This window comes from Adiantum capillus-veneris, chromosome 27 (genome assembly GCF_014529385.1).
Source record: "Adiantum capillus-veneris isolate H3 chromosome 27, ASM1452938v2, whole genome shotgun sequence".
Classification (NCBI taxonomy): Eukaryota; Viridiplantae; Streptophyta; class Polypodiopsida; order Polypodiales; family Pteridaceae; genus Adiantum; species Adiantum capillus-veneris.
The window spans coordinates 32,152,353-32,296,531 of record NC_140957.1 but is presented as its reverse complement, the minus strand read 5'-3'; the positions used below and the strand labels follow the sequence as shown (position 1 = coordinate 32,296,531).

Here is a 144,179-nt window from a genome sequence, read left to right as displayed (position 1 = left end):
AATTGACAAGTGCAAAAGAGGAGTCCGACAGCTCTCAAAGCTCTAGCAGTGTTTTGGACACAGATAGCATGTTGGAGACTGAATTCCGGTCTTCTAGGTACGAAACTTATGATGTTTTTCATGTAGATGAAGTGGAGAACAATGTATGCGAGTGGCCTGCTAGCCAGCTAAATATCGAAGAGCAGTACAGTGTTACACCTAGTGTGAATCTGCCAGTCGAGCAGCCATCTCTTGTGTCATGTGATGGTGAGTCCCTATTGGAGGAAGAGGTATGGTTTGATGGTGTATTAGATCTAATTGAAGAGCAGGTTTTTGAGGATGACTTGCAGGAGATAGAAGCAGAAGTGGAGGTATGTTCGGTTCATTTGTCTATGCAGGGGGTGGGGCAACCTTGCCTTGGTGAGCATGTTGAGGTGCACGGTGAAGTTTCACGGTTTGTGTGTGTCTGTGGAGAGTTAGCTCCGGCAGATGACTCTATGGAAGCTGATACAGGTGCAACCTATGAGCGTGAGGCTCCATGCAACGAGGAAGGTGTCGCCAACCTTGCAGGTGATGAGGTATTTGATGAACAGGTTGAAGCTTTAGCAGGTCATGTTCTTGAGTATGAAGAGTTGGCCTTGGAGCCGTTTACAGAGGGTTGGGTTACAGGTATGCAAGGCAGATATGTTTGCTTGGCTATGGAGCAGGTGGAGGCGAATGGCAGGGTCTTGCTATTTTATGTGATACTATGGATACATGTATTGTGGGAGTTTGATTTACAGGTGTCTTTGTGTCAGTGGCAAGGCTTTTTTACAGAAGACTACACTTTGGAGGGTTCTCTAGCAGGTGACATGATAGCAGCTTATGGTACCAATGCTTCAAGTGGTAGAAAGCATGTTTATGGTTGGCACGAGGGCTTCTGGATGCAGGGTGACGAAGCTCCATGCTATAAAGAGTTGAAAGGGTGGCCTGTCTATATATGGGCCTATATACAGGTGCAAAGGAAGATTTGAAGATGCATGCTTTACAGGTAGATGGCCATGACCAGTGTTTTATATTTGATCTAGGTGGACGCTATGCCATGCTAGGGGAAGCCTTGAGCTTTCCATTTGACCCAGGCGGGTGATGCAATAGTAGATGCTTTTCTCTCTATCTCTATCCTATTTATATAGTCATTATCATTTTTTCTTATGCAGTCTATATAGCTCTATTTTATATCATCCTCTCCATCTTACCTAAATAATACTGTGGATGAGCATGAATGCTCAACGAGGGGGTGGGCAATGATGGCACAACCAAACTGTGTCGATCTATGGAAGTGTAAGAAGTCCATGCATGGCGGTTGCAGGTAAGTGGTAGGTACATTGGGCAAGTCTTTGATGGTGCTAGGAGCCAGGTACACCGAGTTGGAGCACTCACTAGTCAAAACTGCAAGTGTTTTTTTTCTATCATAGGTGGCAGGAGCAAATGCTTATATCACAAGGTTGGAAACGAGGCAAGGGGTGCTAGATGCAGGTGCCATGAAGTTTATGATATGGGATTTTGTGCAGGATGTCTGTAGGACACACTACTGGGCAGGATGTGTATGTCAGATATGGCATATGACAGGGCTCGAATGGCTTTCGACACCATTGATCAGGAGGCTCAAAGGTATTGAGAAGATTGATGGGTACCTCTGTCAACTCATGCTATAGTGTTGCAAAATGAGGGCACCATTCCGACGGTTTCGAACCTCTTTGAATTCTTAAAAGTCGAGGGCTAGTAGCTCGGCTCCGGTTTGTCTACGGCCATGGTAGCCAGGCCATTCTCGGTGTGATGCTTTTCATCCGGGATACATTGTCCGAAAAGAGTTCTATCAGATTGCGGCACAGTTTGTTGGTCCTCATAATGGCTGTGTGCTTCCCGGAGCGGTGAGCCACATTAAGGTGTTTTATGAGACAATGGGACCTGAGAAGTCAAGGCTATGCAAAGGAATGTCCCGATGGAGGTTTTCTTGATCGACAATCAAAGACGACCATTGCGGCGTGTGCAAGGGGGCTAAGCCCGAAGTAAACTTTTTAAAGCTATTAATATATTAAAAAAAACGTGTTTCAGCTGCTGTAGTTGACGAGGAGTGCATAGGGAAAGAAAGGCCAGGTGTTGGCACCATGCAGAGGGTGGCGGGCCAGTTTTGGAAGGCCAGTGAACATGGAGAGGAGAACCCGCCAGGGGGGCAACATGAAAAAGAGGGGCCAGGTCAGTTTTTGAGGAGGTAAGCGACCAATAGCGAGGTCGCTATTGGCCTAGCAGAGAAGGAGTTGGCTTGTGAAAAGCCGCCAGAGCTGCAGGGCAGCGCCTCAGTTGGATTGAAGAGGCCGCGCGGACCGATTAAGTGCATGGATGGGCTGCAGCTAGTGAGCAGCGCCACAGGAGGGCCAGGAGCCGAGAAGGAGAGGCCTCGCCAGCAAGGGCTTGAGGGGGCGGGTTGGTGCATGACATAGGGGCGCTGTAGTTGAAGTTGAAGGCCGGAGCTATAGGGCAGCGTGATCAAGAGGAGGTGGCCGCCGGTGGTATCAAGGGGCGAGTCACAAAGGCGACCAGAAGGGGGGGGGGGGCCAGTAATCGAGGAGAAGGGACCACTAGTGGCTGATTGGTAGTATAGAGTAGAGAGATATCATCAGGGATCCCGTGAGCATAGATAAAGGGGAGGTCAAAGACGATGGCATGGAGACAATAAAAGGGCCACGAGGTGTGATAGTGGGGATCTATGAGCAAGCTGGGAGCAAGACTTATCGGATCCTACACTCAAGGAGTACAGTGTCTATGCCAATTCATCATTGTACATTCTCTAAATGAAACCAAGTGTATCAAAATTATGATTGGTGTCTATGTGTATAGCATTTGAGTGCATCCCTCCCGTTTGTAGTACATGTGATTGGTTTGTGTGTGAGTGTGCTATGTACAAGGGATCGTGCAAGGCTATGTGTGTTGGTGGATATACGGTTACATATTTGTGGGTGTTGCACATGTGAGAGATCGGACAAGAGTCTATGTGTCAACCACTTTTGAGATGCAGAATATAGTGCTTTGAAGGTTCGAAGGCAGAAGCTATCATTGTATGCTTTGTGATCGAGTGCATATAGTCTGGGCTGGTTGGGATAGGACTTGGACAATAGTTGTTTGTAGATTGTGTATCTGGATGTTTGTTTGCTAGGGGATGGGGTGCTGTGAGATCACTGAGCTATATAGAGGCATCGAGTTTATGTGCTGGTGGTTTTCCCATTTCCCCCTTTCCAACGTGGAGGAGTGAATGAGGGTTTCTTATCTTCAATTTTTCACTTGGGAGAGTCCATGGAAGTTTGGGGTTTTCATGGATGTGTTTGTGCGAGGCATTGAGGGAAGAAGATGCGGCTTTTGGTGGAAAGACTATATGACCCTATATCGGTGCCATAAGGGTTGAGTCTACACCAAAGAGTCCAACAGAGTGGGGTTTGGTGAAGCTTTTGCAATGGTTTGAGAGAGGCGTTTGTGGTTAGAGTTTTTTGTTTTATCTTTTGGTAGCCATCTAGTGTGATTCCAAGCCTTGATCAACTTTACTTACTATGAAGTGTCTATGGGTAGGCAAGGGCTAGTAGTTCGAGACGTTTGGAGCTTGAATTGATTTTGGGGGGAGGATTTTCATTGAGCTCTAGAGTGGTTGTGTGTGACCTGAGGAAACTAAGGGAATTCCTTGTGTTAAGTTAAGGTGTGAGGGTGTGTGCACAATGTCTTTTGCTCCATCACTGTCACTTCTTTTCATGAAGTTTTCTCCATTGCATCTTTACTTGCCCTCTATCTCTAGCTTCTCATGAGGTTTTGAAGTATGAATTTTGAAGAGTGTAGGCAACTACTAATAAAGTGGATGAGTTCATGCATACACATAAGTTACATACTTTGACTTATGAGGCCATGAGCATTATAAATAGCTAAGAAGGATATCATGGATAGAGATGTTACGAAGTGTAATTTTCATTGCACGAATATTCTCCTAATACACGATTTTGATGGCCTTCAAGATCGTGGAAGATCTTTGGCATTGGAAATATTATTTTTTCCCTACCAAAGTCATTCTTCTTCACCATTGTGTCCTCCATTGCTCAGCTCATCAAGTCACTTTGAACTTCATCATTAAAGGAGGCAAATGATCAACACCATATGATGGTGGTGGACAATAGTATTTTTAGGATGATTACTCTTGGAAGTGGTTTGTTTTAGTTTTTCTAGTTTTTTTTTAAATTTTAGCCTTTTTCATCTAGTACTTAGATCGATGGTATGCTATCGTGCCACTTTGTAGCAATGATGAAAAAATTAGAGCTTGGAAAATATTTAGGCTTTTTTGTATGATTTATGGCTTATGTCATGATACAATGATGATAAGGATTTGCTAAAATGAATGCCAATTGATGTATCATATGTGTTCTTGGTTAAGTTTGCGGTTAATATGATGCACTTTTTAGATTTGGTGCGGTAAAGTGCATGGTGTGTGTTCAAGATGTGGCTACAAGTGACCTGTCAAATAAAATTTATGTTATGTGCTTTGTATCAAACTCCAAGACTTCATCAAGATTTGTTTCCATGTTTTGTAGAGTAGACACTAGCGTGTCAAATGGTGCTTTGTCAACACTATTGAGTAGAATTGCAATGGCTTCATCATTGTGAATCTGCTTTTGTACTCCCAACAATTGTTGCTTCAATGCTTTGATCTTGTTAAGATGAGCCACAAGCGGCTCACCATCCTGCTTCTTCAACGTGTAGAATTTCATTAGCAAGTTGGTCTTCAAACTCTTTGATGTGGTGCCAAACTCTTGGTAGCATCCCAAGCCTCCTTTGCATCCATGGTCCCATTGATATGTGAGATAACGTCGTTGCCAAGGGACTGTGCTATAAGTCCAAGTGCTTTTTGGTTTGTAAGCACACTAACTGCTACAGATGCATCCTCATGCGGCTCTATTAAGTTCCAAAGCCCTTTGTGCATTAGCATATAGATTGTTTTGCTTTGCAAGTGAATTTTTTTTCCATTAAATGTGGTGATGATGGCAATTTTCTGCTCCATGAGGTGGTCTTACTTGGGCAACTCGCATAGGCAGTGTCTAACCTCTAAAGTGAGCGTGTGTGTGCTTAGAAATGCTAGAAAACTTCAAATGATAAGGCTTTTTTTAAAACAATATATAATATGATTCCTTTTTACATTTCTATTTGAGTAATAGAGAAAATTGGGCTCTCTTCATGACAGAGACATATCAATCATATAGAGAAACCAATTGCTTGCATGGCTGCACGAACTTTGGATTCTCTGAGCAAGGAACTGAGTTTAAAACCTGGTTTGGTGATACTTTGCCTTTTTGCAAGACATTGACAAAAAGAATCTTGTGTATGTGATTGAGACCAGCAAATGGCTCGTGCATTGAACTTCCAAGCCCCATGATTTCTACCTATGATGCCAAAACTTTGCTTGTGGGTTAACCCTTCTTCTTGCAATATTGATCTGGCTTCAAAAGTAGAAGTTGATCATCGTGTTTCAAAGCTGGCATCGATGCAAGAATCATGTTTTTTTATATTTTGGGGCAGGAGACTCTTGCCCATGGTGATGGAGATGTTGAAGATGATGAAACAGGAAACAGAAGGAAGACAGCAACTCAGAGTAGGAAGAAGATGGAGAAGGAGAAGACACAGAGCTTGCGCACGAGATCTCTGTAGTCTATCTCTCTGTATTGGAATAATAGTGTATACAAACTCAGAGCTACAAAGCTTATATGAAACCCTAAGAGATAAGGTGTCCTTTCACACCAGATGTCCAAGGGGAAAAACCTAGTGGGAGAAAAGTGCCCCTGGTGAAGCGCGTATACACACTAACACTACTACATGTCTACAGGAGATGTAGAAGTGAAGCTGAAGGTTGACTCACACACAGGGAGAGAAGTTTGGGAAGCCGATAATAGAAACGTGCTTTTTTAGAATGTTAACTTCCTGAGAGATGATGATGCAAGTCTTGCAACAAACGTGGGGTGGGATCCGCCTCAGACAAGCAAAAATAAAGATTGTTTTGCAGCTTTCTGATGCGCTACACCAACCAAGGTGGGGCCACCTGTACAGATATGCAGTGTGGAAAAGCGTCACTGCTTGATGTGCTAATCTACACAAGTTGGGCTTGCTTGCATTCCCATCATGGTGTGTTGAATTTAGTCTCACACTGCCGTCTATAGGCTTGTTGACTTGTATTGTTCGGAGATGGTTCCCACCAGTTAAGGACACACACACACACACACACACACACACACACACACACACACACACACACACACACACACACACACACACACACACACACACACACACACACACACACACACACACACACACACATTTAAATATTATAGAGAGCTGAACCACAATTCATGCAAACAACCTCAACAGGTTTTGTCAGTTGAGTTAATCTCCTCCAACTAGTGCATCATTGAGCTCTAATGACAGCTCTTGTGATATTGTCTTATACACAACTAATGTTGGATATACATAACACAAACATTTGAGAGAATGAAAACAACACAAAATTTGAAGGTGGAGAGCTTCCAATACTCTTCTAATCACTTAATCAGTTGTCTCAAGAGCTAATTAAGCAAGAGACTAGTATCCTCACATACTTATTCACATGATGAAGAAGGCATTCTCATTTTAAACATGCATCTAACTAGCCTTCAATTATCCTAACACGGGAAGTGGCTCACATAAGAACATAACCTCAATTAGGATATCAAGGACTAGTTGGAAAAAAATTCCAAGCTTTTCCATTGCTAACCCTAGATCAACTCCTATGCTCTAATACCATGTTAAAAAACAAGGATCAATATGAGCTAGGGTGGATGGATCCTAAACTCTACCATGATGCATGTGTGTAAGAGATGTGTGAACAAGTAGTACGACTCAAGCGAACCAGGCTCCAAAGATTAGCTTGGACTCATAAACATGATCTTAAGTTAAGTGCAAGTGAACACAAGTTCATAGGAAGCATTGCACTTCATATACACAAACTTGGATGATTTTCCATTGAGAAATGGGCCTCTTTTATACCAGGCCATCCACTATATCATTGCATGTGGGTTTTATGCCCCTTTCTCTCCTTCGCTCTCCACCAAGCTCACCACAAACTTCAACATTCAGGCTCCAATTGGATCTAGAATATGCGTGATACTAGGAAAATGGCTCAGTTTATATGGATTAGTTTTTGAAGAACTATACAAAGTGTTAGATTGATGCACTGATGGATTGTAGCCCAAAACAATAAATTCAGTTGTGGACATTGAGTTCAAGATTCAATCAGATTTTTCAGGGAGTGCTTTGGACCAAAATTGGGCTTTTAAAGGTAAAAGAATCCCTTTGAAGGATCACTATATGAGGATCTTTTGAGGATTTAAAGGGGGGAGTAAGTCCCCCCACCCAAAAAAAAAGATGAGGTTTTTACTTTAAAGAGTGCGTGATCTAAAGGTTGGAATGTTACTCTCCATAAGACATCACAAAGGTGAGGCGCTCATGATTGGATTTCATGGCTATGGTGGTAGCTCACCTTGCTTATGGGCGGGCATCTGCCAATCACTACATGGGATGTGTGTGGCATCCTCAGGTGATGCCACACACACAGATGGTGGTGCTGGAAGAAAAAAAGGCAATGGAGCGGGACAAACAAATCTTGCGCATTCCATAAACATGGCTCAATTGATGCCAAAGAAGATTGATGACTATTGGAATTAGCAATCTCTTCCCTCCTCATTCATCAAATTTAACTCTTAAAAGTAAAGATTGTTACAAGTTAATTTAGCTGACATAGCAAAGACACATCCATCATGGAGAGGAATATGGCTAAACTTCCATCCAAGGTACCTAGTGCTCAGGCTCCACCAAAAATCAAGAAAGACCCAACTCAATGTCGAATGCCAAGGGTAAGAATCTAAGAAAGTCATCAACTACTGCAAAAGAGCCACCCTACATGGCTAAATTACCTAATACTAGCACCACCCACCAAAGGTGACCAGATAGAGGATTACAGGATCAAAACCCTTACAAAAGCTATTCAGATGTTCAAAAGGATTCCCAACATTGCTTGCATCATGTTCATAAAGAAAGCCAATATGATTCAACATGCTTGTAGACATTGTAGAGAGCCAAATAGACGAATACAACTTTGATTTCATTTTTTGAGGGTGGCAAAGGGCTTTGCTATGATCTATCAGGCTAGACTATGGATGAAATATTCTATGGTTTTATGCACGATTGATGTTTTTATCATCATACTAAATGAAGATGTTCAAAAAGGCATTCTATACTAGGTTCTTCACTTATAGGCCAAATATTTCTAGCCCAATCATAGCTAACCTTTGAGAATGCCTTATTGGATATTCTGCTATGGAGCTGAATCACAAAGTCGACAATCAAATAATCACAGTTCTAGAGAAAGAGCTCCAGATAAAGTACCAACAAGGCCGAAAAGAGCTAAAAAAAAGGCATGAAGCACGAAAGTCAATGAGTAGCTATGTCACGGATGACCCAGGCTAGGAGGGGGAAAATGTTACTCGTCAGACTGATAGATACACCATTTCTCATAATTTTGAGCCCAACAATTGTATTTCTACCTTGATTAATGAATGCAACTCCCATTGGGTCCAAAATTTCTAATTCATTCCTATTCATTCAAAGACATATAATTGATAATTAAGGCCACAAGCTTCCAGATTGTAATGATATATTGCATAGATGTGATCTTTAGCCATATATTACCCTGACTGAGTCAAAGCCTTCTCATTTGTAAACCTTGGCTAAAGTATAAACTAATTTTTCTGTAAAACAAACCTATTTTTTTTGGATAATGAAAGTGAGCCTCTATGACTGCGGCCACTCTGTCTACCCTCTTACTTCTTTTGCTCTTATCTCCCTTGTACGATGCAACATTGCAATTCCAAGCATAGCTACGTCTTCACAAGTGACAGATATTCCATTTGATGTAAGCTTCTCACAGAGTTTTATGATTTTAAGTACCATCATCTACAATCTGGTTTTGCTTGTATTGCACGAATTGCACATCCAAATTAAGTTTTGAGCATGGAAATAGATAGAGCTTTCTTCGAGGATGTTGTAGAACTGACCTGCTAACAATAGGCTATAGAAAATAGGCAAGATTTTTTCAAGGTGTCTAAATGAGGATTTTCATTATAGGGACATGTGTTATGGTATGGATTATTCAACGTAGTAAGTTCAAGTGCATTTCAAGTGATGTAGCTATCTCAAATCCCCACTCAAGCCTTATAGGAAAGTAGACTAGCTGCTGGTGTTTGATGTACAACTGAGATTAGCACTACAGATTAACAAGATAGACTAGGTTTTTTGAGAGGTTAGTTACCTCTTGTAGCCTCTATGAAATATGTCCCACATACTGACATATTTTATGTCTATGGTTCTCGCTTTTCTAGCATTGATATGGTGAAGCTTAACAATCACCCACAATGGGTTTATATGTTGAGTTGATTGCTCCATAGAGGGTATAATGATTGTCGCGTGGGCTATGTTGATCCCCAACTACTTTTGCAACTATTGGTACTGTTTACTTAACCAAACCTACCGATAATAATTGAAGATGAGGAATTATTGATGTGTTTGCATTTGCAACCACCATTGAAGAAAAAGAAAGGGGTGTGTCAACAACCATTAGTCCTCTAAGTAGAGGAAATTATCAACGATCATGTATCAATGGCCTTGTTAGTTGATAAGCGTCACTTAAATCAGGCTCCCCCTTCCCTAGAGAAGGATGCAAGGGTTCTGATTCTTGACATGAATGAAGTTCTGGTGTCAAATTTCAAGGTAGGTAAGGTGATCCCAGGGCACATAGAGGGGATGAAAAAGGTGTTGTATGAACTGGCTATCACATTTTTATTTGTCTTAGAGCCTTGCTAATTAACATACATCTGTATGCAACTAGTAAACAACTATGGGGTAGTTAGCATATATTGGTTGCCACCCACAATTGATTGCTTTGATTGCTAGCAGGCATCTATGCTTACTAGGATGGGGTATGAGGAGGACAAGGCATCATATATAACATACACACTTTTCTAGAATTTAATTTTATTGTGTTGCTCAATGTGTTGATGAATTAAGGATATGTTACATTTTAAATGGCATGCTACTATAGATAACCTCGTAGGTTTTTGGAGTGGATACAATAAAGGTTTCTTCTTTATGAATGTGCTCCATGGGTATCTTTATAAAACGTACAAGATGCAATAGTACACAAAGTAGGGGGTATAGTGGTAAAAAAATTAAAAGAATATGCATCTCTTTGCTTGTGATGCAATGTGCACCTTTGGCAATATTATTATGCCATTCATGTACATAATTATCTTTAGCCTCTTACTTATCTCTTGCAACACATTTGACAAGATGGAAGTGGACCACTTCTGTATTAGTTTGAAATCTTGATGCACAAAAAAATTATCTCCAACATTAAGTGCATTGCTTAACACATCAATATGTCCTTCATCCATGGATTCATCTCTACATTCCTCAGGGGGTCAATGTCCAACAAAGGTAGCAAAACATGGTATTCCCAGGCTGGAACATGTGCTTTATTGATGCACCTATTCCAATGACCATGCATGTAGACATCACAAAAACAAACCAAATATCTAGTGGCCAGCCTTATACAATCACGAGGATTATACCCACGGATGGCATGCAAAGCCCTAGAGTTTGGGATATGTTGATAGCTCTATTTTACCTCTCTATCCATCTCTCCTACAAGGTTCTCCCAAAAAACACACACAAATGTCTAGTGGCAAGACTTCTACAATCACATGCGTTATGCCCACAGATGGCATGCAGAGTCCTAGAGTTTGGGATATGTTGACAAGTCCATTTTACTTCTCTATCCACCTCTCCTTCTTTGATCCCTCAAAAACACACGCAATGTCTCCATGTTTGGAAGCATAGCAACCATATGCACCCGCAGATAGGTTGGCCCTGCAGTAAGAAACCACTTTAGCAACACACTTTAATGTAGCACCATTTGGATTTAGCTATTTGTGAGTCAGTGTTCTTTTCACCATAGCCCCTGCTCCATCTTGTTTTCCCTTGCCATGTCTCGATACTGAGAAGAAATGGCTCATTTGTATCCATGTTGATGACTCTGCTTACCAGGCTACAAAGTAGTAAAACAACACTATTTGACCACACCCAATATGATTTGATTGTTATACCTTGCTTCTTCAACCATCCGATGTGCAACATAAAGTAATGCTATACAAACAAGGTATTAAGAACTATCATCTAAAATGAAAAAGTGGACAATTTTGATGATTTTTCTAGCCTTCCCAATATAAGTTATGCGAACAATTATTGTAACTTATGTCAAATTCCAATGCAAAGAACGGATTTCATTTTACTCTTTGAAAGAGTAGTTCCCTGCAAAGTCAATCACCGAGACAACCACAGCATTAGAGAAACTATGAATACATTCTTTAAACTATTGTGATTGCCAATGGACAACGTAGTTGTGAGTAATGAAGATTCTCATCTTGGATTTTAAAAGGGCAAGACACTCCCATGTTTGCATCTCCTTGTTTATAAGATCTTTCCTCTTCCTTGTGTTACCTTGTTTATACTCTCAAAAAATGCAAACACTTTTTCCATAATGGAAATTCCTTTTTTTCTTGTTTCTCTAGAGGACAATAAACCAGTTTCTTGACTCCACAATTTTTTCATTGCCCCATCAAGGAGTTTTTGTTATGGAAGGGCTCCTCCTCTTAAGTTTAAATAGACCAGTAGCTCCCAGTGATTCCATTGAAATTTTAACCACATAAGTCTAAGTGAGAAGTGTTTATGTGCTTGAAATAGTTTTGCTATTGATTGAAAATGTATCTACTTTTATTGTGGGCACCCCCCGTTTTGATCATAGTGGGGAGTATATGACAAAAGAATTTGATGCATTTTTGGTTGATCTTGGGATAAAAACCAATGTATAGTGCCTTATATGCTTCAAAAAAATGGTGTTTCTAAGGAAAAAAATGTCACTTATGAAGATGGCACGATGTATGGTCAAAAGCCAAGCTTTGCCACATGCTTTTTGCTAGAGTTTCTCATGTGTGTTGCCTACATACTTAATAGGTGTCCCACTAAAGCTTTGTAGTCTATGACTCCATGTGAGGCATGGCATGATAAGAAGCCTTCTATTGGTCACTTGCATATTTTTTGGTTATTTAGCTTATGCTCTAGCGCTTCAAGAAAGACATCTAAACATCATATTTGTGGTTCACTTAATGGACGAAGAAAGGCGTTAAATATTAAAAAATGTGCAATTGAATTTGGCACTCTAGATGAAGGTCTTTGAATCTATAGAACAACTCAACTTGTACATAATCAACTCTGCAAATTAGATGCCGCACATGCCTTAAGATACACTACCAACCACATAGACAAGGAATTTAGCCCTTCATGTATGGTACCTAGTAGGAAGTGAACTATACTCTAGCTAGCATGGTGTGTTTGCTACCAAGCATGGAGTGTATAGTATTGCCATAGCCTATATGCTAGTGACCATGGTGTGTGTGCTACTAAGCATACCGGTGTATGCTGCCAAGCATGGCCCATATGCTAGTTGGCATGGAGTACTCGGAGTCTAGGCAATTAAGCATGAACAATATGCCAGCTACCATGCAATGTATGATAGTTAGCATAGATTTTATGCTAGCTAGCATATTATATGGTGCTAAGTATGGAGTGTAGGCTACTAAGCATGGTGTGTATGCTATCAAGAATGGTCAATATGCTAGCTAGCATGGCATGTAGGCTATCAAGCATGAATAATGTGCTATGGATTGTGGAGTGTATACTACTAAGCACGACATGTATGCTACCAAGAATGGACCATGTGCTGGTTATCATGGTATGTAAGCTACTTAGCATAGTGTATAAAATACTTAGTAGGACATGTATGCTATGTAGCATAGCCCATATGCAATTCACCTAGAAGTTATACTATTAAGCATAAAGTGTATGCTAGTAAGCATGGCATGTATGCTACTTAGCATGGCCCATATGCTAGTTAGTATGGCATGTAAGGTACTAAGCATAGTGTATATTCTAGTCAGCATGGCATGTATGCTACTACTCATGGAGTGTATGCTATTGAGTATGGAGTGCATGGCATGTATGCTACTACTCATGGAGTTTATGCTATTGAGTATGGTGTGCATGCTACTAGGCATGGCCTGCATGTTGTTGATCATATAGTATATGCTAATAACTACTAGGGGTATATACTAGCATTTATTAACACAAAGGTAGTTAACATGTATCTTACGTAATCTATAGCAACAACTGTGCTAAATAACATTTTCTCTATGGTCCTTAGCGTAACATAAATGGTATAGCCATGGCTCATCAACAAGCAAATGAATAGGATGTTTGATGTTGATGTTCCAACCCAATTTTTTTCCTATAAACATTCTTGTTATTTGCAGAAACATGTGACTCAAATTGCCAAAATGAGTAAACAAGTTTCTTCAATTCCTTAGATGTGCTACTATCACGTTGTTGCTTCCAACACTAATTAGAGTACTCCAAAACCACGATATGAGGTGGCTTGGACACTAGAACTTGCCTTGTATAAGAATGGATTTGAAACCTGAAAAAACCCTACCACCTTATCCTTGGGTCTTCAGATGAGTTCATTAGCATTGCCAAATCAATTTTCTTAAGAAACAAGTCATCTTTGTTTGCAATTGCCAATGGGTTGCAAACATTGGCTAGTAGAGTTTCTTTCATGTGCTGCTCTTCCCTTGCTTCATCGACATCCATCAACCTTACATAGCTCCTATGCTTGCTGCATTGGCAATATTTTCTCTTCTTTAAGGCCACAAACTCCCTGATGAAGGCACATGATTCAAGCTGTGAAGCTTCTCCTCAAGTGTCCACATGACAAAACGAGAGAGAGAGAGAGAGAGAGAGAGAGAGAGAGAGAGAGAGAGAGAGAGAGAGAGAGAGAGAGAGAGAGAGAGAGAGAGAGAGAGAGAGAGAGAGAGAGAGAGAGAGAGAGAGAGAGAGAGAGATGCATACATCTCCACAACAATTGCAAGAATTGGGGGAGGGGTGCGGGAGATGTGTGTGTGTGTGTGTGAGAGAGAGAGAGAGAGAGAGAGAGAGAGAGAGAGAGAGAGAGAGAGAGAGAGAGAGAGAGAGAGAGAGAGAGAGAGAGAGAGAGAGAGAGAGAGAGAGAGAGAGAGAGAGAGAGAGAGAGAGAGAGAGAGAGAGAGAGAGAGAGAGAGAGAGAGAGAGAGATGAAATGAAATGTTATATTAACGTCTTCAAAAGGCCAAAATGGCCTATGAGACCAAAAAAGTTACAATTGGTGAATCTGATACCATGTCTGAGTACGGAAATTACAAAGGTACAAAGAACTAACACTAAGACGCTAAGGAGAAAGGAAAGTGGGGGGGGGGGGGGGGGGGGGGGGGGGGTTGTGGGTTCAGATGAAATTTCTCATTGGTTGCTGTCGGATCTCATCGACCTCCTCCAAGGTTAGTACTCTGGTAGGGCGTCTTGCATGTCGAGCTAGAGTGATCTGTATCTTTTGTTGCAGCCTTCGTCTGTAGTGGGAGACCCCCCGAGGTCGTGGACATTTGGATCTACCAAGTTCCGTGGCTCGATCAAGTAGTGTACCTCTAGTATGAGTAGGCTCTGAGATTGTTGTAATGACTGCTCCGTTGGCTCTCTTGGGCTGGTGTAAAGAAATCTGTGATTAGTCTCTCAGATTGTTTTTCCTCTGATGTTCTCAGCAAGCTCTCCCTAAGTTTGCGCAGCTCTAGCAGGAACAATCCAAGACACCTCTGACTCCTTGTATCTCATGACTCTAGAAAAAGGTCCAAACCCTTCTCTGAACAGGCAGTGGAAGCGGCCGCGTATCTCATAGTATGCCGGGCAGTGACATGTGTAGTGCAGCTCTGTCTCTGGCTCTAAGTTGCATAGGTGACATATCCTAGGTCCTTCTGGCACCCCTCGAAATCGGCCAGTCTCGATTTGGAGCTGATGTGAGGATGTGCGTATCTGTCATATAGTGCATTTTATCCTATGAGATAAGTGTGTGTCCATGTATGCAGGCCTAGTCACAAAGCCGTCCTCCGTGAGTTGGAGAAGATGCTCTCTGTAGAAGGCCATCTTCGTGCCCAACTCCTGTGTCGGCTGTATCCATGTGCTCCTAATATTTAGCTGAATCAGATCCTGACGTATGAGGCTGGTGATCTCTGTCCGTGTGAGAGACAGGGAGGGTGCATCCAAAGAGTATTGAAGTGGAGGTAATCTATCCATCTTGAGACCATGCGACTGAAACCATGCTGTCATCTGTCTATACCAACATGCTGTATCGCCTTGTAGAGCTAGTTGTTGAGATGACTCCAAGGCAAGCCGAGCGTATATGTCCCTGGGGAGATCCCATAGACCGTGCATAAAAGAAACTAATCTCGTCAACGCCTCCACCAAGAGGGGGGGGGGGGGGGGGGGGGGGGGGGGGGGGCTAGCTCGGCTTGGATAATCTCATGTGGTATTGAGGCCTTAGCCCGAATCATTCGAGCGATCATAGAGACCAGAGGCCTCTCCATACATCTCCATCCATCTGTGTTGCCAGATCTCCCCTGGCGGTCTACTGAGGGTCTCCATATCTGAACTCCATAGAGCATAGCTGGAGTCACTAGAGTGTCGAAAAGCCAAAGCTTTGTTCGCGGTTCTTGAAACTGAACTTGCGAACACATCCTCTCCAGTCCTCCCAAAGCTGCATATGCTCTCGTCAGTCTAGTCTCTGATGCTCTCCTTAGTGAAAACACCGGTCCACCGAAGACTACCCCAAGATAGGTATATGCATCTGTGTACTCCACAGTCTCGTGGCCATACATAAATGTGGGTGCCGACCTCCTGACCCACTGTGGTGTGGTGTTGAATACCAGGTTTTCCCCAGATTGACAGACAATCCATTGTCACGAGCAAATGTATGCAGAGCATCCAAGTGACGCTGCATCCCCTCTGGTGAGTAAGAGATCAGCACGATATCATCAGCATATAGTAACAACGGTATCCATGTCCCTGCTAGTTGGGCCCCCTTGTCCCCCTGACGCTCTACATAGTCCGAAAACTCATCCACATACATCCCAAAAAGAGTCGGGGGATAGGGGGCATCCCTGCTTTACTCCAATATTGGAGAGGACCATGTCCGACATTCCCTCAATGGTGCGTACCCGCCCCATCATTGTCTTGTATAGAGCCAGAATCCCCCAAATCAGCTCTGTAGGCACACCCATGTCCTCTAATCTGCGTATGAGTCTGGCTCTCGGCACTGTGTCGAAAGCTTTGCGGAAATCCACAAAGCAACAATAGATCTTCTTGCCATGGTGTCTACCCTCCTCAATAATAGCTCTGAGTGTCTGAATCTAGTCAAGAGTGGAGAAACCTCTCTTGAAACCTGCTTGCCCTGGTGCTCTTATGCCCTCTCGCTCTGCCCATCTACTCAGCTCTTGTTCAAGAATGGATGCATACAACCTAGCTAATGTGTGCCCAACCATGATGGTGCAATAATTCCCGGGAATCATGGGATCTCCTGACTTAAAAATAGGCACAATCGTGGACATACTCCAAGTCTCAGGGAAGCCTTCATACGTGGCTCAATTAAACATCATAGCCAGGAGCTCTGCAAGCATATCCCTGGCATGGATGAAGTGCTGTGCTACCAGACCATCATGATCATGTGTTCTCCTTGTCTTCATCCTGTCAATAGCTTTCCTTACCCTCTCAGCAGTAAAGAAAGAACATGTCTCCGGGCATGTCTCTAGTGGGTCTGATAGAGGTGGTTGTCCTGGTGCTATGTAGAGAGATGTGGCATATTCCCCCCATGTCTCGATGGAGGTGACCGCTGGTGGTGGTGAATGTTCGTGGAATAGCCTCCATGCTTCGCCCGAGTCCTCACTTATAAATAACTGATACAGATCTTTCTCTAGCTGGGATAAATAAGCCCTTTTCTTTCGTCGCACTAGGCAGCGAAAGATAATCCGTGACTGTCTATGTGTGGTAATACCCATGAGCACTTCCCTCTGTAACTTGATCCTCATCTCTCTACACTCCTCATCATACCAACTGTTTTGGGGCATTTTTCCATATCGTCTCTGTGTAGGCTGGTTGTGGGGGTATGCTTCGGATGCTGCATCATGGAGCGTCTCTGTCAGTATCTGAGTGAGCTCATCTAGTGGCCGTCTTGGCTCCTGAGTGCATAGCTTTCTGTATATCTCATCCATATACACAGAGTCCGTCTCCCTCATGAAGGTATACCAGATGTGTGTAGGGACCTCTCCTAATGGAGCTGTGCTGAACTGAAACGTCACGGTGAAGGACAAGATAGCATGATCAACTGCTACTCCAACTGGCCTAGTGCCCACCATGAAATCTTGAAAGAATGGAACGAGACCTGGCTGGGCCATAACATAATCCACTGTGCTGGCACCATGTCGGTGTGGAAAGCAAGTAAAACCTCCAGCTGTTGAAAATTTTTGTAGGCCATTCAAAATGGCCAATCCATGTGCAGTTCCCATATCTATCAAGTATCTGCCATATTCCGTGTATTCCTCATCTTGTGATAATGTGGATAGACCCATCTCTGTATCGTCCAGCTCCCTAAGCATTTCCTCGGAAGTATCATAAAATATTGTCTGGTGGTGGGCAGTCCTAGCATTGAAATCCCCTAGTATGATAATGTCACCATCCTTAGAAAACTCCCATACGTCATTATCCAAAATAGCAAAGGGAGATTTCCCCCTAGGTGATGCATATACTGACGTACTAGGAGGAAAGTAACAAATAGCAATGTAGAGGTATCTGCCCGTCTCTGCCCTGAGCCTCACCCACATGTACCTAGCATGCTCATCCCTGCACGCTATATATATCAATGGCTGCAACTCCTCCCTAAATAAAACTGCCACTCCCCTGAGCCTCGTCCTCGATGCTCCGATTTGGTCTCTTGTCTGCAGGCTTTCTCCCATCTATATCCGCTCACCTGTAGCATGGATTGCCCAGGGGCTTGACGCGTCTCCGAGTAGAAGATGATGTCTCTCCTTGTGAAGCTATCCCAGAGAGAGAGAGAGAGAGAGAGAGAGAGAGAGAGAGAGAGAGAGAGAGAGAGAGAGAGAGAGAGAGAGAGAGAGAGATTGGAGTTTTGGGTTGTTCTTGGAGGTTTTTGGGGTTGAGTTTTTCTAGCTAAGAAAACGGTGTCTCTTGGTTGGTGTGTACTCACAATTCCAAGCTCAAGCTCTACACTTTGTCTCTTGGTTGGTGTGTACTCACAATTCCAAGATCAAGCTCTACACTTTGTCTTCGAGCATGTTTTGGGTTGGTGGGTGCTTGTAATTCCCAAAAGTCAAGGGTTGAGATGGGAAAAAGGAGACCACGTTGTGTATTTGGATGAGGTTATATGTTTAAGGAGTATGTTTGCCAAATGGCAAGGAGGCTTAGCTATAGAGGTGAACCACTCTAGCATCACTAGCCATCCCCAACAATTACACTCTATACAAATGCAACAAAAGAAGCCAAAGTGTTGCATTGGGTATATGCAACAATAGGTCACAAACATCAAAGCGCAACATCTTTAGGGCTCAAGAGAAATCATGAGTCTTAGAGAGCAAGATGGACTTCCTTGATCGTGGTAATCTTGGAGCTGTTGATGAGTTTGTTAAGCTTGCATGTTTGATGTTTAATTTATGGGATGGCATGGGATACATACATAGCCATTATACAACATCGCTAGACAAGATCTTAAGTAATTGGGATATAGAATGGAAAAACCACATCATATAGAGAGGATACTAGTTATGAGCATTAAACACACACGTTGGAGGATGCATCAATCTTAAAGATTGTCCCCAATCCCAAAGAATAGAGCTAGAAGGTTTCTTGAACTATTAGCTTAGTGTAGACTATGGCAAGATGTGGTTTATACTATTGGAAAGTAGTTGACTTAAATAGTACAACATGCAAAATTGCTTTGTCAACTATTGACATTTGGTTTAATTTAAGGAATTTTCATAATGCAACAATTGACATTATCAAGTGAATTCTATGTGTAACAGACTTAATGTTATTTGGTACGTTTGGAGTTTTAAAGGTTTTAGGTTATATGTACAAAGATGGTTGGAAAGAGGGAAAAAAAAAGCTTGTTTACAGTGAAAAAGCACTTGCCAATTAGATCTCCCCAATCTCGAAAAATTAAAAAGTCTTTCAAAACATATGAAGTGTGTAAGTGAAGGGTAGTCTAGGAAATGAAAAGCCAATGAAGGTGCAAAGTCAAAAGACATATGGAGGTTGAAAGTCAAGACCTTTTGGAGGTGGTCTACTTCGCATTGTATATTTGTGTTTCTCTTTTCTTTTATTTTTTCTTTAGTGTTTTTTTCTCGTTAAAATTTCCTTGCTCTCTCTCCTCTCTCTCTCTCTCTCTCTCTCTCTCTAAGTTGTATCTGTCGTCGTCCTCACGTCCAACTAATATTGTTGCAAATTTTATGTGCTTCGTCATTTCTCGTTGTTGTATGCTATTGACTAACGTATCGTCTTTGTTGTTATTGAGGGAATCTTTGAATTAGGAATACTTTTGAATTTTGTTTAAGCCATTAGGAATCTATACTCTTTATAATGCAGCCTAAAATTTTCAAGGAAGGAGAGGGCGTCCACGTGTCACTCCCTGGTTCATTTCAAAAAACACCTTACAAAACATCTAATCTAAAATGCAAAAGTAAAGGGTAGGATTGTAAGAAATGACAACCTTTTTAGAATGTAAGAAATGACAAGCCTTTTCAAATGTAAAGTCAAAAGACTTTCTATTCCACATAAAATAAATGTTGAAGTTGGATTGCACATAACAAAAAGGGGATAACTTTACGGGAGGTTTTGTTACTTAATGCGAATTTACTTTTTGAAGATATAATAATAATAAAAAATTTAGTGATTTTTTTTTTGTAATGAAAATGTAATTTTTGAAGATATATTTGGTTTTATTTTTTCAAGGGGCTTTTTTCAAACCAATATTGATATGTTTTAGAAAATTTTGGAAGTATGTATTTCTTTAAAGAGCTTGAGAAAAAGAAAAAGACTCGCCTAACGTCGACTTGGGATTGTCTCGCTTTGAGGACATGCATGACATGCAAATGCAGAGATCGTTATCCACATTTTTGACCATAAGAGAGAGAGAGAGAGAGAGAGAGAGAGAGAGAGAGAGAGACCACCACATTGCTTGTGTGTGTGTGTGTGTGCGTGTCTGTATGTGTTGTGTGTGTGTGTGTGTGTGTGTGAGAGAGAGAGAGAGAGAGAGAGAGAGAGAGAGAGAGAGAGAGAGAGAGACCATCACATTGCATGTGTGCATACACATGTACATTTATGAGAGGGAGAGAGAAATGAAAATTTTACCGTTGAGCTCACGCACTTTTCAAATTTTCAAGATATTATTTTTTGGCATTAGTGTATTTTTAAAAGGATAGCTAAAGTTTTTCACCCATAGAAAATGGATTAAATGCTTGACAAAGACCAACCCTCACATTAACACCCTAAATGGGTAGAGAGATTTCCCAGTTGATGGACCTTTTACTAATTCTTGGATATTTTGTTCTTTTTATTTTTAAGAGTTAACATGTGGGCCATGCTTAAAGATCTATAAATTCCTTAAATTTTGGCAGGCAAGGATGTCAATCTAAAATCAAGGAGAGAGAACACCCCAAATGGGTAGAGAGATTTCCCAGTTGATAGGACTTTTACCAATTCTTGTATATTTTGTTCTTTTTATTTTTAAAGTTAAGATGTGGGTCATGCTTAAAAATCTATAAATTCCTTAAATTTTGGCAGGTAAGGGTACCAATCTAAAATCAACGCGCGCGAGAGAGAGAGAGAGAGAGAGAGAGAGAGAGAGAGAGAGAGAGAGAGAGAGAGAGAGAGAGAGAGAGAAGGGGGGGGGGGGGGAGGGGAGGACAATTGTTAAGTGCCGTATTTAATGTGTTGAAATGCAAAGTCCAACAAATGATACAAGAAGAGAGAGGAAGACAGAACAAAATGCTCACATGTAGGAACAATCTAAAGTGACTTTAAAAGTTAAAAGACAAGCCTTCAACAAAAGTGAATATCTATGGGGAGAGAGAGAGAGAGAGAGAGAGAGAGAGAGAGAAGATAAACAAGAAATTTTTTTTTAATGCCATCGGAACAATCCCAAAAGATATATCTCACAACGTGGGTAAGAATAAAGTTATTTTTGTTTCATCTTCTTTCTCTCTCTCTCTCTCTCTCTCTCTCTCTCTCTCACACACACACACACACACCACACACACACACACACACACACGTGCGTCTTGATAAAAGGAGAATTTGAAATGTTGTAGAAACATCCCATGAGATCTCAAAGATCTATCCGATGGTAGAGAGAGAGAGAGAGAGAGAGAGAGAGAGAGAGAGAGAGAGAGAGAGAGAGAGAGAGAGACCAATCATAGCCATCTATATTTTTCTTTTCAAAAAAATGAGAAAAAGGAGTTCGCTTCTCCTTTTAAATGTCCACATGGGATAGTCACTTCAACAAGAGGGTTTTGTTGGGGGGGGGGGGGGGGGGGGGGGGCGGGGGGGGGCGAGGGGAGCATAGAAACTTTGAATGTCATAGTTACTGTATTAGAACAATAGCAAGATGCCTATGTGTGACAAATGTGAAAAACTCAAGACATATGTGATAAATCTTTCCTTCAAGCATAATATATATATATATAATATATATATATACATACATATACATATATACAACATATATATATACATATACATATACATATATATATGTGTGTGTGTGTGTGTGTGTGTGCGTGCACACACTATTTGTACATATAGACATAATTGGAACATATCATGATGTTTCAAGACCTATGTGACAAATCTTCGCTTCAAGCATGCATATATAATATATATATATATATATAATATATATATATAAATATCTGTGTGTGTGTGTGTGTACATATAGATATATATATATATATGTATACATACATCCATACATACGTACAAGGATAGAAGCAAGTAAGAGAGTGGAGCAGATATATTGAATCAAATTGCATTCCTATCATTGAAACCAATTTTAGAACTCACTCCATTTATTAAAAAAAAGTTTTATTATTACATTGAATTCTCTTAGATTCCATCTCTTCACACTATGCTAACTTATCTAATCTCTATCATCAAGCTTGGTAGCATTGCTAGATCAAGGTAGACCAAATGAAGGAATCTCTCTCTCTCTCTCTCTCTCTCTCTCTCTATATATATATATATATATATATATATAATATATATATATATATATATATATATATATATAATATATTATATAGATACACACACACACACACACATCCCAATATAATTAGAGCACTCCTAGATTTGTTGAACAAGGGCTAGCACCTCATGAAAAATAATGTATATGAGAAGCTTCCAATTTTGGTATCAAAAAATGCTTTGTCAAACTGAAAGAGTCAACCAAGGCATTGAAGACTACATCCGTAGCTACGTCAAAGCAAATCAGAAGGACTGGTCCGAATACATGGACGTCCTGGAATTCCACTACAACAACTCCATCCATAGCAGCACTGGCTGTCGTGTCATGCATCACTTTTATAAATGCGATAGACTATATATGCAGGAAGAGAGTATTGACAGTGTTCCGCTTGGAAGAGAAGATAGCCCTATGAGAATAGAGGCATTGTTTTCTTGGCCGCAGCAACGCGCGGGTCACATATTAGTACCAATTATATAGGTTCAATAAAAAAATTCATCCCTTCAACTTTTAATTTTTCACCTCCCCCTCTGACTCTCCTTTATTTGAAGAGGTGATTTCAATGGTTTTTCAAGATCAAGCGTTGCAATAGAAATTCTAAGAAGTTGGGGATATTTTGCCCTCAATTTGACAAGCTTGCAGGCATCTTCTACAAAGACGAGTTTTGTTTTTGCAAAGATGTAAGCTGCTCTTGAACTGGCACTTTTGATGACATGCATTAGTTTTTGATCAGCTAATGATCTACCTCAAGTTTGTTCATTAGATGAAAATGGAAGTTTAGTCACTCCCACCACCATTCTCAAAGGATCTACCTCAAGTTTTTTCATTAGATGCAAATGGAAGTTTAGTCACTCCCACCGCCATTTTGGGAGGCTAGCCCTTCACTAACAAGAACAAGAAGGATTTTTTTTCCCCCTTTGGGTTTGTATACAATGGATGATCCTTCATGTTGCGACAATGGTAAAGGAGCTATGGCTTAAATGGTGACACTTTCATTTTTCACAAATGTGTGATGGCCGCTCCCTAAGGGATTCACCATGGGAGACTTACTAAACCATATACATGTAGGGGATGGGGAATTAAAAAATTTACATAAGCGTATATGTCTTGGGGGATTTTTTTTTTTTTTTTTTTTTTTTTTTTGGGGGGGGGGGGGGGGGGTTGGTTGGTTGGTTTGGAGGTATAAATTCAATATGTGGACGATTACTCTAAATAGAGCGATAGAGCATCCACATGTTGTGGATTTTTTTATTAGATGCTGATGAAGATTCCAGGTAGGTGGTGCCAATTTTGGAAAGTGGTTGTATTCGATGGCATCTTTGTAGACGCTTAGGGTTGAATAGAAGCAAAAAGCATTCAGGGGAAAGAGAGAAGCACAGAAGGTGGAGTAACATGGAAGAGAGAGGGAATGAGAGAGAGAAAGAGGTGCCACTTGCGAGTGTGAAGGCGATGCGAGTGCGATTACGTGGGATGCAAAGACAAAGGGAGACATCCCATTTCTCATGGCCAAGGCAGAGAGAGAGTTGGCCTCTTTGATCACGAATGCAGAGAGAGAGAGAGAGAGAGAGAGAGAGAGAGAGAGAGAGAGAGAGAGGCTCATTGGTGAGTGCAGACATGCAACATGGAGAGTGAGAAAGACGTGAAGTGAACATGAGACGTTCAATCATACGTGCGATGGCAAAATGAACGCACCCTACCAATCGCCACTTTGTGCACATGAGGGTCTTCAAACAACGGTCGTTGCAGTTGATGTATTGCTGGTGTTCAAGGTGTAGAGCAGGAAGGAACCAAGGAGCACCACGTTAGTGTGTAGCAGCTTTTGCAGACGGCATAGTGATTCAGGCTCGCTCCTACCATGCGAACGTAGGGAACAATGGGTGAACGTGATGCAGGGGGGGGGGGGGGGGTTCCATTGCGGTAGCAACGGCGGCTAGCTGTTTCTCTGCGTGCAAGGGCGTTGTGGGCCTTGCTGAGCTGGACTTCCCTTTTTCAGCGACGCAAGGCATGAACACCTCATGTGCGCAACATAAGAGTCGGGACATGTGCCAACATAGGTGGCGCCAGTATGTAGTAGCAAAGGCAGAGAGAGAGATAGAAGGTGGAGGGATAGAGGCATATATTCTCTCTCTCTCTCTCTGTGCGGCTCTACGAAATAGAGTCTCCATTATTTTCTTGCAGAAGACATGGATCTAGTGCCTCAAATGCACATGCTCATTCACAAGGTGCCTTGCTGAGCTATTCTGACCGCCATTGCCTCCAGCAGGCTACAGAGAAATGAACAAACGAGAGAGAGAGAGAGAGAGAGAGAGAGAGAGAGAGAGAGAGAGAGAGAGAGAGAGAGAGAGAGATAGATTTTATTATCGTCCTCGGAGGTCAAATATGACCTATGGGACCAAAGTTACATGTGATGTAGTATGTGTATGGCTGATGAGTGACTCTCGATGCTCCAAAATTGTAGTGATGAGAGTCGCAATGGAGAGCCCACACTTTGGCTGGGAGAGGAAAGTGTGTAGGTCTAAGTTATGGCTGAAAATGTGAGAGAAGCAAGTTCGGATGTGATCAAAAGCTGAGCACTCTAGTAGTGTGTGGTACTCAGACTCTCGAACTTGCAGTGAGCATAATGTGCACAATCGATTTGACTCTTCTCCATTGCCCCAACACCCTATCTCGCATCGAAGGAAATGGGAGCTAAGCCGAATTGCTGCGATAGTGCGTATCGCGGACAAGGGAATAGGCTCAAGCATGTATGTGTGAGTACGGTTTCCTCTCTCAGCGAAGAACATGGTTTTGTAGTTGGGGGCAATATAGGTGGTGTAATGTATGAAGCGTGACCCACCGGATTTCTCCCAAGCCGTAATACATTGGCGTTGTAGAAAAGCTTCATTCACTTGAGAGTCAATTGAAGCATCATGTAGTAAGTGTAATGCATCCCATCTCCCAAACCACTTCTTTATGTCTTGCATCCATCCCGTGCTCAAGATCTTGCTTTTATGCGTCTTTTGAACTTTTTTGCTTGCTTCCCATGCAATTGTAGGAAGTCGATGTGAGGGGTTTTGACGCATCTTTATCATGTACTCCACAATCCTTTCCATGTCCATAACCTCAATTGGAAGAGATCCCGACTCAAGAAGTAGGAGCATATATGGTGTTTGTGTCTTAACTTGGAGAAAGTTTGTAAGAAAATGCTTTTGGACATTCTCAAACTCTTTCCAAGTAGACTTTGAGATGCTCCCGCCCCACACTTCAACTCCATAAAGAAGAACCGGTGTCACCAATGCATCAAAAAGATACTTCTTGAGAACCCAACACTTGATGTTTCCCGCATTACACATGTTCTCAAATGCATAATATGCTCTCTTTCCCGCTTCCAAACGACGCATAGCACATTCATGCCACTTGTGATTGGATGGAACCTCAAGGCCAAGGTACTTAAAGCTCTCAACAACTTCAAGTGTCTCGTTGTTGTACACAATGCATGGCTTCTCCTTATGGTTGGTTTTCAGAAGCATAACCTTTGTTTTGAATTCATTTACAATCAGCCCACTATGCAAGCAAAAGTTCTCAAGGACAACCATAAGCTTTTGTGCATCTTCTAAAGTGTGTGCTAGAAGCACTACATCATCCGCATACAACAAAAGCATGATTACCGCATTGCAAATAGTGACCTCTTCAATGCCTTCTTCTTGCATAAAGTCAAGTACCATTTGTTCCAATTGATCGATGCATAGACCAAAGAGAGTTGGTGACAATGGACATCCTTGTTTAACCCCAATAGTGCTTACAAAAATTTCTGAAATTTCTCTTCCCATGCACAATTGACAAATCACCTTCTCATAGATTCGAGAAACCGCAAGCATAAACTCACTTGGCACTTGGAGTTCTTCCATCCTTCTCCACAAATTGTTACGTGGAATCATATCAAAGGCTTTCTTAAAGTCCACAAAACAACAATACAATCGCTTGCCTTTCAACCGACTTTCCTCCATGAGAACACGAAGAGTGACAAGATGATCAATGGTGCTATGGCATCGACGAAAACCCGCTTGTCCCTTTGTACGCTTGTCATTCTCTTCAGCCCAATCACTCAATTTTATCTCCATTATGCACCCAAACAACTTTGCCATAAGAGACCCAATCATTATAGTCCGGTAGTTGCTTATATTCTTTACATCCTCTCCTTTATGCAAAGGCTTAACCCAATTAGTACTCCAATCATAAGGCATACCATGTTGAAGTGCAAGGTTGAACATATGACACATCCACTCATGGGTAAAATCTCCCGTCCATTTGATCATCTCCGGCTTGATACCTTGAAGATCTCCCGCTTTGCGAGTGGCCAACTTTTCAAGCCCACCGCATACATCCTTAATAGTAAAAAAAGACGGCATACATGGGAGTGAACCATAAAATGATATTTTTTCAGTATTTTCTTGCTCATATAATTGCCTACAATGTGTGTACATATCCACTAGACTCAAGTTACCAAAATTCTCAACCCGCTTGCCTCTCAAGTTTCTCCAAAATCTTCCACATGCATGTGCCTTTTCTTGGACTTGAAATTCTTGTTGCTTTACTTCCCATCTTCTTCTCTTCTTTTGAATCAATGCCTTGTATGTATGCAAATGACTTTGATAGTTGTCTTTGTCCATAGTTGCATCAAGCTTTATCAAGGACTTTCGAGCATCTTGACATTCTTTATCAAACCACCTTTTGCGTGATCTATCTTTGTTGATACCATGGAGATGCTTTATGGCAAAGCATTCTTCCGCACAAGAACAAATAGCTTTCTTGAAAGCTTCCCATTTAGTTTCCAATGGTGCATCACATTGAATCTTTGTCATCCATAATTTTTGCTCAACCATTTCAATGTACATTGGTGCTCGTTTGAAATCCATACATAGTGATAACTTCTCTTTCCTTTGGCTGAGATTATCATGCTTAGTTGCTTCTCCACATGAAAGGTCAATACATAAGGTGCGATGGTCGGATTCCGGGGTCCATTGACCAAACATAAAACTCTTTATGCGATACATGATGGCTTCAGAGAGTAGCATATAGTCAATCACACTATCCCCATTATGTCTTCTACATGTAAATCCATTGGTTCCACTCCACAAAGATACACCATTGGCAATGAGCATACCCGTGCTATTACACATGTGTAAAAGTAACTTTCCATAGTGATCCGGCTCTTTCTCATCCATTGAAGTACGATCATACAAGTGAACTTCCTCCAACTCCCTTGAAATGTATGGCATATCAAATTGTTGAGTATCATGTTGCAATGTTTTTGTGCGAGCATTCATATCCCCAAATACAATAACATCACCTTCACCTTTGAAATAAGCAATGTCCTCTTCCAAATCAGAAAATGGTTGATCTCTATCCATGCAAGCATAAAAGGGAGAATCATGATGAGGAATGTAGCAACCGGCTACAAAAATGGGTGCTCTTTTTGGTGTCATAATTTTTAGCCATACATAACGTTTGTACTTGTCATCTTTCACAATTGATACAAAATCTTCCAATCCTTTCTTAACCATACATGCTAACCCTCCTTGTCCTCTTCGTTGCTTGAGATTCTTTGACCACATCAATGAATGTACATTGTAATCCTCCAAGCCGTTAATCCTTTGTGTATCATGCTCCCAAGTTTCAACAAGAAGTACAACATCGGCTTTGCTTGTTAGTTCATCAATGCCAACCCCCGCATTCCATGGATATCCATTACAATTCCAAAAGCATATTTTCAATTGTAACTCGGTCTCATAGGTCACGTATCCCTATTTGCTTGAGAGACTTGCCTCCTCCTTGGGCACATTTTCTTCATGAGAGATCTTCTTGTTTTTATTATTCTTTTCCTCATATGCCTTGTGACGCATATTTTGTTGCTTAATAGTGCGATCTTCACATACAAAACATTTTGTATCCCTCAAATAGATCCAACTATTATCAAGGATAATCTTTCGCTTGGTCTCATCCGGCATGGTGCATACAATTGGCCGTTCTCCCGAGCGAGGAGCTCCTTGCTTCCCCACTCTATGTGCTCCATAGACCATAACTCCGGACATGCCAAAGTGGGTTTTGAAGAAATCTTCAATAACAATGGCAAGAGAAGGAGGTGTCTCTAACTTCTCTTCAGGAATTCCACGAATAACAATGTTCTTGGAACGTCGCTCCCGTTCCTTCAATTCCTCCACATCCACATTCTCAACATTCTTTGTTTGAACCATAGCTTGCATGAGTGAGGAATTAGAAACCACATTGCTACCACATACATCAGCCCAAGACTTGTTTGTGCATACATTTTTCATGTCGCATACATCCCGGCTCATAGTGTCAAATTTCTCCTCTTTCAATACATGGTCATGCTCTACTTTGCTCATCCGCTCCTTCAAAGCATTCAAGTCCACAAGAGAGCGTTTACATTCCTTGACTTCCTCTTCAAGTTGCATCAAACGTGTTGTTTGCATCTCAAGTGTCCTCTTGAGATTCTCATTCTCAACCACAAGTACCCTTAGTGTGCCATTCTCCATTGCAAGTGCTCGTAAGTCTTCGCCTTGTTTGTTTACGGTCTCTTGCAATGATACCAAGTATGCCATGATCATGGTTTCCGATGTCGTTGGTTGGGTGGTTGTGTTGCTATCTCCACACTTAGGAGATTTTGGATCATTTTCCACAATGGTTGTGGACCTTGTTGAAGAAGAACCCTTGCGAGTGCCGGAAGACATTGTATGTAAAATAGGAGATGAGAATCAATTTTGTTGAACCTGTTCACTTCGGAAATGCTGCTACAGAAACGCCTTCCATAACTCTGAAAATTTCTGTCTTTACATCAATGCGTAGAGGACTTCGTGCTCTTCGATTGAGGCTATAGATCACCCAAATCGGAGTTCGGATGAAGAAGTTATGATCAAAAGAGTGGACTGCTGTCTACTAGGTCAAAAAACGGCTGCACTGAGAGAGAGAGAGAGAGAGAGAGAGAGAGAGATTAGGACCTAGAGGGTCTACGGGAGCACGATGGTGGAAATAGAGAGAGGGAGACAGTTTGTGTCAAGGCGAGACAAACATAGAGAAAGGAAGATACTGTGCACGCAGGATGGGGGGGGGGGGGGGGGGGGGGGGGGGGGTTCTTCTTTTTCTCTGCAATCTCAAAGATTTGATTCGAATCTTCTTTTCCTCTGCAATTTCAAAGGTTTGATTCAACTTTAGGGGGAATTTATGTGTTTTGAATGTGAAGCGAGTAGATTAAATGCTATTAAAACTTTGCAGTTACTCTAGTATGTCCCTACAATCTTTTTTCATTTGTTTTTGTAGGAATCTAGGAAGGTGCTTTCGCAAAGGAAAAGCAAATGGGATCTATCCAACGAGGAGGGATGACACGGGGAGAGAGAGAGAGAGAGAGAGAGAGAGAGAGAGAGAGAGAGAGAGAGAGAGAGAGAGAGAGAGAGAGAGAGAGAGAGAGAGAGAGACATAAGGAGAATCGAGATGCCATTTGTGGCGGCGAGGGGAAGATAGAGAGGACCCTTTTTGCATTTTTGAGTTGTTGCAGACACTCGTGCGACAATTGGGACACAGGACGAAAAGAGGGCGCTCAATGCCCTCTGTGCAGGGCTGCAGAGCCGAGCCACACTTTGGGAGTTCTTTCTCGCACAAGGAGGAAGGAAGTGGGGGGGGGGGGGGGGGGGGGGGGGGGGTGAGGGGCACGTGGGGAGAGAGATACAAGCAAGGCTGCGATCTTCATCTAGGTTCAGGGAATGAGGGGATGCAAAGGCAAGAGAAATGACGAATCAGGGGATGCAGAGCGGTTGAATTCAAAAGGCGAACCAGCGGGGAGGGGTCGTGGGCTTATGGCATCCAGTTTGCCTTGGGGTTGGGCCAGGGTCAACGAGGGGAGAAGGAAAAAGAGGCGACGAGGAGGGGTTCAAGGCCACCATCGCGATGCAACCGAGTCTCAATGGCGATCATAGAGGAGGCGGAGGGGGGACGAGGGGCCTCTGACGTGGAAAGCCACTTTTGGTTTTGAATTCATGATTCCAAAGGAATCCCGGATGGAAATTAATGCATTTGACCTAGGATGTCTATTATATGAATCCTTTCTTATGTGGCTGGTTCTCTTTATATGATCGGTTTTATTTTTCTTTTCTTTGATAATTTTGTCATATGAATCATAGAGGAGACAAAGGACCATCACCATTTTGATCAAAGTTGTTTCTTTCAAACTTGTCCGCTTTCTAGCGTTATGGAGTTAGGAAGCCCAATTATGGCTTGGTTGTACTTTGACAAATGCTAAATGCCTTTTTAAATCTTGAATTGTGGTTTAATAGCTCATAACTTCCCACAATAAATAGTTTCATGTATAATGACCCTATATAAGGTTATGTAAGAGATATTGGTAAAAATAGTAGTTTTAATTGAAAATTTTATAGGTGTAAAAAAGAGGGATCATATTTACCTTACACGTTATAAATGGGGGTTTTCTTACTCCAACTGACATGCCCTTTTCTATAGAGAGTAAATCCCCTTAGGGACGCTCTTTAGTGATTGAACGAAGATTGTATGTGCTTAACAAGAATGTTGAAAACATTGCAATCATGGGAACTCTCCTTCATGCTACATGAGCTATTAGTGATACTTACATGTTGTACAACTAGATGAATCCTTAAGGAGGGAAAATTACTGGGTAAGATACAATGTTCAAAGTTTTCAGAGGACGGTTCATTAAGGGTTGCATGAAGGTTGCAACTTGTGCATAGTGATGTTTGTGGACCTATGCAAACTTCATCCTTGGGTAGTTATACGTACTTCATGACATTCATTGATGATTACTCCAGGCATTGCGCATGGGTGTATCCGCTTAAAGCTAATTTTGAAGTGGTCACGTTTTCAAGCAATTTTTGGTCATGGCTAAAAATGTCTCTAAATATACTATGGACACCCTCCACACATCGAGAGGAGAGTATATATCTCACAAATTTAATGTATATCTGACTAGAAATGGAGTAAACCACCAATGTACAATGCCGTATACACCTCAAAAAATTGATGTTATTGAAAGAAAAAACGGATTTCTTTTACGGAGATGGCATGATGTATGGTCAAGAGTAAAGCTTTACCACATTCATTTTGGTTTGAAGCTGTCATGTGTGCTACTTATGTACTTAATAGATGTTCTATCAAAGCCTTGTAGTCTATGACTCCTTATGAAGAATGGCATGATAAGAAGCCATCTATCGATCACATGCGAGTTTTGGCTATTCAACTTATGCTTTGGTATCACAAATGCATCACAAAAAATTGAATGATAAGGTTATCAAATGTATTTTTGTTGGTTATCGTCCTAAAAGAAAAGGTTACAAGTTATACCATCCACAAACAAAATGTATCATGGTTTCACAACATTGTATTTGTGGAAGATTCTGATTAGCCTTTGTTATCATGTACCAAAGACAATTATGTAAGCTCACAGGACATTTATACACTTTGTTACCTTCTTTTAATGGTAGAAACTTGAATGTAAGTTCCAATGAGGCAAATATACAATCTACGGGGTTTTTTGAAGATGTTACAAATCAGCCTATTATTGATGTAGATGTACATGATATACTTGATGTGGAAAGGGATAAGAATGAAGAGGCTAGGGGTATGCCAAAATTATTGGTGTATACTATGCACGACAATAAATTGGATGCACCTATGTCTACTCATACTTGTTCAAATTCTCGCCATGCATCATATACTTTAGATTATTATGCTTTGGATGTTTCTAGTTTGTGTGATGAAGAGGAGCCTCGTTTTTTTTAAAAAATGAAAACAGAATTCAAAAACCGGATGGATACAATGCAATTAGAATTTGATGCACTTATAGAGAATGAAACATGGACTTTATGTGATTTGCCTCCTAGTAAGAAGGCCATTGGTACAAAATGGGTTTACAAGTTGAAATGTAAGCCTGGATGGTGAGATTGATTGTTACAAGGCTAAACTTGTTGCAAAAGGTTATGCACAGCTTAAAGGCATTGACTACGAAAAGACTTTTGCTCCCACTTCTTGTATGACTACTGTTTGTTTTCTATATGCATTGGTGGCTTACTTTGGATGGAATGTACATCAATGAGACATTGTTACTGCTTTCTTGAATGGTGCATTCGATAAAGTATATGTAATGTAGCTTTGAAATTTTGTTAAGAAAGGACAGGAAAAGAAAGTGTACAAATATAAGAAAGCTTTGTATTGGCTGAAGCAGTCTCCTCGTGCTCGAGTTTAAGAAAATTGACGCTCATTTGGTTAAACAAGGCTTTCATAACAATCCAACTAAAAACATCTTGTATGTCAAATGTGAGGGTGATGTATTTCTCATCATCGTTTGTATGTAGATGATTTGCCGATTACTGGTCTGAATGAGACACACATTGCGATTTGTCGATTACTGGTCTGAATGAGACACACATTGCTGAATTTAAAATTGAATAGGATGCCACTTTCAAGATGAAAGACTTGGGGCTTTTGCATCATTACTTGGGCATATAGTTTACACAGTTTGTTGCTTTGTGTCAAACAAGATACACAAAGACATGACTATGCAAGTTTGGATTTGAGGAGTACAAGCCTAATGCTACTCCAATGGAAACATGTTTTGAATTGAATCTTCATGATGCTGGATATCTTGTTGATGCCAATCTTTATGGATGTCTTATTTATATCGAAACACGAATACAGTTATTCAATTTGTAGTCTCAGAGGTTAGCAGATTTATGCATAGCCCAGGGTGTAAGCATCAAAAGGATCTTTCGCTCCTTGAGTGACACTTTACAACTTGGGTTGCTTTATCCCAAGGGGATATTATTGCTGTCATATTTTAGACTTAGATTGGGTTGGTTGTTATAGTGACACTATTTTTTGGATTGTTTTTTGCTACATATTTCAATAAGTGAATAAGTCGAGATGATTAAATAGCAAGAACTAGAACATGGAAACCATGCTACGCTTTTTACTTATTAAACTGCTTAATGCTAAAAAGTTCTTTATTACTCTTGCTATAGGGTTGGATTTTGATGTGGGGCAATGGCCTCAAGCATAGGTTAGCTACTAGTAACATCATAACTATGCTCACAAGACAAATTCTAGACAATGAAGCTGTTGCCCTTTCACATCAGCCGAGACCCGCCAAATATCAATTGGAAACTTGTCTTGGACAGCAACTATGTTTAATCAAGACATACTAGTGGGTGATGGTATTGAGCAATGACAATGGACGATGATAATGACTTGGCCTAGATGTAACCCACTCTTAAGAATGGCTCTACGAGCTGTTGGGATCCACCCCTCTGCTTGTGCACATATTATAAAGATAGCTTGTCCCCTTTGGCAAGTAATACATGAGAAATACAGGCTAAACATTTTCAACCATAAGCCATGTTTGTCTTTGTTCCTTTCTTATGGATTGATTCATGTGGATGGTATCTTTGGTACTAAGTTTGTTGGTAGGATGAGGCCTTTTGTCTTTGCATGCCTACTTCAAATTTGGTTTTTCTAGAGAAAACTTTGATAATGTAAGAGATTACGCTTTGCACAGTTAAACATTACTATGGATGTCATATTTTTCATTTAGGTCGAGGAGGCTACCAGCCCCATTCCAATAAAAGTTGCAGTCTTTGAGAAGTTATGATCATTCGAAAAAGAGAGCAAGCTAGAAGGAAACCGGGAACCAAAAGAAGGCACCCGGGTCCATAGACTACCGTCAAAGTCCAAGGGAGGGGGACAGAGGTTCTCAGCCGTCCATCTACATAGCTTTCCTCGCTGGAATCACTCAGTACAATGCACGGATCGCCGCCAGCTCAACATGCAGAATACCACTGGGTCTCATCAACTTGTGCCACATCAGCACTGGGAAAGAGCCGTTGCTCTAACAGAGCGGAATTTGCTCAGAAGTCACTGTTGCAACTCTGCAGCCTCAGCCTGGCCCCCCTCGCTCTGGATGTTTGACGACCGGGAATGGTCGTTTAGTGACCATTTCTTGTTTAGATCGGGGCTCTCGGCCTCCACCGGTTGCCCAATGGTCACTAAACGACCACTCCCTACACTGTCATGGTCATTGGTCGGAGGTATCTCATCTACTAGACATTCCCGACCAAAATCTGCCCCATGAACAGTCAAATACTCGACAACTCAGCACACATACTAAATTTCAGCAGCCTCTGTACTCTACACCAACCATCATTTGCCACCTCAACACATGACCAGCAGTGACCTTTCCCTCAAAAAAATCCTCCTCTCCTCTGTACTCTACACCAACCATCATTTGCCACCTCAACACATGACCAGCAGTGACCTTTCCCTCAAAAAAATCCTCCCCTGCACCATGGCGGGGTCGCCTTTTTCTAGGGAAATTCATTAATACCAGAGCACCAAAAGCTACTCATTTTTGCCAAAATTCATTAAAAAAGCAGCTAGATAATCCATAATTAAAGAACATAGGTAGGCTGTGACGAAGCCGTCAAAATCCAAGGAGGGGGGACTACCAATTTGGGCTGTCCAATTACTGGCTATTAAAAGCCGTAATATCAGCATGCTCCCGGTGCTTGCCCCTGGAATGTATGCCTACAACCTTTGCCGTCATAGGGCGGAATTTGCTTGGAGGTCGTTGTCGTTCTAGGGAATGACTTGAGCTATCGCTTTTTGACCCCCCTCACCCTGGAACTTTGACGGCCGGGAATGGTCTACCATTGATTCCCCGTTTTAAGGGCTTCCCCATGGATCCCGGCTCCCCCCCCCCCCAATTTCGCCAAATGGGGTCGCCCTCAAAACAGGGAATGGTCAGTGCCGTACCATTCCCTACTCCATAAGCAACCGACACTTATAAATAGAGGCCCGCTACTCCTTTTTGGGGTTATCCTGATGTCGACTATACTATTTGTTGCTGTCACTGCAATCTTCTTACAACAAGTAACACTCTGAACTGGATTCTCTCATCATTGTACTTCCAAATATCTATTTAGTCGCAATCCTTGTATCTGTGTAGTCTAAGTCTCTTGTTCAATTTCAGTTCTCTACATAAAGTCTTTCAATTTTTATTTTTTTCGACACACACCAGAGGGCTCACAGGGGGAGGTGCTTATCCCTTCCAATTTCCAAATATTAGCTATGTTACATGGTCGGGCAAGGGCCACTTACCTTCGGGCAAGAGCCACACGTAGGCATCACCCTGGCCACCTAATTGATGCACCACATGCTAGGAATGACGCAGAGAACTCGTAGCAACCGGCTAGGAACCTCTTCCTCGGGTGACCCACCCCAGGAGGAGGATGCACTCGAGTGTCCAAGGGCAAGAGCCCTAGCAACGTGAACACCAGGTGTGAGCACAAGGTGTCCCTCTAGCGAGTGACCCAATGGGGATTTGAACCCACAACCTGTAGGATGAGAGGCCAAAGCCTTACCGTTAGACCCACTCTTTGGGTACTTTAGTCTTTCAATTTAGTAACGCGTGATTGCTTTTGCCCTTCATCTTTCCACATATATGTGTACGTATTTCTACACACACTCTTTTTTTTTAGTAATGTTTCACACACACACATCATATGTGTTTGTTCTCCCCCCTCCCCTCCCTCCCCCCAACTTGAAGCGACATAACATATTTACCTAGAGGAATCCAGGCAGAGCCCATTTTCATCTTCAAAAGGAAGTGCAAGTTTCAAGTTATCCATAAGACAACAAACTATATTCAGTATGCACATATACCAGAGCACACTGTTAAAACAAATGTCTATGCATTGAGTTCCTCTCATGGCGCTACAACTGCTAAGGAAGACCCACCCATAATGAAGCCTAGCATGCTATGACCTACCATATCCCAAAACCTATGCTTCGCGTCAATTGTTCTTACAAAACAGAGTGATGTAAGTGCTCCAGCTATCAGATACGCAAAATTGTCTTGTTCTGCATCTTCAATAAATATACAGAGTAAGAACGTGCTGTTGACTTGAGAGAAGTCAGCTTTGCTACAACCAGCTAGTGGGCATTGGACTTTTTAATGCAACTATGATTCCATTGTACTTATCATTTGCAACTCTCACCACATATGAGGCCAAGCATCTCCAACGCACTGCTTGTTGCCTACTGAAATCTTTCTCTGGTCTGCTCCAGGCCTGCTCTACGGCCCCTGGCCTGTCACAAAACATGCGCACACCTTCAATTGAGAGCAAGCCAACTTGCTTCGAGCATGTGTTTCTGACTGGACATAAAAGAGCTATAGAAAAACTCAAATAATCCACTACACGGACTATACATGTATAATCTAACTTACCGAAATTGTTAATGTAAGCATTAATTAAAACTAAGAACTTGTGAGATTCAATACGACCAACCCAAGCCAAGGTGCAGCTCCAAAAATCTAGCTTTCAACCATCACAAAGATTGAAACTTAGATATGCTTCAAAGACACAATGTAACTAGACATGGTCCAAAAGGAAACTCACAAACACATCGTAAATAGTCCTAACAAGCTAGCGCCTCTACAATGAGACAATAAGTTGCTCATAAGCTGCATACTTGTGCCTTGGGGGACATCAAACAGTAAGTTTTGTCTCCTGTCACTTGACAACAAGAGCGAGGAGATGACCTTAAAAGTTCTACTCTTCTTCCTGATTCCTCTATGGTAAATAGGAGCTTGAAGCACCTTGCATGCAGCAGGTAAAAGAACACCATCACGTTCTGCCTTCTCTTGAAAAGACTAAGAGCGGTATTTTAAAGAAACGCCTTTTCATTGTGGGACGACTGAGTGCATTTATCTTACTGAATCATGCAGACAAAGATGGAAATTGTGAATAAGGCACGCAGTACCCTAGATCATATTGATATCGCTAGCTCAGAGAAGTCAGCACACAGGAAAGGAACAGAAAACTTAAATGGAAGCAAAAGCGGAGGTATAACAGAAATGATCGTGCCCTTGAGACAAAACTCTGATGGGTCAGGAGGGGGTGCCGAGAGTGTAGGCCCGCTTGTAGCTTGTTGCTGCAAAGCTCCCTCTTCGGCTTCTAGGTGTTCCTCATCTTCAGCATCTGCACCTGCTGCTTGTTGCGTAGGCCACATCTGCCTTACATTATGCTGCTTGTTGGTGGAGCCTACTGCCGCTTCCCCATTGACACTCTTTTGAGCTTCAGGTCCCCTTTGCTTCTTGGTCTATGCTCTTGTGTTGTTGCTCTCACCCACATTGCCGCTCCCCCATTGACACTCTTTTGAGCTCCAAGTCCCCTTTGCTTCTTGGTATGTGCACTTGTGTTGTTGCTCTCACCCACATGCACCTCACTCATCTTGGCCTATGTGGCTAGGTTGGAAAGCGCGTCAAGAGTATCTACACCATGTGCTTATCTTGAAGAGGAATCATGTGTTGTGCACGTGAGTAGTTTGCCACGTCACTTGCAAAAAACCAACACTAAACGAAGGCCCCCTGATGGTAGGCCAACAAGAACAAACGGTGAATAGAAGGTTGCAGATGTTTACCTTAACTGCCAGGCAGAGTCAAGAAAGTAGCACTTGACAAAGTATGTACAGCTGGTTATGTGTGTGTGTGTGTGTGTGTGTCTATACCAGCTTGGTGAACTTGAATGCCAAGGTAAAAAACCTCTCCTACTAAGAACCAAGCTGGTATAGACACACACACACACACACACACAAATTGTACATCCGCAAGTAGATTATGCTTTTCTCTCGGCAAAGGCAATCACATGCCCTGCTATGTTCACAGTAAAGGTACCTACGTGGAAAGTGTAAGCGAGAATCTCCCTGGTGTCAAGGACACTAGCCACACACAGCTGGTGGAAGGATTTCTCCAAATGCAGCACACTGTCGACAATGTCTCCAACCAATTGTGCATGCACCACAGTGTCATCGGGGAGCAATGTTCACGTTCCAATACTCAGAACCATGGTTACTTACAGAGGCAAACATCAATTTCAAGTTCACAAACTAGCAAGTGTATAGGAGAACGAGTATGACTTTGGGGACAACGAATCTCACTTCTTTCCCGTAATCGAAGCTTCTCACTTGCCCTTCGAAGGCTTTCTTAAGTTCTGCGTGCATTCTCTTGCTGTGAACACGAACGAGTGCAATCAAACCCACCATGGACACAGTGTCCCTCACGTCCTATGAAAGCCCCTACATTATGCGCCACACACATCACCAGTTACCCAGAATCGATCTTCCAGAAGCTGTTGTACTCATCGTTGCGATCTGCGATGAACCTGAGCTGCGCACAAGTGCTCACGTGTAAATATCAAGAGAAGAAAGCTTGAGGAGAAGCGCATGAATAGCAAGGGAAATATGCGCACTGTCGCCAAGTCATTAGGAGTCGGTCTGTTGGTCACTATAAGCTCACCATGAGTACTCTTGGACTTTATCTCCAAGATTTTGTTGTCACAAAGTGATGACGTGGCATGTCCAATTGGAAGAGAAATGACTGAGTGGACAAGAGAAACTGAGCCAACCAACTGAAAGAACTTATGGAGCACTGGCCGAGGGGCCTAAAGCCCTAAAAACCCAAAGCTTGGACTCTGAGGATAGATTCCGTAGAACGCGCTAACATGCTGACGTGGCAAACGGTATGAATGCTGATGTGGCAACCGTTGTACGGAATTTTCGCGAATTGCACTGGCTGTGCCACGTGGCAAACTATATGGATTTTCGCAAATTATGCTGGCAAATTTGGTTGTTTTCAGCACTAGCTTTTGGGAGCAAATGCTTTTGGGTTTTAATGCTTTTGAGAGAAGTGCTTTTGGGCATCCCTTGTAAGTTTAAAAGGACCCCAAGGCATCACTCTGTAGAGCATCTGGACTCAAAGTTTGAGAGTAGAGGACCCTCGGGAGTTGTACAGTTGCGAGTATAATAATAAAGAAATACCGAAAGGGACGCCAGTCTTTGGGGCCAATGCTTCTAGGCACAAAACTCCGCCATGATCTCTCTCTCTCTCTCTCTCTCTCTCTCTCTAAATTCAGTGATGTTGCAGTTTCTGTTCGTGTGTTGCTATTAATTTTTCGCTTGGAGTATCCAAGCCTATAATAGTGGTATCAGAGCTCATAAAGATTCTTCTTCTATGGAGGATCCGATCCAATCTACACGACACATAGGTTCTCGAGGAGAATTTGATAGAGCAGTCAAGATTTTGTTTGTCAAAGAACCTTCGTGTCCATGCCCCATACTTAATAGCCACTTCTACCCTTAGTTCATCATGCATCGGATGCGCCCCTGTCTCTATCGCTCTATCTTAAGGGGAATAAGCCATAAAGAACGCAAGACCACACATGGGTTCTTGCGGAGAATCTGACGAAGATAACAAGACAAAGAAAGTTGAAACCCGGTGCGGGAACTGAAGAAAAGAATGAAGAATTGGGCGAATTTTCGGTGGGGTAGTTTGCCAGAGGGGAGGATAAACGTCAATTGCAGGTTGACACGTTTGTGAAAAGACTCATCAAGTACTTAGACGTTTGTGAAAGGACTCATCAAGTACTTCAGAGACCCAAAATTTGCGAAACACTTGAAGTATTACCCAATTGATGAGATTCACTCAAGATGGCGTGAGACCATAGACTCTCCTCTCAAGTTGGGAAGAAAGTTGAAGGATAGACCGTAGACGAGTGCAGAAAAGCGGAAACAGTAGTTGCAGAAAGAGCTGGACAAAGCTCTTGAAAAGAAGATGAACCAAATAATGAAAGGCTTACAGCACTCTCGGAAGAAGAGGAAATTGGTAGATTTCCCTAGTTATTTGGGCCGAAAGTCGACTTTCGAGGTGGCAAGCAGATCCAAGAAGCATGCTTGTTTCAAGGATGACTCAAGTTTTCCTTCGTCTTCCAAGAGTTCCGACTGTTCGTCGTCCTCTAGTTCCATTGAGGATGAGAAAAGACGGAAGAAGCAAAGAAAAAAGCAAGAAAAGTAAATTTCTGAAAAAGTCTAGTAGGCATGGGAGGCCATCTAGCGGTCCACGGGAGGAGAGCTCATCCTCTTCTGACAATAAACAGATGAGCAAGAAGACCAAGGAGTTCAAGGAAGGGATGATGGACATGATTTTTTGAGAGTATAGATCACCTTTTTCGACGACATCATCGTATTTTCCAAGAGTGAGGCAGAGCACAGACACCACCTATTACAAGTTTTCCTGGCACTGCACCAACATCGACACGTGGTTAATGGGAAAAAGAGCGAACTATTCTTTCCAAAGAGACACTTTTTGGGACACATTGTCTTTGTAGAGGGTGTAAAAATGGACCCAGACAAGATTGATACTATTCGAGATTGGCCCGATTTGAAGAATATACACAAGGCAAAGTAACATGGAACGGGCGGAACGGGGCCCTCCCGTTCCCGGAACGTGTTTTTAACCCACTCTAGCATCCGAAACGGGAATGGAAACGGAACGGTGTTCCGTTGCAAAGCTTAACCGGAATGCGGAACGAGGCTGGGCAGAACGGCAATGCAAAAAAATAGCCATTTTCAGATTTTCAAAAATTCTGGCCGTTTAGGGCTTGGGCACGTTGTGAAGTTTGAACGTTTGGGGAGAGGGGGAGGGCTCTAGCCTCTCCTATTCAAAGCCTCATGGGAAAGCTTGGAAACTCAATCTCACCCCTCCCTCAAGGCTCGAGCTCATTGCTCAAGCCCTCATTGTCATCCCCCCGGCAGGTGTCAAGCTCCCAACCTCAAGCTCTCTCCTTCTCCCTTGCGCCTCAAGGCTCAAGCCTTGAAAGTTGAAGCTCCATCTCTCCCTCACTCTCCCTCTCTCCATCTCTCCCTCAAGGCTAACTCTTGAACTTTGAAGCTCCATCTCTCCCTCTTCCCTCTTCCCTCAAGCCTCAAGGCTCTCTTACTCTACCCTCCACTTGTCTTTTTGTAGCGCCTTGGCTGGCCTTGTAAGCCATCTTCATAATCTATCATCTTTTTGCTTCAAGATTTTGAGTGGCTTTTGAGTGGAGTTTGGCCTCTATTCAACTTTAAGTTAATGTTCTTTCTATGAAGAATCATTCAATCAAGATGCTTTTGTGAAGGATGATCCCAGTTCATGTGTTGTGTGTAGTGCGTTTGCAACCGATTATTGCGTCGGCCCGTCGTTGTGTATTGCAATCATGTGTAAGCCTTAAGAATTAAAAATCATTGCAAAGCATGCCTAAATAGGATTCTACTTGGACTAATGGGTGTGTATGGCTCTCTACTGACATATTATAGGTTAATTCCAACCTAATTTAAATATTTTAAGCTTACCATTCTAGCCCCTGTTCCCGTTCCGCTTTTCCAGGGGGCCCCCCGTTCCGAAAACGTTCCGGAGGCCCCCCTTCCGTGTAACTTTGACACAAGGTTCGAAGCTTTTTGGGTTTGTGCTCTTACTATCGGCAATTCATTCCAAAATGTGCGCAAATTGCTTCTCCTTTGCATGTTTTGACACAAAAAGTGGGGACCATGTAAGATTGCAGCCTTCAAGACTCTCGAAGAAAAGTTGACAACAACTGGCCTAGTGTTAGTGTTACCATACTTGCAAAACCCATTTGAAGTTTACTCTGATGCCTGTGGTCACAGTTTCGAGCGGTCTTAACGCAAGAGGGTCATTTTATAGCTTATGAGAGCAGAATGTTTTCATGACAAGAACGGGTTGTACAGACTTATGAGAAAGAGCTTTTGGCTGCTCTTACTCAGTGGCAACACTTTTTACTTGGAGCCGATTTTACAGTGTTCACCGACCACCAGAGATTGCAATACTACTCGTCTCAGAAACAACTTTTGGACAAGCCGATGCGGTGGGAAAACATTTTGTCACAATTTCACTTTTAGATTGTCCATATTCAGGGACAAAAAAACATGGTGGCAGATGCATTGCCTCGTAAGCCACTAATTTTGGCTATTTTGGTGATTCATCATCAGAGCTTCAAGGATATGGTAGATTAGTATGCCACATATCCAGATTTTGCAAACATTGTTCACCGGTTACAGAGTGGGGAGGTAATTGCAGGGTATTCCCTAGAGGAAGGCTATTTGATGCGAAAAATATATTGTGTGTTACACAAGCATTCCGGAATAAGGTTTTGACATAGTGCCACTGTCCACCTTTTTCAAGCCATCGTGGCATAGATACCACCTTGAAAGGTGCGGAATGGTTCTTCTATTGAACGAGGCTCAAAAAGGACGTGGACGAGTTTGTTTACAGTTGTTTAGTATACCAAAAGGTCAAGTTTGGCATCAAGCACCAGGTCTTCTACAACCTTTACCTATACCTAGCGGACCGTGGGAAAGTATAGCAATGGGGACTTCATTTTTTATCTTCCCAAGACTCAAAGTGGACATGATGACATTTGAACAATCATCGGCAAACTTAGCAAACATGCTTACTTTATCCCGGTAAAGAAAACAGTTCAACTAGATCAATTGGCTAAACTGTTTGTCTTGTAGATTTTTCAACTACATGGTATGTCTAAGTCTATAGTTTCAACTAGAGATCCCCGCTTTAACAGTTTGTTTTGGAGGCAATCTAGGAGAATATTGGTACATGGCTACAATTCTCGTTCTCTTTCCATCCAGGCATATATCTCTGATCAGAAGACTCAGTGGGATAAGTATTTGCCCTTGGTGGAGTTTGCCTACAACAACATGGTTCATACATCAACGGGGAAGGCACCATTTGACATTATCGAGGGTGTTAAGAAGGTTCCACCTATTCTAAGCACCCAAGATGACCACCCGCAGAAAGATGATGATGTGGTAGTATGGATGGTGACGTGGCCTTCTGCAATTCACACTGACAGCAGGCTGACGTGGCAGAGTGTATGGACAAACACCACGGACTTCCGTGATTTGCGCTAAAATTGCTGATATGGCAGCCTGTACGGATTTCCGCAAATTGCGTTGATGCTTTTTCTAGCAGTTTTTGGACCAAGTTGTGTTTGGGATAATTTGCTTTTGAGTTTACTGCTTTTGGGGCATCCCTTGTAAGAATAAAAGGACCCAAGGCGTCTCACTCTTCAGGACATCTGGACGCAGAGTTTGAGAGCAAAGGACCCTTCGGGAGTTGTACTTTTCTCAAGCATTAATATAAAAAAGAAATATCGAAAGGGGCGCCAGGTTTTGGGGCCAATACCTCTAGGCACGGAACTACGTCGGGCCGTGTCGACCAAAATTGAACTGTGATTTTAAAGTTTTGAAGTATTTTAAGTGTTTTACTTGTGTGTCGTGTCGGATTCTCGACTTGGGGTGCCCAAGCTTGTGACAGTGGTATCAAAGTATCAGGCGTGTGCTTTCTCAAAGCATATCAGTCCTATCAATGAGCAGACATGGCACTTGGGCACAATTCGTGAAATTGTTATTGAAGAATCTTCGTGCGTTGACCCCGGACTTATTAGTCACTCCCACCCTTACTTCATCGCACATTGGGCGCGCTCCTATCTTCATCGCTCTTTCTTATAGGGCATAAGCCAAAAAGAATCCCAGATTACACATGGGTTCTCGTGGAGAATTTGACAAGATAGCACCTCTCAGAGGAAAGGCAAAGAAAAGGTGAAATCCGATACGAGAATTGAAGAAAAGAATGAAGATTTGGGCAAATTTTTCGGCAGAGAAGTTTGCTAGAGAGAAGTACAAGCGTCAACTACAATCAACTACTCCAAAGAACCAAGATCTGCGAAACACTTGAAGGAATACCCGATTGATGAGATTCACTCGAGATGGCGTGAGGCCATTGAGTCTCCTCTCAGGACGGGGTGGAAAGCTGATAGGATAGACGAGTGCAGAAAAGCAAAAACTTTACTCGCAAGAAGAGCACTTGCAGGAAGAGCTGGAACAGAACTGTTGACCAGAAGACGAACTAGATACTAGAAAGGACACTAAAAGGGATACTGATGTACTGACAATCTGGTTGTCTGTGACAAATAACCAGAAATAGGAGCGAGGAACTCGCATCTGTATGAATTGGGAAGCATGGAGCTGAACATCCACTATTTTGCAACGAGGTGAGCCATCTCCTTGCCTGTTTGTAGGTGAAATCAAGGATGAGATGGTGAGATTGGTAGCGACGGAAGCTGAAGAATGGATCCGTTGATTCAAGATAAAAATGATGAATTTGAATGAATAGATCACGATGCATGTTGAATGATTCTAGTGCATCAAGATTCCCATATGAATGAGATGACTGGATACTGTGGTGAGCACATCAAGAGTTCCTGAGAGATGAGATGGCTACATAAGGATCTAGGTGCATCAAGACTTCTGGACAGATGAGATGACTAGATGATTGAAACATCATGTTTAGTATGAACTAAGTGTGTGAATGAAGAACTTTGAAATAGGAATTTCCGAAGATGAATTTGATTTATGTATGAGATTAATGTTCTCTGGAAAAACTTGCTAGATGTGTGCAAATAATAGGTGAAAATCGATGATAATGGATGATGATTTTGGAGCAGTAATAGCTCCCGAATGAACTTGATATCAAATCATGAATTTTGAATCACGAATAATTCAATGGAACCGTCGTGCGCGCTTCAAGAGTTCTTGCGGGACAAGATGGCCACAGAACTAGAACTGAATGATTGGACCACTCTGTTCAATATGAACTTAGTGATGGATTGGGATCCCCGGAAATGATTACTTGCATACGACAGTGCTCGAGTACAGATGGAATGATCACTCGCACATGACAGTGCTAGAGTGTAGAAATCTATGGACATGATCGCAATATGGGATTAGTCAATCCGACATCAGTGAGATCTGTGATAGATCTAGATGCGATTGCTAAATACATTACCAGGAATCATGCTTCTAGTTCAGAACAGAATCCATGGATGTGATCTTGATATGGGATTAGTTGATCGACATCAATGAGGTCCGGTGCGGATCTAGATGTGATTGCTAAATACGCAACCAAGAATCACGGTCGTGGATTCTATGTGATGTAATCTGAATGTGATGTGACTGTCGTCTTTGTAGAAGTGCTAGATTTGTGTCATCTAGTACGTTGGTCCTTAGAGTCAGTGTCTACTGAATTGGTTTATGGCTTATGTCTGATTTTGCAGGCGTAATTGAGGGCGATTACAATTCTTTCAAGAGGGGAGTAATGTCACAAAATGGTGATGTGGAATGACCACCCGTAGACGGATGCTGACGTGGCAGTACGGAAGCTGACGTGGCCTTCAGGAATTTGCGATGACAACATGCTGACGTGGTAGAGTGTACGGATAGACAATACAAATTTTCGTGATTTGCACTGATAGTGCTGATGTGGCATCCTGTACGGATTTTTGCAAATTGCGCTGATGCTTTTTCTGATAGTTTTTGGACCAAGTTGCTTTTGGGATAATTTGCTTTTGAGTTTACTGCTTTTGGGGCATCCCTTGTAAGAATAAAAGGACCCAAGCGGCCTCACTCTTCAGGGCATCTGGACGTAGAGTCTGAGAGCAGAGGACCCTTCGGAAGTTGTACTTTGCTCAAGCATTAATATAATAAAGAAATACCGAAAGGGTGCCAGGTTTTGGGGCCAGTTCCTCTGGGCACGGAACTATGCCGGGTGTTAGCGGATTGACTGAAAAGTGTAAGCATTGTTAGTTTTGTTGAGATTCGCGACTACGCATTAGTGAGCCTAATGTTCAGATTTGGGTGCTTAAATCACTGTTTTTTGACGTTTTGACCATAGGAGAGTGTTCCTAGACCTTAGGGAAACCTTTCTGGATAGTTCTGTTGCAGTTTTCAGGACCTTTTTCATGATAAATAGTGATTTTGGTACCTTATCGGATTGCGACTAGACTTGGTAGGATAGTGCCCTTAGGTGTCTTAGACCTCCTCCTAAAGTGTCGTTGCATTTCGAATCCATTCGAGTGCCGAAATGGCGTAATGACCTAGAGCGGTGAGAAAGAACATACGCAGATTTTTCGATCATTGATGAGTGATTGATTTGCTTGTTGAGCTGGTGTGTTTTCTTGTTAGGTTCACGTCTTGAGATTGACAAACTCAAAGAGTCTCTGTGCCCCATCCGAGTCACTTCCCTGAGTATTGACATTATGTTAGTGCCAAATAGCTATGCCACCAGTGCCAAATAGCTATGCTACAGACGTCCGTCGCACTAACTTGTTTTCTTCTCTCTTCTCTTTTGAATCCCCGCCCTCCCTTCTTTGTTCGTTTTTTTCTTAGTTTCCTCCACGAGCGCCTTGTCCTTCTTGCCTCCTTCTCCTTGTAAATATTTCCCTCTATCCCCATGAATCCTCCCTCAAGCTAACTTTTCTTTTCCTTCCCCTTTAAGCTTTGTTCCCAAATTTTTATTTTTGATGGTTTTAACTGTTTGGCCTTTGAATGCGCCGAGTACGCTTAGTCTTCCCTGCTTCCTTCTCTTCGCGTGGTCCGCCAGCTTTGTCCTCTATCTCTGTGTGCTCCCTTGCTCCCTAATTTCACCATCTCTCAACGCACCTCTCTTCCTTTTCCTTGCACGCCATCTCTCAACCTATCCCCTATTCCTATGTTTTTCCAGTTTCTCTTCCACCTAGCGTGTGTGCACTTGCAAGAGACCTCCCTCGCACATCTCCCCTTCTGCAGTCAGCTCATGCGCGGTTCTACTGACTCTTACCATTCACGCTGCAGCTGAAGCAACATGTTAACCTAAGGAGGAGACTACAAGCAGCTGGCATTCAGTCTAACCTCCTCTACGCGTCTGGGCGTAGTTTGCAAGCCTCCCCTCGATAACCAACGCAGGCCTCACCCATGGGCTCTCTCTATCCGCAGTCGATGGCCTCGGCTACTCACCTCGCACACCCGTAGGCGCTCTCTGTCCGCAGTTGCGGCCTCAACAGCTCACTGCTCGCACCCGCAACCTCAAATTTTTTGCATCAATCTTTTGCACCCGTAGCCTCGGCACCTTAGACACTCACCGTCCGTCGTGGCCGCAACCTCAGCCTCAACGTCTCCAACCACAGCCTCAGCACCTTTCAACCTCGGGGGTCCAAGGTCAGCTTTACACCAGCAACTAAGCTTCTTGACTTATCAACTTCCGAGGGCGGCCTTGCACCAACAACCAAGCTTCTCAACGTGGCCTCATTAACTCTACTCCAACATAGCCACTAAAAGTAGCATTCAATCAACTCTGCTCCGTCAACTCTGCTCTGGCTTGGTCGCTCGCTCAGAAGTGGCCATTCACCCGGGGCTAGACGGCGCTAGCTTGCGGCACTTCCGGCTGCCTGCTTATTCCCGCCTTTGCAAAAGTAGCATTCAATCAACTCTGCTCCGTCAACTCTGCTCTGGCTGGGCCATTCACCCGGGGCTAGACGGCGCCAGCTTGCGGCACATCCGGCTGCCTGCTTATTCCCGCCTTTGCAGCCACTTGTTTCTCACCTTCGCAACGGTTTTCCCTCCGCACCGAAAGCCTTCAAAAACATTTCCCTTACCACCCAAAGCCTGGGTGTTCGACATGGCGACCCCTACCCCATCCTCTTCTTCCGCAACTATGGCCCTTATTCCTACTCCAATGGTGTTGGATGGAGCTTCCGATGCTCCTCCCCCGGATCCTCCCACCACCAACTTTGCGGCAAACCCTTCAAACCACCAAGCATCTTCTTCCGCTCCCCCTACCCTTGCAGTTCCTCTAACCCTTAATACCCCTCCCATTGGCGGGAGTACCTTTTCTGGCTTCGTCTTGGCGGCTAGCCTCAACAACCCTCCTTCGATGATGCAAATCACCTCGGCTCAAACCTCTACCTCTCCATTATTTCTTCAAAGAAGACTCTTTTTAGCCCGGAAGGAATCCTTGGGCTTACCTCTAACTTGCCAATCGAAGATCTCCACCAACTCTCCATTCCCTCTGGTAAGGGAAGCCCCTCCTTTTCTCCTCATCCGGCATTGCAAGCTCCTCCTTTTCCAACCATGGCGGCATCTTCTCCAATACCCTTCAAAGTGGCATCCTCACTAATCCTCCCCTTACCTTTCCCCTCTTCCTTCAGCTCTCTCTCCGCTAGCTCTTCCAATTTCACTGCTTCTCCCTCTGCACCGCTTCTTCTCATTTTACCCGCCATAGACAAACCTTTGGAGTTCAATAAAATTGTATCCCTTTTTTTGGAAGAATTTAAAGCTCTCAATCTTAAGGTCAACAAAGCCAAGTCCCATCTTACCCACTTGCAAAACCTTCACACCAACCAAAGAGCCCCTCATAGTCTTTGCATGAAGCCTCCTCGTCTTACCATAGAATACGTTCATGCACAAGCACTCTTAAGCGCCAAGTTAGAAGCCCTCAACATCCAATTTCAACTTACACCAAAGCTTACATCCAAGCCCAAGCTTTGCTTGTAAAAAACCTTCAAAGGAGCCTTGATGACTACCACGACATCGTGGAAGAAAGGCTTTTGGACCTCACCAAAAAGCTTGCACCCATCTTCTTTCCAAGAGTTCAACCATCGGCTTGGGCTAGTCAGCTCCTTTTGTGGAAGCAAACTTCTCTCAATGAGTTTGATGCACTCTTGCAAAATGAGATTCTTCAAACTCATTTGACCTCTTCCTTGAGCACGGCGGCTCATAACGCTAGGAAGAGATCCCGAATCTCTCTCTTGGAAGAGGTAGTGTGTCACAAATGGGTGACATGGCAGCAGACCCCGGACATGACAAGCGGCAGACAGTACGGATCCCCGCAATATGCACCAACAGGCTGACGTGGCATCCGTACGGAAATCCCGGAATTTGCGGCGCAAAATACGCTGGCATGCTGATGTGGCAGGCGTACGGACAGCTGTACGGAATTCCTTACTTTTGCGCTGGCTAAATCCTATGCTGGCTGAATTAGCAGCTTTTGGGATAAATTGCTTTATTTTTAGAAGCTTTTAAGCTTTTGATTTTGGGGCTCTGCTTTTGGGCATCCCTTGTAAACAATAAATAAGTGGGCAAGGTCTCACTTCTCAAAGCATCTGGACACAGAGTCTGAGAGTGAGCACCTATCCACTCTCTTGTACTTTGAACACAGATTAATACAAAAAGAAATACCGAAAGAGGTGCCAGTCTTTGGGGCCAATATCTCTAGGCGCGGAATTATGCCGGGCCGTGTCGACTTAATTGTGAAGTGTGAACTGTTTTGAAGTGAATCTCTGCTGTGTCGCGGTAGAATCTTGACTTGGGGTGTCCAAGTTTGTTACAATGGTACCAGAGCGCAGCCGATTTCTCTTCTACCGGGAAATCCGATCCTTTTCTTGCGACACTTATGGATTCCAACAGAGATCAGTCGACTTCTTCTATATCTAGGAATGCGGAAGGAGATCACGAAGAAGATTCTCATGAAGAGTACGGCCCACCTCGGCCTACTCAGGCTGAGATTGAAGAGATGGAACGTCGGCAATTGGTTGACGACACAACAAAGATGATGATTAACATTGCGAAGGATCCAAAATTTGCAAAAATTTTGACTCAGCAATTTTTCGAAGAAGTGCACCCCCAGTGACAGAAGGCCACAGAGCCACCCATCAAACCAGCACCCAAAAAACCTCCTTCTCCAGGATGTTTACAGAGTAAGAATTAGAAGAGGTGGTTCAGACACAGATCACCCGGCTTTTGGACGCGAACAACAAAGCCAAAAAGCAGAAGAAAGGAACCGGCTTCCCGGGTTATTTGGGTCGTTAATCTACTTTTGCATCGGCAAGAAAGCAAAAGAAGTGAGTTTGTTACAGTGGTACCAGAGCGCGACCGATTTCTCATCTACCGGGAAATCCAATCCTTTTCTCGCGACACTTATGGATTCCAACAAAGGTCAGTCGACTTCTTCTGTATCTGGGAATGCGGAAGGAGATCATGAAGAAGATTCTCATGAAGAGTACGGCCCACCTCGGCCTACTCAGGCTGAGATTGAAGAGATGGAACGTCGGCAATTGGTTGACGACACAACAAAGATGATGATTAACATTGCGAAGGATTTGCAAAATTTTTGACTCAGCAATCCTTCGAAGAAGTACACCCCCAGTGGCAGAAGGCCACAGAGCCACCCATCAAACCGGCACTCAAGAAACCTCCTTCTCCGAGGATGTTTACAGAGCAAGAATTAGAAGAGGTGGTTCAGACACAGATCACCCGGCTTTTGGACGTGAACAACAAAGCCAAAAAGCACAAGAAAGGAACCAACTTCCCTGGTTATTTGGGGCGTCAATCTACTTTTGCATCGGCAAGAAAATAAAAGAAGCGAGTTTGTTACAGTGGTACCAAAGCGCGACCGATTTCTCATCTACCGAGAAATTTGATCCTTTTCTCGCGACACTTATGGATTCCACCAAAGATCAGTCGACTTCTTATGTATCTGGGAATGCGGAAGGAGATCACGAAGAAGATTCTCATGAAGAGTACAGCCCACCTCGGCCTACTCAGGCTAAGATTGAAGAGATGGAACGTCAGCAATTGGTTGACGACACAACAAAGATGATGATTAACATTGCGAAGGATTTGCAAAATTTTTGACTCAGCAATCCTTCGAAGAAGTACCCCCCCAGTGGCAGAAGGCCACAGAGCCACCCATCAAACCGGCACTCCAGAAACCTCCTTCTCCGAGGATGTTTACAGAGCAAGAATTAGAAAAGGTGGTTCAGACACAGATCAACGGGCTTTTGGACGCGACAACAAAGCCAAAAAGCAGAAGAAAGGAACCGACTTCCCGGGTTATTTGGGTCATCAATCTACTTTTGCATCGGCAAGAAAGCAAAAGAAGCGTGTACGATTTGAAGGACTACCTAGTTCTTCTTCTTCTTCTGACAGTTCTTCTAGCTCTTTTGACTTGAGCGAAGAAGACAGAAAAGGAAAAAAGCAAAGCTTCGAAAGGGCAAGAAAAAGGCAAAGAAGCCTAAGTTTCGCCCAGTTTCTGACAGTTCTACAGAGGACTTATCCTCAGATAGTTCGGACTCCAACGATCACATGTTTTAAGCAAAGAAGAAGCATTTCTATAAAGCCAACCAGGATGACTTTCTCGAAGATAAAATCAAGAAAGTCAGAGAATTTAAAGAAGGTGGACAGTCAATTAAATTTGACTCTTTTTCTGAATTTTGAGATGCTCCGAGGGCTTTGGCCTTCATACAGCAGTTTGACATAGCTTTCTCTGGAGGGCATTACTTAGAGCACTCCAAGATTCGGAGGGCTACCTCTTTCTTCAAGGGAAATGCTCAAACATGGTGGTCTACCCTTCTACTGAGAAAGGAAGCTCCGGTTAAATGGTTGAAATTCAAAAGGATTTTTATTTCTTCTTGGCTGATTCGGGAGTACGAACAAGATATACGAATTGCTTGGAATCATCTTCAGATGACCAAGGGAGATTCTTTGGACGTGTATTCCGAGAGGTTTTGAAGCTCTTTTCTACCAGCTTCTTCATTTAAGAAGGTCTCGTTTAAAGAACAGATTGAGCAATTTTGCTACGGACTTCCTATAGAGATCCGAGATTACTGCTTAGAGCAAAAGTCGAATTCTATTCAAGAATTGATGGGTCATGCGAACCGGGGTTTTGCCATACACTCGCGCAATCTGACTTACCCCACTGATAAGATCTTGACTCAGAGAACCCAACAAACTTCAAATAATGAAAGTAGAAAGAAAAAGAGTCCGCAAGATAAGAAAGACAAGGATTCACGACCCCGGATCACTCTTCGAGAGAGGGCCAACTACATCAAAGAGGGGAAGTGTTTTGGATGCAGGAAACATGGGCACGTCTCTGCGAAGTGCCTTAAAAAGGCTGTCACGTGACACATCCAACCCTATGTGTCCATGGACAAGCTACAACATGATCAAGATTCAGTCAGTCCAGTCAGTCTAGATTTAGAAGTGATTTGGCACTTTTTGTGAGTCTATTCGTAGACCGTACATGCCCAGTCACTTAGCATAGATGCATATCCTTATGTTGCACACAGCATGATCATCAGTATTCCCATCAGAATCCATTAGAATCAGTTAGGGGAATTTTCCAGTGCATTTAGCCTATTTTACCTATTTTTTGCATTTTTCACTTATTAATTTAAGTGACTTTCCCAACAAAAGTAGGTAGGGCAATTTTGCTAAGTTTGTATATAAGCAAACTAGAGCTAGCACTATTTGGCAGAAGAGGCAATAGGAGCCAAGCTCAGCAAGCAACTTCTCAACAGGACCTTGGCAGTTTCCCCCTCCAAGCAAGAACCCCCATGCTAGCGTTTTCTCCATCAGAAGGTCATCGCCAGCAAGTTCAGCCACTAGCGTTTTGCATCAGTTTGCCATCGCCAAAAGACCACAGAAGCTAGAGTTTTTGTTCCCCATCAGCCTAGCGTTTTTGTTCCTCATGAACCTAGCGTTTTTGGCAGTATTCAGCAGAGATTTTCAGCAGTAGAAAGACCTGCAAAGTTAGCCTAAAGAAGTAGCAGATTCAGCCCGGAAAGACCATCAGGTTTCAGCGTAAAGACACCTCAGTTTTCAGCCCTAAACCTGCAGATTTTCAGCGTCAAAGACCCATAGAAACTAGCCCCCAAAATTAGCGTTTTTGGACTAGTGCAGATTTCAACCCATAGCGTTTTTGGACAGCAGATAACAAATTGCAGATTTCAGCCCTTAGGTCGACTTCGTCATCACCGTCGTCATCATCGACATAGCCTAGACTTGCATCAGTCTCATGCATACCATTTGTACCAAATTGTGCAATCAATAGTAGACCACTCTCGCCGACGAGAGTGGGGCCTTCGGAGGAGGGTTTTACAACGTCTCTGGTGTCGTATTTCTCTTCTCTCTCTATCTCTCAGTCTCATATACTTGCATGCACAGTGTCCATTCACTTTGTTTGTGATCATAGCATTCTCTCATTAAGAACGGAAGGCTCTACCTTCCATACGAACAAAAGGAACCTTGAGCACAGTTCGGAGCACTCATCTTGAGCAAAGCGCAAACAATCATTCCGCTGCAGCTAACATTGGTATCAGAGCTTTGGCAGTGTTCTGTATCACTCAAGGAAAGAACCACAAGAATCACAAGATTTTTTTTTTGCTTGTTGTGGTCGCACGAACCCAAGTTCGCTTGGGCGTGTCGATTCCTAATCGCGTTTTTGAAGAGTAACAGGAATCCCAGGAAAGAAGGGCTTGTCCAGCCTCCCCTTGTGTCTCTTTTCACTCATTGAGAGCGGACCGTGCACTTAGTGGCCGGCCAATCAACGTGAGGTGGGAAAAAACAACCTTGGTGTGAGCGCAAGGCCGCCAAGGGGTGCGCCCACGGAAAGGAGTAGAACTCGGGTGAAGAGAAGATCCTTCTCAAACGCGGTTTGCAAGCGAAAGAAAACCTCAAGAACCTCAAGAACTCAAGAACCCTCAAGAACTCAAGACCCGCAAGAACCCAAGTTCCTCTTGAACTTAAGAACCCAAGACCACAAGAACCCACAAGAACCCACGACTTCAGAATGGTCATCACTCGAAGCGGAATGGATACTTCGCTTGGAGGTGATGAGCATGAGAGAGACGAAGAAGAATTTAGGTTTTTCTGACCCCCCATCTACGTCAAGGATTGCACTAACTCCTATGGAGGAGTTGGAGCTGATGTTTATGGAAACGAAGTTAGAACGTGAAGCACGAAACGCAGACATGCAGAAAGAATGGCAGAAATGGAACGCAGACACGCAGAAAGAAAGGAAGCCAAAGCAAGCCAAGAACAGATCGACCGACACAACAAAGAGTTCTGGCGACTCTTTTCTCACATTTAGGCACAGATACAAGAGATTTGGCAAAAGGAGACTCTCTCAGTCTCTTCTTCTCCAAAGCATGACACACAGGATTTGCATGATTATGAGAAGCATGATAAATTGGATGATAATGATTTGCATGATAATTTGAATGACAATGATAAGCATGATGATTTGAATGATATTGCTAAGCATGATGATTTGGATGCCAATGACAAGCATGATGATTTGCATGATCAAGATGTGATTTCTCACAAGCATGATGAGTTGCATGAAGATAATGTGATTGTTCACAAGGATGATGTGTTAGTGGATGCTTTTTCTAGAGAAGCTAACCTCATTGTAGATTCGATCAATCACGAAGAACCGATCTTGGCTTTCGAGTCAAGGTCCAAAGAACCCCCACAAGACGATTTGATCCCTCAGGAAGAACCGATCTTGGTTGTCGAGCTTAGGTCCAAAGAATCCCCACAGGAAGTATTATGTGTTCACATGATTGATACGCACGCATTGTTCGAGTGTTTCATTCGTGATCGTTTCCTGTATTTTAGTCAGCGTCTTTCTGTGATTCCTTTTCCTAGGCATGACATATTGTACGTTGAGCACGTTTCCCTCATGAATGAGCACGGATGTATGCGGATTGTTCATGAAAAGCTGAAAAGCATGCATTCAAGGACGTTACATTCCATGTCTCTTCCTTGGCATGACACAGTCGTAGACAGAGCACAAGAAAGTATGAGCACCAAGCATGGGCATTTCCATTGTGAATTGCCAAAGTTGATTGCTCTAGATCAAGAGAGAAAGATTCGATCTCATTGTTTGCATAAGTTTGGTGAACGGTTTATTACTCCGTCTCTTTGTTCATCTACATTGCATGCACAGTCTTTGAGGAAGACAAGATTTTTTCCACTCACTTTACATGGAATAGGTATGTTCATGGTTTTGTGTTGGAAATGGTTTCAAGAATTTTTAGCCATGGAGATTCTTGAAGAAGAAAGAAGCGTGACTCTCGACGAAGTTGAAGCATTGAAGGAGCCTTAGAAGCCTTTGTGTCGCTTTCGGCGCAGCCAAAAGAAGCAAGCGTTGCAAACCTTTCTGAAGTTCAAGTACCGCACGACCCACACATCAGAGTGGGCCGGCGAAGAGTCCCTTCCAGGATTCCGGATGCTATTGGCGATCTCCCTTGACGCCATACAGTTCGGTACCAGTACCTCACTTTGAAAAGGAGGGGATGTCACGTGACACATCCAACCCTATGTGTCCGTGGACAAGCTACAGCATGATCAGGGTTCAGTCAGTCCAGTCAGTCTAGATTTAAAGTGATCTGGCACTTTTTGTGAGTCTATTCGTAGACCGTGCATGCCCAATCACTTAGCATAGATGCATATCCTCTGGTTGCACACAGCATGATCATCAGTATTCCCATCAGAATCAATTAGAATCAGTTAGGGGAATTTTCCAATGCATTTAGCCTATTTTACCTATTTTTGACATTTTTCGCTTATTAATTTAAGTGACTTCCCAACAAAAGTAAGTAGGGCAATTTTGCTAAGTTTGTATATAAGCAAACTAGAGCTAGCACTATTTGGCAGAAGAGGCAACAGGAGCCAAGCTCAGCAGGCAACTTCTCAACAGGACCTTGGCGGTTTCCCCCTCCAAGCAAGAACCTCCATGCTAGCATTTTCTCCATCAGAAGATCATCGCCAGCAAGTTCAGCCACTAGCGTTTTGCATCAGTTTGCCATCCCCAGAAGACCACAGGAGCTAGCGTTTTTGTTCCCCATCAGCCTAGCGTTTTGTTCCCCATCAGCCTAGCATTTTTGTTCCTCATGAACCTAGCGTTTTTGGCAGTATTCAGCAGAGATTTTCAGCAGTAGAAAGACCTGCAAATTCAGCCTAAAGAAGTAGCAGATTCAGCCCGGAAAGACCATCAGGTTTCAGCCTAAAGACACCTCAGTTTCAGCCCTAAACCTGCAGATTTTCAGCGTCAAAGACCCACACAAACCAGCTCCCAAAATCAGCGTTTTTGGACTAGTCGCAGATTTCAGCCCATAGCATTTTTGGACAGCAGATAAAAGATTGAAGATTTCAGCCCTTAGGTCGACTTCGTCATCATTGTCGTCATCGTTGACATAGCCTAGACTTGCATCAATCTCATGCATACCATTTGTACCAAATTGTGCAATCAATAGTAGACCACTCTCGCCGACGAGAGTGGGGCCTTTAGAGGAGGGTTTTACAAAGTCTCTGGTGTCGACTTTCTCTTCGCTCTCTATCTCTCAGTCTCATACACTTGCACGCACAGTGTCCATTCACTTTGTTTGTGATCATAGCATTCTCTCATTAAGAATGGAAGGCTCTACCTTCCATAAGAACAAAAGGAACCTTGAGCACAGTTCGGAGCACTCATCTTGAGCAAAGCGCAAACAATCATTCCGCTGCACCTAACAAAGGCACAGCAAGAACAGAATGAAGACAGGCCCGAGAGTTCAAGAGCAACTGAGGAATGTGGAAGAAAAGGCAAGATGAAAGCAGACCTGGTACCACATTGCGTGGGGGCCGAACCGAATCAAATGAACAGAAGTACAAAACTTACCGCACTTAGGGCAAAGTGAAAGATCAGGAAGCCCTCATTTTCTTTGATGGAGGAGCCAAGGCCAACTTCTTTTCACTTGAATTGGCGGCTCAATCTGGAATTACGCCCGACAGGCTAAGGCCACAGGCGGAGGCAGTTCTAGCGGCACCAGGATGGGATGTTGACATTACACCAATCATTGACAAACTTTGTTTGCAATTTTAGGGGTGTTTAGGGCACAAGGACTTATACGTAATGCCCTTGGGAGGTTGTGAAGTCCTCCTAGGAATCCCTTGGTACCACAAGAACAATGCCGTGGTTGACTATCGGGGTACGAAAGCGACTTTTGACAAATGCAGGGCAAGAGAGATTGTACTTGATGAAATTTAGTTTCTTTACTCGATTTTCTCGAGAGAACTGAATGATGATTGAAGGTCGAATATATTTTGACCTCAAAAGAGAACACCAAGATTTTCTCCACACTCATGCCGATTGCTTTTCTGAGGGCCTGCCAGGCGAGTTGCCACCATCTCGTCGTGAGGATAATACTATTGATCTAATACCTGGAAACAATCCATCGAACCGGCCACCTTACCGTGTGAGCCGAGCCCAGAATGAAGAGATTATGAGCCAAGTGAAAGACCTCTTGGAAAAGGGTCTTATCCAGCCAAGTACTTCACTTTACTGCTCTCCGGAGTTATTGGTTTTAAAGAAAGACGGAGCTTGGAGGATGTGCATTGATTATAGAGCTCTCAAAAAAATCACCATCGAGAACAGATTTCCGATTCCGAGGATCGATGATATTCTTGATAGATTACAGGGATCCTCTTGTTTTACCAGGATCGATTTGAAGAGCGGATATCATCAGATCCGAATCGCGCCGAGAGATGGCTTTTTGAACGAGCTTCGGTTTTTATGAATTTTTGGTGATGCCTTTTGGCCTTACCAATGCGCCAGCGACTTTTAACCGAATGATGGACAAAGATGAGGCAGAACATAGACACCATTTGCTACAACTCTTTCAGGCATTGCGAGATCACAAGTTAGTGATCAATGCCAAGAAGAGTGAATTTTTCTTATTGGAGATGCACTTTTTGGGATACATCGTCTAAATAGCAGGAGTGCAGATGGACTAGGCCAAGATTGAGACTATACGGGATTGGCTCGATTTGAAGAATGTCCATGAAGTTAGAAGCTTCTTGGGCTTCTATTCTTACTACCGGCGGTTCATTAGAAAGTTTGCAGAGGTTGCTTCCCCTTTGCATATCTTGACCATAGTTACCAGGAACGGGAAAACGGAACGGGAACGCGGAACAAAATGCCATTCCCTGTTACGGGTACTCACGTTTGAAACACGGAACGGGGATTCGGAACGGGAACTTGGAATGGGAACAAGGAACGGAGACCTGAAAACGGCCATACCCTGTTACTATGATCTTGACACAGAAAGTAGTCCCTTTCTCGTGGTGACTCACAGAGGTGACTGCCTTTCAGACTTTGAAAGAGATATTGACTACGGGACCAGTTTTGACTTTGCCGGATTTGCAAAAGTTATTCGAAGTATATTGTGATGCTTGTGGTCGTAGTCTGGGTGCGATCTTAATGCAAGAAGGCCATGTCATTGCCTATGAGAGCCGATTGTTTTCAAGGCCGGAATTGACTTATAGATATATGAGAAAGAGCTTTTGGCGGTTATCCATGCTCTTACTCAGTGGCGACATTACCTACTCGGAGTTGATTTTATGGTCTTCACTGATCATCAGAGTTTATGCTACTTCACGTGGAAGAAAAGGCAAGATGAAAACAGGACTGGTTCCAGATTGTGTGGGTACCGATCCCAACACCATGGACGAGAGTACAGAACTTTGCCGAGCTTGGGGCAAAGTGAAAGACCAAGAGGCCCTGATCTTCTTTGATGGAGGAGCAAAGGCCAACTTCATTTCACCGGAATTGGCGGCGCGGCTCGAGGTCACTCCTATTCGGATGGGACCACTTGCGAAGGCAGTTCTAGTGGCACCCGGCAGGGACGTAGCCATTACACCTGTCATTGGCAAACTTTGGTTGCATTATCAGGGGTATTTGGGGCATGAGGACTTTTTCATAATGCCGTTGCAAGGTTGTGATGTTCTCTTAGGGATTCCCTGGTACCACAAGAACAACGCCGTGGTCGATTATCGGGCGAGGAAAGCAACATTGACTACAGAGAAGGGCAGAACCATTGTACTTGATATTAAACTGAAGGGCGAGTCTGTCCCTATTGTATCGGCTTTGGCTGTTTCTAAATTAATGAAATCCAGTCTGTTTGTTTACTCGATCTTTATGAAAGAATTGAGCGATAAGGATAGGACAAACATGTCTAAACTTGATAAAGAATGCCAAGATTTTCTCCACTCTCACGCCGATTGCTTCTCAGAGGGCCTACCAGGCAAGTTACCACCTGCTCGTCCTGAGGATCATACCATTGATCTCATACCTGGAAGCACACCAACAAAATCACCATCAAGAACAAATTTCCGATTCCTAGGATCGATGATATACTCAACAGATTATAGGGATCCTTGTGCTTTAGCAGGATTGATTTGAAGAGTGGATATCATCAGATCAGAATCGCGCCGGGAGACGTCTACAAGACAACTTTTCGGACGACTTTTGGGTTATTTGAGTTTTTGGTGATGCCTTTTGGCTTTACCAATGCTCTTGTGACATTTAACCGGATGATGGACAGGATTTTTCGAGAGTACACGCTATTTGTTGGCACTTTCTTTGACGATATCATTGTTTTCTCCAAGAATGAGGCAGAACACAGAGATCATCTGCTTCAGGTCTTTCAGGCATTATGAGATCACAAGTTAGTGATTAATGCAAAGAAAAGTGAATTTTTCCTACCAGAGACACTTTTGAGACACATTGTCTCAGCAGCAAGAGTGCAAATGGATCCGGCCAAGATAGACACTATACGTGATTGGCCCGATTTGAAGAATGTCCATGAAGTTAGAAGCTTCTTGGGACTGTGTTCGTACTATAGGCGGTTCATTCGAAATTTTGCAGAGGTTGCTTCCCCTTTGCATATCTTGACACAGAAAGGAGTCCCTTTCTCATGGGATCCACAGAGGTGACTGCCTTTCAGACATTGAAAGAGAAATTGACTACAGGACCAATTTTGACTTTGCTCGACTTGCACAAGTCATTTGTATATTGTGATACTTGTGGTCGTAGTCTTGAGTGCGGTCTTAATGCAAGAAGGCCATGTCATTGCTTACGAGAGCCGATTGTTCTCAAGGTCAGAGATGACAGCACAGATTTATGAGAAAGAGCTTTTGGCGGTTATCCATGCTCTTACTTAGTGGCGGCATTATCTACTCGGAGCGGATTTTACCGTCTTTACAGACCATCAGAGTTTGCGCTACATCTTGTCACAGAAGCAGCTTTCAGAAAAGCAGATGCGGTGGGCGAAGTTTCACTTCTAGATTGTGCATGTGCAGGGACAGAAGAATGTGGTGGCAGATGTTTTGTCTCGAAAGCCGTTGGTTCTGGCTATTTCCGCGATATATCATAGGAGCTTCGAGGATATGGTCGACCAGTATGCCACACATACAGATTTTGCAGATGTTTTCACACGGATATGGGATGGGGAGACAGTAGCGGGATATTCCATTCGGGATGGCTACTTCATGAGAAAAACCATGTTGTGCGTTACACAGCCGTTGAGAGAAAAGGTTATGACTAAATGCCACTGTCCACCTTTTACGGGTCACCACGGCATTGCTACCACCATGAGAGGAGTAGAGAGATATTTCTTTTGGCCGAGACTCAAAAATGATGTGGAAGAGTTTGTGCGCAGTTGCTTAGTTTGCCAAAAGGTCAAGTTTGACAGGCATAAAGCACAGGGATTGTTACAGCCTTTACCCATACCCACCCACCCCTGGGAAAGTATTGCAATGGATTTCATTTTTGATCTCCCGAGAACACAGAGTGGTCACGATGGTATCTGGACTGTTATTGATAGATTTAGCAAACAGACTCATTTCATTCCAGTGAAGAAAACAGTCAAGCCGGATCACTTAGCGAGACTGTTTGTGGCCCAGATTTTCAGATTACATGGCATGCCTGAGACGATTGTCTCCGATAGGGACCCCAAATTTACGAGTTTGTTTTGGAAGGCAATTTGGGAGAACATTGGCACATGGTTGCAGTTCTCGTCATCGTTCCACCCGCACACTGATGGGCAAACGGAGATTGCCAATTCAGTGGTTTTAGATTTATTGAAGCCTTATATCTTGAATCAGAAGACTCAATAGGAAAAGTACTTACCTTTGGTGGAGTTTGCCTACAATAACACGATACACTCTTCCACGGGGAAGGCGCCATTTGAGATTGTTGAAGGTGCTACGAAGGTTCCACCCTTCCTAAGCACGAAAGATAAGATTTTTGAAGCGGATGAATATACGCGAGACTTAGATACGGCTTTTGCCAAGGTTCGCGAGACTTTGCAGAAATCTCAAGAACGACAAAAAAAGGCAACGGATCGCCATCGTCGCGACTTGAAATTGAAGGAGGATGATTGGGTGCTCTTACGTTTTGAGAAGGCACGCCTGAGAAAGAAAAAGGGAAAGGAGAGGCTTTTTTCAAAGTTTAGTATGCGATACTACGGACCTTTCTAGATCACTGAAAAGATAAATGATGTCTCCTTCCGACTGAAACTGCCTGATACTTGGAGGATTCACAATGCATTTCATGTGAGTCTCTTGAAACCTTTTAAAGGTGATGTGCCTGATGATGGGGAGTCCGATGAGCAACCCGAAGTGGAAGAAAACGAGGAGATCCTGAACAGATTTTGGCACATAAGGATACGAAAAATAAAGGTAAAGTCCGAAGGCGGTTCTTGGTTAAGTTCAAGAACTATCCTGCATTAGATACAAAGTGGATGGAGGAGGAGGACCTGGCAGATACTCCTCAGATTGTGAAACTTTACCTCGATGCTTTTGGTTTAGCATAGTCTACTCCAAATGGAACCCAGAGTTCAGCTTGGCCGGAGATCTGGTGCAGTGGGATGCACAAGAGGGGAGGCACTCCGCTCTTTTGTCAACACATGCCTTGATTTAGATACTAGAGTCACTATGTCTCTTTGAGCTTCAAGGATACTGAAAGCTGACAGTATTCTGTTGCATGACTTTATGAAATGGAATTCCTGATTATGATACTGATTTGTTCTTGACTTCTTTTAAGTGCAGGACTAATAGACGAAATGACTGCAGCATTTTGGTCTGATTGATCTCGAATAGACATGGTTGCAATACGGGTTAGTCAATCGGACATCGATGAGGTCCCAATTGGATCTAGATGCGATTGCTAGCTACATTGCCGATAAATCATGGTCTAAGATTCGAATGAATGTTGAATGTCATGTGATCTCCTGTGATGTCTAGTGATGTCCTGTGATGTCATATGATGTGACTGTCGAATGGTACATGTGCTAGATGTGAGTGTCTGCTAAGACGGTTTATGGCCGCTGTCTGTTTTGCAGGCGTAATCGAGGGCGATTACAATGCTTTCAAGAGGGGGGTATGTCACAAAGTGATGACGTGTCTGCCCGAGAGCATGCGGAAACCCTGATTCTGAAAACCCTAACCCTAAAACTTGCAAACCCTAAAAACTGCCATAAACCCTAACCCTAATCCTAGGGCAGCAGGCTGAAACTCCCGGAAAAAGCGCTGACTCGATGACGTGGCATTGTACGGCTGACCCGCTTTTTGCGGCGTATTTTACGGTAGCCCACTGCTTTTCTCTACCCAATTTGTGTGTGAGAGAGAGAGAGAAAAAGACTTTGCTTTATTTTATTAAAAGCTCAAGAGAGCTTGTGAGAGAGAGATTTTGCTTTTGATTTGAAGATTTTGGGGCTTTGCTTTTGGCATCCCTTGTAAACATTAAATAAGTGAGTCGGGCTGCCACTCTGCAGAGCATCTGGACGGAGAGTCTGAGAGTGAGAACCCGATCCACTCTGTACTTTGAACACAGATTAATAAATAAAGAAATACCGAAAGGGGCGCTAGTCTTTGGGGCCAATATCTCTAGGCACAGAACTCCACCAGGCCAGTGCAAATCTATTGTGAACTGTGAACTGTTTTGAAGTGGTTATTTGGTGCTGTTGTGATTGATTCTTGACTTGGAGTGTCCAAGTCTGTTACACTTGTCCTTTTGTTCAATGTCTGAATTGTCAGCAAAGGATGACCTCTCCTCCGTTGAACTGCTAGATGGCGCCATGTGCCTTCTAGACTTTTTCAAAGATCCGCTTTTCTTGCTTTTTCTCCGCTTCTTCCGCTTTTTTCTCATCCTCTCTGGAACTAGAGGACGACCAACTGTCGGAACTCTCCAAACACGAAGAAAATTTAAGTCATCCTCGAAACAAACATGCTTCTTGGATCTGCTTACCACCTCAAAAGTCAACTTTTGGCGGAAATCCATTGATTTCTTCTTCTTCCGAGAATACTTTAAGCTTTCTCATCAATCGGTTTGTCTTCATTTCAAGAGCTTTGTCAAACTCTTTCTACGAGTACAATTTCTGTCCTTTTCCACTCGGCTTTTCTTTCCGCTTCTTAACCTTCTTAAGAGGAGAGTCGACGGCCTCCCGTCATCTCAAGTGAATCTCATCAATTGGGTAATTTACATATTTCGGGTCTCTAGAGTACTTGAACATTCTTTTCACACATATGTCAACCTGTAGTTGATGTTTGTATTCGTTTTGTCACGATTCTCCGTGGAAAATTTGCCAAAATCTCCATTGGATTCTTCTGTTTCCAGGCTGGGACTTAGCTTTTCTTGGAGGGAGAGAGAGAGAGAGAGAGAGAGAGAGAGAGAGAGAGAGAGAGAGAGAGAGAGAGAGACGGCATAGCGGAGTTTCGAGCCAAGACGGACTGGCCCCAGAGATTGGCGCCCCTTTCTGTATTTCTTTATCATTACTCTACGCAAAGTACAGCTCCTGAGGGTTCAACTCTCTTTGAGACTCCGCATCCAGATGCTCTCCAAGAATGAGGCCCCAAAGGTCCTTAAAAACTTACATGAGATGCCAAAAACATAGTTACAGGGGATGGGGGGGACGGACCCTAGGGCCGGGGGACGACCGAAATTGGGCCGAGGATGGCCGGGGACGGACGGAAAATCATCCGACCGACGGGGTCGCAGGCAACCGGACCGGGGACGGCAAGGGACGGGACGGGGACGGCTGGGGACGGCCGGGAACGGACGAAAAACAAGCGGCCAAAAAAATCAAAATTTGAAAAATATGACTGTTTTCAATGGTCATTTGCAGCCAACGTCATGTTTTTTTGGGGGGGTTTGGCCCTTGGGAGGCTATAAAAGCCCCCTTGGGCCTCATCTTCCCTCAAGCTCTCCTCTCTACTCGGAGTCTACGTCGCTCTACGACTCTATGCCGTACGGTCTACCTTCTAGAGGCTTCTATACTCTACACTCTACCCTTGAGCCTCCACTCTCTCCCTCTTCTACCCTCTCAACTTTGGAGCCCTCTTCTACTCTCTCCACACAAGCTCTCCTCTAGCTTCTAAGCTATTAGCTCTACTGTCACAAAGTGATGACGTGGTGGATAGCAGAAACCCTAATTTTTGCCAAAAACCCTAATTTCCGGAAAAATTTTAATTTAAAAAAAATAAAATAAAAAAATTTAATGATGAGCGACGAGAATCTTGCTTTTTACTCTACGCAAGAGAAAGGAAGAGAATACTTTAAAAAAAAAAAAAAAAAAGAGAAGAGCTTTTGAGCTCTTATGCTTTTAACTAGAAAGCTTTTGGGGCTCTGCTTTTGGGCATCCCTTGTACTTTTTAAATACGTGGAGAGGGCTTCACTTCTCAAAGCATCTGGACGCAGAGTCTGATAGTGAAACCCTAGCCTCTCTTTTGTACTTTGATCTGCCACAACACCACTCCCGAAACCCGCAGAAACCTTCTGCCTCCAAGAAATATACGGAGAAGGAACTGGAGAACGTGGTTGATGCACGGATTGCTCAGCTTTTCGACGTGCAAAAGAAAGGCAAAAAAGCACAGCAAAAAGCAGAAGAAAGGCACTGACTTCCCGGGATATTTGGGTCGTCAGTCGACATTTGACAAGGCAAAGAAATTGAAGAAGTGCGTCAAGTTTGAAGACCTACCCAGTTCTTCTTCTTCTTCTTCTTCTTCTGACAGTTCTTCTAGCTCTTCAGACTCGAGCGAAGAAGACAGGAAAAGCAAAAAGCGAAGCAAGAAACATCGCTTCGGAAAGGGCAAGAAAAAGGCAAGGACGTCTAAGTCTCACCCAGTGAGTGACACTTCTACAGAGGACTCGTCTACGGACAGTTCAAACTTTGACAACGGAAACTTTTATGCGAACAAGAAGAATTTTTACAAAGCCAACCAGTATGACTTTCTCGAAGATAAAAGCAAGAAACTCCGAGAGTTTAAGGAAGGTGGCCAAGCACTAAAGTTTGATACTTTTTCGGGATACTCCGACGCTTCGAAAGCTGTCTTTTATACAGCAGTTTGACATCGCTTTCGCGAGAGGACGCTATTCAGAGCACTCCAAGATTCGGAGAGCTGCCTCTTATTTTAAGGGGAATGCTCGCACTTGGTGGTCCACGCTTCTTTTAAACAAGACTGCGCCAGTTAAATGGCTGAAATTTAAGAAGCTTTTTATTTCTTCGGTTGACGCAAGAATATGAACGAGATATACGAGCTGCTTGGAACCATCTTCGGATGACCAAGAAAGATACAATCAATGCTTCTTGTGAAAGATTCTGGAGCTCTTTTCTACCCGCCTCTTCATTCAAGGAGATCTCGTTCAGAGAACAGATTGAGCGGTTCACCTTGGGTCTACCTACAGAGATCCGAGATCACTGCTTGGAACAGAAGTCAGCTTCTATTCAGGAGTTGATGAGTCATGCGAAGCGGGGCTTTGCCATTCATTCTGGCAGTTTGACCTACCCCACAGATAAAGCCATGACATAACGAGCCGAACAGACTTCTGGGAATGAAAGTAGAAAGAAAAAGAGCAACCCAGAGAAAAAGGATGCACGACCAAAGCTTACTCCTGAGGAGAGAGCTCGCTTCATCAGAGAGGGGAAGTGCTTTGGATGCGGGGAACATGGACATATCTCCGCGAAGTGCCCTAAAAAGGCATAGAAAGAACAGAATGATAAAGACGACGACAGGCCTGAGAGTTCGAGAGCAGTTGAGAAATGTGGCAGAAAAGGCAGATAGAAAAACAGAACTGGTACCACATGGCGTGGAACCTGCACCAAGTCTAATGAAGTTTTGGTTTAGCATAGTCTACTCCAAACGGAACCCAGAATTCAGCTTGGCCGGAGATCTGGTGCAGTGGGATGCACAAGAGTGGAGTCACTCCGCTCCTTTGTCAACAGATGCCTTGATTTTGATACTAGAGTCACTGATGTCTCTTTGAGCTTCAGGGATACTGAGAGCTGACAGTATTCTGCTGTATGACTTTATGAAATGGAATTCCTGATTATGATACTGACTTGTTCTTGACTTCTTGTGAGTGCAGCAACTGATAGACGAAATGACTGCAGCATTTTGGTCTGATTGATCTCGAATAGACATGGTTGCAATAGGGGTCAGTCAATCGGACATCGATGAGGTCCCGATTGGACCTAGATGTGATTGCTAGCTACATTGCCGATAAATCATGATCTAAGATCCGAATGAATGTTGAATGTCATGTGATGTCCTATGATGTCTGGTGATGTCGTGTGATGTGACTGTCGATTTGGTACGTGTGCTAGATGTGTGTCCCTAGTACGTAGGTACTAACAGTCAGTGTCTGCTAAGACGGTTTATGGCTTTTGTCGGTTTCGCAGGCGTAATCGCGGTCGATTACAATGCTTTCAAGAGGGGGGTATGTCACAAAGTGATGACGTGGCGGACAACAGAAACCCTAATTTCCGGAAATCGTGGAGGCTTTTTTTTTTAAGTTTTTTTTTTTTTTTTTAAAAATGATGAGCGACGCGAATCTTGCTTTTTACTCTATGCAAGAGAAAGGAAGAGAATGCTTTTTTTTAATAAAAAAAAGAGAAGAGCTTGAGAGAGAAGAGCTTTTGAGCTCTTATGCTTTTAACTGGAAAGGTTTTGGGGCTCTGCTTTTGGGCATCCCTTGTACTTTTTAAATACGTGGAGAGGGCTTCACTTCTCAGAGCATCTAGACGCAGAGTCTGAGAGTGAAACCCTAGCCACTCTCTTGTACTTTGATCCGATTAATATAAAAAGAAATACCGAAAGGGGCACCAGTCTTTGGGGCCAATATCTCTAGGCACGGAACTCCGCCGGGCCAGTGCAAATCTATTGTGATCTGTGAATTGTTTTGAAGTGGTTATTTGGTGTTGTCGCGGTTGATTCTTGACTTGGAGTGTCCAAGTCTGTTACATCTACTCTCTCTCCACCATCATATCATCTCAAGCTAACTCCACTTCTTAAGCCGCCTCTTCTCGAAGGAGGCCCGCCATGCAAACATGGTCGTGGTGGGATGAAGTTGACTCTAGCACGCGTAGTAAAGGTGGCGGTGCAAGACCATGGACGTGCAAGCTATGCCTGTACAAGAGAACGGGTGGTGCGAACAAAGTGCGAGCCCATCTTCTTCATGAATCCGGTCACGAGGTGAAGTTTTGCCCTCGAGTAACTCCCGAGAAGAGGTTGGATCTTCTTGAGAAGCTCACGGTGTATGAGGTCGCAGAAGCGGCCAAGAGGGGCCGTTTTGTTGCCGTTGATCCCTTCGCCACGGCGACACCGTGAGAGCAAAGGGAAGCCAACCTTGACGACATCTCTCAAGCATTCAAGACAAATGCATCTACACCGTCCTCTTCCGTTGCGCATCACCAAAGCACCCTCAACGAAAATTGGAATCCTAAATTGAAGGAAGAGGTGGATAGGTCGGTTGCCTGATTCCTCTTCCATGACCACATTGCATTCCATGCTTCTCGGTGAGTTTCCCTTGGCATATGCACATTGCAATCTCCCATTTTGTATTCATTATGGGGTCTCGACTCGACTCTCCATACTAACACAACATGCTCTATTTTGTGTGGATAGGTCTCCATACTTTCGAACCATGGTTACGAAAATAGGGGAATATGGCTCCTCTTATGTGCCACCTTCATCAGAGAGGCTTCGCACCACCCTCCTTGACAAAGAGAATCTTGCCATGGAGCAAGCGGCCCAAGCAACAAAGGATTTGTGGGAGACCAATGGCGTCTCTCTCCTTGTAGATGGATGAAGCGACACCCGCAAGCGGTCCATCCACGGAGTGGTGGCCTACTCTCGGGGGGAGATGTATTTTGTGGAGTCACATGATGTATCCGATAGTGGCAAGGCCGCGGAGATGCTTGCTACGGAGTGGATAAGCACCATAGAGATCACCGGCCCGGAGAATGTCCCTTGTATGGTTGCAGATGGAGAGGTGTCAAATAGGGCAGCTGGGGCTATCATTGGGGGCATATATCCAAGCATCCATGTCACATTTTGCATGGCGCATTGCCTCAATAACCTCCTCAAGGACATAGAGAACTTGTCATGGATTTCACCCACCATTGGTGACACCTCTACAATTGTCTCCTTTGTGCTCAACCATCAAAAAGTGCGCCATGAATTCTCAAAGAGGAGCCACTTGTCCTTGCTCAAATATTCAGAGACAAGATTTGCATTCAATTGGCTTATGCTAGGCCGCTTGTCTACATGTGGCGGAGCCGTAAAAGATCTCTTTCTCGGTGATGAGTTCCAGGCCATGCCGGAGTCTACATCAGCAACAAGATTGAAATGCCGAGAATGGGCCGACGACGCCGCTTGGTGGGAGGAGGTGAAGACTCTTGACGCCATGGTCAAGCCTATTCATAATAATTCTACACCTACTTCGAGTTGTGGATGGCTTGCAGCCATGCATTGGCAAAGTCTACGAAGCCATGGATCGGATGATACAGGCACTTGAGAAGCTTGTGTCTGACCCTGTTCAGTATGAGGAGATTCATGGCTTGTGTGAGTTGTTGGACGGGAGAGACTCACACACCCATGAAGTGCATGCAAACACTACCTAGATCAACATAATGTCAATCGAGGACACAAATGACACGATAGGCACACGGAGGAAATCTCTTAAGCTTGTCAGGCTGAGACCATCCTACACATACAACACTCAAGAAGGCCAACTAAACATCAAGAACCTCACTGCTCTCAACTACACCACCTAGCCACATACACACATATGGAAGGTAACTCACCTAATCATGCCAGATTCATACGAAACTTAAGGAACACCATCCCCTCACTAGGATACACCTGTCCCTAAGCTTCTACACTCAAAACCCTCACTCTAAACCCAGCTGCGGAAAACGCGTAGGATGACAGAGCTGAATTTTGAAAGTGCTCGAAACTCAAATTTATGAGTACCTATGCGTAGCTTATGTCGCCACGATTCTATAGACTACTAGCACGCAGAAAACAAACATCGTTTGATACAATTACGACCACAAATAGCTCGTAGATGCGTCGGCGTGTGCGCTTCGTCTCGCGTGGAATGCTTGGCGTTGTCGCGTAGCTCTCCTCGAGCCTACAGCAATGGTGCAGTCGGATCTCCAATGTGTTGAGTGAGCCGGGCATAGCAAAAGGATGAAGCTCACACTCACTCTCTTTCTCTCTCACACACAGTAGACGGCAGCGCTAAGTTTTGATTATGAAAAAGTCTTTTTACAAAATGACCTAGGTACCTTATATACTAAGGCTACCTTAGGTTTAACCAAAAATGGGGTTGAAAGGGTCAAATGGCTTTGTATTTACAATCTAGAAGTGCCATTGCACCCCGGCTTCTGAAACTAGAATAACTACTCATTACAAATGACGTTTATAGCCATAATCCGCAGCATTTCATAACTCGCAAAAGATAAGACTTTGGTACGAAACTTGAGTTATGTTGTGTTGTTGACCCAGCGGTCAACATTCCCCCCTTCCGCGTTCATGTCGTCCCCGACATGACCTGATTGTCGATGGCGATGTGGTCTTTGCTGTCGTTTTGTTGTTGGAAAGAAAGTATAGACTATAGCCTTTGCAGTAGCTTGTCTTGTTCGTCCAATCCGATGTACATAGTCTTCACATGATTCAGGAAAATCATAATTGATGACGAACTTTATGTCTTTCACATCCACGCTCCAAGCTGCAGCATCTGTTTCTGTCATTATAGGTCTACTGCCAGATCTAAATTCAAAAAGAACCCAATGTCGTTTAACTTGACTCTTATCATCATGGATAGAGAAAGCTCCATCCATCACTTGCTCCAACAAATCTGCCAATTCAGAGTATTTGTGATTCTCAGAAACAACTTCTACAATCTGTAGAATTGAGTGATTGGCTTTCTGATCTTGTGAGCCAATGACAACTTTGTAAGGATTTTGTAGAAATTGTATGGCTAAACCCTGAACTTCTTTAGGCCAAGTTGCACTCCAATGCAAAGTCTGTCTGTGGGCCGAATCCAAGAACTATGATCCATTAGAGCGGACGTCTATCATCGTAACCATTAAGCTTTTGAGATCCTCTGATTACTTTTATGTCTGCTCTTTGTCATTGAGGACTTCTTTGTTCCTGTGCAATCATGTTGTTATTTGTTGTCTGCACCTTTGTCATTGTAGGCCATTCTTCGACTCACCATTGAGGAGAAGTATGCTATGGTCTGAAATTGGTGCTCCAATTCATTTGTCAATTGATTTCAGTAGCATTTCCTTATTGTTGATGTAGAAGGAATATGTACAAGAGGATGGTGATAGGTGTCTTTAGATTAGGGTCTAAAACCTGGATGACCAAAGGGAAAAAAACCCGGTGGGAAAAATTGCCTTTGGTATACGCTCTTATTGGAGTTGAGCAGTTGAACGTGAAGTACATGTTCATGAAAGGTGAGTGCTTGGGTGAAACACAGAAAGAGTGTCTGATGCAAGTGCCAATTATGGGACACTCTATATGCATATGAGAAATTTTGTCAACAAAAGCATGCAATGTGAAAGAAGGAGATGATGGGTGTTTCGAGGAATAAATGTAGCACATGTGACATCAAAAGATGTCTCAATAGCTTCCACCTTTCCAAGAAGGGTTTTCGATGTAGAAGTTTCTCCACTCGTATCTCACTGTGCTCAGTACGTGAGTGTCTTTTGGACCTTCTCCTTCACTTCACCAGACTTAAGTACTTAGACTTCGACTCTTTTGTTCACCTATACCGGCATGAGTGACACAACTTAAATATGCTCAACTCTTCCAGCTTGAGCAGTACCTATAATAGCTAAGACGCTTAGACCACAGAGAATATTACTTGAAGCTTTGGGACTAACACCTCACTCATTTTGTGGCTTAGCTACTCGACTCTGACTTGTATGACTTGTCGGTTGCATGTTGACACTGCTTTGTGACAAGTTCTTCAGCTGTTGTAGTGGCTGCTGAGACATACCTCGTGAAGTTTCATCGTTTCCCTGTACCTTCTTCTCTCTGTAGTGCTCAGGCCTCTCGTCAATCTTTTCTTCATGTGGATTATGGATTTTTTATTTTTTCTTAATAATAAACAAAGAAAATCTTAAAAAAAACTTAACAAAAGAAAAATCATTCAAATAGAAATCTAAATGCTATGTACACTATACACATGTCCCTAGGGGCTCATATATGGATTTTGTCCCCATACTCCTCTGTAACACTACTATGAGGGCATATACTCTAAATTTCGTCAAAAAATTATCACAATAAAACGCAAAAATTCAATGCATCTCACAAAACATTGCCCTCTAATAGTCATAATGTTAGGTCCGCATTGAGAATGCCTCCCCCCTTCCTATTTGGAGTCATCCTTTACGACAGGGTATCGCAAAGGGTATGTGTTGTGCTTGGGTAATTAAAAGTTGTGCATATGCAGGCCTTGTAATGTAGCCCTATTATGCATACACAGTCAATGCATGGAAAAGATTTATGTTCTGCAAGATGTGGGTATAAGCAATTTGCTTATTGGCATTTGTTGGCGAGGCTTCCTATTCTAAGCAATGTAATGGTCTTTGAAGCTCCTGTATCGTTGCTTGATTGAAGCGACTTGCTCTCTTCTAACTGTACTGCAATCGTAGGAAGAATTGTAAGAATTCAAGCGGCGATGCACTGACAGCAGTTTTGTTGTTCTTCTTTGAGACCCATTTCTTTGCGATTATTGGCTGTTTTGTTGCTGGCTCTCGTTTGGGAACCCATACTTGCCCGTGCTTTGTTTGTGTTTGAGAGACTTCTTTGGGATCCACCTTTTTGTTGTGTGAGTCGACAGTGGTCTTTGCTTCAACCCTTGTACGCTTGGTTGGTGACGGGATTCAGGCTTTGAAAGTTGATACTATGGTTGTTTTGGAATCCAAATGAATTCCTGACTTTTTTGTGCTTGAATCAACTTCTTTGGAGCCCAAACCTGAGTTGTGAAAGCTTGCGACTTTGTGATATTCTTACCCGTTAGTGTACGCTTTCCTTGTTTTTGTTTTGGTGTTGGATCTTGTGATTTGTCATTAGAGATCTTTGTCTTCGTGATCCATATCTGTTTTTGGCCGATCTGGCTTTTTGGTATCCAGATTTGTCGAGCTTTTTGGCTTTGACTTGTTGTCCTGTTCTTTTGACCTGTCATGGTTGTTGCTGAAGGGGTTGGTGATAGTGATGGTCTGAGTTGATGATAGGGGATGTCGTAAGATTCATCACTATCGCTACTATCCTCAACAAGGTTGACTTTTTGTACTTTCCCTTGATTTTTTGGCTGATAGTGGAAAGTTACTGTCTGTTTGCTCGTGGGTGGTAGTTTCTTGTAGGACTTTTCTAGCCCATTGATTAGAGCATTGTTAGCTCGTTGCTCTGGTCGTATTCCTCGCAGCTGAGTCTTTGCCTCCTTATTAGGAGCCATGTATGAGGATGCTTGTGGTGGCTGTGTCTTCACCGAGGACTTTGGAATCCACTTTTGATGCACTTTATTCGTGTAGCGATGACATTGATTCCCGGGTCGTTGATCTTCTTGAAGCTCGAAGTGTTCTACAGAGTCATAGAACTCGTCGTCTTCTTCATCTTTTGATTCTCCACATTTCTTTGTTTGCTCCTTATGTCGAGAGCTTGTTGATGTCTGGATCTCTTCGTTTTCCTGGATTACACTCACTGCAAAATAAGGAACGACATCATAGCCATTTTCATCACAAAACTTTGTTGTGGGAGCATCCTCCACGGCGCACACGTCCAGAGTAGCCAAGATGTGTTCCTATCCAAAAGGCTCTAACTCTTCTTCAGGAAATGGTTTTGGGATATAGTCCCTATCCTCTATAACCCACTCTAGGATACATTCCTCACGTTTTAAGCTATCACATTGTGAAGCTCCACACATCCACAATTCTTTAGGCTTACCTAACCAAGCTAGAAGTTCTGATCCTGCTACTGTGGCGGAATCAAACTCCTCAACCGGTGTTCTCGTCATATCCCTATAGCTATGGTCCCTCAAGTTTATCTTTGTTATGGTTTCCATATGTCTCAGGTATATATGGTCATAACCCCAATCTTAGACCATTTTCAATTGTCGCATGAATGGTCTTCCCAGAATGATGTCATAGTTGTTGTTCTTGCCAAAGTCAACAACAGCAAAAGTGTGTTCATATTCAATGCCACAAGAAGTAACAAGTACTTTTTCTAGCAGTCCTAGGGGCTTTTCCTTGTGTCCGTCTGCAAGCTGCAGGGTCATTCGTGTGGATCTCAAGGCAGGTTTTTCCCATTTTTTCCAAACCTCTTTGGTTGCAATGGTCACACCAGCTCCACTGTCAAGGATTGCCATGGTTTTTACACCATTGAATTCCACAGGAAGGGTGGTGTTTCCATCTTCTCCCTCGTAATACTCGCCTACCTTGTTTAATGGCACTTGCTTAGTATTTAGTTGAGGCATTTCAAGCTCTTTAATGCTCTCCTCAATTCGAGTCATTGGGGTTTTTACACCAAATTTCTCTAGATATTTACCCACATTAGCCCACATGTTTGGCCTTATTCTAAGAAACTCGGCTAACCTTATTGTACAGGTGATTGGGGTAGATAGAATATCTACCCTCCCCTATGAATCGATGGCCTTGTTGGGAGACAGTCTCTGTGATGGGACTGCAACCACATCTGACTTGGTCTCGTACTCTCCCATGTAGGACGGCAGTGTTCTTAGCGAATGGGGTTGACTATCCATAGATTGTACAGATCCTTTGTCTCCCCAATACGATCGCATGTCTAGATTCATTTGAGATCCAGTCTCAAATTCCTCTATTGGTGGTAGAAACACTCCTCGTTCATCACCACTCTTGTCTACTCGTCTTCTTAGGTCATCGGCTTCATTGGCCTCTCTGACTTGTTTCCACAATTCATCAAGACCATCTATCTCTTTACAATCCTCAGGTATAGCCTGGTGAAATCCCTCAGAAGAGTTATCGGTGATATTCAGTACTATCCTTGGTTCTAATGCTGGGTCTTTGAGGTTTGGTCTATGCTCATGACTAGAATCTGGCTCTTTTAGTTCCTGGTTTGGTGGGATTATTTGTGTAGGCATGACACGGATCACATCCTCAGGTTTTGCGACTGGTGGTTCTAGTAAAGCTTGGGCTGTTTGAATCATTTTCTGGCACATTTCAAATTTTTGCTTTTCTAGTTCCGCATAGGGATATGTCATCCACCTGTGTTCTTGGGTTTGGTTGTTTTTGAGCTTCACATCATAGGCTTTCAAGAGGGCATCTAATGCCTCATTAACCTTCTCTCCCAACACAGATCCTCCTGAACTAGCACTTCTCGGTTTCTCATCCGTGGATGGTTCTTCTAGAGGTTTAACCATCTGTGTAAAAGAAGGTGCCTCCTTTTCCTCATGTTGTTTTATCTTCTCCTGAGCTTCGGTAAGCTTCTCAACTAGGGATTTTTGCTCTCGTTCCCTGCGTGCTTTCATCCTAGTCTTTCTAGCTTTCCAACTATTTCGTTTGCTCTTGGTTTTCTGACTAGGTGCGTCTGTCTTTGGTCCATCATCTGTCTTTGGACTCGTGTCACTTTCCGTGTTCTTTGTCTCTGGATTCTCATCAGTTTTCTTTTGAGCTTGTGCTCTCGTAACCACTTGAACTGGTACAACATTTTCATTTTCTGAGCTACTAGGTAGCTGAACAATCCCTGATACATTTGTCATGATTTTCCTGATTTGGTTTGGTTTTTTCGGGCAATCGGGGATCAAGTGAGTGATGCCACACTCAAGACAATAGGCATTTACTTCAGTGATCTCCGTATGAGGACATTGTTTGACCAAGTGGTTGTCACGACTTTTGTGACAATCTGTCTCTGGTTGAGGAGATTCTTTTAGCATTTCCTCTTGGCTATAAGCAAGCTTTGACCTAAATAAGCCGCTATTTACAATGAATCGCAATGTCCTTTCGTCCATTTCATACCTTCTTTCTTTCGACTGAAACCCAAGAGGTGGAGGTTGTACCGGCCTCACCACTCCATGTGTTTCTCTCACATTTTGTTGCTCCGAAGGGTAGTACTCACTTTGGTTGCTATACCACATTGTAGCTGGTACTGGCGTTGGTTTATTTGATGCTTCCATCATTGGCATGTATCTCATGTCTACCGGCATTCTAGCACCTGGCAGCGGAGGTTGTTGTCCTAAGACAAGCTGTGGCCTTAAAACTCTTACTAGTCTTGGCGCATTCCCCGTAATGTATCTAGGTGGAGTAGGTGCTTCTGGAACAGGTTGTACATACCTCTCCCTAGCATTTTCCATGCTATAATAGCACTCTTCCCCCGTATGGTTCGTCCATTTTCTCTCAATTTCACCCCACTTCGGCTCTCCCGAATCAGACCTTACAAGAGGAATCAACCTCTTGACCAAGTCGTCGATAAGCTTTTCTTGATCAATAGGTGCCGTTGGCTTGACAATGGACTCACTTATCTGTGAAACACTGTGCTGAGAGGATGTGTCATCTCCTTGACTCTTTAAGTCCTTTTCTTTGTATGCCTCACAGTTATCCACTAGATAAAGAGCTTCTTTGATCAACTCGTTTAGCGTCATCCTCCTTATCATATGCAGATCCTTCTGAAGACCCGCATGTCTCATTCCCTGGATAAAGATCAGCATCAGTCGTGCTTGCGTAGGTAATTCCGCTCTCGGACAGAGCTTAACATATCTCTTGAGCCGTAATGATGCTTTGCGTACTGATTCATCCTCTTTTTGTTTGAATCTATGGATTTGCGAGACCGTGTTGTGAGCAATGCCTTTTGGCGAGAATTCTTCGATAAACTCCTCAAACAGCTCATCTAGGGTCTCAAAATCCCATTTTTCCACCGAGTCGAACCATGTAGCTGCATCATCTTCTAAAGTCAATCCAAATCCCGCAAACTGTGTCGCAAAATTTGAAACTTCCTCTGCTCTAATCACTCTTCTAAAAGCCGCTACATGATCTCTCGGATCTTTATCTCCGGAGTATTTTCTGTTTACCCATTTCTGGACTTTGGATGGTCTAACTCGTCGATTGTCTACAAGTTTAACCAGAGACTCTCCCAATCCTTCTCTCGTTATCGCTCTTGAAGGGAATCCTAGTGGCTCTCTTCTTGGAATTCCTATAGGAATTCTCCTGTTTGGTGGAGGCATTTGTGGTCCTTCATTGACCAAATATCCTCTTTCTAGTACAGTCTGTGGATTTGTGCTTTCTACAACTCTGTATTCTCGTCTATACTTGTCGACAACAATAGATCTCCATTGACAGTCGACTCTGTATGTGTAGACATATAAGAGCTTGTAATCCGTTATCTCTTCTAGGTATGGATCTGAGCACCTATAAAGATTGACCTCATTGTCGTCAATGTATCTATATAGTCCTTCACTCTCATGACCAATCATCCAAACTCTCTCAACAAGATGGGTCTTTATCAATTGCAAGTTTGGAAGATCCATTGTGGCAGGATATTCCTCTATCGTTGGGATCTCCAAGCTTGTGTAAGCTGCGTTTGAATCTAGGGTAGACATGATTTCTGGGCTTCAGAGCTTTGGCTTGGTTCAAGTAGACTTAGTCCACTGTGTTCAAGTTCTTTGGTTAGGGAAAAGTCGAAACTATGTCCAAAACCGCAACCGTTTCGTCACAATTCTCGCAAATTGTCGCTTTCAGACACCCCTGGCTTCCGGATGAATTTTGAGGCCTCAAACGATGTTTTTTTCAAAGTTGAACTAAATGGTTGCTGTAGACATACATTTAGTTCAAGTTCTGCTCTAAGATCTGTAGAGCCGGTCTCAGGCTACGTTTTGATATAAAAACTTTTCCAATCCGATACCATTTGTGAAAGTTATGACCAAAACAGTGAAATACAGTTTAGAATGGTCAAAATGAGTCCAAACTCAATTTTGAAAAAAGATTTGGGATCTCTGTGAGACTGTGAACACTTCTGTATGGTCAAAAGTACAGTTGGACCCTAAAACTGGCCTAGAGACATCCTACGCGTAGTATGTCTATATGCTCAGAATTGAACAAAATTTGGTCCAGAGACTCCCCTTGAGTCCAGCAACACAATGGTATGCTCAGAATTTCATTTGGACCTAAAAATGGCCTTGAGACATCCTACACGTAGGATGTCTTTTGCTTAGAATGACTTGAAATTTTCACCCCAGCTTCTCCTTGATGTGTTGATCACAATGGTGTGCTCATAAGTTGGTTTGGAGTCCTAAATCAAGCTTGAGACATCCTACGCGTAGGATGTCTTTTTGCTCTGTTTCAGCTCAAACTTGCACTGTAGCTTCCCCTTGATGTACTTAACTCACAGCTATTTTTACTTTTTGATTCTGACACCTATAGGTTGGTCAAATGATCAAGAATCTACTTCAGAAGCTTGATGTCTGGTCTGATGAATTCCTAAGTCAAATCAACTCCAAATTGGACCAAAATTGACTAGGAGGCTTGCCTAAGGCTATATGACAGCATGGTATGGTCACAATAGAATTTTGGTTTCAGAATTATGCATTAGACATCCTACGCGTAGGATGTGTTTTTGCTCAGAATAAACTCAAACTTGGACCACAGACTCTCCTTAAGGTGCTGATCACTGTGGTATTCTCAGAAATGTGTTTAGAGTCTTAAATCACACAGAAGACATCCTACGCGTAGGATGTCTTTTTGGCTTGTTTGACCCCAGACTTGTCCCACAGCTTCCCCTTGATGTCAGCAACCCAGTGGTATGCTCAGATTTTGGTTTGGATTTCAAAAGACCCAAATTTTAGCTGTTCTTGCCTTTTTCAGTCAAAAGTACTAAAGTCTGTTCAATCTTCACTTTCAGTGACCCAAATGAGATGAAATTGATCACATGCACTCAATACAACATTTAGAACATGCCTATGGAGTCATCCTATGGTTTGGTCTCAAAATTAGGCCTTGGACACAATTTGGGTAGGATGTCTGGCAATTCTCGTTTTTTGGCTTTGATCTGTCAAAATTTGGTCAAATTTCCACTTTCCAGGTGAAAATAGGGTAAAACCTACCTTCTGAACACACTGGTCAACTCAGAACTTCAAAATTTCCACCAGATCACCCTAGAGACATCCTACGCGTAGGATGTCTACTGCTGATTTTCTGAGACTGAAGTGTCCCTGATGCTTCCTTATGCTCTCAACAAGTGCAAGTATGCTTCACAATTGCAAAAACATGCAAAGATCACTCAATTTAAGCCTTTTCTGCAATTTTACGTTTTCTAACTCCGCCTTTTGGCTTTTGGTCAACAAAAATAGGGAAAAACACTCAAGTCAATATGTTACTAGGGTAAAACCTACCCTCTGAACCCACTGATAACCTCAGTTTTCCCAAATTCCCTGCCAAAAGTGCCCTAGAGACATCCTACGCGTAGGATGTCTGCTGATGAAATTTTTGGCAGAATTTATCCACAGGCCTCTCCAAGTCTGGAGCACTACTTTTCAAGCATTCCTAACAGTTTTTATGCAAAATTGTGCTCAGAATCTTAAGTTTCTTGTTTTCGCGTTTTTGACGCTCCGTCTTTTGTCTTTTGGGTGTCAAGAGTTGGTCAAAACTCTAGTTTCAATGTATACTTAGGGTAAACCCTCCCTTCTGAACACACTGGTGCAATCAAAATTTTCAAATTTGGTCTCCAGAACCCCCTTGAGACATCTTACGCGTAGGATGTCTATGTTTACAAATTGCAGGTTTTCTTCACAGAACCCTTGCAAATACTCTTTTATATGCACATCATCAGTCAGTCATACAAAAATATCCACAAAAGCTTGTTTAATGCATTTTTACCCTCAAAAGCACACTTTTTCGTGATTTCAAATGTAATCAAACACTTTAGCAAATAATTCAATGTTGAATAGCTCTAGATCAGAATCGGATCACTTACCTAAAGCTACTCCTACAAATCATATGGGATTTTGCATCTATGAGTAGAAAAACGCTTCACTGCCACACATGGACTAGTAAACGCTTTTATCACCTCACAAATCACTCGACCACCAACTACTACTCTAATCCATAGATCCTAACTAAACCTATCTAGTCGCAGACCCTCGGCAAGACACACGCTTCCTGGCTATCCACTTGATCGCGGAATATCCTCTTCCGGATCCACTTAAGAAAAACGCTTAATTTAGCCGAAACTAAATCAAGCAACCATCACACGAGTGTTAGTAGGAAACCTACTTAGGTCCTTGTGTCCCCGGCAGCGGCGCCAATGTTGGACGAGAGAGACTCACACACCCATGAAGTGCATACAAACACTACCTAGATCAACATAATGTCAATCGAGGACACAGATGACACGATAGACACACGGAGGAAATCTCTTAAGCTTGTCAAGCTGAGACCATCCTACACATACAACACTCAGGAAGGCCAACTAAACCACAATCAAGAACCTCACTGCTCTCAACTACACCACCTAGCCACATACACACATACGGAAGGTAACTCACCTAATCATGCCAAATTCATACGAAACTTAAGGAACACCATCCCCTCACTAGGATACACCTGTCCCTAAGCTTCTACACTCAAAACCCTCACTCTAAACCCATCTGCGGAAAACGTGTAGGATGACAGAGCTGAATTTTGAAAGTGCTCGAAACTGAAATTTATGAGTACCTGTGCGTAGCTTATGTCGCCACGATTCTATAGACTACTAGCACGCAGAAAACAGACATCGTTTGATACACTTACGGCCACAAATAGCTCGTAGACGCGTCGGAGTGTGCGCTTCGTCTTGCGTGGAATGCTTGGCGTTGTCGCGTAGCTCTCCTCGAGCCTACAGCAATGGTGCAGTCCAGTCGGATCTCCAATGTGTTGAGCGAGCCGGGCGTAGCAAAAGGATGAAGCTCACGCTCACTCTCTTTCTCTCTCACACATAGTAGACGGCAGCGCTAAGTTTTGATTATGAAAAAGTCTTTTTACAAAATGACCTAGGTACCTCATATACTAAGGCTACCTTAGGTTTAACCAAAAATGGGGTTGAAAGGGTCAAATGGCTTTGTATTTACAATCTGGAAGTGCCATAGCACCCCGGCTTCTGAAACTAGACTAACTACTCATTACAAATGACGTTTATAGCCATAATCCGCAGCATTTCATAACTCGCAAAAGATAAGACTTTGGTACGAAACTTGAGTTATGTTGTGTTGTTGACCCAGCGGTCAACATGAGTCGAGGTGGAATGGATAGTACTCTCCACTTCATACGGCAGCTTATGTGCTTGACCCTGAGTTTCAGGGAAGGCGTCAAAAGACCAACAAGGAGGTGAGCAAAGGATGGCGGCTTGCATTGAAGCGCCTTGAGCCTAGCAATGACACTAGGCGCAAGATTAGAGACGAGCTACTCAACTACAGACAAAAGAAGGGCTCCTATGGATGTGTAGATGCACAGGTTGATCGCAACAAGATTGACTCGGTTTTGTGGTGGGAGGATATGGAGGAGATGGCCCACATTTGCAGCGCTTGGCTGTTCGTGTCCTTAGCCAAGCATGTACCACTAGTTGCTTGGAGCAACTATGGAGTGTGTACAGCCACATTGCCTCTAAGAAGAGGAATCGCCTTGGGGTCGAGAGGGCCAATGATTTGGTGTTTGTGAGCGCTAACTTGCGCATGCTTGCCAAGAGTGTCACACACGAGACAGATCCCTTCACTGAGTGGGAGATGGCACAAGAGAATCCATCTATGGTCGATACACTTTTGGAGGAGCTAGAGGAGGACTTTGAGCCTCAATGCGAGCCTCCCGAGGCCTCATACGTAGCTGACGACCTCGACTACGACGACGATATGGAGATTCAGTAGGCGAGCACTTCTTGAGTTTGATGATCATTGATCACTCTCGAGTCTAGACTCTTGAGTCTACGACCCTTACCTACTACATAGCCCTTTGTACTTTTTATTATCCTTGAGGCTTGTCCTAAGTCCTTTAGGCTTTTTGACTCTTGAGCCCTTGTGGCATGCACTTTTCATTTTGTATCCATCGATGTTTTATTAGCACATTTCTATCTATATGACTCGTGCTCTTTGGTCTATTTAGTGTAAATTTGTGGTCAAAGTGATGCTCTATGTGTGTGGCATGTGTGTAGGTCAAAAAATGCCAAAAAAACTCTCTTTTTTTTTTCCGTTCCGACCCCCGTCCCCGTTTCATGACTTTTGCTGTCCCGTCCCCGTCCCCGTCCCCGTCCCCGACCCCGACCCCGACCCCGACCCCGACCTCGACCCCGACCCGCCGTCCCATGTAACTATGGCCCAAAAGCAGAGCTTTAAAGCATCAGCTCTAAAAGCACTTGCATCCAAAAGAATCTGTCCTCTAAAAGTTCACGCCAAAACTGTTGAAATCTGCAAGCGCAAAATGAGGAAATCCGTACAGCCTACCATTGTGCCACATCATCATGTCAAGCAATTTACAGAATTGCCAGCCAGAGTTCAAGGTTTTGATTATGTGGGTTTAGGGCCTAGGCCCCTCGGTCGGTGCTCATAAGTTCTTTAAGTTAGTAGGGGTTAAGATTTTTGATCCCTAACCCCCCTTAGGCCCCTCTGCTCATCTTTTGGGTTCAGTTTCTTGTCCTCTCGGCCAATTCCTTCCAATTGGACATTGCTACATCACCACCTCGTGACACAAAGACTAATCTCCTCTCAGGAAGCTTCGAGTGCCATATCTCCTCTGTCCATCTCGGACATCTATCAAGCTATTGAAAACATGAAACCAAACAAGACACTGGGGCTAGATGGGCTCCCTGCTGAGTTCTTTGCTACTTTCACCTTGTAGTACGGGAAGAGTCTCTTGGCCACCAAGAACTCCCCTGTTCTATTAACACAAGGGTTATTAAGCTCCTTCATAAGAGGGAAGCAAAGGATGATCTTTCGAATTTACGACCTCTCACCATGCTCAACACGTCCTATAAGGTTTTTGCTAAAGCGGTTGCTAACCAGATCAACGTCTTACTGATGAATGGATCTCCAAGGAACAAAAAGGGTTTATAAGGGAAGAATGTTAATTGAGGCAGTCATTACATTACAGGAAGGTTTTGAATATGTTACTGGATCTGGTCAAAACTTTAACTTTGTCAAAATTGACTTTGATAAAGCATATGACAGATTAAAATGGTCATTTATAATCAGAAGCTTGGAAGCCATGGGCTTAGAATCTTCACTCGGATACCAACGTGGACCTTAATGCCTTTGTTTGGGTAGGTGGTTTCAAGTTGTCTCACCCACACTCGAGAACCAATTGATCCTCTACTTGAGTTGCACAGACGCAGAGATAATTTACTCAAGAGATCTTGAAAGAGACAATCCCAGAGACAGATTACAGATTTCTTCACACTAGACACTGGACAGATAGAGGAGCAGCCACCATTGCAAAGCTCAGCTCATACTCACACCCGCGGTACTCTCATTCACCGAGCATTGGAGCCAAAGAGATTGAGACACCCATGACTCAGGACAAGAGCTTCACAACATCGTCGGAGACTACAGCAGAGAATTCAAGACATACTATTTCGACATCCAAAGTACAGATGAGGATGGATTCATCACCCATTATATCACCCTCTTGTATCGGGCACCCATCGTATCAATGGTCACACATACCCCACCCAGTTCCAGCTAGTAGCACTTCTAGATTCGTTTTTATATCTCATTTTTTGTACCCGGACATGGTATCAGATTCACCAGTTTGTAATGGATTGGTCTCATAGGTCATTTTGGCCTTTTGAAGACGTTAATAAATCATTTCATTTCCGCTGCTCCACAAACCCTCAACAAAAGATGGAAGGTTGTACTTACTAAGAAGCACTGGGAGTTCAAGTTCGGCTTGGTTTGGTCCCAAGCCATTGAGCTTAAGAAATCTGTGTTACTTTGGTTAATTCTTCACAAGGCCATTTGGACAGGGAAAAGGATGTTACAAGCCAATTTAGGATCAGGAAGATTGCAGGGCATTGAAGATATATGTCAGGTCTTCCGCACCTACCCAACCAACGCTACAGCCCTTGCCGGTTTTACACCCTCTTGGAAACACCTGCTTCTAGGAGATCACGTGGGCTGAGAGTCTGTTTTGTATCAAAGCTAAGGTTGAGTTTCTTTGGGTCATTTGGCGACAAAGAAATTTTCTGATATTCAAGGGACCTTACCAGACTCCCAAGTCCTGAGAGTATTGTTGTTTGACATTAACTTTCAGGTGCTCCAAAGTAGCTGACGATAATGTGACAATCTACTGAACGACGAAGGAGATTTTAAAGGATGCTGAATACCATTACAACCGGGTACATGCAGGTGAACTACTTGTCAAGATTCAGGACAAGTACCTGACCAGAGAGGAGTGGGAGAAAAATGAAATCAGCCACCTGGAGTCAGAAATCTTGGAAGGAAAGAAGGTTGCAGAATGAGCTGGATGTTCTTCCTCCTCTCAAATAGTGGATGTTGTATGGATTTGCTTGCCTTGGTAAGCCCTGCCCCCCTGTCTTGTGTGTCTCCCTTGTTGTTGTGTACGGTCTCGGATTATCGGAAGTATAGTCCGGTAGCGGCATCCCATCTGCCTATTACTAGCTATCCTCAACTGATGTGGGCAGGCACAGGCTTAGCAAACGCAAGAGAGCAAGCTAGCAGAGTATAAGACATAAACAAAGTAAAGACCTAACCTTATCATGTACGCTTTGAGCTGCAGAAGCAGAAGCAGTTCTCCTGTTCACAGGGTCCTCTTTGAAACGGAAGCGGGGCAGTTTGCCACGTCACTTGTAAAAGGCCACAAAAGCCGGCCAATAACTGGCCCGTTCTCCGGCTCGCAATTATTCTCGAGTCTCGACTCTCGACCCCGGGTCAACGCTCGTGTCAACTTTTGGTATCACGACCGAGGACTCGCGCACGCGCAAAAAATTGAAAACAGGTGGAGTCACCGTGGAAAGCCAACGTGCGCTGAAATAGTCGCTGTCAGGCTGAGCTCAGCGCTTCAGTCATCACTGACACAGACAGAAAGGGCCAGCTGCAGCAATTTTTTTGTCCGAAATAATAGTAGGTAAAACGCCTTTTCCTTTTTCACTTTTCAAGAAGAGATATAGTAAATTCCACCAATCAAAATTCGTATAGAGATTTAGCGTAAATAAATGACGGGCTGATTAAAAGTTGGAGACCCAAAAAAAAAAAGGAAATCTCGTTAATAAATATCTTTTAGCCCTATGAGAGAAATTAGAATTCGATTATCTCATTTTAAACTCGCCAGATAGGGGAAATCGCAGCCGTCTGTCTGGGATGGGCTAGGCTTGGGCCTGGCGGCTTAGGAAGGGCGGGCCGGGGGTCCTCCACGTGCTATCCAAAAAGCCGCCCCTGGTAATGCCACGTGCGCAGGAGGGTCCGGACTTATGCCACGCTGGACACTATGTTTATATTAAGCCCCCATTTAGCGGTCAATAGTAGCAGCCTTGACAGCACCTGATGATGAGGCACATGAGCGCATCTCTTTAGGACACAAGATGGACGATAGGCCGCCCACATCTCCCTCGCTGCCTCTCTCTCTCTCTGCCTCTGAAGAAAACAGCATATAAAGCAAAACCCAGATCGTTCCTGCGACTCCAATTACCCGACAACCCCCGCCCCCGCCCCCGCCCCCCAACCTCATTTCCCTTCGCCCATTTTTCGCACACACAGACCTTCCCACCACATCACCATGAGAGCTGAAATGGGCAAGGATCCCACTCGGGCTCCCTCCTCCCAGCTCAATTTGCCCGCTGGCTTCCGCTTCTACCCCACAGACGAGGAGCTAGTTGTGCATTACCTCTGCAAGAAGGCCGCCTGTGAGCCCTTCGCCGTCCCCATCATTGCTGAGATTGAGCTCTACAAGTACGATCCATGGGACCTTCCAGGTAATTGATCCTTCAGTTTCAAAACCAGCCATAATCACTTCTCCACATTTGGGTTTCTAGATCTAGATTCATCCGGTTTTGTAACACTGCATTGGGTTCAACATCTCAACGCAACTAGCACGTAATTAGTCCTTAATCTACCAATATACACAAATTAAGCTTAAATTAAGCACATTTATCTTAATTGTCATCATCGTTACAATGCAAATGCCATGCAATCTGCTGCACTTCGACGCCTTGTTCGCATTTTAACTCAGAACATGCACGGATCTTCGATGTAAGTTCAGTGTAATTATCCCACCCACACATTTTCAATTTTCCCTCTAAATTCTAATTAGAAGGCAAGAAGACCTACAAAGTTTAGAGAAACCTCAAATGATTTGGTTTGAAGGTGAGAAAACTGTCTGAGTTATTGAAGTTTTCAACTCATGTACCATTCTGATGTCTTTTGCAGAAAAAGCTCTGTTCGGAGAACGGGAATGGTATTTCTTCAGTCCCCGAGACAGGAAGTATCCAAATGGATCGCGCCCAAATCGTGCTGCAGGAACCGGCTATTGGAAAGCCACAGGCACAGATAAGCCTATCAGCACAATTGAAGGGAGCAAGAAAGTGGGGGTGAAGAAAGCCCTTGTCTTCTACAAGGGGAAGGCACCTAAGGGCATCAAAACAAATTGGATTATGCATGAGTACCGCCTTGCCGATACCCATACGCCTCGCTCTACCGCTAAGAGGAAGAGCACTCTCAGGGTAATTTTCTTTGCCAAGTTTTCTTTCTGTGGGTGTGCATATATACATGTTATGCACATGAGAGTAAAGTGAACAGTGCACATTGTGTTGTTGGCCTTCCATAAATCACCAAGAATTTCAGATGGTAGCCTATGCACACAGCGATGTGCTGGGTTGTTTTCCAACTTGAAGAAAAATCACATGTGAATTCACCTTTGGTGTGATCATTTGCTTACCGGCCTTTTTTTCTTCAACAGTTGGATGATTGGGTGCTCTGCCGCATCTACAAGAAAAGCACAAGCGCAGCTAACGAGTTGAAGTCCGCATTCGATGGCATGAGAGGCGAGCAAAGCGAGTCGTCTGGCCTAGATGAAGTGTTGGCAACCTTGTCTGAGTTTGACGATCCGATAGAGGGAGTTCCCGGTGACCTAGAAGAGGCATGCACAGATGCCATGGAGCAATTTAATGGTGCCTCAGAGACAAAGGCAAGCTCCTGTCTACAGTTTGGTGCTTCAGAGACAAGGACTAGCTCCTCTCTACAAAGCTCCTTGGAGCGGCTCTACCACGCGTCGGCATCAGCTTATTCATCACAAGAAGGGGATTTAAGAAATTACATGCAGAAAGCTCTGGCTCAAGAGCAAGCAAGGATCATGACAGGTGGGGAGGTAAGGTTAAAGCAGCTAGGTTACTCTGCGGAGGCTGCGAGCTTCAACATGTGGGACAATGCGGCGACACCGGAGTCGTATGGGAGCAGTAGGCAGCATTCATCGCTGGAGTCGCATTCAACAAGTGGGAAGCATGAGGAGGAGGATTTGACAGTGGAGAGCACATTCAATTCTTTGGCTGGCCTACCATCAACACGGCTGTTAAGCACAAGCTTAAACACACATAATTTAGGGATGGCAGGGAACTCCTCTCCATTTGGGCTGGATTTAGGGTTGCCAAGCCCTTGCACCATGCTTGCCCAAGGGGCCTCCTTTGGGGGGAGCCTTATTGACCCTGACAATTACTTCTTCCAATCCTCAAACTTGACCTCTTGGGACTCAGCCAGGGGTAACTTCTCTAGTTAAGTTTGAACTTGCCCCACTAAGGCTTCTCCATTGTAACAATTCCTCCTTTCTTCCCCCCTATTTATAAGCCCTTTTTGTAAATACTACATAGAGGGATTTGGCTCACATAGAGGGCCCTCCTTAAGGCTTAGAAGTTTTGTAGCCTCCAATTGTCCAAATACTAACTAGACTTTCCAACTTTCAAGTTCTTCTTGATAATGAAAACAAAGCAGAGTTTATTTGAGGGCAACGTTTGCTATTGGATTGTAGATCCATTGCTAAGAAGGGGCCTCCCGGAGATTTTGAAAGATTTGATTGAGAAGACCTGCTCTCTCTCTCTCTCTCTCTCTCTCTCTCTCACACACACACACACACACACACACCCACCCACCCACACCCACACCACAGAGGTGGGGGGTAGGTAACTTGTGTAAAATCCAACTGCACCTCTTTGAGGTGTAGTTAGTTGAGGGGGGAGGGGGTTACCCCCCCCCTCTCCTTCTTGGAGGTCCCCTAAGTGTTTTACATTTAAGTGTTCTTTATGTGATGTATTGGTGAATGCACTATTCCTCAAAAATCGCATTGGTAAAGGTTGTTGCATGTGTAACCATACTGGCCATGATGAGTAGAGTTGGCTGGCCGAGATGGCAACATGTGTGCTTTTTTATGCATTGCTATCAATGTGAGGAGATGCATTTCATTTCATGCATTGTTAAATATTTTCTCAAAGTAGCATTGCTAGATGTTGTTGCTTGTGTAAGTTTGTAACCATATAAAGAATGAGCTAATACATGAAGAAAACCAAAGAGGAAAACTAGCTAGCTACATGGTTCAAAAATACAAGCCCTTAAGAGTTGCATCCTTTTCAAGCATTCACATAATCTATAATCTAGAGTTGATGGTAGCTACAATTATTCATGGCAAGAGTGCCCGTGTGCTAGTTATGGAAACTAAATGGAGGAAGAGACTAAGTCAGTAGTGCTAATCGCAAAAGCCATAATTGTTACATTCATCATATGATGCCCTCGTTTGCATTGCCGCCTCAAATACATTAGCAATATGCTTCCATTAACCAAAAAATAACAAGGTGTAATGGATAAAATTAATCAAGAGTGTACTTAGCCATCAATGTCTCCAAAGACAAACATCCACAAAGTGTATCAAAACTAAAAGCACTGTCCTACTAAAGGGTGACATCCTCACAAAGTACCAAGCATTATCATTTTCCATATCCATGGAGGTTGAAGCCTCCTCTTTGCTTTTTGGCCTGCTAAAGCGTTGGCCTTAGTGTTGGGCCCGTTTAGGCGTCCTTCATTCTATGGCGTCCACGTGGAGACTGGAGCCGTGTGAAATTTTGGCGAGCCTTAAAGGCTTACAGGAGTTCAAGCACGTCAAGTTGTGTCATGTCCGCGATTCGCAATGTCGTCGCCTGTCTTTGCGAGGTTGCGGAGCGCGAGGGAGGTGCTCAGTACGGCTGCAGAGGGTTGGCTTGGCTGACAATGGTTGTGAAATTGGCTTGCTTTATTTAATTACTTACGCCCCTCAGCTGCATGCAAGAGCCTGCTTTGACCATGCTTTATTTAGAGCCCATTCTTGCTAATTAGTACAATCAAATCCCTTTGCTTTTATTAGTACAATCAAAGCCCTCTACTAAGGACTCCTACTTAAGGCTTAGACGAGTGCTTGAAAAAAAAACCTAGGTTTAGTGTAATGCCACCTACAAATTTCGAAATTTACCTCTAGATTTTATATTTGAAGTGGGAAGACCTACAAAATTTAGAAAATTTACCTTGCATTGGCAGGCCCTCGTGACTCCTCACCTTGTTTTTTTAGGGTGGAGTTAAGGTTGTAAGTACCACACCATCAAATCCTTGTGATTGCCAGTGGAACCATATGCATGCCTCATGGCTAGGCAAGTTGCAAGAATAGGGATGGTTCCACATACAAACTCTAGGAGTTTACTCTTGCATCAGCACAATATCTCCACAAAGTATACCAATAGCCCATGGCGCCTCTTGAAAGCATGGCACTATGATCCCTTAAAGAAGATAGGGCTTGAGAGGAACTAGGGAGGTAATACCTCATCATTGAATGTTTTAGTCGCACACCCAATGAGTGAATATTCAACATGCTCTCGGCTATGAAACATGAAGAATGCATGTTGTAAATCTTAGTCATAATGGAATATACATGTGGCATTACATGCACACATAACACTTATTTCACACAAAGAGAAACTGAAAGAGACACTACCTCCGCATTACCTCAATTTTCTCTTCAAAGCTCTATGTAACCATACAAAACATGATGCATACTAACAATGTGGCAATGCATGTACATGTCTGACTCTCCATAGAACTCTCCAACCACTGTACAAAAAGCCAAGCCACATGCTTAAATTTGAAACTGCCACAAAAAGTTACAAACCAAAAAGAGAAATGTACCTACACAGGATGCTATGATAACCAATCATCTTGAGTTTGCATGTAAAAGCACAATGCTTTCAACATGATTTTGTCCCCACACCCAGCTGTCTCCTCTTATAGGACTGTTGTCCCTATCTTTAGAACTCGGGGGGTTCACCTCTTAGACATGTAAGTGACCACGTGAGTTCACATGAGTGAGTTTTTTAATTGTCAAAATTTTGATATGATTATATAAACAAAAGGGATTTTTAAATTGATTTTAGAGAAAAATCTGGAAGTTTTTTAAGAGAAAGGGGTCATTTTATAATCTTAAGCATGAAAGTAAAGGGGTTCTTAAGTTTGTTTTGAAGTTCGACGAGTGCGAGGTCCTGAAGAACAAGAAGCTGGAGAGAGTCACCATTACCCTCATGAACAGAGCTCTAGATCCATCAATAACGAAAGAGGATCCACGATACTTCAGCGTGCAATCCAAAAACAACATTCTAACTCTAGGATCATTTCAGGTATACTTCGTTCACTCTATGATAACAAAAATATTGATTATTTGGTTGTTGATTTTGTGTTTTCGTTTTTCAGTGCAGGTTGATAAGGAAATTTTTGAAATCCTCGATTGGGTTTGTAGTCAAACCCAAATTCCTTATATCATCGATGAACAAAGAAACGGAGCCGTTCTTTCAATGGAAGGATTTGGTCACTACACAGTGGAATGGCACATGGCAGGTGACTTAAAAACTCTTAAGTGTATGCACAACATAACACATGGAGCAACTGTGGCAAATCCATGCTTATATTGCATGGCTGATGCACAATCTCTTGAGAGTGTGCAATGGAATAGAGCTCCCAACAGACATCTTCAAGATAAGACTTTTAAACCAGTGCTTGATATTCCTCTGAGTAGAGTTCACGTCTGTACACTTCATGCACTCTGTCGAATAATTGAAAAGGTGGTTCATTTGTACATATGTTTTGCATGGACATTAAAGCCAGAGAGTGAGTCGAAAAGAGTGATCAAAGCACTAGAGGGAGTGCTCTCAGACATTGGTTTGCATGGAGGCAATGTCAAAATCGAAGAGGACTCTAAGATGTCTCAAAGTCGGTACAAGGTACCGAGGAAAGCATTGATAGGCGGAGTGAAGGCAAGAAGGTTTCTTGGGTTTAGCTTCAAAGATTCAGATAGAGAAGAAAGGAGAAACCTCTTCAACAAATGGAAACAGTTACATAAAGTGGTTAAAGACAATGCTGGTGCTGGGGCAATCCAGAATCACAAGGCGAACGTGTGGAGATCACTAGATAAAATTTTCCACTACGTTGAGCAGCATTCTTAGGACCAAAGTAAGCTCACATCATTTCAAGCAGCCTTGTTGGATTGGAAAAAGGCTTACCTTACAGGGTGGGGTGGGCAACATATCACACATTACATGGTGGGTTGGCATTCTACGTATACAAAACAAAATTTTAAATTGTACTCTACTGACCATTTTGTTTTATTTCAATGCAGCACATAGTGTTCAACCATGGTCCATATTTTGCCAAGACATACGGCTCACTATCAATATGGTCCACAGAAGGCATGGAAAAAACCCACTACATGGCAAGAATAGGTTATTTTGAGCACACTAGACATGGGGGAGGAAAAGATAAGGCCAATAGCCTATTAGAGTTACACCAATGGACTTATAGACGACTAATTCATAGAGCAAGGCAGAAGGAACTTCTTAAGAGTTCAGAAATTACACGCTCTTTACAACACATCCGCAAAGAGAAGAAACAGATGGCTTGGGGAGCTTCAAATGTGGCGAAGCGCCATGCGAGGTGGTGACGGTCACAAGTAAGGAGCGGGAGAAGATGGACCTGAGCCCGTCGTTTTTATCCTCTTCGATGCACCTCCTTCTTCCTCACTTTGTACCTCTTCGATGTGCAAGCTCTGTAGACGAGCTCGTTCCTCTGTTGATGGCAGCATCCCCACGGGCATCAGGCATCTTCTTTTCCTCAGAAACAGTCGCTTGTTGTATGGATCTAAGCTTTCCGGGTCTTCAACCCCTACAGCCAGCCTGAGCTGTGTAGGACATGAAATAGGGGGCTCTGAGTACTTGGCACCCATACCCAATGCCAAATACGTGTAGAGCAAACTGTTTCTCAATCAGAATTAGTCTTTTTGCATTTAGTGGGAGGGGGTGCCCACCACACAATCTTGTAATAACTTTCATTGCAAATAGTGGGAACTTTGCATTGTCATCAGAGTATTCCTTGTGGTATATTATGATCTACATAAAAATTGTAATGAATATATGGGTCGTAAGTGAGATGAGTACAATTTCCAAGTACTTGAATTGTTTCTATAAACCTTTTTGTGGTTGAAACGCTCGATGTAGTGAGACAATGCCGCATCCTTGCCTTGGACTCCAGTGACAAGCCCTTGCCATGAGCCTCCCGCTCTTCTAAGGAAACTATCGTCATACACTAGCACCTGTCAACAAAAAAAATGATCATGATATTTTATCACTGGGCCATCTCTAATACCATATGAATGCACGACAAAAGTTACCATTTGATTCTCATCCATTTCCAGCATCGACCTCCCCCACAAGTGAATAGACTGACTATTCATTACCTGATCTCTGGGTGCCACGGGCCTTCCATGTTTTCCAAGCCGAGTTGTTTTGTTGTCGATTCAAACTGCTCATCTGTTGACAAATTGACCTCTTCGGACTTCGCTTCATTGAATGTGTCTTTGATCAGTTGCCACCCTGAAGTGAACTGTGAGTCGTGGACAGCTGTGTCAGCAATAAGATGTTGGTCCACTCCATCATCATCCACAAACCCCATGTCTGCCTCACAAAAATTCGCAATTGCAGCTAGGCAGTAGTCCTCCCGTATATTGAGCTCATGCATGATATCTATGAGCATAACATAGTGGGTGTCGCCCGCCATAGCAAAGTTGGGAGCACAATTCAGAGGCAAAGTCGCTTCCTTACTTGGACTTTCTTGCTTGCACCCTATTGCTGTATCCGCAAGAGAAGCAAGAGTTAAGCCTGCATCAAGTGTTTCCTTTAGTACCTCCACTTGCTCTTCTTCTGGGTCGAACTGCACCTCCACATCCTCTACCTCTTCCTCCGACGCCAATGGACAACTACCGAAAGTTGTTGACTGGGAAGTCTTTGACTCACCATCCGTCTGCAAGTATAAGTAACAGACAAACCCGTGGTAGAATTCCACTAAGCGACACTTTTTGAAGTGCTTCATACACCTGTCTTGTACAAGCAGTGCATTGGAGGGACACTTTTCTAAACAACGATTCAGTCTCCTTGAAGCACTCTTGTCAGGGTTAAGGTTGGCTGGGTGCACATATCTCATGCCATCAACTGTCATGGAATTGTCACAAGTGACTGCCTCATATTGTTGCAAATGGGTTTGTAGGTACTCAAATGAGCAATCTATAATCCTCTGTATAGAAAACTCTGCATTAAACATTCTTGATAGTTCTAGTGCACGGTGATGAGCACGGGCGTTGTATAAGAACGTGAATAGTTTTTCTTCACATGTATCCTCGCTCACGTCTGTCTCCAGGACTATGATCCCCATGACTGAAAGAAAAAGCAATCCAAAACTATTTGGTGTCATAACCAAGCGAATATTGAGCCTCTAGTACCCCTCAAGGTCTCTATTCGCTTGGTTTTGTCCCGTGCGCTAATGTCATAAGAGGTGATGTCACTTGAGTCAGAACCAAGCGAGTAGGGGCCCCAAGAATCTCCGAAGGGCCCTATTCGCTTGGTTCTGTTCCGTGCGCTAATGTCATAAAAGGTTACGTCACTTGAGTCAGAACCAAGTGAATAGGGCCCCAAGAATCTCCGAAGGGTCCTATTCGCTTGGTTCTGTCCCGTGCGCTAATGTCATAAAAGGTGACATCACTTGAGTCAAAACCAAGCGAATAGGGGCCCAAGAATCTCCGAAGAGCCCTATTCGCTTGGTTCTGTCTCGTGCGCTAATGTCATAAAAGGTGACGTCACTTGAGTCAGAACCAAGTGAATAGGGGCCCAAGAATCTCCGAAGGGCCCTATTCGCTTGGTTCTGTCCTGTGACCCAAGCATTCGGAATAGGTGGATAAGAACAGAGCATTTAATGTTATCAGTGATAGATTTATAGGCCTACTCACTCACTTTGCCCAAATTCAGGCACGGTCACATAAGGAGTAATTATTCCAACCATGCGGTTTGAGACTTTTAATTTTACCCTAATGCAGTGGCTTCGGTGCGCACACAGTTAACAGCACACAGGAAGGGGAGAGAGTCAAGGAGAAAGAACATGTCTCTGCAATATCCAATGACGCTGAGTTGGATGGTGATGTCGCAGGCTGTCGACAGCAAGAACCAGAAGGTGGCGATGGCGATGGCGACGCGGCAGCAAAGGACTCGACCCAGTGGAGGTCGCTCAACGCAGGATCACGAGAGGTGGCCAAGGGGAAGAGCGCATAAAATGAAAAGGCAACGGCGATTTTTTTGTTCTACTTGGAGATGGAGATGGCGACTGCAAGGGCGATTGACGTCTGACTCTCAACGTAGGATCACGAGAGGTGGCCAAGGGGAAGAGCGCAGAAAAGGCAAAGGCAATGGCGATCTGCTTGTTCTACTTGGAGATGGAGATGGCGACTACAAGGGCGATCGGCGTCTGACTCTAAAAGCAAGATCATGAGAGCTGGCCAAGGGGAAGAGCGCAGAAAAGGCAAAGGCAGCGGCAATCTGTTTGCTAGTACAGAGGTCAATACTAAGCAAATAAGGGGAAGGTAAACCCTGTTTGTTGCGGGCTTAGGGTTTTTTTTTACCAAATACGCGTTTTGAATTTATAAGGGAGAAGCAAAATTACAACTTAACACCCATGTAGGGGGTTTTGAGTTAGAAAACACTAGGGACAGGCGCAAAGGCCAAGTTTCAGACTTTACAAAGAGTGGCCTACTAATTTTCGGGGGTTTAGGGTTCACAATAACCATGTAGTCCTTTTTTTTCACAGCCAGAATATCTCTTCCTGAAGCCTGTTGGCAAAGTTAATGGCTTCCTCATATTTACTGGCTAGCTCAAGCACTTCATCCTTCATCTCCTGTAGCCAATTATAGATAGCCTCTACAGAGCCATTCTCGGCGAGCAATCGCTGCAGGTCTTCAGGCCTTCTTGCTTCCAGAGAGTCTTTGAGGATCGAGACTCTGTGCCTGATGATAAGCATTTGTTCCAGCTTCAAGCTAGCATCCTGCACAAAGCATATAGCAAATAAGCTCTTCAAACTAGGAGCTTGGAAATTGGGAGCAGAAAGCAAAGAATTACCAGCAGCTTACCTCGAGAATTGACTCCCGTATTCACAGCAGCCACTTTCGGGCTGTGTCGGTTGAGAACATTAAGAGTAACATCGAGGGAGGGCCAAGGGGGGACCTCCTGAGGAGGGCCCAGATGAGGTCCTGCTGTGGCGCTGCGGGAGTATACCTTGGAAAGGCATCACCACTATCCTAAGCTTCTTGTAGTTGTTCTGCGAAACCCTGAGGGAGGTTCTGAAAAAACTGCTGGTTAAATAGACTAGATGGACATGCCTGAAAAGCAGAGCCTGGGTTCTAGCTGATGAGTGGTCTGTGAGGGGTGGTACCGCCATGCGGTTTCATGAGAGGTAGACGTGGGAGAGAGAAGCAATGGTACCACCCCGGGGCCCTAGATTAGGGGAGGTGATAGGAGGGAATGGCATGACAGTTAGGACCGCATGGACTTAAACGTCTCCTTCACATTGGTATTTTTTGCAGGGGATGCAAACCTATTTGGATGCTATTACACTTTTCTGAGGTCACTACCAAGCGAATAAGGGAAGGCAAACTCTTTCCGATGCACCTGTTTGCTTGGTACTGACCTCAGAAAATATAAGTGACGTCTGCTATTACTATGTTCTGATGTCACTACACAACGAATAAGGGAAGGCAAACTCTTTCCGATGCACCTGTTCGCTTGGTACTGACCTCAGAAAATATAAGTGATGTCTGCTATTACTAATTTTTGAGGTCACTACCGAGCGAATAAGGGAAGGAAAACTCTTTCCGACACACCTGTTCGCTTGGTACTGACTTGAGAAAATATAAGTGATGTCTGCTATTACTATTTTCTGAGGTCACTACCGAGTGAATAAGGGAAGGCAAACTCTTTCCGATGCACCTGTTTGCTTGGTACTGACCTCAGAAAATATAAGTGATGTCTACTATTACTATTTTCTGAGGTCACTACCGAGCGAATAAGGGAAGGCAAACTCTTTCCGATGCACCTGTTCGCTTGGTACTGACCTCAGAAAATATAAGTGATGTCTGCTATTACTATTTTCTGAGGTCACTACCGAGCGAATAAGGGAAGGTAAACTCTTTCCAATGCACCTGCTTGCTTGGTACTGACCTCAGAAAATATAAGTGATGTCTGCTATTACTATTTTCTGAGGTCACTACCGAGCGAATAAGGGAAGGCAAACTCTTTTCGACACACCTGTTCGCTTGGTACTGACCTTTTCTGAAATCTGAAGTCCCTTGTGCTGACAAATGAATTGTCTTTTTATGTTATGCTATTTGTAGAGATGCCTCGTGTAAAGGCCACGGCTAGGAGGGCAAGAGGTGAATCTTTGAATGCTCAAGCAAGAAGACGCCGATATGAGGCGCACAGAGGTGTACTGCAAGAGCTACGCAGGATAGAACGACACGTTCAACCTGCTATTCCACGTCTCCCTTTCCAGCGAGTAGTGCGGGAGATTTGCGAGCAGTGAGAGTCGGCATGCGATGGGCCAAAAGCGCACTACTTTGCCTTCAGGAAATTGCAGAAGACTACCTCGTTGAATTCTTCAACGATGGATATATCCTGGCTGCCCATGCACACCGCATTACTATCATGCCGCGGGATTTTGATACTCTTCGGAGGCTGCGTTTTCGCTACGATGGGTTGCTTCAGCCACTACCTATCCGGGATAGTAGAACCATGGATATTCTCAACATCCCCCCTCTCCATCCTCGTCCACGACAGACAGAGCCGTCTAGGGCTGAAACAAACAGAAGAAGGACCCGATCACGGGTCGAGAGAAACGACACAGATGGGCAGGCTGAAATAGCCGCACAGGGGCATGAGCAAGCCAGAGTGGACGCCGAGGCAGTCATGGAAGAAACAGAGACAGTTATCGAGGAGCCAGCTAGACACCAAAATGAGCAAGTCATGGAGGATCCGCAGCCAGTAAGGGCTGATGAGGGGCAACAGCAGGTCAGGGTGGACCCTGAGGCATTTATGGAGGAACCAATATTGAAGGAAAATGATCCGGAGCCTGTGCCTGTTAGGGAGGACCGTACGGCTGTTAGGGAGGAGCCTGAGGCAGCCAGGGAGCCAGCTCAAGAAAGGCAAAGGCAAGGCTCTCCATCACAAGGGCCATCCAACGTATCAGATGAGTCAATTATTTTAGAGCAAATCAACGAAGAGAATGAAGAGGAGTTGAGAGTTTTGTTCAGCTCAGCGCCTCTGCATGCACAGATACTGATGCCGGGAAGGTCAAAGGAGGCCTGCATTTTCAACCTTGATCATCAAGACTTCCTGTGCATGCGCAGTTTCATCAACTCCAACGCAATGAATGAGGTTGTCAATGTTGCTTTGTGGTAATTCTCATGCTCTTTAAAAGTCACGTTTGGTTCATTAAATGGGTCTCTACCGAGACATGGGTCAATACCAAGCGAGACAATGGATTATGGAATTGGATAGTGGTACTACTCGCTCGGTATTGATCCATGTCTTCGCGACAGTCGTCAAGTTTTTCTTTATAAGTCACGCTTGATTCATTAAATGGCTCACTACCGTTAAGACATGGGTCAATACCAAGCGAGTCAGTGGCGGATTGAATTCGATAGCTGCCCCACTCGCTCGGTATTGACTCATGGGTTTGTGGCAGTGACAGCCCGCTAAAATACCTCAAGTCTAATCTCTGCCATTGATTCATGTTAGCCACGCTGTCTCGCTTCTGCCCCCTGAGGTTCAAGACAAAGTATACATAATAGATCCGTTGATATCTCCTTATCTACAGAACAACTCAGTTTCCTTTTTGAGTCTGATGAACTGGTTTAGTAGAGTCAACTTTGATCTAGCACGCTTTTTGGTCACTGCATGCAATTAATCCTGAGTTTTTTCTTCCCTTGTAAAAACCATGTTGCATTTAGAATCTTTCTCCTCATCTTTGATGGTGTCTTTGTAGTGATCATTGGAGTCTAATGTTATTTGACATGGAAGCTAAGATTGTTTACTACGCAAACTCCGGGCAAAGCAGGGTGTTTCACGGTTGTGTAAAAACGTAAGACCCATTTGGGTACATTTGGAAGCAATGTCTCTTTGTAATGTGTTGCTGACTCAAGTGGTTATGTATGTAGTGCCGCGAAAAAACTTGTATGCTGTGTAGAGCATGTTTTGTTAGAACATGATCTAGGAAATACCGTCCGGCACAAACGGGTAACGGTGCCCACGCAGACTGATGACTATAGCTGTGGCTGGAGAACCTGTTTGAATGCCCTGTTGCTCCTCAGTCAAATTATGGATGTACCAAACGTAAGTAATCGTGCTATTTCATTGTTTGCTACAACGTTTGCATGAAGCAACAAATGTTTGTATCACGATTCTACAGGAACTTCAATTACATAACTACACCCCCAACGATGTGCGAAATTTTTATGTAATGGCCATCTAGCATATTATAATCTTGATAAACAGACGCACAAGAGAGGAAGCGGTGAGAGCTGAGGAGTTCGAAGAGGCTCGCATTAACAAAATGATGCAACGCCACAATCAGACTCAAGAAGAAGTTCGAAATATGCAAGAAGCAATAAATCAATATTATGCAGACGCCGTAGAAGTAGAGGAATGGGCTACACGTCGACGGCAAGAGCAAGAACAGAGGGAAGCTTCACAGGTGCAAGAAGCATGGGAAGCCATGGAAGAGGCCCATGATTTCGAGCGACGCGAAAGGATGCCCGAGACAAGCGTCCCCAGAGGCAAAAGTAGCAGCAACCGGAGTACAGGGTAGGGGAGCAACCGGAGCAGAGGGCAAGGGACGAGTGGCAGCAACCGGGGGAGAGGACAGGGGACGAGTGGCACAAACCGGGGAAGAGGACAGTAGCAGGGAAAGGGAGCAATTTACTTGTATAAATCTTGACATTAACAACACAATATGTAAAGTTTTGAGACAATGAAAATGTACATTTTTGAAACATTGTTTGACCGCCACAAAATGTCTAGAGTACATCATGGTTTGCATGGCATCAAAGCTCTTTGCGTGCACAAGGTATGTGACCTAGCTTCCGATGGAAGCAATTAAGTGGTGTATTTGTTAGTGACTCCTTGCACAATGTTGTTTTCTCCTTGCGTCTTGGAATCTGAAAAGAAGAAAAAGTTAGAGTCTGTCTTAATGTATTAAAGACAATCAAAATTCATCGATTTAGTAAGCACCTTTCTATTGTTGAGACTGAATGCATACAATTCCGGCAAAAGTGGAAGTTCTTCACATGTAAGATCTACCCTGAGCTGTGAAAGAGTTGTGCTTGACATTGTCTCCATCACAGTAAGTAGGCTGTCTCGAAAGTAGAGCTCCATTGATAAAGGTTTATTCTTGAGGCTATTCTCTGTATCTTGGTCGAGTGGAATAAGCTGCCCACTAAGAAGATGATATCTAATATAGTAAAATGACACTAAGAAATTTTGAGAGCTTATAATGAACTTGCAAATTATGGACTTCTATTGCAAAATACAGATTTTCTTCTGTGATTGTTTCCTATCCCAATTATCATCTAAAAAGTCCAAACAGCTCTTAGACTTGCAAATGAACATTGTTGCGGTAGTTCTTATTTGCTCATCGAAGAAAAAATCTACAAACACTTCAAGAGGCATAAATAGTGCGAGCCGAACTATTTTTGTGGCAATTGAATACTTGAGGGACTTTTGTATATCCTGAAACAACTTATTCCTAAAGCTTTCACTAGTTTGCGAAGCTGGCAAGGACCAATCGTTGCTGTCAAAGGATGGAAGTGACAAAGGAGCTACACGACCCCAACCAATGGAAGTTCTTGGTTCCACATATGACATATCATAAAAGAAAATTCCATTATCTGCAAGTTCCTTGTGTTGTCTTCCTCGGTACATTTGCTCACCAATAAATGCATGGAAAGCATCAAAAATCCCAATTATGCTCTCAATTGGTTGCCAATCTGTCCTATTCGATGGATAAATATCTGAAACATACCAAAGATGATATCCACCACTTAACTTTGAATATAATCATGCACTAAGCGAGATGCTCAAAATAACTTACAGTTGGGTCGATGCCTTGGAAAACTTGGAGGAGATGTTTGCAACCTTAAGTCTGCATGCTGGAAAGCATGTTGTATGAGGACCTCTTTCACCCGCTTGCTTTTTGCACACACTTTAAACTCTTTAACTTGTCCCTTGAAAGCCTCTACGAAATCATTGCGTTGCCTCCTCTTCCTCCTCCTAGTTTGCAGTAGAACCCAACTTCTGATAGTTATTCGAGATGGTATCCATGCTTCATCGTCTGTAGTATAACTGTTAAAAATGCTAACAGAGTCAATGGTAGTGCTAGGCCTTCGAGAAGTAGTCATGGTGTGCAGTAGAATACACAGAAAGGTTAAAGCAAATATGAAAAAGACGAGAAGTTTTGAGAGGAAAGTAGAGCTATTCAAAGTCATATTTGGACGGGAACAAAGATACTAGATAGAGTCTTCAATGAAAGTTCTGAAATTCCTCGATACAGAGTTAGTACGACTTACGGCATTTATGCCTTGAAAGCGTGAAATTGTGCAATTTGATGAACAAAAATAATATTTCCTCCCTTTTTTTAAAAGAGCTTGACTCCAAAATGTCGATTTTCAACGTAACGTTAGCCTCTTCTTCATTGGTCGAGCGCCACTATCTCTCTAGAACTGAAAGGCCCAAAAGTGAGTCCAACTTTCTCCTAATGAGACCTTGTGATGGAGAAATAACACACCAAAGGAGAGAGAGTGTGTGTGTGTGTGTGTATTGTATGTATACAAATGGTAAGTTGTTAGCATGAGTTAGTGTGTAAGGTTAGTCATGAATAAGTGTCAATTGGCCTTTACCCCAATAATGTTTCTCTTAAAGGCCATCGTGGCCATAAGTGGCTATGAATAAAGCTAGTATGTACAACCATGAAGTGTGACAACATCACCCTTGTACAATTGCGTTCATTGTACACTTATTAACTTGATGCAATGCGCAAACCACTCTTAGCCAAGCTCCTTGTAAGAGCATCCATTGGGTTGTGATCAGTGTGGACCTTGATAAGCTCCCAACACTTATTCTTCAAAGCATCTCGAATGAGATGATACCTCACCTGAATGTTTCACTTTACTTTGAGTGAAACACGGGATTCCAAAGCACTCTAACTATCACAATGCAGAGGGGGTTATTGAATTTTGTTTTTTTCACATCTTCACATACAAAGGGGTACAATAAAATGAAATTGGGGAAATTTCACAAATTGAATAAGAAAGGGTGTATTTTATTTGTCAAAAATTTAGAGATAAAGAGTTTTAAAAATAATCTTTGAATGCACATGATATACACAATTTATACTTAGTAGTGACCCGCCCCCCCGTGATGGTAGTGGGATCTACATATTGAAACACTGCAAGACCTTGTGGATATAAGATTCTTGAGTCAACTCAAGAATACCCTTTTTCCTGTTTCTCTTCATACACATGCCAATTAGAAAATATTTTTCTTTGTCCCAATCCCTCATAGCGAAGGTTTTGCTCAACATTTGCTTTAAGTTGACAATCTCCTACAGTGGAGTTTCTTGCAATGAGCTTGTCATCTGCATATAAGATGAGAAGATACTGAGTTTCCTTGTATACAAATAGTGATCCTTTCGACTCCTTCTAGAACTTTGGGATTGCATAAAAGCATAAATTTTTTGATACCAATTCTTTGAACTCTACTTTAAGCCATAAAGCATTTTCTTGAGTTTACGTACAAGCTCCTGTCTGCTAGGATATTCAAAACCTTCATGTTGCCTCATGTAAACATCCTCTTTAAGATCCCCTTGAGGAAAATCTATCTTCACATCCATTTGGACAAGCTTCATGTCCTCGGGCTACTAATCCAAGCATTGTGTGTAGTGTTGTCATCTTAACCACGGGATCATCAGATGTAAACTTCTTCTTGTAAATTCATTTTGAAGCTAAGACCTACTTGCCTTCAGGCAATTCAACCAAGTCCCATGTCTCATTATTGACAATCGAGTTGTACTCTAATTGCATGGCATAATCCCACTCGACATTGTCATCCATCTATGTAACAAGATGGCTCATTGCAATTTGTCAACATGACATAGTCTAACCCTGGCTAAAACTGCTCAAGTGGATGAGGATCTACTAGATTTTTGCAAAGCCTAAGGACTGCTCTTTTCCCTATCAACTGGAGCAATGTCAATGAAAGGTGCATCACTAGTCTTTTGAGTTTCCATAGATTTTGACCCAATGTTTTCAAATGTAATTTTTTTTTGTGCTCAACTTCTTCAATAGATTTATTGTGCATCTTTCGACTCGTTGAAAATTATGTGTGAACTATGAATAAAAATACGAGATTCGAGGTGATAGAAACGATATCCCATCTCTCCATTTCTACCATAACCAAGGAAAATACACTTGTGTGACTTTGGGTTTAGCTTTCTCCAAAGTTCTTTGGGCACATGTACATATGTCTCACATCCAAAAACACACAAATGATCATAATGTGGTCTCTTTTTGGACCACAGCTCCTCTAGAATTTGGTAATTCAATGGTGTACTAAGTGACCTACTAATGATGTGTACTATTGTTAGTATGGCCTCTTTCCAAAATCCTTGAGTTAGAGTCACCATAGAAAGCTACGCTATGCCTCGATCTTGAATTGTTCAATTCATTCTTTCTGCAACTCCATCCTGATTATGTGTGTAGCAATAAATGGCCTCTTAATACCTTTCTTGCTATTGGGGTTGTGGAGTTTATCGCACCTCACACTCATAGGAAAACCCCCTAGTTTAGAAGTTTGTGAACCATATGTGTGCCATTAATAAAGGCAAGAGGTGTGTGTTAGCAAGAAGCTTGTGTGTGTGAGAAGCATTTGTAGAAGGAAAAATCTATGTGACAAGCTTGTATATAAGCAACCCTTTGTACTCTCTTTTGTGTGAAACAATCAACCTATTTTGCATCTACTTTCCTGTGCAATTCTCTCTCTCTCTCTCTCTCTCTCTCTAAGCATGAAATTGCCATGAATGACACACTAATCCCCCCTCCTTAACAATATGCTTAGCACCAGAGCATGGCCTGGATTATAATTTCCTAATCTATTAGATCCTAGGAATTCTCCCTATGCTAAACTGCATTGACCCCGCCCCCCCCCCCCCCCCCACCCCCCCTCTCTCTCTCTCTCTCTCTCTCTCTCTCTCTCTCTCTCTCTCTCTCTCTCTCTCTCTCTCTCTCTATTGAAATTGCTAATGATAATTTCCCATGCATTGAATTATAGCATTAGCATTGATTAAACTCTCTATTAATTCTTAATTAGCCAAGCCATGGGCATGTTTTTGATGATATCCTTGAGCTATTACTCTCCCTAGTCTAAGTGAGCCCTTTGCTTAGGCTTTGATTAGAACTCTAAATTTCATATGTGTGTTTGTGGACTTCAATCGCAGGTTGACAACACGGAATGGATAGCCCTAGACCAATCTCCCAAGTCTTGCTTTCTTCTGAGAGTATAGATCATCACTCTGCTTTCTTGTATAATCTTTGAGAAGCTTGCCACATCAAGGTCTCCTTCAAACACACGGCAACTTCTTATGGTGAGAGAAGAAGTAACGGATAGTTTGAGTGCAGATACAAAGAGCAAGACTTCCCATCTTGTTTCTACCAAGGGACAGATCAGTCTTAAAGAACTTGGTCCTATTAAGAAGTCATCATGAGGTTCATTTGTGTGTGTGTGTGTGTGTGTGTGTGTGTGTGTGTGAGAGAGAGAGAGAGAGAGAGAGAGAGAGAGAGAGAGAGAAAGAGAGAGAGAGCACAATGGATGTGTGTTGTGTGTGTGTGAGAATAAAATCCATTTTGATTTTATTTAACTTATTTTTATATGGATACCTTACACTCAGCACTACAAGATACCTGAAAATCGTGAGGTAGAGTATGAATTTTATCATATTTTTCCAAGTACTAACTCAATTATTTAGGGAGCTAGGAAATTTTCATTCAAATATCCTTTAAAATTTAGAAATTGAAGTGCAGATGTTCCATGGCTATATGATCGTGGAAAACAAGCCTTGAACTTGTAGAAATCTTGTGTAAACAATGGGACAATTCACTTTGGATACATAAAGCTATCGAGAAGAATTTCATAACAAGAGGCTTCATTGTGAGAGAAAAAAAAACAAATTGACACTAATATCTTAAAACATGTGGTATCAAATAAAATATTATGTTTTTGGAAAAAAAGTGTAACAATAAACTATATAGGTTACAAATATCTTAAAAGCATAAAAAATAATGATTGAAAAAACACTTCAAGCATTGTAAGAAATTGAAAACAAGGCTTGCTGAAGGTAAGGGCGGGGAGGATTCACTTATCAATGTTGCACTTGTATCGTTCTAATATAAAATTGTATTGTCCATATACACACATAATTACAAGCTAGTGGTTCCAAACCGACCTACCGAGCCGTCTGGCCCCCACCACTACCTTTGACGATGGATTATGGATATGGGAAATGCACTTTCCCTTCGTCCCCAGTCCCCCACACACAAATGCACACACATCTACATAGAGGTGAAATGGTCAACAAATAGTGAGGTTCAAATTTGTGTAAATTTATGTAGAAAGAAAAGGAGAGTTTTTTTATGACCTTCAAAATGAAAAAAGTGGAGTCAGCTGACTTGGATGCCTTGGGGTCTGACAATTTTTCCCAAGCTCAATAACGAAGTAGTAGATATGCCTTGTCTGTTACAATGGGCTCACTTAAACAACAAGGTAAAAAGATCACATTGACATTCTAAAATAAAATAATATGAAGAAACATAAAATAAAAATAACAAAATAAAGAGACCCCGTTATAAACTAAAAAGTAGATTTAATAAGCATAGATAATAATAAAATAATTTCTTTTAAGAGGTTCTTAAATAAAAATATTCTTTAACAATTGAGGTATTGGGATATTTCACATCGTGAAATCAAACTTCTATGAATGCCCTCCCTAATGTTTTGTTTTTTAAGGACCTTTTAGCAATCGATAATATTTTTTTTTAGCATTTTGGAGATTCCTACTCGATCAGATACAAAGGTGCATCTTCGGATATCACTCAACCGCAATCAAGCCCATAAACCGGGTCACAAAGATCGAATGCTCAACCAATTGAGCTAGCTCTTCTCGAAAGTCGATAATAATTTAACGCCTTCATTAAAAAAGGTAGGTTTAATAAACATAAGAAAAAAAAACAATTATATGAAATATCCTTGTAGGAGGTCCTTAAATGAAAGATTCTTTCACAAATCAAAATGTTGCAATATTTCACAGCATGAGATCAAATTTCCATGAATGCTTTGTACTTCAAGGATTTTTTAAGCAGTCCAGATAAACACAGACAAAAAAAGAAGAAGAAGTCACGAGAGCTTTGAATGAAGGACCAAATTACAATGATGGAAATACCCATTTATAATTTAAAGGAAAGACATAATCTTCACAAAACTTTCCTTTTCAGCCCAAGAGGACACGTGTTTACCATCAACAACCTTTGCATCAACGTGTGAAAAATTGCACCATTTCTCCAGCACCCTCCTATGGCCTTCTTTAGGTCAAAAAAACCAAAATGAAAGAGAATGAGAAAGATTGTGTTGGACAAAATACTCAGTGTCCCTCTTCAAAAGAAAAATGTCAACACTCTCTCACAAGGGATTAAAATAAATATTTTACAAAAAGTTTTTAATCATTAGCTTGCCATGTGGCACTAATTTGTGAGCTTTATCCAATGGTCTAAAGATGCACCCAAAATCCAACCCTTTACTAAAAACTACTTGTTACATTTTTTATTTATTTTTTGCAAAACTCACAATTGTGAGTGGTTGTATTAGAATGACACCAAGAAATATACAGAATAGCCCCAAGCTTGTGCCGAGCCTTGAGGAGCAGGTGCTTACATTAGACCCTAGCTATATCTAGAACCAGTCCTTTACACAACAAGGCTCGATCAGATGGCGAGAGTCGCCCTCAACCAATCCTCCAAGTTTTTCCTTTTACCTATCAGAACTGTTAGCTCCTTACTTTCTTGTACAATCTCTGAAAAACTTGCCACAAAGAGGTCACTAACAAAGACCTGGTCGTTCCTAGACTTCCATATCTTACTGAAAAAGCAAAATCTAACAATTTGACTACATATTAGAAGTGTAGGGCTTCGAAACTGCTTCCATGCAAGGCACAAATCCTCCTTGTAGAACCCTATCTTCCATGCTCTTTGTATCCATTTGCACACCTTCCCTGCCAAGCCTTTGATTGCCGAACATTCTATGAATAGGTGGGCGAGGTCTTCACTAGCCAATCTGTACCTTGAACACCTGTACAAACTCGATACCATGTGCCTGAATCTTGATGCCTATCAACAAAGCCCCCCCCACAACACCTTCAACAAAAAAACCTTCATAAAATGAGGCCATTTTGGATTCCATATGTTATTTGTAACCTCGACCCATTGTGCTTCCATGCATTTCTTCTTCCATAATTTGTTACATTCTAATGTGTGAAGGATTTCTTATGCTTTTATATTGACATCTCTTTTAGTTATGCAAGTGATGATAGGTGGATTTGATAGCTTGCTTGTTTTGATTCCTACAAGGCTACTCAACATGGCATTCCCAAATCATTTCCTATATGATTGTTGTTCCCTTATTTAATAGATGTATTTCAGGCTATCTATATAATGCAAGTGATCAATGTAAGAGGGTCTCTCTCTCTCTCTCTCTCTCTCTCTCTATATATATATATATATATATATATATATATATATATATATATATAATGCAAGTGATCAATGCAAGAGGGTCTCTCTTTCACACACACACACACCAAGCATGGTCCCCCCCCCCCCCCAAAAAAAAAAAAAAAAAAAAAAAAACACCCAAATCAAGCCTTGAGTTCAATACTCATTGGCTAGGTCGTTGTTGGACTTGTTCCTATGACATTAAAAATTATCTTCTCTGCTTCTCTCTTTATTGGACACTCCTTATCTTTTTTCATATGTAGAGAATCTACATGTTAATTGGATTTCGGTGAGAGTAAGAATTGGAATGATTGATTACAAATTAATAAGGCACTAAAGCCTTTTGAGAATCGATTCTGGTAAGAGACGACTGAAGAGAGTGACAACCTTGCTGATGTTTTATTGTTGACTACATAAAATCAAATAGTTTATGAGCTTTTAGTGACAAGGACATTCAAATGCTCATTGTAACCATGATCAGATTAATTATACCAGATACTAAAGAAAATGTCAATTCTATATTGAAAAACTTTCAAGAAGGGTGCACACTATAGTGGACGATTTAAATTTTGAGCTAAATCTTTTAAAAAATCAATTTCAACAATCACACGAGTGAGACTCCCGGAGGCGGCGATGCTATCTATGGCAACAAAAAGGGGATAATCTCTTCAAGTTAAGCCTTGCAATCAGTAAAAAATTTCATACAGTAATATCAAAAGCTACCAAAATTACATAAAATCCATACGGTAATACCAAAGGAATTACATAAGGTCCATGCTCTCACCGAGCCATGGATGCAACAGACACCGCATAGTCTGGCTTTACAGAGAGCCAACCATACAAATCTAATAATAGCAACCCAAGCTAACCAGGCTAAATCTAAAAAATATGCGTGTTTCAATCACATACTATTGTGAAAGCCGTGTTTACATGACAAAGTGAGTTTATTTTAAGCCTTTTTGGTTTTCCCATAGGACAAGTTCTTAGCATTGCTTACCCTTTTTTTGCCTTAACCAAATTCAAATTTTATTAAACTTGTCTATTTTCTAGTTGATCGTTCAATATTTGATAGGAAAAAAATATAATTATTAATTTTTGCAATGGCGAGGGCTCACCGAAACATTTTTCTTAATTGAAGAAAATAAGGACACACTTAAAACCCCTTCGATTTCTAGGTCAAAATTTGAAGCATTTGTTGATATTTACACTGAAACTTGTAAAATTTTGTCGGCTTTCTTTAGGGCAAGCTGAGAATCTGGCCAAGATTTTGGAATTTGATCTCATTGAAAAATACACTAAATCTTTGTTTTTTGTGAGTAGTACATTGTTTTTTGTGAGCAGTGTACTAGTGGCAAGTAAAGTGTCAGTAAAGAAAGAGAAAATTTCTTAAGGTCTCACTTCATTGCCTTTTTGGAAGCTCATGTGTGCATCCATTATGTTTGGAAGTTTGATGACTAGACAAGTTTGGTGATGGGTGTTAAAAAGGTACAAATTCTCATAATGTATCTAGTGGGTGGCCTAATGATTTTATCACCTATTTTTCTAATGGTTTAATCACATATCTTTCTCTTATTGCTTTAAAATTAGTTTTTGAAAAGAAAAAGTTTTTCAAAGTGTTAGCCCACTCCTGTGTTTCACTATGACCTACACAAGGTTAAGACTCCGAGAAGAATTTAATAATAAAAGTTTCTTTTTGAAAGGAAACAAAAGAGTGACGCTAACTTTTAAGAGCGTTTATTATCACAATTAAATATTATATTTTTTTAAAAAATATAATAATAAACTATTTACATTATAATATATTTTTAAAACATAAAAAAATGTTTGAAAAAGCACTTGGAAGCAATGTAGCAAATTGAAGAAAAACAAGGTGAAAATTCACTATGGCATAAATAAGGCTATTGAGAAGAGTTTCATAATAAAGGCTTCTTTGCAGTAGTATTTTTGCCAAGAAGCCTTTGGGAAGTGGTAGAGAAAAACGTGCATATTGAGAAGAGTTTCATAATAAAGGTATCACAATACAAGATTGCATTTTTTGCCAAGAAGGCCATTGGGAAGTGGTTGAGAAAAACCTGCAATTCTTTCACCATCAAATGGTCACCCTCACATTAACTTTTTTAGGTGACATTTCAAGTCATTTCATGTCTTACTATATTCATTTGAATATTTTTATTATGAAAATGAGCATGTGTGTGTACACGTGCATATCTCTCTCTCTCTCTCTCATCTAATTTTTTCAGATATAACTGTTCAAGAAATATAATTTGTTCAGATATATAAAACTCCTTTTCTTGAATTTACTAAGAGGAATTTTTAAATTTTTGATTTATTTTTTAAGTTTTTATATTATTTTTTTCTATTTTGGGGCAAAAATTCTCCTTTTTCCCTTACTCTCAATTGACATTTTTGAAATTGAAAACGACATAATATTAAGTTCAGACACATTTTTCATGAACACAAGGTCCATTAACATGTCAAATGTGTTCTAATAATCATTTATTAGAGAAAAAAATGATGCCTTCTTGAAGTCTTTGCCTTGTTTTTTTTAAAAAAGTGTCACAACCATCAACTATTTAATGTATAATATATTACAAAAGCATAGAAAATAATGTTTTGACACAATACTCAATGCCCTTCTTTAAAGAGAGGTACACAAATGTCAGCACATTAATCAACAAGCTATTTCCAATGGTCCATATTTGCACCCAAAAAATCCACCCGTTACTAAGGACTAATGACGTGGTAGTCCAAAAAGGTGGAAAAGGATAAGAAAGATTGTGTGTGACCCAATATTCAATGGCCTTCTTTAAAAGAGAAAGGTACACAAATGTAGACACCTCTCACAAAGACGTAGAAAAAATATTAAAAAGCAAGTTTTCTGCCATATGGCACTAATCGACAAGTTTTATCCAATGGTCCACAATTGCACCAAAAAATCAACCCTTCACTAAGAACTCCTTACGTAGTCCAAAAACCCAAGATTTTGTGTATTTTTAACTGGTGATACAAGCTCTAGTGTAGATACTAGCAAGTGCTTCAGATTGTAGCCTAAAAATTGAAACTTTTTTTTCTGGTAAATCTCACAATATGTGAGAGGTTATATTAATAGTAAAAAGCCATTACATCAACACCAAAAACGACAGAGTTGGCTAGAGCAAGGCTTCGTTTTGCGAAAAGGTGATAGAAAATTTTTGAATGCTCAATCTATTCAAGTGCAAGGAGACAATGCAGCTTAAGTTTGCTTTACCCCTGCCCTTTGATCGTGCGAATCCACCCTTAAATTATACCTTTTCCTAAGCACAAAATTGAAAGATAAAAGATCATCAATCATGGCCTAAAGAATAATGTATTAGCATTACAAGCGGCCCTTAATTCTTAGCATTGTGCACGCTTGCTTGGAGAGCACATTGAGCATGCGTTATCACTATTTAAAGGCACCAACTCCGCTTTTGTGCACATTTTGCTTATGAAATAACATAGCTCCCTTTCTGTATTCATCCTCAATCAATGCCCAATGCCCATTACCTTGCCTCCACTTTTCCATCATCCATGGCTTCAAGTTCACAACCCTATGGAACTATTTTGTAGAGAAATAGTCTTGTTTTTTGCCTTCCAAAACAAGCTATAAAGTATGTATTATGGACAAGGGAATCCGGATAGGAAGTGCCTTGGGATTAAGTAACACCCATATTAAGTCTGGGGTAGAGTAATGGGATCGACGGTCCCAATTGAGGGACGGGATCTCGAGGTGCATTAAACACGGTCACACAAAAAGTGAGGCACAGTAAACTCGGCCAGCGGGAAAAACGAGGTGTGTTGTTTGGTTTTGAATCGGTGGCCTTGCAGTTCAGGTTGAGGGTCGCATAGGCTAATCACCTCACCCACGCGCGTATCATGTATGCCTATTCGTTTTTATGGACTTATATTGTGAGGTGATATGCATTTTCTAGGTTGTCCAGGTTTAATGTCCGTCCAGGTTTAGTTTTGACTGCTGCGGATGCGATCTCCTCTGCTTTCGCGCGTGAGCTTCTCCCATTATAAGAGAAAAACTCCAGAACCGCTGATTTATTAAAAAAAAAGGCGATATTTGATTCTATGATGTGAAATGTTGTTTTGATCGGATGATGTGAAATGTTAATTTAATAAAAAAAACAGATATTTTAATTTATGAAAGCATTAAAAAATATATATTTTTAATTTGTCAGTGATTATTACGTCTTTCCAATCTAAGAAAAGTAGAAAACCTTTTAGAACATCTTTTTTTTTTGTGAAACTCACAATCGTGAGTAGATTATGTTTACAACCTAAAAGAATTACAATTACTAGTCATACTCGTGTCGAGTCATGACATCTTCCAGTAACCATTAATACATTGGCTAATACGGGGGCCATCCCACGACAGAGGTAGAACCCTAGGTTGGCTAAAGATAAGACCCTTACCCATGCAATTCCAATATTTTTGCAGTCACAAATTTGTTCCACTCTTCAAAGTTGCTCCGTTTCCCAATGGCAATAATTGCTTCCTTGCTTTCTTGAATGATCTCCATGGACCTGGCTATTTCAATGACGTTTTCGAATAGTTGATAGTTCCTGGCTTTCTATACATGTTTAAGATAACAACACCTGACAATTTGTGTACTATTAGAAGTGGTTGGCTCATGATCACCTTCCCACACAAGAAGAGATTGTTCTTGTAGAACCTAGTCTTCCATGTCTTTTGAACCCACTTCCATACCTTTCCTGCCAGGCCACAGATCCCCGGGTAGTCCTTGAAAAGGTGGGGGAAGTTTTCCCTTGCTGATTTGCATTGCGGGAATCTATCTGGACCAATACCTTTGGCTAGGACCTTGACCCAAGCCGGCAAGGCCCCCCAGAGGACCTTTATCCAAGTCGGCAAGGCCCCCCAGAGTACCCTCCAAACAAAGACCTTCATCCTAAGCGGCCATTGTGAGCACCGGATGTTCTTTGCAATTGTCACTCATCTTGTCTCCAGCCATTGCTTGCCCCATTGCTTGTTCAGGGGGGAGAACCAATCCAGTGAGACCATGAGGATGTTGTATACCTCCTTGGTGTGAGTTTACAAAATAAAAAAGTGGAAAGTCAAAAGAATTTTTGTGTCCATATATAAAGAAGAGATGGTCGGGTGCACATTTATACATTTATCTTTGTGTTTTTCATTTGCTTATTTTTCCTTAAGAGGTTTTTGGCCAAGAAGGCCATAGAGGAGTGGTAGAAAAAACGTGCAATTCCTGTTTGCACCTCCCACCATCCAACGGTCACTATTACATTAACTTTGATTGCTCACATTTCAAGTCATTTTAAAAAAAATTCACACCATATAATTTTAAAAGTTGATTGATTGTTGACATTTCAAGTCATTTAAACAACGTGAAAATTCACTATGGCCTACTATTGAGAAGAATTTCATAATAAGAGGCTTCTTTGTGGTAAGAATCACACCTAGCGTGAGGGTTCTTTGCAGGGGATGAGATTGAGTCGGGAAGAGGTCTCCATTGAAGGGATGCTCTGGGGGGGGGGACTGGCTGGGCAACTCTTGCACCACTCTAATGAAACTTCAGACCCTCATTTTTTCGACTAAAGGCGACTCGGGGGCCTCTTGCCTTGTGCATGGAACCATTTTCTCTCACCGGCGGATGGTAGATGAAGGGCTTCGGATGAAGCTCACGTCACAAGGGGACAAGGGCAATGGGAGCATGCGAAGCTAAAAACGTTTAGGGGCTTCCATCTCATTTGCTGCATGTTTGCTTTTGCTGTATGCAATGTTAAATTCTATTTGGCGCATGCATGTTCGCTTTTGCTGGTATGCAATGTTAAATTCTATTTGGCGTGTGCACGTGCAAGCGCGCGCACACACACACACGCACATAGGAGAAAGAACCTTACAATTGTGATGGCAATCATGTGCATCTCTTTCTCTCTCTCCATTAACATGTCAAATGTGTTCTAATTTAACTTATCACAACAAAAATTGTTGCCTTCTTGAGGCCAGCATGAAGTCTTCACCTTGTTTTCTCTTTTAGAGTGTCCATTATTTTGTCAGTGAGTCATTTTATTCTATTGCTTTTATTTATTTTTTTGTTTTAGAATGTCAATGTGAGCTTTTCACCTTGTTGTTTAATTAAAGGTCTTGCATATTAAGCATCTATGATTTTGTCCACAACAATACAACTTTATATTAAAACACAACAAAAATGATATGTGAATGTAAGCCCTCATTCATACCTAGTCTCCAAAGCTCTTATCCCATCTTAGCTTCATCTTCTCACTTTGATTGAACCTACCTTTTCATCTCATTTTGATTGAACCTACCTTTTCATCTATCTCTCTCTCTCTCTCTCTCTCTCTCTCTCTCTCTCTCTCTCACACACACACACACACACACACACACACACACACACACACATGGTCATTGTACTCAGTTGTGATTGTTTCATGCGACTACAATTTTCTTGTTGCCATTGCATGTTATCTTTTGAATGAATTCTTACTTTTCTGGTATTTGACTTATGCTAAGAAGCTGCTTTAGCTTATTAATTTTCAGTTGTTTATGGTAGTTGACTTATAATGTGCATGATGGAGTTGATGGATATATTTTCTTATGGGTGATTACCAAGAGTCTTTACCTTGCAGTTCCCTCAACGGGGTGAATCTGGCTTATGCTATGCATAATGCAGCTAATGATGATATTATCTTGTGGGGTGATTACCATGAGTCTTTACCTTGCACTTTCCTCAATGGTGAATTTGAGATTTTCCTCTTCCTTGTTGTAATTTCCCTCTTCTCCCTACCATGAATAATTATCTTGCACTTTCCTCATTTGGTGAATCTTGCTTTTTCATGATGGAGCTAAAGGTTACATTGTCTCTTGGGTGATTACCATTAATCTATACCTTGTTCAAATCCTCCCCCCTTATTGGGTTGAATATGTGACATTTTTATCATAATTGGTATATGTCATTGTACTTCTGTTAGTTGCTACTTCAACCTACTAACCTTTAGTTATGGTTGGATATGATTCTCTCTCTCTCTCTCTCTCTCTCTCTCTCTCTCTATACCTTGACTTGTGTTTACTCCTTCTTATGTGGAAATCTATTTACCTCTTTTACGAGGTAGTATTAGGGTGGGATGCTTCCTGAACAAAAAAAATACACATATTTTATTATCCATTAAGACTTGTTTTTTTTGAACCATCAAACCTATCTAAAACCTCATAAAGATGGCTGACTTATTATGGAAATAACATTTGGAGTGAGCCTTGAGTGGCCTCTTATTATGGTGGGATGTGGCTCTAATTTTGTTTTTTGAGAGTTAGTGGTTTGGTCTCATTAAGTTCCTTGTACTTTGCTCTCATCACTTGGTTTTTCTCCTGCAAAGATCGTGCTGTGAGGATCCTCTCTCCCTCCTCTGCATTTTGATGGTGACTGCCTTCAATACCTCTGGCTCACTATTCTTGGGATTACTTCTTCGTCTCTCCCCCTTCCTTTAATGACTACACATTGTGACTGAAACAACCCTTCCCCCATAGTACGCCGAGTGTTTATTGGAGGTCTCCATCTCCCTCTTCCTCGGATTTGAGGCCTTTCTCTTCCTCCAAGTTTATGGTCTAAACATTACCTTCTAGTTTGTGAATCCGTTTCCCAATGTAAGCCATCTAGGACCTAGACACTTTGGCCTTACCTTCTAGTTTGTGCATCCATTTTCCAATGTAAGCTATCTAGGACCTAGACACTTTGGCCATGCACTTGCTATGGTGTTTTCAAAGCTGCGCGTGCACACACACACACAAACTATCCTTGAATGTCTTGGTTTGCTAATTTGTGGTCACACTAATTCAGGGAATTTGACCTTTTTTTTTTAAGAATCTCATTTATACAATGCATCTTATGAAATTTGAGGCCTTGATGGTAGTATGTCCATTTGAACATTCCTATATGCAAGTACTTATTGGCTGGGTTAAATTCTTCCTACTGTTCTTATCAAGGTGTAGGGTATAGATTAGTTGGACTCCACATAACAAGACTTTCCCTAGCTCTTTAAAAGGTGAGGGATTTTTTATATCCCTCATTAGTCTTGAACTACTTCATTTTTTATTTGTCCTTGAAAGAGAGATTAAAAGGGTAAGGGAATTGCTTGATTTTTGTGAGTGAGAAAAAGAAAGTTATGGAGGCTGCTAAAGAAACATAGAGAGAGTGAGATGATGTGGTATATTGTTGGTTTTTCATTTTGATACTTTTTGGGGACTTTGTACGACTCCTTCCTTTGCTACTCTATAAAAATTATGGGAAATGCTTCTTCTTGTGACAAAATCAAGCTAATTTCATTAACCTTAACGGAGTTATATTAACAAGAGAGTGAGACTTTCATGAAGGAGATTCCATATGAGAGAGAGTGAGACTTTCATGAAGGAGATTCCATATGAGCAAAAAGAAAGTGCTTGGTTGGAGTCTATAACGAGAAACCATAACAAGTTAGCTTGGCATGCAAAATAACTTGAAAAAGAGAGAGAGATTAAGACCGACAATAGTTGAGGACCGGATTTACTTGGAGTCGGTTCCCTCGTTAAAAGGACATTGTTTTATAACTTTTTTCATTGAGAGAGACTTGCTTACAATACAATCTTTGTGTTCTTCAAAGCCCAATTGATGCCATGAATATGGAAAGCTTCATGCTCCAATACATACTTGGTAGGGCCTCAATTCCAAGACCTCAAACACATTAGAAGGTGAAGAAATCTAGTGGGGAGTGAGGAAAGAGAAGAAAAAGAAGAAGTATTCTAACAATCAAGAAGTATTCTTCTCACATTAGTTCACTCATGAAGCATAGCATATCATAGTAATGGAGATGGAGAAGAAGATGAGCATGCTCGAAAGCTTGGCACTTGCTTGGATTTTCATTTCATGGTCAAGTGTTGTTGTTATAGGCTTATGCACTTCTCTTAGGGCCTTCAGAAGGTGTCTTCACCTTCTTAGAATGAACTTCCTTGAGGAGAGAGAGAGAGAGAGAGAGAGAGAGAGAGAGAGAGAGAGAGAGACCCATCGACTCCCCCTTCTTGGGCATGCTTGAAGGCTATTGGACTTGGTTGTGGGCTAGTCAATGCATGGCCCACTTCATTTCAAGCAAGAGGGTTAGCATTGTGACAAGTGTCCTTCATTCCCTCGTTGATAGGAGAGCTTAATTATTTGATTAAATATAGCTAAATTCTCATTGTCTCTCAAGGTAGGCTATCCAATGAGATTCAAGCTTGCTCATGGGATGCTCTACTCTCATTGGTCACCCTAGTAGGCTACCCAATAGGATCAAAGCTTACCCATGGGATAGTCTTTTCTTATTGGTTCTCTTTGTGGGCTATCCAATGAGATCAAAGGTTGTTCTAGGGAATGATTAATTCTCATTGGTTCTTCATGTTGGCTATCCAATGGAAATCGGGATTGTTTGTGGGCAACATGGCTAGTTACTTGACATGTGTCCTTTATGCCTTAAGTGAAAGAGTTGAGTTCTAATGTGTGTGTGTTCTCTCTCTCATCTCCCTACAGTAAGGGATTTCCCCAGGCAAGTGGGGGGTGCAACTTGACCACTTTGGGGTCCATAGAAACCTTAAGAGAACATATTGAATGGTCTAAAACATCTAGAGTTGGCAATATAATTTCCCATTAATCCTAGGCCCAATGGACTCTAGCACTATCCTTTAGAGGCTTAATGGACCTTACCCTAAGGCCATTTAAAGCTTCATTGAGTTCACATTGCTCTTTGGTAGACTATCTCTCCTCTTGGTCCCCTGTTGAGATAAGTCCAATAGCACGTATTAAGATTCTAACTCTTGCACCCTTTATCTTCCCATTTTAAATAACTAGTTTAATATGAGAAAATCCTTTGGGAAAGTTAGATATTAGATTTGATGACACTCCTTCACAGGTTTTTCACTTTAAATTTGACAATATCTCACTTGATTGATTAATCGTGATGTTGATTAAAGACTCTCTTATGGATACTTGGCTTTGAAATCTGGTCTTGATTCAAATAGTTAACTTTGTCAATTTGGAGTTCTTGACTAGCTTGAAGTTCTTGATACTTGAGTTAATTTGAATCACTTTGAGGTAGAAGATTTGGGGCTTCTGGGAAGCTATGTGAAAAGAAATATGGACCCTCCCTTTCTCTTGTCCCACTAAATATGGTAGAAGGAACTTACTTGCAAGACACTACCGGTTCCTATCTTGAGATGCTCTTTGTCTTTATAGATGATAGAACCTTATGGTTACTTGCTCATATCTAGGTTTTTGTAGTGATTCTCTTACTCTAGGTTCTTTTAATTGATAACCATTGTTAAGATTTTCAATTTTGAGGCTGGATTTGGTGAAATGTAAAGGTTTGCAACTCTTGGATTGTCTCTACTCTAGGTTCTTTTGATTGATGAACATTCTTAAGCCTTTTAACTTTGAGGCTGGATTTGATAAAATTCAAAGGTTTGCAACTCTTGGATTGTATCTACTCCTGAACATGGAATCCTATACCTCTATCAAGGATCTGAGATTTTTGGAAGCTATTCTTAGAGCTGTGGGAAACATGAGAGATTCCCTCTTTCCTCTTGGATATGGCTTGACTCTCTTACCTAACCTTAAAAATGGTTGCTGGCTTGGTTATCTTTGATGCTTGTTTTTTTTCTTATGGAATCATTTTCAACACTCGGATTGATCTGTATCACTTTTTTGGACTGAGGAAACCATAACTTTCATAATTTTTTCTACTTTGATTTGTTGATTATTTTATTTATTGATAATACTCTAATTTGCTAATTATACTCTGGTTTTGGAATTATTTGTAAGCTCACTAATCACCTTAGTGATGCTTGTTATGATGTCTTGTGATTATTGATTTTACTAAGTATTTTTTGAAGGTGGTACTATAATTGTTAAGTCAACATAATGGATGCAACCTAGATGTATTTCTTTGCTAAGCATGAGAAGCTAGGCTAAAGACTCTACTATTTGCCTTGCATTAGTTTCTTACCCACAACAAGTGTATTTATCTTTATATCTTGGTATTTGGTAGAAATAGAGCATGCACTAGACTTCATTTTTTCCCTAGCTCTAGCTTCTTTACCACTTATTTGGGTATATGCCACATTTCTCACTAATGTTTACTTTTGGCGTATGGAACATGATGATATCCTTGGAATGGTATTACTAATAATCCTAACCTGAAATATTGATGGGTGATGGAGTGTTGATTTTTGTGTTGTCTTCTAACTCCTAGAGATTATGGTCTAAATTTAGACTGCCTTACCTGATCTTTGGACCCTACACTTATGCTAGATAATTAACTGGCATGGAATGCTTCCTCGATATGGTTTTTAGTAGTGTTGGCTCTTGGCTTCTCCTTGCTCATTGCTTTGACATAACTGACTACTATCTCTCAATTCTGACAAAGGAATATGACTAGCTGATGACGTTTAAATGCTTGCGTTGCTTTGACTTTTTAGAAGTAGAAAATTGAAAATTAGAAAAGTAATATGGTTGTGACTGGTTAAATTGCTCATGGAATTTTTGGGAAGATGGCTTCCTTTTAGTTGAGTGAAAGTCACATAGATACATTCATTTTTTCTTTGGAAAAGTAGAAGTAGAAATTAGAATGAAATTGGATATGTGATTATCTATTTGGATTCTCGTGGAATTTTTGGGAAGATGGCTTCCTCTCAGTTAAATGAAAGCCACATAAAGGGGTTTCTTGTCTCTTTGAAAAAAGATCTGTCTTAATGTAAAGATTTGCAAATCTTGTGGTATGCTACAAAGGAAAGGGCATTTTTCTAAAGAATGGGATTACTTTTTTACTTTAAAAACTGTTGCACATATCGTTTAATAATTTTAAAGTATGACATGAAATATATCTTTGCTTAAAAAGGTTTAGCGTTGCTACAATCCGACAATTGAGATGAAGGTGTATTTCATCCTCATTTATTGGTTTAGTCCTGAGGTATAGGATAACTGAAATGTTATTTCCTTTTGATTATATTGTACAAAAATGAGTCAAATGTAGAATCATTTTGTGCAAACCACCTCCCTAATATCTAAAGCCAATCGTCTTTTGAATAAAATGTTCTTTTGTGTACGAGTATAATCTTAATACAACACACACACACACACACACACACACACACACACACACACACGCGCGCGCGAGAGAGAGAGAGAGAGAGAGAGAGAGAGAGAGAGAGAGAGAGAGAGAGATGCATTGAAGAGAGATAGGGGCACATAAATATCTTTACCCTTCTTTTTACATTTCAACCCTCAAAGCACTCCAAGAAAGAAACCCTTTTCTCTTTTCCAATTGAGTCCCAAGCAAGCACCCTCCAAGATTCTCTTTAACAAAAATAAAAATGACACCAAAAAATCGTTGCTACATTATTGAAGTTTTCTTTTTAAAAATAGTTTCTCGAAAGGTTTACATTATTTGACTTCCTTTTGAATTGTTTTTTTCAGAATCCCAACATGAACCTTCACCTTGTTTAGTCGACCACTTAGAATACAAATATTTACAAACAAATTTTAGCCTTTAATTAAAATATTAAATTTACAATGTCCAATTTGTGGAGTTTAAGTCTAATGTCAAATGAAAGTATAGCTTTTAAAAAAAAAAATTACATCATCATTTATAATACAATTGGAATACAAACTATATTTTATTAAGAATATTTATACTGCATCATTTACATCATCATTTATACTACAATTGGAATACAAACAATATTTTATTCTTGAGCCATTGAACCAGTTCATTTGTTCTCTCAAGGAATTGTGGATCGTAATTTTGAATATTTTATTAAGAACCAAAGTAAAGAAGAAATCAATATTTTAGTTGTTTTACAATCTTTAATCTAAGAATTTTGATAATTTATTTACAAAAACCTAAACAAGAAGTTCATACAAAAACAACCTGCAAAAATAGCATGAAATTATGAATCAAAAGTGCCTACAAAGAGGAATCATTAGCCATAAGAATGGCCATCACTTGCATTTCCATCTACAGTTGTGATAATCACTTTATCCTCATTGGTAGATGACCACAGGAATGATATAAACTTCTCTCCAAGTTGATGCTACTTCACTCTGCAAGATGCCATAGTGTCAAGGATATTTACAATGTTTGCTACAAGATTTCGAGTCACATTGGGTTTTAATTAAAAAGTCGACCTTGCAAAGCAACAAATCGTCGACATCCAGGTGGTAGTGCCTTCGGGTTTCATGCTGGCTACCAATGCTCAATGTGAATCCTCCACAGTCCCGCCTTACCTTTTGCAGATGGCCTCCTCTTTTGAAATGTTGGCCGAGGGGTTGAGGCCGTGTTAACCCTCACGGCTCACGGACACCCTATCACCTACGAGACGGACGTTGTAACCTACGGTGGACATTGTATTATTTATTTGGTAGAGTCAGGTACCGGGCTTGTCGGTCCAATAGGAAAAGGGTAAGAGTGATCACCGATGAGAGGCGCACTCTAACTGGGACATTCAAGGGATTAGTTGGCTAAGCATGCGCGCCCAAGTGTGAATGGGGTGAGCTCATATAAAAGCCAACTAAACCTAAAATTCACTCATTCTCTCATTTGTGCAATAGAAGAGTGCTCTTGCTCCATCTCCATCTCTATCTTCTTCTTCTTCACCTCCTTGTGTGTGTGTGTATGAGAGAGAGAGAGAGAGAGAGAGAGAGAGAGCGATCGAGCATTGCGGCGGCACGACGGCGGTGAAGCGGTGAAGCGCGACGTAGCGGCGTCTCCTTCTTCTTCGCGGCGAGGAATCCTCCACGGCAGGAGCATAGAGCGGTGAGTGACACACCATTGCCCTCTTTTGAGCTTACTAGTTAAGATAGTTGTGTGCTTGGAGCCGTCTATGGCTCGCACATAGTGTTAGGCAAGGCCCTTGCTTCGACAGTGCGGCAAGGAGCGCACATTTTTGGCGCCACTGCCGGGGAATCGCCCTGCACTAAGCCCTAGAGGCACTTTGTGCTTCTCCTATGAGTTGTTTGTAGTAGGAAAGAAGAGGAAGAGGAAGAGGAATGAGTTATTTTTCTGCAAGTTGTTAATTTCTGTATTGTCTGCAAGTTCTATGATTTTTGCATAATGTTGTGTTTTCTGTTTGCACACAGTCTTTGCACGGTTAGTAGTCGTTAGCTTGTTCGCAATGAATGAATAAGTAGGAAGGCAGTTAGCAATTTCTGTTTGCACACAGTCTGTACACAGTTTTCTGTCAAGGTTTGCCTGCACACAGTCTTTGCACAGTAACGTAGTGAGAGAGGAAGTAGGTGGACAGTTAGCCCACTGCCAGTAAGCAGTTAGCAGAGTGGTTAACAGATTAGTTAGTGGTTAGCAGCACTGTTAGTAAGTAGATAAGATAGTGAGTTGTCTGTGAGCTGTTGACAGAGAGGTTAGGTAGGTGTTGACAGTGTGTGTGGCCAAGAAAGGGTCACCTAAACCGTGCGCGATCGTCGCCTTTTATAAAAAAAAAAAAAACTGAAAATATTTAAGCGTGAGTGACTGGGGGGCTACACTAAAATTTTGATTGGGATCGGGATCATTTCCCCAAGCCCAAGCCCAAGCCCAGGCCCAAGCCTCAGTCCTTAGTCTTATGATATACACTAGACTCACTCTTATATATATACCCTACCCCCTCAAGAGGGAATGAGAGCATGTGGGGCAAGTCCTCCACTCTCCTCCCTTCTCTTCCCACTTGCACCCTTAGACTTTCTAATTTGGGCCTAGTTCCCTACTAGAAATTGACGGTTTTAGGGATTCCGAAGGCATAAAGTGACCAAACGGAGGGCTGTAAAGCACGGCACGTCCCTCTGATCGAGACGCTCGTTTTGAGCTATCATACGTTCTATTCTATAGCTGGGTCAGAAAAAAAGGACCAAAAAATTAAAAAATAAATAAATAAGAAAAGACTTGGGTTGCAAAACACCCAAAATTACTAGGTGAGCAGCCTTCACGGGCACTTACTGACACTTCTAGGGGATCCAAGTCATATGAACCTACGCTCTAGACGAGTGTTAGAGCACGAGCATATTGGTAGTGCCTCCATTTACGCGGGCACCCATTATTCCTTCACCCTAGGTTCTGGACCTTCGGCCGGGACTCAAGGTAGCACCACCCAAGATCCTCATATCGCGTCTAGTGATTCTTCCTCTGACTACGAAGTCATGGAGGGGTATCCTACACCAAACCCTGATAGTTCAAGTCAAGACATGCATGCCATGGGCCCACGGCCCGGGTCCAGCGTGTTTAGCCGCTTAAAAGAGACCCTTAGTAGAGCTACTCGCTCCGAACATGCGGTTAATGAAATAAATGAAGGGAGTGGGGAAGTAAATTCGTCATTCATGCCTAAAATAGACCCTATGCATCTTGAGAGTGTGCATGTGAATGTTCCATCCACTGCACCTCCTGATCCTTTAGGACTATCTCCCTCTGAGGTTTTACTACCCGATGGTAAGAGTCTTGCCGAAAAACAACATTAGGAGAAATATGAACCTTGCATGGGCCTTGTAAGGAATCCTATTTTTTAGGGATTAAGGCTAATGTTGTGTAGGGTTAAGGGGACAAGGGCATTCAAGAAGCTAGTTTTGAGTAGACTTTTTTAGCCTTTTTTTAGACACATGTAGGATGTGGACCTAAAAGGTCACTTTCTCTCTCTAGCTTTTGGAAAGTGAAGGGAGTAAAGGGGTGTGGCCACATCAGCAAAAACGTGGGTCACTAAGAGCCAAAATTTGACTTTTTTTCAAAAAAGTTATTTTTACTTATTTTTGACTTAATATTCCCTCCCAACATATATACACATCAAAAAATCATTTTTTGACATTTTTTTAAACCTACAAACACTAAAAGTCCACTTTTAAAAAAAAAAATGCCCCCCCAAAAAAAAACCTTTGTTCTCTCCTCCTCCTTCCTCCTCTCTCCCTCTCCTCTCCCTCCCTACCCCCTTCTCTCCTCCTCCTCCCCTCTCTCTCCCTCTCCCCCCTCTGCCCCCTTCTCTCCTCCCATGTTCCTCTCCTCTCCTCTCCCTCCCTACCCCCTTCTCTCCTCCTCCTCCCCTCTCTCTCTCTCTCTCTCTCTCTCTCTCTCTCTCTCTCTCTCTCCCCCTCTGCCCCCTTCTCTCCTCCCATGTTCCTCCCTCTCCCTCCCCCCTCTTTCTTTTCATTCTTTGCTTCCTCACGCAACAACTGCCATGGTGCTCACGGACATCACAAATCGGATCCCTCCACCACCATGTACTCCGCACAACAAAAGTGTACATATTGCTTGTCCGCAGTGTTTGCACCGAAGGCCGCACGTGAGGGTGAGCAGAGGTCATCCCAAGATCGTCATATTGTCGGTGAGACAAATGTGTATGGTTCTTCAATATCTTGGGAGGGGAGAAGTAGGCTTGTTAGGCTATTGCAATTGGTTGTGTATGGGTGCAGGTGCTTCTTTGCATTCGTGGATGCACGAATGTCAAGCTCTTCAGCTCAAAACAGTGGCATTACAAGAAATAGTGGGTGCAGGTTAGAGAGGTCAAGTGTCACCACTTTTCCTCTAAAACAGCCTTCTTTGTTACATCTTGCAGGTAGGTGCTTCAAATCCATCCTTATTAGAGGTGGGTAATCTCATCCTAATGCAAGAATGGCTCAAGGAACTAGCATAACATGAAGCTTTTACGGTGGCACAAAGCTCTCCTTAAGCAATGTGGCTCCCACTACACCAAAAATCACTATGCTAACATGGAGAGATCCCTAGTAGGACAATACAACAACTTTTCATCAGCAGCACACCCTTTCCTAACATGAGGGCACCCCCACCAGAGATATTTTTATATGATAGGTCACCCCATGAGCATACCATGTCATGGAATGGATGTAAGAACTATGACTGCACTACCCCTTGGAAGTTGTTCACGAATGTATGTTTATCAAAGTTAATGAGAAGAAGTTTGGACTTTTTTGTTTGTTGATGTGTAAGAGCACTCTTGGTCTACCATATTTTAGATTGTTTGATAAGTTAAATAAGATTTGTAGTCATTTAAAGTATCTTTTTTTTTTTGTAAGATTGTACATGAGAAGACATGATAAAGTACAAGAGATCTTGACAGAATAAACCTCGATGAGATTCCCACCATGCACTTGTGACACCATACCTCTCCTTGAACCCTTTGACTTCTATCATTGTGGGGAGTCCAATGGGGAGCTATTTTCAAATTTTTAGCATAACTTTTTTTTGAAGGAAATTTTGGTTATTCTAAAATTTATACACAGTCTAGGAGTTCATTCTGATTGTTTTTCTTCAGTTTCAAATTTTGACCGAGTACACTCCTTGGAAGCCACTTTTGAAGGTGTTAGGGCGAGATTTTGGGAAAGTTTTGTATGTAGGAAATACAGTCCTTAACACAATAAAAAACAATGGTTCTTTGAGTATTTTCAGATTCCATGGTTTTAATGCTCGTTGGAGCCCGTAGATTAAGAAAAAAGTAAAAAATGTATGTTTTACATCATTTTTAAATAAATTGTCAACTTGCACATTGATTTTTGGAGAATGCGAGCAAGATATGATTTTTTCTCATCACATGATGGTCGAAGAACGCGATGAGATGAACAAATTCATGTGAGACAAGCCCAAACAGATTCGGAGCCGATTGAAATCTAGAAGCTGTTGAAAACAACCGAAAAGTTCAACACTTTATAAAAAAAAAAAAAAAAAAAAAAACTTAACACTTGAATCATGGCCATGCTTTAAAAATATGCTCACACGGTGAAGGAGGTGCTTCAAAGCTATGGAAATCAGTATAAAATGCAAGCAATAGCCTTCGAGGCTATTCAAGAAGTTGTAGAGGCTCACATCATTTCAGATGACTTTGCAATGACAAAATGATTAAGAGTTGTGTCTACTGTCTCCATAGTGATTTGGCTTTTCTGTTTATCCATGTGTTTTAAGTTAAGTGGTTTTGGCCATGAAGAGTTAAATTTAAATCAAATATTAACATTTTTGCCATCCTAAGGGGCAAACAAAGCTAGAAAATGCAAAAAAAAGGGTGGCCACAAGGGCGCGCAGATGGCCCATCCAGCAGTTTTGGATGGCTCATCTGCGCGCCCTTGTGGCCACCCTTTTTTTTGCATTTTCTAGCTTTGTTTGCCCCTTAGGATAGCAAAAATGTTAATAGCTGATGAAACCAGATGTTTATGTAGCATGAGACTAGATTTTTATATTGTCCAATGTGATTTGGCCTTTTGGTGTAGGGAACTAGTAAGTTGAGTTGAAGGAAGGCATAATGTGCTTGAAAAGTTAAATTTTACATTCATCTCACCTTTTCCAAGGTCCTGGAGTGCAACAATAGCCTAATTATGCAAAAAAAAGGGTGGCCACAAGGGCGCGCAGATGGCCCATCCAACAGTTTTGGATGGCTCACCTGCGCGCCCTTGTGGCCACCCTTTTTTTTTCATTATATGGCTTTGTCTGCCCCTTATAATAGCAAGAATGTTAATATTTGATGAAACCAGATGTTTATGCAGCATGAGACTAGATTTTTATACTGTCCAATGTGATTTGCCCTTTTGGTGCAGGGAACTAGTAAGTTGAGTTGAAGGAAGACATAATGTGCTTGAAAAGTTCAATTTTAGGTTCATCTCATCTTTTCCAGGGTTCTGGAGTGTAGCAATAGCCTAATTATGCAAAAAAAGGGTGGCCACAAGGGCCCACATATGGCCCATCCAGCAGTTTTGGATGGCTCACTACGCGCGCTTGTGGCCACCCCTTTTTTTGCATTATATGGCCTTGTCTGCACCCCAAGATACCAAATTTTTTTTAGATTAAGTGAAAGCAAATCTTTATGCAACATGACAGTACAAATTCCACTTCTTTTCACTCAGATGTAATTAGAGCTCCCCCCCCCTCCCCCCCCTTTCTTTGTGTTCAAAGGTCCGGAGCATTCACTATGTAAAATTTTCCTATATCACGTGCGTTCACTAGAATGGATTAAAAGTACCCCTTATAGGCCTTATCTACACATGTTTCTGCAACTTTACAAGAATATAAAATCCCTTCTGTTGAACACATGTGCTATGTTACATATACTTTAGTGAACTCCCCATGTCAACGGCCTCACAAATCCTGTGCACTAAACATTAAACACTAGAAATCGACCAAACAAGGAGCCAATTTTTACTTCCTTGTGTCCACCTAGTGTTCTTGTGAAACATTGCTAATGATATATATTCAACATCCCCAAATGAGGACATCTTGACAAAGTTTATGATCCACTTTAATAAGAATAACCATTAATGATTAAACTGAAATCAAAATATTGCTTGAATTTCTTCAAGGTGGAGTGATTAAGACTTGCGACTTGAATCATCGTACAGGCAAATCAAAATATCCATAAAAGTAAACAATATTTCTCAGATCTGTATGAAACTTCAGTAATCTAAATTAAATACTCTCACTCAATGCGACACCATTTAACAAAAAAACATATTTATATTGCATTTATAGAGGAATCCAGCCTCATGAAAAATAATTACAAATGGAGACAATGTTGTTGCTGTTAGGCTTATCTTACAAGTATTTGTCTTCCTCATCTAGAGATTCATATACACTTGAGTATTTGTGTGTCTATGACACTAGGGAAGATAATAGTACTATATGGATGGCTTCTATGAGAGCTCCTAAAGAGTCCCTATTGGTTCAAGATTCTAAAAAACACCTACTATTCTTATCAAAATCTTTTAACATGGTAGTGAAAGGTTCCTCAAGGAACAAAAATAGAGTGATTTCCATCTCTGCACATGGTTGCTTGCTCATGTCCTCTTAAAACAAGTTGAATCTGTAAGTAAACAAAAGATTATGTGAGCACAAAGTTATAAAGTACAAAATGATATCATTCCAATTATCTAATGACAATAATACGAAGAATAAATTACAAGAAAAATCTTTGACGACTCTCCATAGATAACACAACTTACTAACATTGTGAGACTCAAATCACATGCTACACAACTATAGATGGCGCACCAAAGTCATCAACAAAATAGCACCACCCAGTGTTATGAGGTGTGAAGCCTAAACACTGAAATCCATAAAGAGGTTAATTCTCTCCAGCATGATAAACTTAAAGATGGAGATGATGTTAATCTCTGAATGTAAGCTACAAGGGTAGTTTTCTTACCATTCTATCTTTATGTTGGAGATGAACCCTTGCAATGCCCACGCGATATTCACACCTCCTATTGTTGTGGTATGCAACTCATGTGAGCTCATACTTTTGCCACCTTCGGGAGTAGAGGTTTCCATGTAGTGTGAGTGAATGAAAGTAGAAGGAGTAGAATCTTGTTTCATGTTGTAATGGAGATGAGAGAAGGGAGAGGAGCTAGCTTGGTGTGAAACTATGTGGTGGGTAAGGGGAAGAGATGGAGGAGGAGCTTGCTTGGTGCTACAATGGAGGTGGGAGAAAGCTAGCAGAGAGATAATGATAGACTATAGGGGGTGCATGTGGTTGTTGCAGCAATGGAGAGCTTGGAAAAAGATTTGTAGAGAGAGAAAAACACTTTTTAGCTATAGAATAGGTTTGGAAAGACTTTGGAGGGTGAAAATGATGTTTTGATTTGTTTTTTAAAAAAATCAATTTTTTGGATTTTTTAGTGCACGTTTTTAACTTTTGAAGGTCAAAAATACTTTTTTGACCATGAAATAGGTTTGGGGACCTTTTAAGGAGGGAAAACTTGAAATTTGAAATTTTTAGTGTATTTTTAAATCCGGGCCAAAAAGTGGGGGAAAAGAGGTCAAAGTGGTCCCCCCCCCCCCCCCCCCCCCCCCCCCCTTTCCCCTAGCCACCTCCCTTACCTTCTCACTAGGTAAGAGACAATTAAGAGGTGTAAGGCTACCTTGTCCCCCTACTTTTTTGAGGGTATAGAGTGTGTCCACCACCCTCTTCCTATTGGCTGACCTCTAATTAACCTTAATCCCAAAGGGCCCCTAGAGGGTTCATATTTTTCCTAATGAGAGATCGAACGCTATATACAAGCAACAAGGGAGAGGGAAATTGAGAACCTACGAAGGCTAGAACAAAGTCGAGCCCTGAAAGCAAAGGCTCCTATGACAACAATCATGCCAGCCGAGCAACCGAGTGCTCCCAAGGTAGCAGTCACGGAGGGGCAAGCGATGGGGAGCAATAATGCTTCCACTTCGAGGGAAACCTCCAGCACGCCAGGCCTAGATGGGATATTCCTAAAAGAAAATTGGGAGTATGACCTACAAGCAGAAGCTTTAACTGATCGGTACACAGGACACACCTATCATGTGGGTTGGTTAGATGTTCTACAATCCACATCGGGTGCTACTAGCATAGATGAGCAACAACAGAAAGTCTGTGATGTCCTCCATAGGATTGTCGAGTTAGAAAGACAGAACACAAGGATCAACATGCCTTCAACAGGCCTAATGAGATTCTTGGATACGGGAAAGGCCAACCAACCAACCCTATCACAAATGGAGACTCCCTCAGTGAGCCCCATTGATCCTCCATATGTTGTTTCGCCAGGAGCCTGAGTACAATCTGAGCCCACAAGTGGCAGCTTTACCTTCCCAGATCTAGCTCATCTTTCTCTTAATGACACTACGGCTACCATGCATATCCCAGTGGTGAGCATGACAAGAAGTACACCATGGAGTTCATTTGTTAACACTGCGCCGATGCCTAGTAGCACAGTGCCCCCAACTATACCTACATGTATGTATCAATCATGTGCACCTGTCGTACCTCAGCCTCATGTAGCTCCTACACCTCCGATTATTCCAAGAGCTTACAATCCACAATGGAATTATCCAAGCTCTTATACAAGTGGAGCCATGCCATATCATGCACCCCCTATGCCTAGGGCCACGCCTGTAAACTTTGGACCACTGTCTGGTACACCACCATACGAAATATGGGACCCAAGAGCCGCGGTATGCCAAGGCCAAGGCCAACTCCCATCTCACATGTGGTTCCAGGAGCACATACACCCATTATACCTGCTCAAATAGGAGATTTGGCAGCATTTGCTCAAACTATCGGTCGCTCTATTGCGGAAAACATGCGTAGTGCACCTGATAGAGAGCCTAGGAGCAAGGCAGTTCAAGTAGCTAAGCTCACACAGAAATTCAGTGGAGACGGAGATGCTAGAAAGCATATGGAAGTCTTTGAACATGTGTGCGATTCCTTGGAAGAGCACAATGAGCTACATAAGTGTAAGGCTTTGAGTTTGACCCTAAGCGGAAAGGCTGGAGATTGGTATAGAACCTTAAGAGTAGAAGAGAAAACGATCTACTCTACTCTTAGGAGACTGTTCTTAAAAGAATACATACGAGAGGGAGTACTTTGGGGTGTAGCCTCTCAGCTCCAAAAAGCCCAATGAGAAGAAGGTGAATCCGTGAGAGACTTCATTAGTCGCCTAAAGAATTTGAATTTTCGATGCAATCCAAACGAGCGATTCAACAACAACCAATTGCTCGATAGATTCATTAGGGGACTACGACATGAAAGTATTTATAATGGCCTAGTCATTAGAGGTATCACTACTTGGGAAGCAGTCACCATGAATGCAATCCAATTGGAGGATAATTTAATGATTGCAGGAGAAAGAGTGTCTGCCGAGCCGAAGTCTAGTAGCTCGCAAGCATCAGAGCATGAGCCAATGAAGATAAAGCCAATCGTGAAAGAGCAAACGATATCTGAGATGACTTTGGCAGATCTCACCAAGGCCATCCAAGAAAGCCTTAGGGGTAATCGTGCTCCACAAAACACTCATATGTATCCAAGAAGGGAGCAACAATGGTGCTCAATCTGCTTGGGCCCACATACTACGAGTGAATGCCCTACTTTCAGAGTAAAGTTTAACGGGACTTGTAACGCGTGTGGTAGGTATGGCCATCAAGCGAAGGATTGCCTAATGCTTAAACGCATCATGGAAAATAGACCGCCTATAGCTTGGGCAGACTCACCTCGAGTTCCTGCATTGATGCCTACCCCACCCATGGAGCAACAGTTGCCATTATAGCACATGGTCCCTAGAACCCAAAATGTGGTCCAAACCACACCATTGCCACCTCCAGTGCTAGGACCGCAACCCCCTCATCCAAGAGTTACACCTATGAACCAAATAGGTTACAAGTCATCTAGTACTTATGTAGATTGCGAAGAGGACATAGACTCTAGTATCACCTATGGAGTCGACATGCTTGAGGAGTGTCCCATGTACTATATGGAAGACCATTGGGGAAAAATCAAACCGGTATATCAAGCTACTGCGCTAGCAGCAAGAGGCCAAAACATTAATAGTTTTGCCAGGAGACCACCTCTTCAGTGCTACGAATGTGGTGGACCACATTGAGTAGCTGAGTGCCCCATTAGAATGCAAAAGAATTTTGCACTAATGCAAACAAGTCAAGGGAGTGCATTGGCAATGCCAATACTCACTTGTAATCGTTGTGGCATAGATCATTTGATCGCACAGTGTCCTAACAATCCAAACGCACCGAAAATCACGCCATTGAACATAATAGAGATTGTTGATGGGACACCACCAACTATAAACATAGCACCAGTGAATGCACTCACACGGTCGATGCTCCAAAAGCAAAATTACATCCTCGAAGAGAGAGATGCTGCATCCATTGGCCGAGCGAGAAAGAAGAAAACACGAAGAAAGAAATCCCTTAATGCTCCTAGCTCAAAACCTAGTTCAAAGACTAACATAGGGACAGGAGAGGATCCCGTGTATATGAATGACCCTGAGGATGACTCAGATTCGATAGAGACCACGGAGACCAAAACTATTACTACAAAGGAAAAAGCCAGTGAGGAGGATCATGAGAGGGAATTACGACGAACACCAAAAGAGTATTCAAAGTTAAACCACCCAGTTGCGAACCCCCAAGATAAGCCACGAGAGACAAAAAATGAGGATTGCAAGAGAAAGATTGGAACCTATCCAAACCCAACAGTGGAAATTGAACGAGTCCAACAACTGAGGGGTTTGGTGGAAGAAACTCAACGAACATTAGAACCTGAACCCAAACATATCCAGATGTCGGACAAAGTGTTTCCCACACAAGTTCAACCTCACAAGAACTACAGGCCATTAGCTATAACCAGTATCATTCGGGAAGAGAGTGAGGGTAGGACATCTGAAAGTGGACACACACCTTTCCTACTAGAGAGAATGTTTGGTGAGGGAATGCCCAACCCCCTTGAGGAAGTGGAGATTCCATCTTCACCATTCTCTTGTCAGGGTCCTACGTCCCACAAGATGCCATTAAATGTTGCCAAATTGATGGATTTCATGTCTTCAGAAGTTAGAACCACCATCATGTCCAAACTATATAAAGACCCCGAGCTAGTCTCAGCTCTTCGAGCCTTCCTCAATGGAGAATTACAGGCCGGATTACCACAGTTTGCACATATGAACAAACCTGACTCGGTAATGAATGATGAGGAACATTTAGCACCACCATCTGACCTAGCGGGACATGAATCTGTAATTGAAGTACCCGTTAACAAGTTGGGGCAATACTTTGAAGGTGATGAATCTAATGCTACTCTACCAATCACTACTAAAGGATTAACTGTAAAGGGGGTCCTTGACGGTGGTGCGGGAGTCAGCATGGTGACAAAGAGTTGTTGGGAGTCTATGGGGCGACCTCACCTTGAAGCCACAAGCGTAGTGGTAAAAATGGCTAATGGATCTATTGTTACGCCTATTGGAATGCTAAAGGATCTCAGAATCAAGGTCTTGGGACACAGGGTAAGGCATACGTTCATTGTTATGGATTTTTCCAAGCATCCTATGTCATTTGAGATGATCTTAGGGCGTCCATTCATGAGGGAAGCAAAAATGGTGCATGATTGGTCCAAAAACCACGTCTACTTACAGTTCCAAGACTCTGTCATTCGAGTTGATCTTTTAAGTGGTCGAACGCATCCTCTAGGAAATAAATTCATCATTGATAATCGATTAGACACAACAATTCACTCATCTCCATTATAGTATTGTTACACGTGTAACGAAGACACGGATATTGGGGAGAACTCTCCTTATATGGATATCCTACCCGGAATGGCTGAGTCAGACAATGTCGATTGGGTACACCTAGCGGCAACTATAGATACATGGGGAGCTAGAGGAACAACCTGGGTAACACCAGATGGGGAAGAGATACCACACATTGCACCAGTAAACATGTTAGGTGTAGCGCATGTAACATCCGATGATAAGAAAGAGGCACACCTACCTGAGAGTGAAACCGATGATTCCTCAAAGGCTTCAGGCCAATACACATCAGAAAAGGAATCTCAGGGAGAAATGGATTCAGAACCTGAAGAAACATCGAGTGAACCAAGTATAGAAACTGAACACTCAAGGCCTAGTACGACCATCTATGGTAATTTATATGAGAGTGAAGAAGATACAAGCGAAGACCTATCAGGCGAGTCGAGTTCAAACATTTACCAAAATCAAAACCTTAACAAGAAACAAAGGTCATATAAGAGACGACGATATCGAGCAAATGTGAGAGCTAGGATAAACAAGGAAAGATCTACTGCAGAATGGCTTAGCTATCTAGGGACATGTGATGCTCATCGAAAGCTAGTAGACAATTGGGGTGAACATCTCCAGAGTGTCATGTGGTGCAGCCCGCGACCCATTGACCTCGCTCAATTGGAGGTTACAGAGCCGAAATTGAGTCGAACTATAAGAAGACGTCAAAACCGAGAGTTAGCACAACAACAAAAGGAGGCAGAACTAAAAGAAAGGTCTCCGTCAGGACAAGAGCTTGCTGACTTACATACGGCTCCTGAACATTTTAAATCTTATACCACGGGGGAGCGAAAGGTTGTGTATGCCAAAGCCCAACGAATACCTACCAATGGAAGCAGTGGAGTCTATGATGGTCCAACGGTAGTTAAAGAGATAGAATTAGCAGAACCAGGTGAGGAGTCTAAACCAGTCTTTATTGCTCAAGACCTTACCGAAACTGAAGAGGCTGTACTTAAGGAGCTCCTCAAGGAATACAAGGATATCTTTGCTTGGACATATCATGACATGAAGGGTGTTCCACCTTCTGTGGTGCAACATACAATTCCCATGATCAACACCGCTAAACCTGTCCAGCAACGACCCTATCCAATGAATCCTAAGTACGCCAAAATTGTACAAGAGGAGATTGAAAAACTTATCCAATGTGGATTCATATACCCTATTGAGCACTCAGAATGGGTTTCTTCAATAGTCATTGTGCCAAAAAAGAATGGGAAACTAAGAGTGTGCGTGGACCTCAAGAAAGTTAATGCAGCCACTATGAGAGATCATTATCCCTTGCCATATTCAGAACATGTGCTTGAAAGAGTTGCGGGCAAGGAAGCTTATAGCTTTTTAGATGGGTACTCTGGTTACAATCAAATCACAATTGCATTAGAGGACCAAGCTAAAACTGCTTTTATCACAGAGTTTGGAGTGTTTTCATTTCGTGTTATGGCTTTTGGCTTAACAAATGCCCCTGCTACATTCCAACGATTAATAAACACCGCGTTTAAAGAATTTCTAAGGGAGTTTTGTGAAGCTTTCCTAGACGACCTTTGTGTTTATTCTTCTTGGGAGAAGCATTTGTTACGAAAAATATTTGAAAGGTGCAGATTTTATCGCATCTCATTGAACCCTTTCAAATGCCAATTTTGGGTTAAGCATGGAGTCATTCTAGGGCATATAGTGTCCAAGAACGGGATATCCACAGATGAGAGTAAGATTAAAGCCATTGCCGATTTGCCACCACCTACTAACTATAAAGGAGTTCAAAGATTTATGGGCCATGTTGGTTATTATCGAAGGTTTATTTTAAACTTTGCTGAGATAGCGCGTCCATTGTACAAGCTTCTTATCGAGTTTCACTGGACGGAAGAATGTCATCAATCTTATGAGTTATTAAAGAAGGCCCTAACAAGTGCTCCAATCCTGCGAACACCTGATTGGAATGTACCTTTTCATGTGCATATTGATGCATCAAATTTTGCTACTGGGTGTGTTCTAACTCAACCAGAAGAACGTAAATTGGACTACCCTATTAGCTTTGCAAGTCGCCACTTAAATGATGCCGAGATGAACTACACTACTACAGAGCGCGAAGGTCTAGCTATGATTTACGCAGTAAAGAAATTTCGCTATTACCTTCTTGCTACCAAGTTTGTGTTTTATGTTGATCATCAAGCATTGCTATATTTGGTAAACAAGCCGTGTTCCACAGGTCGAATTACACGATGGTTGTTAATTCTTCTTGAGTTTGACTTCACCGTTGTTGTGAGGCCTGGGAGGAAACATGTCATGGCGGATCATTTATCTCGTATCCCTAATGGCGAAGCTCCTACGGGGGTTGATGATGAATTGCCTGATACTCCTTTGTTCATTGTTGAGACAATGCCTGAATGGAGTGAAAAGATTGTTAACTTCTTAGTTAATGGTTTTCCACCCAAAGAATTGCGAAAAGATATAGCTCGAAAATTAATCAAGGAATGCGAACCCTATTGCTTACTGGCTGGAACTCTCTATAAGAGAGGAAAAGATGATGTTCTTAGACGCTGTGCTCGCGAGGATGAGTATTTATATATTCTACAAGAGGCACACATGGACGTAGCTGGTGGTCACTTTTCAGGAAATTTGACTGCCCGAAAGATCTCACAGTCAGGCTATTGGTGGCCCACTCTGTTTAAGGATGCATCACTTTTTGCAAAGGGATGTGATGAATGCCAACGCTTCAAGAAGCCACAAAGAAGTGATAGGATGCCTCTACATCCCATCAAGGTAACCCAACCATTTGAAAAGTGGGGCTTAGACTTTGTAGGACCGATTAGTCCGGCTGCACGTAACACGCAATCACGATATATCATTGTGGCTACCGACTATGTAACCAAATGGGCTGAAGCAAAAGCAACACGAAAGGCGGATGCAAAAACAACAGCTAAGTTCCTCTTTGAGAACATTATCACACGTTTTGGATGCCCCTTTGAACTTGTGAGTGACAATGGAACTCATTTTATAAATGAAGTAATAAAAGAACTCACATCAAACTTCATGATATCTCACCACAAGTCTACACCCTATTATCCCCAAGCAAATGGCCAAGCTGAGAGTACCAACAAAACTCTCATCTCCATTTTGACAAAGACAGTTGAGGCTCATCGCACTGATTGGGACCTAAAGCTTACATCAGTTTTATGGGCTTATCGTACTGCGTATAAAGTTGCTATTAATTGCACACCGTTTAAGATGGTGTATGGCCAAGAAGCAGTTATGCCATGGGAGTTTGTCATTCCTAGTCATCGAGTAGCTTCTCAAGAAGGTTGGGATGGTAACCCCTTAGTGGAGCGATTATATATCCTGGAAAGGCTAGATGAAGAGAGGCAATTAGCTATGTGAAATGCTCTAGTGGAGAAGGATAGGAGAAAGAAGTGGTTTGATAGCCATTTAAAGGATAAAGACATCAAGGTTGGTGATAAAGTTCTTATGTACGGGGTACGTAATGAAAAGAAGAAATTGAAATACGCTGGTAAGGGACCATATCGAGTGTGTGAAATTACCTCGCAAGGTACCATTCGTGTGGAGACTCTAGATGGAGTTGAAACCATTGGATTCCTTAATGGGAGTAAATTCAAAGATATTATGATCCTCTAAGCCAAGAAGAGTTGCAAGCCATCCATTAAAAGAAGGCTGCCAAGGAACAAGCAGAGCTTAAAAAAATCCAAGCAAGAGTTGAGGCTCGATAATGACAACAACGTCTTAGACGCCAACGAGAGGCTAATCTGGGAATCATGCAAGCATTTTTCGAGGACACAGATGAAGACTCATTAGAATCTGAGCCACCCCTACGATACCCAATTGAGCTAAATAGCCCCTATGGGAAAGTACTATACAATGCCTTATTAGATACGAGAGCTAAACACAATTTGTTATCCAATGGAGTTTGGTGTCAATTAGGGAAACCGACCCTATCCCCGAGTACGATGCAAGTCAAGGACATTAATAAAAAGAAAACTGCTATTCTTGGAGTCCTTCAGACCCCTGTTGTCTATGACAATGGAAGCATAGTGCAGAGATTTCTAGTCATGCCCGCGGGAGCTATGGAAGGCAACGTAAACCTGGGACGCACGTGGATGTTGGCAACCAAATGCACTATTGATTGGGATACTGGTAGTGTCACGACGCGACCACCGACTCTTACCCCTATCATTCAAGCAAAGTCACCTACGTTGCAAACTCTAGCAAAGTTGAAGGATAGCCAACATTCACAAGCCAAGGTGGTTAACTCGTCTTTGCCGACTACCCATGAACCTAGCACTTCAACACTTGTAGTTGCAGCAAGTAGTAATATTGCAAGTACTCAACCTGCACGACCTAAGAGTACATATCAATGGGTCCCCAAGGCCTTACTTCCAACTACCTCAACCCTCCCATCCATTCCAAGAAAAAATTTCCCCGGAAAACCAAGAGCGCACCCTAGGAGAGTCAAGACCAAATCACGATGGATTCCAAAACAACTATTAGAAGCCCAAGGCTACTATGATAGAAATGAGCAAATTTGGGTACCTAAACGTAAAATGTGTCCTTCCCTATCGACAACAAACCCATATGAGTCAAACAGTGTAACGCTAAAGCCAATGGCAGACCGTGGGAAGGGAAAGATCACATAATGCTACACACCTAGTCGAGAGCTAGTTTGGGCTCCAAGGCAAAACCAATTTATTCCACCTAGCTCAGGAAGGGGGGAGTTCCATGAAGCTTCTAGCTCCTCATGTAATACATCCATAGAGGTAAAAGCTTCTACACAGCCTCCATCTATAGTAGTGGACCTCCATGAAGCTACAAAAGAATCCACACCTCCCAGTGTTCAAGAATCACCTGATGAACCACTTCAAGTTCGATCCTGGGAGAGTACCTTACCACCCTTGCAACTTGACGAGGCACCTAAGGTAATAGAAAACTACTGGAAAAAATCCTCACCTATTACCAACTAGAACAATTGGTTTCAAAGGGTGACGACATCATTTCAAACGGTATGATCTACCCAAGGAAGGGGGGAGTGATTGTGGACATCCATTATTCACTTGCTTCCCTCTCAACCTTTCTCCCTGACCTCTTAATCTCCAATCTTAGGGAATGTATATATAAAGCCTTATACTCACAAAAACAAGATAAAAAAGTAAAAGAGCAAGAGCCATAACACAAATCATAAAAACAAATTATGCACAAGAACACGATCTTTGTAATATTTGCACTCTAACCATCATCTATTTCCGTGTACAGATATGGCTAGTACGCTAGAGTCATCCACTCCTGCCTTGGGTGAGAGGTACCCTCGTTACTTTTCACAAATATTTCACATGGTCTTTCCAGTGCTTGCATGTGAATGGGATTTGATAGGTACGCTAGCATGTGAAAGAAATTTTGAGGAGTTAGAATGGCTGATACATCTCTTGACCATGTCTGATCCATACTTAGTAGAGAGCGTTTCTCCCATTGCACAAGCCTACCCTTTTGACCAAGATGACTATAGGCGTCTAGTGACCTTCTTAGTAAACATGGGCACCTATGATGAAAAAGAAAATTTACAGGACTACACGGATGGCACATATGGTCTCATGGATGATGACTTTGTTTATCTCGACGACGAGGATAGGGGTTTAGCCTTAGGGTTTCCCCCCAACCTCTACAATATCCTATTCCCTTGACTCTCTAGGGGGAGTGCAAATAATTAGGTTAGGGTTCTTTATGTTTTTTGTTGTGTTCAATAAGTGTTGGTACCTTTTCCCACTAATGTGCCTCCTGGAGGTATTCCTTTTGTTTCCTAGTGTGTACAGGAGCGTGTTGCTATTGATAGGATTTGGACCTTCATGGAATCTTTATCTCGACTCACTCTTCAAATCAAGCGCGACCATCGACACAAACAGGTGTTTCTTGTCCATTAGCATTGCCCCTTATCTTTTTTGCATCTATGATTGTCTGCTTTAATTGTGATTGGTAGCCTAATATTCACCGCATTTGCTTAGTATCAAACATTTAATTCAATGTAATGTTTTGTCATAATCACTTGTTTAGGTTTAAAAATCAAGCAGTCTGACTAAGCTAGTTTGACCAAGTTAGGTGTTAGAGATCTTCTCTTAATACCATGGGGAATGCCTTCCTAATAATCAATGGTTACTTAGGTTCTTAATCCGATTTAGGCAGCATTGTGTGAAATGTACTAGGGCTTTCTAGTGGGCTTGACCCTATTGACCTTTCACTTAAGTATTATAAAGGGAGTTTACTAGTGTGATGAGCCTGGGGAGGTGTATCAGTGTATCAGTGTTATATGACCCCCCAAAGTTACAAAATTAAAATGCTGAAAATGAACAAACAAAAAATCAAAGTGCCACACTGTAAAATCTTAAGCTGGAAGAGAAATCCTAGCTTGATTTGGTACTTCACTCACATGTATTGCCTATGGTACTAGAGCCCTAGAGGTTCCCAGTGTGGGCGCTTTTCCTTGAAAAGCAAAAAACCCAAGGCATACAAAATAAGCACACACATCAAATTGAATCACTCTGAAAACACTTTGGGGGGTCAAAGAAAAGGTAATCAGTCAGGCGATGATTTCATGAGAAATTCCTTTTATCGTAGCTTAACTACAAGGTCCTCTAGGTATAGCCTCTAGTCAGCCCTCGAACATGAAATACTTGGCTCTCGCGATTAAACAACTTAATTGACCAGAGAAAATTAAGAAGCTTACCCATGGTATTAATAGTCGATCTCTAGTGCCTTTCGACCGTTAAATTAGCGACCCCAGACTTGTTTAATTTTTTACCTTTACATCTGTTTATGCATTTGATTACATTGCAATTTAATGCTTATTGCTGACAAATTGTTTAAAATTCTGTTACCAATCAATTGTCTGCCTAAAATTGCATATGCTTTTTAATCGCTTATGAAAATGCAATTACTGTGCAATGTTGTTTGATTTTGCAGTGACTAATGAAGGCTAAGAACATTCATCTCAAATGCTCTTCCACCTCGACCAACGAGCTTCAACTGAATAGCTTCCGAGGACGGAATCTACATCAGGAAGGGGGGCATGTTAACCCTCACGGCTCACGGACACCCTATCACCTACGAGACGGACGTTGTAACCTATGGTGGACATTGTATTATTTATTTGGTAGAGTCAGGTACCGGGCTTGTCGGTCCAATAGGAAAAGGGTAAGAGTGATCGCCGATGAGAGGCGCACTCTAACTGGGACATTCAAGGGATTAGTTGGCTAAGCATGGGCGCCCAAGTGTGAATGGGGTGAGCTCATATAAAAGCCAACTAAACCTAAAATTCACTCATTCTCTCATTTGTGCAATAGAAGAGTGCTCTTGCTCCATCTCCATCTTCTTCTTCTTCACCTCCTTGTGTGTGTGTGTATGTGTGTGTGTGTGTGTGTGTGTGTGTGTGTGTGTGTGTGTGTGTGTGTGTGTGTGTGTGTGTGTGTGTGTGTGTGTGTGTGTGTGTGTGTGAGAGAGAGAGAGAGAGAGAGAGAGAGAGAGAGAGAGAGAGAGAGAGAGAGCGATCGAGCATTGCGGCGGCACGACGGCGGTGAAGCGGTTGAGCGTGACGTCGTGGCGTCTCCTTCTTCTTCGCGGCGAGGAATCCTCCACGGCAGGAGCATAGAGCGGTGAGTGACACACCATTGCCCTCTTTTGAGCTTACTAGTTAAGCTAGTTGTGTGCTTGGAGCCGTCTATGGCTCGCACACAGTGTTAGGCAAGGCCCTTGCTTCGACAGTGCGGCAAGGAGCGCACAGGCCGTCCCTACGCTTGCAAGGCAAAGACTACTTTTTCTTGCAGCAATGGTTGGCCGCCATCTTGGCTTGGCCACCCCTTGGATGCTCCAATGTGACACGCACCTTACTTAACTCCATTCATAACCATGGCTTGTTTTAAAAAGCCAAAACTTGGTTTGGGGTTTTCCAATATTGATGTGGAGAGACATTAATCTGGGGAACTTAAAGCAAAAAATGTCGCCATCATGCGCTGCACACAGTAGCCCATGCTCGCCATAGCTGCCTGCACCTTGGCTCTCTCTCTCACTCTCTCTCTTTGCTATGCACAGAGTTCACCACTTGATAAGCATAGAAGACAGATTTCTCCAAGCGATTGCTAAGCAAAAAACCCCCTTTGCCCTTGTGCTTACACGTCCAATGGCTCCCTCTGTACCTGAATGTGTCCGCCATGGCCTCCTTTGCACTTGCACTTGGGCCTCGCATCTCCCCCTCTTGCTTCCCCTTTCTATCTCTCTGTCTTGCATTGCCATTGCCCCCAGCAACCGATCGCGACTCTCTCTCTCTCTCTCTCTCTCTCTCTCTCTCTCTCTCTCTCTCTCTCTCTCTCTCTCTCTCTCTCTCTCTCTACCCGCTTTCATCTCTCGGGTGTCCCCCTCTTTCCGCCTCCGCCCTCAGAGACCACACCTCTCTCGCGCTCCAGCTTTGCCCTTAGACAGTGCATTTCCTTCTCTGCCTTCTCTGCTCAAAGACCAATCAATTGTGATTGTTCTGCCCAACTGTCCCTCGGAATGCCACTTGCCTTCGCCTGACACAGTCTGACGGCCATCATCTCTCCCTCTCCTCCACGCCACATCTACCCCCCTTTCACACCTGACCCCAATATTTTGTCATAAATTCCCAAAATGTGCTTCAAATTTTCAAAATTCTCAATAATATTTTTTTTTTCACAAATTACGATAATTTTTTGTCCCACTCTCTCCTAGCCACGTGTCCGGACTTCCCCTTATTCCCTTCAATAAACTCCAAATGTCACACCTAAACGTGCTTTCTATGTTTTCCTTCCAGTTAGCCTTTGCCTTTTACAAAGGGTATCTAGTGAGATACCCTCTAATGAGTCCCAAATACAAAATTGGTTGGACCTATAGGTCAATTTTCTTGTCTTTATCGTTTGTTTTTAAATCCCACAATCCTCCAAAAAGCAATAGTTGATATTCTATCCAACATCACCAACTCTCTTGATCAAGATTTTTTTTAGTATAGTGCTCTCTTGATAAACTCTCTATATCAAGGAAATGTGATAAACTCTCTTTATCAAGATTTTTTAGTATAGTGCTTGTTTGATGTCTCTTGATGCAATCTCAAACATTTCAAAATGTATACAAGTGGCTTTCTCACATTGTTCGACAAATTGACATTCTGTTTTTGGATCTAATGACAAGGCAACCACAGTTGGTGGTTCTTTTGGTGAAGGGGCTCATATATGATAATCTTTAAGCTCATATAGAGCCCTTTTTAAAGCAAAGTTTTACTCTTACAAAATCATGGCAATAATGACATGAGATCCTAAGAGTCAACATTGTGTCAACAATCAGAAGTGTCTCTATTACACGAGGCCAATTGCCCTATTCCCCATATAGCCGATGTAATTATGATCTCTCGATGATGTCATGGCTCGACACGAGCATGGCAAGATCTTGGAATTTTTTGGTATGATCAATATAATTCACTCACAATTGTGACTTTTGGCCCCCCAATCAGGAGTGCCTCTACCACCACAAAGTTTAAATTATGGTTAAAAGTAACGTTACACAAGCCATGAATTTAATCTCAAAAATGTGTTGGTGGTATTTCATGAAGGTTCATGCCTTGCATTTCTCACAAAATAAGAGATACATTCTAATACAATCATTCACAATTGTGAGTTTTGTAACCAAAAAAAGATATACAAGAAGGCTTCTTTTGCATTTTCGTTTTTTGGCAATACACTCCTATATGAGGGTGAGGATATATTAAAAACAAAACCAAATATTTAGAAACCAACTCATGCGGATGCCCCGCCATGAGTCCAAAGATCAGCACACATTTCTAGCTTTACACAATGCCATCCTTACATTGCAAATAGAACAAATTTCGGGAGCTAATCCCACCTTGCAACATCGCAAAAAGCACAAAAAAAGTCGTCCTTAGCTGACTTCCACAACAGACTTCCCCTTTGCCACAGGGAAAAATTGACCCCACATAAGGAGACAAACATTGAGAACATAAGATTTACAACAACACCTTTTCGACAGACCAAGGTTTCCATCAACCCCAAGTAGCTACCACTTGCACTCAGTCTTGCATCACTTTCCTCTCCTCTCTACTTCTCTTATCTCGCTCCTTGCGTGCATGTGTACTAATACAATCTAGGAAGTGCACATGTCTGAGTTCTCTTGCACTCTTTTTTTTTTATAAATCTTCATTGGACAGGGGCAATTATTTTCAACATTCCTATATTTTACATTCCACTATATTCTAACACAATTTGTAATGAGATTTCGAGAATAATTCAGGTACATAGATTGTGATTCTAATGCTTATAATTTGTAATACTCCATATAGACATATTTGTCTTGAAGTCAATTATAATTTTATCATATTTCTAAGCACTAACTCAGTATTTTATGGAGCTAGGAAAGTTTCATAAAAATATCCTTCAAAATTTAAAGTTGAAGTGCGGATTTTCCATGGCTATATGATCGTGGAAAACGAGCCTTGAACTTTTAGAAATCTTGTGTAAACAAGGGGACAATTCACTTTGGCCTACATAAGGCTATCGAGAAGAATTTCATAATAAAAGGCTTCTTTGTGAGAGAGAAAAAATAAAAATTGACACTAGTATTTTAAAACATGTGGTATCACAATAAAATATTATGTTTTTTGAAAAAAAGTGTACCATTAAACTATTTAGAATAAAATATATAGTAAAAGGATAAAAAATAATGACTGAAAAAACACTTCAAAGCATTGTAAGAAATTGAAAACAAGGTGAGGAGTCACGTTGGCCTGCTAAAGGTAAGGACGGGGAAGATTCACTTATTAATATTGCACTTGTATTGTTCTAATAAAAAATTATATTTTCCATATACACACATAATTACAAGCTAGTGGCTCCAAAACGACCTACTGATCGGTCTGGCTCCACCACTGCCTTTGATGATGGATTATGGATATGGGAAATGCACTTTTCCTTCATCCCCAGTCCCCCACACACAAATGCACACACATCTACATAGAGGTGAAATGGTCAACAAATAGTGAGGTTCAAATTTGTGTAAATTTATGTAGAATGAAAAGGAGAGTTTCTTGAGTTTACGTACAAGCTTTTGTCTGCTAGGCTATTCAAAACCTTCATGTTGCCTCATGTAAACATCCTCTTTAAGATCCCCTTCAGGAAAATCTATCTTCACATCCATTTGGACAAGCTTCATTTCCTCAGGCTACTAATCCAAGCATTGTGCGCAGTGTTGTCATCTGAACCACGGGCAAGAAGACTTTGTCAAAATAAAAAATTTTCCACTAATTAAATCCCTTCGCCACCAATCTAGCCTTGTACTTACGCTTAGGATCATCATATGTAAACTTCTTCTTTCAGGTAAGACCTACTTGCCTTCATCATATGTAAACTTCTTCTTTCAAGGTAAGACCTACTTGCCTTCAGGCAATTCAACCAAGTCCCATGTCTCATGATTGACAATCAACTAGTACTCTAATTGCATGGCATGATCCCACTTGAATTTTTCATACATCTACATGGATTATTTGTAACAAGATTGGCTCACTGCAGTCTTTCAACATGACATAGTCCCAAATCCTGGCTAAAACTACTCAAGTGAATGAGGATCTACTAGATTTTTGCAAAGCCTAAGGACTGCTCTTTGCCCTACCAACCCAGGTGAAAGGTGCATCACTAGTCTTTTGAGTTTCCATAGAATTTGGCCCAATGTCCTCAAATGTAGTTTTTTTTTGTCAACTTCTTCGGTAGATTTATTGTGCACCTTTGACTCGGTGAAAAATATGTGTGAACTATGAATAAATTTAGGAGATTTGAGGTGATAGAAATGATATCCCATCTGTCCATTTTTACCATAACCAAGGAAAATACACTTGTGTGACTTTGGGTTTAGCTTTGTCCAAAGATCTTTGGGCACATGTACATATGTCTCACATCCAAAGACATGCAAAGGATCATAACGTGGTCTCATTTTCGATCGCAACTCCTAATGCAATGGTGTACTAAGCGACTTACTAATGATGTGTACTATTATTAGTATGGCCTCTTTCCAAAACCTTGAGTTAGAGTCACCATAGAAAGCTATGCTATGACTTGGTCTTGAATTGTTCAATTCATTCTTTCTGCAACTCCATTCTGATTATGTGTGTAGCAATAAGGTGCCTCTTAATACCTTTCTGCTGTTGGGGTTGTGGAGTTTATCGCACCTCACACTCATGGGAAAACCCCCTCTCTAGAGGTTTGTGGAACATGTGTGTGCCATTGATAAAGGCAAAAGATGGGTGTTAGCAAGAAGCTTGTGTGTGTGAGAAGCATTTGTAGAAGGCAAAGTCTATTTGACAAGCTTGTATATAAGTAGCCCTTTGTAGGTTCTTTTGTGTAAAACAATTAACCTATTTGCATCTACTTTATTGTGCAATTCTCTCTCTCTCTCTCTCTCTATCTCTCTCTAACCTCTCCAAGAATTCCATTCCCATGAATGACACATTGATCTCCCTCCTTAACAATACGCTTGGCATCAAAGCATGGCCTAGATTAGCATTTCCTAATCTATTAGATCATAGGCATTCTCCCTATGCTTAACTGCATTAACCCCCCTACCCCCCCTTTTCTCTCTCTATTGCAATTGCTAATCATAATTTCCCATGCGTTGCATTATAACATTAGCATTGATTAAACTCTCTATTAATTATTAATTAGCCAAGCCATGGGCATGGGCATGTTCTTGATGATCTCCTTCAGGTATTACTCTTCTTGGTCTAAGTGATCCCTTTGTTTAGGCTTTGACTAGAACTCTAAATTTCATGTGTGTGTTTGTGGACTTCAAGGCAAAGAGTTCATG

The 144,179-nt window shown here is 42.3% G+C and overlaps 2 protein-coding genes, 1 long non-coding RNA gene and 1 pseudogene across 3 annotated transcripts; 3 read left to right on the top strand and 1 right to left on the bottom strand.

Moving 5' to 3' along the window:
* LOC147421738 (uncharacterized) overlaps positions 1-3,492 on the top strand; it is a 4,294-nt pseudogene extending 802 nt beyond the window's left edge.
* Positions 3,493-36,049: 32,557 nt separating this feature from the next.
* Positions 36,050-83,896, bottom strand: LOC147421737 (uncharacterized). Its single transcript, XR_015186860.1, has 3 exons — positions 83,741-83,896; positions 83,408-83,658; positions 36,050-36,517 (listed from the first exon to the last, which is right to left on the bottom strand). It is a non-coding gene; the product is annotated as an uncharacterized LOC147421737 (long non-coding RNA).
* Positions 83,897-84,525: 629 nt separating this feature from the next.
* LOC147421736 (uncharacterized) lies at positions 84,526-86,933 on the top strand. Its single transcript, XM_086502618.1, has 3 exons — positions 84,526-84,958; positions 85,413-85,705; positions 85,942-86,933. Exons 1-3 carry the CDS (start codon positions 84,763-84,765, stop codon positions 86,752-86,754), a joined length of 1,302 nt encoding a protein of 433 aa, XP_086358744.1. The 5' UTR covers positions 84,526-84,762; the 3' UTR covers positions 86,755-86,933.
* A 1,398-nt stretch (positions 86,934-88,331) lies between these two features.
* On the top strand, positions 88,332-91,403 carry LOC147421735 (uncharacterized). The gene is made up of 3 exons (XM_086502619.1): positions 88,332-89,662; positions 89,741-90,580; positions 90,658-91,403. The coding sequence occupies exons 1-2, from the start codon at positions 89,567-89,569 to the stop codon at positions 90,482-90,484; spliced, it is 840 nt and encodes a 279-aa protein (XP_086358745.1). The 5' UTR covers positions 88,332-89,566; the 3' UTR covers positions 90,485-90,580; positions 90,658-91,403.
* The last annotated feature ends 52,776 nt before the right edge of the window (positions 91,404-144,179 follow it).

Excerpts from the sequence above, each read along its gene's own strand:
- LOC147421735 (XM_086502619.1), top strand. The coding sequence starts at position 89,567 with ATGAACAGAGCTCTAGATCCATCAATAACGAAAGAGGATCCACGATAC. Across the intron at positions 89,663-89,740 it reads TAACTCTAGGATCATTTCAG|GTTGATAAGGAAATTTTTGA; the intron begins GTATACTTCGTT and ends TTTTCAGTGCAG.
- LOC147421736 (XM_086502618.1), top strand. The coding sequence starts at position 84,763 with ATGAGAGCTGAAATGGGCAAGGATCCCACTCGGGCTCCCTCCTCCCAG. Across the intron at positions 84,959-85,412 it reads CGATCCATGGGACCTTCCAG|AAAAAGCTCTGTTCGGAGAA; the intron begins GTAATTGATCCT and ends TGTCTTTTGCAG. Across the intron at positions 85,706-85,941 it reads AGAGGAAGAGCACTCTCAGG|TTGGATGATTGGGTGCTCTG; the intron begins GTAATTTTCTTT and ends TTTCTTCAACAG.